This window comes from Rhododendron vialii, chromosome 3a (genome assembly GCF_030253575.1).
Source record: "Rhododendron vialii isolate Sample 1 chromosome 3a, ASM3025357v1".
Taxonomy (NCBI): Eukaryota; Viridiplantae; Streptophyta; class Magnoliopsida; order Ericales; family Ericaceae; genus Rhododendron; species Rhododendron vialii.
In genome coordinates this window covers 4,790,371-4,934,549 of record NC_080559.1, presented here as the reverse complement: position 1 = coordinate 4,934,549, position 144,179 = coordinate 4,790,371, and the positions used below count along the sequence as shown (strand labels likewise).

At 38.3% G+C, this 144,179-nt stretch overlaps 7 protein-coding genes and 2 long non-coding RNA genes across 17 annotated transcripts in view; 4 read left to right on the top strand and 5 right to left on the bottom strand.

Annotated features, from left to right (window-relative positions):
• LOC131318862 (CDPK-related kinase 1-like) overlaps window positions 1-6,833 on the top strand; it is an 8,467-nt gene extending 1,634 nt beyond the window's left edge. The window contains exons 2-11 of one of the 3 annotated variants that reach the window (XM_058348876.1): window positions 316-446; window positions 1,713-1,754; window positions 1,846-1,954; window positions 2,848-2,926; window positions 3,010-3,306; window positions 3,987-4,099; window positions 5,154-5,261; window positions 5,353-5,415; window positions 5,494-5,661; window positions 6,221-6,833. In XM_058348876.1, the coding sequence (XP_058204859.1) occupies window positions 316-446; window positions 1,713-1,754; window positions 1,846-1,954; window positions 2,848-2,926; window positions 3,010-3,306; window positions 3,987-4,099; window positions 5,154-5,261; window positions 5,353-5,415; window positions 5,494-5,661; window positions 6,221-6,358 (1,248 nt within the window). In that variant the 3' untranslated portion in view covers window positions 6,359-6,833. The remainder of the gene's footprint in view (window positions 1-315; window positions 447-1,712; window positions 1,755-1,845; window positions 1,955-2,847; window positions 2,927-3,009; window positions 3,307-3,986; window positions 4,100-5,153; window positions 5,262-5,352; window positions 5,416-5,493; window positions 5,662-6,220) is intronic. The other 2 variants (XM_058348877.1, XM_058348878.1) reach the window with 2 other exon arrangements.
• Window positions 6,834-10,331: 3,498 nt separating this feature from the next.
• On the top strand, window positions 10,332-18,649 carry LOC131319383 (uncharacterized). Its single transcript, XM_058349611.1, has 6 exons — window positions 10,332-10,989; window positions 12,926-13,018; window positions 13,719-13,952; window positions 14,534-14,636; window positions 15,800-16,029; window positions 18,101-18,649. The coding sequence occupies exons 1-6, from the start codon at window positions 10,661-10,663 to the stop codon at window positions 18,321-18,323; spliced, it is 1,212 nt and encodes a 403-aa protein (XP_058205594.1). The 5' UTR covers window positions 10,332-10,660; the 3' UTR covers window positions 18,324-18,649.
• Window positions 18,650-20,328: 1,679 nt separating this feature from the next.
• Window positions 20,329-28,022, top strand: LOC131319053 (uncharacterized). Of its 2 annotated transcripts, none has more exons than XM_058349157.1 (7): window positions 20,329-20,621; window positions 21,540-22,045; window positions 23,904-23,956; window positions 24,060-24,124; window positions 24,237-24,315; window positions 26,555-26,863; window positions 27,456-28,022. In XM_058349157.1, the coding sequence occupies exons 2-7, from the start codon at window positions 21,618-21,620 to the stop codon at window positions 27,608-27,610; spliced, it is 1,089 nt and encodes a 362-aa protein (XP_058205140.1). In that variant the 5' UTR covers window positions 20,329-20,621; window positions 21,540-21,617; the 3' UTR covers window positions 27,611-28,022. The 2 variants fall into 2 exon arrangements, with proteins under 2 accessions (XP_058205140.1, XP_058205139.1); XM_058349156.1 differs by having other exon boundaries at window positions 20,330-20,621; window positions 21,513-22,045.
• Window positions 28,023-29,194: 1,172 nt separating this feature from the next.
• Window positions 29,195-35,471, bottom strand: LOC131319000 (uncharacterized). Of its 4 annotated transcripts, none has more exons than XR_009197856.1 (8): window positions 35,212-35,471; window positions 33,577-33,728; window positions 31,874-32,584; window positions 31,594-31,758; window positions 30,659-30,750; window positions 30,014-30,290; window positions 29,801-29,869; window positions 29,516-29,654 (listed from the first exon to the last, which is right to left on the bottom strand). XR_009197856.1 is itself a non-coding variant. In XM_058349087.1 (7 exons), the coding sequence occupies exons 2-7, from the start codon at window positions 33,707-33,709 to the stop codon at window positions 29,453-29,455; spliced, it is 1,335 nt and encodes a 444-aa protein (XP_058205070.1). In that variant the 5' UTR covers window positions 33,710-33,728; window positions 35,212-35,471; the 3' UTR covers window positions 29,195-29,452. The 4 variants fall into 4 exon arrangements, 1 of the variants encoding a protein (XP_058205070.1); XR_009197855.1 differs by having other exon boundaries at window positions 29,516-29,617; XR_009197857.1 differs by having other exon boundaries at window positions 29,516-29,617; window positions 30,014-30,287.
• Window positions 35,472-58,423: 22,952 nt separating this feature from the next.
• LOC131321065 (aspartic proteinase CDR1-like) lies at window positions 58,424-59,818 on the bottom strand. The gene has a single exon (XM_058352082.1). It carries the CDS (start codon window positions 59,816-59,818, stop codon window positions 58,424-58,426), a length of 1,395 nt encoding a protein of 464 aa, XP_058208065.1.
• Window positions 59,819-82,941: 23,123 nt separating this feature from the next.
• LOC131319313 (uncharacterized) lies at window positions 82,942-86,262 on the bottom strand. Its single transcript, XR_009197947.1, has 3 exons — window positions 86,226-86,262; window positions 83,916-84,277; window positions 82,942-83,321 (listed from the first exon to the last, which is right to left on the bottom strand). It is a non-coding gene; the product is annotated as an uncharacterized LOC131319313 (long non-coding RNA).
• A 15,775-nt stretch (window positions 86,263-102,037) lies between these two features.
• LOC131319540 (uncharacterized) lies at window positions 102,038-110,709 on the top strand. 3 transcript variants are annotated; one of them, XR_009197995.1, is made up of 2 exons: window positions 102,038-102,326; window positions 109,443-109,818. It is a non-coding gene; the product is annotated as an uncharacterized LOC131319540 (long non-coding RNA). The 3 variants fall into 3 exon arrangements; XR_009197996.1 differs by having other exon boundaries at window positions 102,038-102,331; XR_009197994.1 differs by lacking the exon at window positions 102,038-102,326 and adding an exon at window positions 103,249-103,321 and having other exon boundaries at window positions 109,443-110,709.
• An 859-nt stretch (window positions 110,710-111,568) lies between these two features.
• Window positions 111,569-114,271, bottom strand: LOC131321064 (aspartic proteinase CDR1-like). The gene has a single exon (XM_058352081.1). It carries the CDS (start codon window positions 112,964-112,966, stop codon window positions 111,569-111,571), a length of 1,398 nt encoding a protein of 465 aa, XP_058208064.1. The 5' UTR covers window positions 112,967-114,271.
• Window positions 114,272-136,526: 22,255 nt separating this feature from the next.
• Window positions 136,527-138,068, bottom strand: LOC131320381 (uncharacterized). Its single transcript, XM_058351081.1, has 3 exons — window positions 137,621-138,068; window positions 137,131-137,248; window positions 136,527-136,935 (listed from the first exon to the last, which is right to left on the bottom strand). The coding sequence occupies exons 1-3, from the start codon at window positions 138,062-138,064 to the stop codon at window positions 136,619-136,621; spliced, it is 879 nt and encodes a 292-aa protein (XP_058207064.1). The 5' UTR covers window positions 138,065-138,068; the 3' UTR covers window positions 136,527-136,618.
• Window positions 138,069-144,179: the final 6,111 nt, after the last annotated feature.

Below are 144,179 nucleotides of genomic sequence, written 5' to 3'. Positions count from 1 at the left end.
TGGGGTCGTAATGGAACTTGTTTATTTGTTTAAGGCCAGAGAAGCATATGAAATGTTGCCCTTGCTGGGTAAACAGAATATAAGCTCGGTTTGTCATGGACTTTAACATTCTGATTTTTAAATACCATAACTATGTTACAATAGGTTAATTCGCCGTCATAGCGCTCGTTATTTCATGCCATTTTTCTTACAAGAGGAAGTTTAAGATTGTCTCCTGTCATTAGTATCTGAAGCATATGGAGTCAATTGGTTATATGAATGGTGTGGAAATAAAGCCTTTGTTCTATGCTAATCAAAAGGAAAATGTTTTTGCAGATGACTACAGCAATTGCCATTGAGGATGCGCGAAGAGAAGTGAAAATGTTACGGGCTCTAACAGGGCATAGGAACCTTGTGCAATTCTACGATGCCTACGAGGATGACAGCAATGTTTACATAGTGATGGAGTAAGTGTACACAGACTATAACTAATGACCGGTCTTTTTCTGAAACTATTTGCTTTGGAATTCTAGAAAGGTTCCTACAAGTTAAATCATGGCATATGCTTGTTATAGAAAGACATTTATGTCTTTCTCTTTTGTTTTTATGTATGCCAGAGTTAAAACGTTATAGTTGTACATTTGGCAACTGTGTTCTTTAACCTAATTTGATTGGATTTGTTAGACTCATGACTGGTGGAATATTGACTCCAACTTTATTGCTCATGTGCAACATCGGGTGAATGTACTAGTTTGGAACTTGAGTAAAAGAAGGGACGAGAAGGGAAAATTAAGAAAGTGCATCTTCCCTTGTTTGGTTTGAGAAGAAATAGAGGACAAAATAGCAAAATAAAGCAGTGCCTAGGTGCTAGGCAGACCCCCAATGCCTAGATTTTAGGCTCTAGGCGGCAATTAGGCAATTTTACGTTAGTCGGCGACTAATCGGCTTGGCGGCGATTAGAGGGCAGGGTTTATTCTTAATTTATAAGGCGTTACATGTGTAATAGTAAAAAGTTTATGATGTTAAGTGTTATTACAACTGGATATATGTGATATACACGTGACATATCAAAGCCCAAAATCGGCTAACAAAGTATATACTAGTAAGTATTACTTTTTAGTTGTTACTTGAGTCTTAATTCATTACTTCCAAGTTTTATGCAATTTCTTACTCAAACTTTTGGGGAGGGGAGCATATTTTTTTTTTGAAGTGGAAAAACCCTTTTCTCTCTAGGCGCCAGTCGGCCTAGGCACCTCTTCAGCCTGTTTGGCGTATGGCACCTAGCAATTTTTAGAACATTGAAACAAAGTATTGAGCATAGTAATATTTTCCTTGCACTTTCCTCACGATTTCCTTCTTAGACTGTTTTCCCTTCCCTTCCCTTCCCTTCCGCAACTTCCAAACAGGGTGTAAATTTGAGGAACTAAAATGAGCGGGCATTTACCAAAAAGCAGATGTGAGGGTCAAGCTTTTTTCTACTGAGTCAATGCTTTGAACCGAGCTGTTAATGTTCACCGGACCTTCTCTCTCGTATGTGTCGGGTGTGTATGATGGTAGTGTGAGATAAAGCGGGGAACAGAGGAACGGCTAATGAGTTGCATGTGCATTTTCTCTTGTTTATGTTTATTTCCCCACTTCTGAGTAAGGACGATTGTATTTCTATATTGTCTAAGATGTGGTGATTGTAACATTAACTTTTGAAGCTTACAACATGTGATGTTTATGTTCTCCAGGTTATGCACAGGAGGTGAATTATTGGATAGAATCCTTTCTAGGTACAATATTCTTATCTTATTCCTCTTAATGGTTCTCTGTGTCCCATTCTGCAGCCTTTTTCCTACTAAATACTATGTTTTGTTTCTTTAGAGGTGGAAAATACTCTGAAGATGATGCAAAGGAAGTCATGGTTCAGATATTGAGTGTGGTTTCCTACTGTCATCTCCAAGGGGTTGTTCACCGTGACCTCAAGCCTGAGGTAATGAACTCCAACATTTTCATTTATGGGACAGTTATTTAGCTTATTTAAAAAACTTAAAGCCCCGGAAAATATGACATCTCGTAAGCCGTTACTTGAACTTCAACCCCCTCCTATGGTGCTGCTTTAGCTATTACATTGTAATATACGCTTTTGTTTAGTCAAGTACTTGCTTTGTCAAAAATTGCATCTCCACGTTAGTTGTTTCTAAGCTGCATGGATGGTGTTGGTTGTGCTCTCTTTTTATCGTCAGCTTCTTTTAGTGCAGAAACCTCAAAATTATGGAGGATTTAATATTTTTCCTTGGCTACTTGAGTGAGATAGTGAAATGTACTAGCCTGTTGGATATACATCCCTGGGTTATGATTCGTTCATGTTATATTTTAAGTAGCATGAGATTTCTCTTTCATGCTATTGTACACTGATCATATGCCGTGAATTGTCGACGTAATTAAACTGCTGCGACTTGGATGGAAAAGCTTCTGTGTGACAATATATATATATATATATATATATATATATATATATATATATATATATATATTATTTTGGATTTGCATGTGTTTTCAACTTTTCATTTGTTGCTTAACCTTAATTGCTTTTTGTTAAATACGATCTTGTGTCTTCCATTAGTGAGGCTATTTTGATTGCATGATCTAGATTTTGGTCTGATAATTGTAAATTCCAAGTATATGGTGTTAGTTACATTAAACTACCACTACCTGTGGTGAAGAGATCTATCAGAGCGATGATTCAATAATGGATTGGAAAGAAGCAGTCACAGGATGGACAAAATAGTTCCTATTGTACCTGTGTGTTGTTTTAAATCATGTCACTTTTAATTGTCTCGTTTCTTCTTTTTGTTGATCTTGAGCTTCTATATCCTGCTTCAGAATTTTCTCTTCACTTCCAAAGATGAGCATTCCCCACTAAAGGCCATCGATTTTGGACTCTCTGATTATGTAAAGCCAGGTCAAATCCTCTCCCCTAAACTTATCGTTTCCAGCTATTAGAATATTTGGCTTAGGATCTGATTATGTAAGATTTCTTTGCAGACGAACGGCTGAATGATATCGTGGGAAGTGCATATTATGTAGCTCCTGAAGTTCTGCATAGATCATACGGACCTGAAGCAGACATGTGGAGTATTGGCGTGATTGCATATATTCTTCTATGTGGAAGTCGACCCTTTTGGGCCCGCTCAGAATCTGGCATCTTTCGAGCTGTTCTTAAAGCAGAACCAAGTTTCGATGAAGCCCCTTGGCCTTCTTTGTCTTCTGAGGCAGTAGACTTTGTAAAGAGATTGTTGAACAAGGACTATCGGAAGAGGCTGACAGCTTCCCAGGCTCTTAGTAAGTTACTCTACGGCTCTCTTCTTATTTCTTTACAGCCGTGTGGAAATGATTAGGTAAAGAGATGAAAAATGAATACCATGTGGTCCGTAGCTGATTGTATCAGATAATGCTAATACAGTTTGCAATTTTTTTCCCTTTGCAACTTACATTTCAAAACCTTATACGTTCCAAAATGACCTATCTAGCTGATTGCAGATTTTTTCCAATTTTGCTCCTCGGAAGGATTCTTTGGAGTGGAAATTTTAGATAATCAAAATCAAAATTTAAGGAGGTAAAAGTCTTGGGAGTGCTAAATATAGAAAGAAATGGTTATATGTTTGAAGTTAGTAATAAGTAGAGATATTTTACTATGTGTGTAACTTTTGAAAGAAAAATCTAAATTGATGTATTGTACTGGATAATTGATGAAATAAAGTTTTTGACCTCAAATTATACGTGTATAATGTCAACAAGAGTACGCTTCCATACCGAGTTATGTGGCACACCACATTCTTCTTTCAGTTCCACGCACCAAAATGATTCACATTGTAGGACATAGGTTGTACCGTTCCCTCCTTCTGCACGGTTCGTTTACAAAGTCAAACTTTCTTACTTTTTACTGTTTGTCTAATTGCCAATTTGGTTAGAGTATGTTCTGCAGTTCTTATGGTTTGTGATCTATCTGATTTCATGTTTAGGTCATCCATGGCTGGCAAATTATCATGATGTCAAGATTCCTTTGGATATGATAATTTACAAGCTTGTTAAAGCTTACATATGTTCATCTTCACTGAGGAAAGCAGCTTTGGGGGTATGCTATTCAACTTTTGATAAACTCCTTGTTAATGAGAACTTTGCTAAAGACACGCCACTAGCTGTTTAACCACTTAACCGAGAACAGTAAAATCACTCAATTCATAGGCTTGTCCTCTAAGGAAGTAAAAAAACCCACATGCTCTTTCCCGTATCACCTATAAGCTATCTACAACTCATTTTGTGGTCATAAAACCATAGTTTTGCTCTTTAAATTATCCAAACCTGTAGTCAATATGATAGGTTCTTGAATTCGTTTTCGTTTTTTTTTTCAAAATGTTTGTTTGTTGTCAATATTCTCTCTTTTCCCCAAGTCTGACAAATTTTACCTTCACCACAAACGGCGCATCCCAGATCCTGCCCAAAATAGAAGGAAAGATGACTGAGAAAGGGTGAAACACCTTTCTTCTGCTGAATTAAGGCTGGCTGAGTAGAGTAATTCCCGAATTTCGTAATATCTCGAGGAAAAATGTTTCTTCCGAGATTCATTTACTAATCATTGCTTGGTGCCTAAGAAGCATGGATACTTAAAAGGAAAAGCATTGCTTCATGTCAAAGATGCAATGATGACTGATTGCTCAGTGGACACTTTTGGAGAGTGTTACTTGATTTGCTTTCCTACAACACTCCTCAATGGTACCAAGACTTACATAGTGAGATATTGGTCCTCTAATAGAGAAAGAAAGTGTAACTGCATACACAAAACAGATTAGAAGTCCTGATTTCCAGTAATATTGTCGGTTTTTACCATGAGTAAATTGAAGATTCATGAAAGCATCTGAAGTAGTGGCATGGGAGGACAAACACTGTTTGTAAATGCAATGCAATGCAACTCAAAGAAAACAAACCTTTCTCCCAATCAGTTGTGGTAAGTTATAGATAGACGTACAAAGTACAAAAACATGGATGTCAAGGTATCCAAATGTGCTTTTACCTTTACGTGCCAATGCCCAGTATGCAATCTTCCTATACAATTTGGATGCATTCATTCCTTGTCATGTCGCTAGGAATAATCAAGTAATATTGATGAAATTTCACCTTCACAATCACAGGCCCTTGCTAAATCACTGACCGTGACTCAGCTAGCTTATCTTCGAGAACAGTTTACACTCTTAGGGCCAAACAGGAGCGGATATATCTCTCTTCAAAACTTCAAAACGGTTAGCTCTCCAAGCACTCCTTCCCCCTCTCCTCTTTTTGTATATGATTTTACTTTTCCGTGGTTATTCTAAGCAGTCTTAAATTTAGCAGGCTGTGGCAAAGAACTTCACGGAAGCCATGAAGGATTCACGGGTTTTAGATTATGCACACATGGTAATGGTCTCTCGAGCCAATTTCTTTAGTTCTTTAGAGTTCAATGATGAGATTAATGGTATATTGTATATCTCGCAGATGAGCACTCTCCAATATAGAAAATTGGATTTCGAAGAGTTTTGTGCTGCAGCCATTAGTGTGCATCAGCTGGAAGGAATGGAAAGCTGGGAGCAACATGCACGTAGTGCTTACGAGCTTTTTGAAAAGGATGGAAACAGACCTATTATGATAGAGGAATTAGCCTCGGTATGCTCTTGTTTCCCTCTCTTTTGTGGTTTTCAATAAACAAATGGATATGTTTACTCATTCCGCTATCAAAGCACAGAATTTTTCCGTAAATTTTGTCCTTTTTTCCGTAAATTTTGTCCATTTGTCCGTATAAGGTTGTGCTTAAATAGATTTTCATAAGGATGCAAGCACAAAATTGGTCATAGATACTGCAAGAAAATTGGTCACAGATACTGCAAGTAAAGATCCACCGGTGAATGCTGGTGTCCAACTGGAGAAATCTTTTGTAGCATAATTATAAAATTTTGATTCTTATCAAATTATCTGTGGCTGTTAAACTGAATAGAAACAAATTGGTTTTAAACTACAAGTTACAATTATGAGTCTATGACCTTACATATATTAGCAGTATATTTAAGTCACTTTTGGCCTACGAAGAAGACAACAAAGAAGAAATTGTAGATTTTATCATACATTATCCAGATTTTGGGACACGTGTTAAGCTGCAAAATTCTGCATCTTTTACTCCATATGGATCTAAACTCAGATATGCTTATGATTTTCCATTTCCTACCAGGAACTTGGACTTAGCCCGTCAGTACCGGTTCATGTAGTTCTCCAAGACTGGATAAGACAAGTAGATGGCAAACTTAGTTTCCTGGGGTTTGTCAGACTTCTTCATGGAGTTTCTTCTCGTTCGTTTCAGAAGGCTTGAAAGAAAACCAGCTCTACGAATTTTATCTTCTGCTCATTTTTCGTGTCCCCAAACAACGGAACTAAAATCTTGCGGTTGGGGGACAAAATGCCTGCCCAACTTGAGATGCATCCCAAACAGGCAACGAGTTACCTCTTAACTGTGCAAAGGATCGCTGCACGTTGAAATTATATTTGAGGCTGCATGAGGAGCAACCCTAAATCATTTTGCAGCACAGTCCCATGTCAGTATGTTATGTTCAAATCCTTTTTTGGACCCCCTCTCCTCATGTAATAATAGCTTTTTAAGTGCTTTGTGCCATTGAGATTTAGAGGATTGTACAGATGAGGGTAGATCACAAAAATGTTTTGTAGGGTTACAAAACATCTTAAGAATGGAAGTGAGTTTCGCGGTCTTGTGTGTATCCCTCGTGTACCCAGATACACTTGATTTTTCCATAAGTTTCTTATTGTGATCTCAGTTTCCATTTTTCTTACATCAACTACTTAATTTCTTTATACTCAATTGTTTTTCCCCCTGATCTCAGTTTCCATTTTTCTTGCATCAACTACATAAACAGAGGAAAGAGCCAAAACCTATACCACCAAGACCGAAACATCACCTTTTGCAAAGCAGATAGAACATAGTTCTGGTATGTAGTGGTAGCCAAACAATGAGAAGGTGAGCAAGCTCCAACCAGAACCGGGAAACAGTTAATCGGATATTCGGTACTTGTTATTTACTCTTTTGTTTCCCATAGCTGCTCAGAAAAGATTAAAGGCGGGGACCAGTGGCCATTTTCCCCACAAAATATGGTGCTCAAAAACAGAAGAAGTTCAACTACTCAATGCATGTGCAGGCGTTTAAAGAGTATATACTCCTTTCACTTCAGCATTTGCTACCAGCTAGGGTGGTCCATTACTAACCCTCAAATTCTGGAAGTAACATACGTAGGCCTGATAAATGGATTGAGCAAGTAGAATTTGAACTTGTTTTTCGCTCGTTGTTGCAAGTTCGTTCGTGATTGTTTTGATACATAAATAACTTTAGCGTGAACAAACTTTTCAAACATGTTGAGCTTTTAAACTGATCAACTTAAACAAGTTGCTACTCGACTTGTTTAGCTTATGGTGTTTAAAAATTCAAGCCGTGCGGGACCGGTTGCCATTTTCCAAGATATATGGTGGTCAAAACTCAAAAAAAGGAAGTTGTTCTACTTCTCAATGCATGTGCATGAGCTTCAAGATACATATACATTACTTTATCATTGCTACCAGCTAAGGTGGTCCAGTGCCAGTGGTAACCATATCAAGATTCTGGATGCACTACATTACTCCAATTGAATGAGTCAGTTTTTGTTCGCCCAAAAAAAAAAAGAAAAAGAAAGAAAGCAAAAGAAAGAACATCCATGTGAAATAGTTCTATGGAAAAGTGAGGGGCAAAGTCCTCGGATACAATTCACCTGGAAAAGAAGTCCTTGGATACAACCGAAGTAGAACAAATGTGAAACTATGGGATGTAATGACTTTTTATCTATGAAGTTCTTCTTTATTCTCAAAAAAAAAAATGTGAAACGTGTTTGGCGTCGTTTCACGTTATGAAAAAAAAATTAAGGAAAAATGATGCAGAAATTTCAAAAATTCTTGAACATTTTTTAACATTGCGAAAACGAATGTGTTTTTAAATTTCTCCATATGTCCTTCCATAAAAACAAAAACCGATAACAATAAGTCCATATATTTAGAAATAATATGAAGTTATCTCTAGAAAAAATGAAATTCAGAATGTAGATCCAGTTGTGTTGTGAATCTAGTCCATAGCTTTAGTTTCCGGAATGCTTTCAATTGTCACGATGTAGAACAACTCAAATAATGGGTTGTAACTTCATCGTTGTTAATGAATTTCTTACTCTTCCGAAAAAGAAAAACTCAAACAGGAAAACCTAGGGCATATCAAGGTTCCAAGTTTTAATAGGTCCCTTAATGCTAAAGGTGAACTCTATTATTTCCAATGGCACATGGAAATGGCCTAGGTCAAGGGTTAAAATTACTGAAGTGATTTCGACCAATACCCCAGATACTTTCTGGCTCAGAATTGAGATGGAAGATGAAGTATTTTGAATCCCCTCCTCCAGTGCGCCGACTGAGTTCCACCGCAGTCCCCTCCAATTTTGAGGGTTTGTGAGTCTGCCCCACATCAAAAGAAACGATTGGAATCGTTCATTGAGTAGAAGTCGTCCATAGCAACATTCATGCCAAAAATTAGCTTCATTAGACAATATTTACTTTATAAACTAATTGGAAAGCCAAATTTTATTTGAACCTTCAACTGTCCTTTATTTCCCGCACAAATACAATCATTCAAACAACAGACACAACACCAGATGATGCCCCGATCAAACTGTTTTTTGACATAAATGTTCTTTTCGACGAGTTCTAGAAATCAACGATTCTTGTAAAAGAATTTGGGATTCCAAAAAAGACCCACCAAGGCTCAAAATAGGAGGGGATTGGACCATGGAAAACTGGGGTAGAACTCAACAGTTCCCAATGGGCAATGGCCTGTATTAAACTGGGGTAGAACTCAGTTCCCGATGGGCAATGGCCTAGAATGCGCTTTCCCTGTTTGGTACCCACTGGATTGTGTCAAAATGGGCCTTCATATGTTGGTTTTGCTGTTTGGAAAAGTTGGCCACATAGGATGGCCTAAAAACCTGGAAATGAGGGTGGATGTGGGATAGGTGATTGGAAAAAAGAACGTGGATATGGGATGTGACTTGTCTTTGAGCATACGTCGAGGATGTGACCGCATTGGGCTCTTAAATTTTACTAGTATCGAGTTTCGGGGACTCCAAACTTTTTATACTCTTATATTATGACTATCCACATTCCACACCATTAGTATGAGAAGTTTTTTTTTTAAACGGATAGTATGAAAGTTTAATGACTACTTTTTTCTCTAAAAATACGAGGATAGTAATGTTTAGTAATACCTTTAAGCTAAAGATATGATTATCAAGTTTTTTTTGTACGCATCTTTTTTATTAGAAGTAATGTTTTTCTTTAAGCTGCTTTCATTTTTTTTAAGTATTTTATTGTGATTATATTAAGGTTCGTGAAATTCTGAATTAAGATGGGCTATGAATTACTTCGCGGGTGAGTCCTTCAAGACTGATGTACGAGCATTTTTTAGTTGCAGCAGAGTTCATCACAAATAATTGAAAAGAGTGGAAACAAAAAATTCTTTCACCTGAAAAGTGGGTGAACTCTACTTCGATGATTAGAGCTGTTAATTTTATGGAGTTTCGTTCTCTAGATAAGCTTGTAAAAAAAATTAGCTCAATTTGATAATGGTAAGTTTTAAGTTGATCGAATAACACTTGTTTCGGTTCAAAATTTTAGTTTAAATTTTTTTAAGAATAAGTGAATATTTGATCAATCACTTACCGATATCCAAATTGAATTGGTTTTTGTCTAAGAAAAATCTAAGCTCTGCAAGTTGAATGAATCTGCTCATCCGATATATATACTAATATGGACCTAAAAAAAAAGTCGGTAATGTCCACATGCCTTTTATGTGTGAGTTAACAAAATCGCCCCGAGGATAAAAAACAAAAACAAAATCGTACTTGTTGAAAAGAAATGCTGGAATATTTAAGAGGAATACAAGCGATTAAAGCTTTTCTCACTTTAGCCATTTATCTTTTTAAAAAAAAAAAAAAAACTTTGGCCATTTATAGTATTAGTATTACATTTCCACTTTTATTTAGTGGAAGATTTTTACCTTTTTTTTTGTTTGCCAAACGATATACGTCAATAGGGTTATCACGATGTTAATATGAACGGAGGTTGATGCTATTCATAATTCTGAAATCCCAAATATACTCTCAGTAGGACTCGAACCTTAATCACCACTGAAAAAAAAGATGAGAACAAATCACCGGAACAAAACCACCTATGTTAACGTGGTGTTCAAAGATTTGTACCTCAGTACAGAACAAATTTTATTTTTGGAGAATCCAATGTATAGTTATCACCGTTTTCAATATTATAATTCAGTCAAAAGATCGATTGTCACGGCACTTAGCAATTTGTTACAAGTTCAATATGAAAAAATCCCAATGTGATTCTGTCATCAACTTTTAAAAAATTACTTATGATGTATAGGCTTTACACACGAAGTAGAACCTCTATGCGATTTTGTTTATGTACATTTTGGTTGACATTGCGTAACAGGAAGTAGAACCTCTTGGCTCTTGCCCAACAAGATCTGCAGACCCGTCTCTCCCCCTCTCTCTCGACACTGCAGCCTGCTTTTCACTCGATGGCGATCCAAAGACTCCCAAAGAGCAAGCAAAAACAACCCAGATCCCCAATCCTCCTACTCACATTGCTCATCGCAGCAATCGGCATATTGTTCCTTCTCTCTTCTCTCAGACCCTTATACTACGGAACTGGGTTCTCTTTATTTTCCTCTGCGAAGGACATGGTGGTGCCCAAGAACCGCCCCAGACCCTACAGAGCATCGGAGAAGTTCTTGTACTGGGGAGATAGAATAGACTGTCCTGGAAAACACTGTGATCCTTGCGAGGGTTTGGGCCATCAGGAGTCCAGCCTCAGGTGTGCCCTTGAAGAAGCCATGTTTCTCAACAGGTATTGGCATTTTCATGGACTTCATTTCCCTTTATATGAATGTTTCTTGGTAAGGTTTGTGGGTGTTAGAGTTCATCTCATTTGCCTTAGCAACGCAAGCTTGGTTAGTATAATTTAGAGGTTACTCATTTTAGGTAGGCATCCTCCTAGAAATTTAACAAGAAATTTTTCTAGGTATAGTTCATGTGTGTAGGGGTGATAGATGAGTCGAACGAGCCGAGAAAGTGGTTGGTTGGTTAAGTTTGGATTGAAAACTGATCTAGTTTTAAGAACATGTTCAAACTTACCTTGATCAAAAACGAGCCGATCTCAGATGAGCTTGAATCGAGCTGAACATGAGTAGCTTGAATTTTTTATACTTCATAAAACCAAAGAGCCAATAGTAGCTTGTTCAAGCATGGTTTGAAATTTTAAGGAGCTTCAAGAAAATGCTGAAGCTTGGTTTGTTAAGCTAACCGATCTTGAATGAGCCTTTAACGAGCGAGCACGAGCTCAAACTCAAGTAGGTTGCTTTATTTAGCAGCCTTATGTGAATGTGTGTGGTTCTTTTTTCCTTTCCAGGTGAATTGGGTTGCTAGTGAATTGAGTTTTCTATGGACTTCATTTCCTTTTTTATGCATGTTCCTAGGTAAGGTTTGTGGGTGTTGGAATTTATCCCATATTGCTCACCCAAGCCACCCAAACTTGGTTAATATAATCCAGAGGTTACTCCACCTACCACCAATTGATTTTTGGTATGAATCCTCCAAGAAATTTTACGTGGTATCAGAGCTAGGTTTTCGGTGGCCTCACTTCCCATGGTTGAGTCTCCGCTCGAGTCAATTGCCTCACCTCATCAGACAACAATCCCTACCTCTACGTGCATACGGACTAAACGTGAGGGGAAGTGTTAGACTATATACCTTATCGCTCACCTAAGCCACCCAAGCTTAGTTAATATAATCTAGAGGTTACTATATCTACAGGCAATTGGTTTTAGTTTGGAACGCTCCAAGAAATCTCACAGTGGGTGTGGGTTTTTTTTTTCTTTCCATGTGAACTGCGGTTGCTAGCAAATTGAGTTTTCTTTCCATTTTGTTTTTTGATTGTGGCAAAGGATGTTACAAGTTACAATGAAACAATTATTCCGAGTTTGGCTCGTTAAAAATTTCATTTGAGATCGTCTCCAATTGTAAACAAGCCAAGCTTGGTCACATTCTTAAACTCAATTTGAAAAGCCAGGCTTGAATAACCCTTTGCTCAGCTTAGCTTGTTTGCCACCCCTATTTCTGGCTGGGAATAGAAGTGGGAATACTGTCTACAATTTTGAGGTTTTTAGGTAGCTATATCTGGCCATTTTAGTAAGATTTGCTTTCTTAGTATGGGAAAAGAAATTCGACTATAAGTGCAATAACCATGCTTGCTTTTATCTGCACATTCGTGTTTTCTTTTCTCAGTTGCAATGTACAATGCCAGAATTTTACGATGATTAATGTAGGGAATTCGATATAAGATTATTTGGACATTTGTTTGATAGTGGATTCCTTACCTCCTTAGGGAGAAAAAAATATGGGCATTCTGTAATTCTGTAAAATTTGGCTGGGTTCTCGCAAAGTTGGAACTTTTGCTAATGAGTACGACAATATAATGTCTATATTATATGAAATCTAGATTGATACTTCTCCTTTATAAGGTCCTGTTGGGGGGGAAATCTGAGGGTTCTTTCTATCCATTTTAAAAGCTTGTGTAAAGTTTGTAGTCTAATTTAATCTCTGTAATTTTCGAATTCGGTGATTAATAAATTTTTTTGTTGATAAAAAAAAAAAAAATTCATGGTTTGGCGATACGATAGGGGTGAATTGAAATGTTAGAACACTAGACGGCGGTGGCATTGATTCTAGTCACTGAATGAACCTAGTGACAAAGATTCTGATTTCACAATGCTTTCTTTCTGCAGAACTTTTGTGATGCCTTCCAGGATGTGTATTAATCCAATCCATAATAAAAAAGGGATTCTTCACCAGTCAGAGAATGCAACTTCAGAGGAAAGGTGAGTTTCATTCGACTGTCTGTTGGTTATGTTGCAACAAAAGGAAGAAGAAAAGGGGAAAATGGAAATACTGGCGGCCAGTTTATCTTCAATGTACTTCTTCTTGTGCTTGCAGCTATTTAACATTATACAACTGTTGGACATGGTGCAGTTGTACAAAGTACAAACTTGGCACTTGATTAGTGTTATGTGTACATCAGGTGTTTCATATTTTTATTTATCCTTAATTGAGAAGCAGAGCCAAGTTTATAGACCAATGGAGTCAAATACCTAGTGATGTTTCTTACAAGAGTGTGATAGAAAGGCGTATTTGGCAATGAATTAAAAAAGGACAAAGGAATTTCGATGACGGGCCTTGGGATTTGTTTTTTATATCTGAAGGGGCGAATGTGCAAAATACAATTACAACTATACTTGTTCTTAACAAACTCGCATGTTCACTGGAGTTGAGTAACCCTAATTGATCATAGTATAGTGGTCCACCAGTAATTAAAGTGGCCTGGGACATGATTATGCACTTGTCACATGACTTAAAGGTGGCACAATCCATAATTACTAATTACTTACACACGATTTCCCTTGTTGCGCTATCACCTTGTAATTTACTTTTAGGAGTAAATTTACTGCTGGCCGGTGAAATGATTAATCTCAGTGTTGCTATTTATGCCGACATTTGGTTGCTTTTTGAATGATTTATTAGGTGGGCAGCCAGCTCCTGTGGCATGGATTCTTTGTATGATCTGGACCTCATGTCCAACACTATCCCTGTAATTTTAGACAATTCTGAAACATGGCATGAGGCTCTGTCATTCAGCATGAAGTTAGGGAGTAGGGGCATTGCCCACGTAGCAGGAGCTAGTCGGTCTGATCTCAAAGAGAAAAGTCGGTACTCAAATATGTTGGTCATTAATCGAACTGCTAGTCCTCTTTCATGGTAAACTCCTATTACCTTGTACCATTTACTTTTATCTCTCTCTCTCTCTCTCTCTCTCTCTCTCTCTCTCTCTCTCTCTCTCTCTCTCTCTCTCTCTCTCTCTCTCTCTCTCCATGGAAAAATTAAAAGAAAATTAAGATTCCCAAGAACAGTAATCCTATCGCTCTTCCTTACAGTCGCATCGGAATCTTTGTAGAATGTGACCACTAGTCTATTTTGTCTCCAACTTATGTTCCATTGGTGCTACTCCTCCCATTTCATGTTTTTATTTCTTTGTCTAGCTGTACCAGACATTTACTTAGCATACTCATACCAACCACCTAATTATACATTTATACTTCTTCTTTCTTAGTTGCCTAACATGAAATTTTCGTCGTATAGTTGTTCAACTTTATTACAACTTAGATTGTGCTGAAAAGAAATAAAAAAATATCTTAAACTGGTTCAGATCCCATAAGTTAGTGAATTTAAATTTTTGTTTGTAACTTAGGATGACACGTTGAGAAAATTATATTTACTTATTTTAGTTGGTTTCGAATCATGCTTGTTTTTAGGTTGGAATTAATTGTCTAACTTTCCAGGTTTATGGAGTGTAAGGATCGAAACAACCGCAGTGCAATAATGCTGCCATATTCATTTCTTCCCTCAATGGCATCCAAGAAACTACGAGATTCTGCAGAAAAGGTTTTCTACTGTTAATGCCTGCTAATGCTTTGAAGTTTTTGGATCTCTACTCATACATGACACGGCCAAAAGAAAGAGAGGGAGTTTTACCACGTTTTTGTTGTTTCAACTCTCTGCCTGGAAACAAAAAGTATTAACAGTAGAAAACCTTTTTAACTTTTTTACCGCAGTTTACAGAAATTGAAAAAGTATTAACAGTTTTACCACGTTTTTGTTGCTAATTTTGTTACATACTTGCATGAACTCGACTGTGCATCATATGATTCATATCTAGGGATTTCCACATATAGTCCAAATTTTATGCTATGCAGACTCGGCAAAAGAAAATCCAAATGTTAGATACGTTTTCAGGGTTACATCCTATATAATTGGGATGAATTTATATATGTGAAAGTAGAATTCATTCATAGATACCGAACTAAATAAATGGTTTTACATAGCTTTGAATACATTTTCCATGAGAAAGATAGAATTCATTAATTTTCCTTTGAATACTTTAAATACTCTAAAGTTATTTGTTGCTTCACAGAATTACAACAAGAAGGATTGGATTCGAATCACATACCCGTACCTGTGCCCATACCTATACCTGTGTCTCGTACTTCACCAAACATAAAGGGCTTGTTTGATTGCAGGGACTAAAAAGGTGGGATTGGGATAAGGGGTACATGGTCTTGGAACATGTCTCATGAGTTTAAAAAACATTAATGTACTTCGATGATATGGCGCGTATTATGCTATGTCTGCATAACTATGTAATTTGGTCCAATCATTTGAGTGAAAGTTCGGGGTTTTTCTTGAAACTTTCCCCTGTTCTGCCCCAAAATGCTTATCAGATTTCTGGTTTGTCATGTATATGTTGGTTCGGGAAAAGTTAAATAGCCGTCTTAAATCCGTCACCTGATCAAGAATTGTAACGATTCTTGGATGTTTCTCTCTCTGGCTTTTTTGGTCAAATGTTACATATGCTTTGCCTTGGCAGAACGCTGAATGTACGAGGATGAGAAGAGCTTGGAGAATAAATCCTGAAATAACAGTTTTGCACTGTTATTCTGTCACTCTGGCTCTTCTTGCCTTATAATTTGCACGGATGATTTGGAAGACAAAATTTATTACCTTGTTATTTACGTCTAATTCATGAACTAATATTGTCAGACCCACAGATTAAGGAGCTCCTTGGTGATTACGTTGCTATTCATGTTCGTCGAGGGGATAAATTGAAAACTAGGAAGGACAGATATGGGGTTGATAGGAGTTTGCATCCCCATCTTGACCGGGATACTCGCCCAGAGTTTATTCTCTGTCGAATTTCAACATGGGTCCCACCAGGACACACCCTTTTCATTGCTTCAAATGAGAGGAAGCCAGGTTTCTTCTCACCTCTTGCTGTCAGGTAAATCAGTTTCTTTCAATTTTTAGTTTATCCTCTCAATTGTCTTGCTCTATTTATAGCAGGAATTTAATGTCACAACCCAATATGTGGATTAGAAATGTGAGGTTAGAGGATTAAAGTTAAGGGCTTAGGGTTGAGTTGACTAACTTGAAGTATATGATGAGACTTTCCATCTTTTGTTTCTCTTTTGTTGTGGTTTAATTTCAAAGAGTTAAAGAGTAACTGATTGACCTGTTTCAAGAATTGAAATGGTATACAAGCTTCCATAACAATGACATCAATAGCAGAATTAGCTCACACCCGTCTCTTTCCTCCCCACTCAAACCCAATTGTGATTCACAGAAGAGAGGGTTTATATAAAACCCTTCAGGTACACGTATCTTACACTTTGCAAACAGCTCGTTCTATATTATCAGAAATATGGGTGTAACCGGTTGAAATCTTCACACCTGTACTTTGGTATTTCTTGTGGTGTAATATAAATGGTAGGTTGAGTATAAAAAGTAGGTAAATCCGAAGTTCTAAGCCGATGTTACTTGCATGTTGAAGTGATTTCATCCGTGCATTGGATATACAGCAATACACATGTATCCAATGTACGGAATAAGCATGAATGCAATTGAAATTCACGTGGAGTGTAAATATCCTTTTAGGAGCTCTCACCCATGGACCGTTCCAAATACAAACCCATGGGTAGAACTCACCCTTGAAAACCGGCTTACAAGGAGGGTGTACCCAAGAGCTTATTTACACAAGGCCAAGCCCAGACTTGGTCGATGTGGGACATAAGGGTTGTTACACCACGGCGGCCCACCCTATCGACACTAACCCGATGGTAGCCCCTTCCGCGTGTCGAATTGCATCGTGGTGGCTAGCTCTGATACCAAATGATACAAACTCATGAGTAGAACTCACCCTTGAAAAACGGCTTACAAGGAGAGGGTGCAAAAGAGCTTATACACACAAGGCCAAGCCCATACTTAGAAGATGTGGGACATTAGGATCATGACAGCCCTCCATATTAGTTCCTAATTTTTGGCGGTCTCTTCGTTCTCTTACCCGGGGACCATCTGCCCCATCAGTGCCCTTGGTTGGTCTCCTCCTCTTGTCTTCTTTTTCATTTTAACGTTTTCTTTTCAAACAACACATTCTATACATGGAACAACCTCCTCTCTAATTTGGTTATTCCTAATCTTCTTGTGTACGTATTTTAGGAAGTATACATTAACCTATCATATTGTGAAATGCACGTACCATGTTGCTAAATTTGTAAGAGAAAACCACACTCATAAGAGGTCTCAACCTCCTCTTAATCCACCCTTGACTCATCTCGTTTCCATTAGTGTCGTCCGGTGAAGTAGATGGCATCACAAGACTAAGCTAAGTGTGCTTCATCGCTAGCCACAAATCACTTAATTAGCCTTAAGTAATCGCAGTTAGGGCTTGTGGAAACAATGATCACAGTTAAGGCTAGTTAACCAAGTTTAATTTTGCTGGCCACACTTGCCTCGGTTTATCCTGCTTCGTCTCAATTAACTATGCTTCCTTATTTAGTTTTTTTGATTGACTACTTCTCTTAATTACTCATACTTAGCTTTGAAGCATAGTTAGTCAGACCAAGGCGATTAAGCACCTTTTTTAAGCTACCTGAATATTACTAGGCTGTAAGCTAGCCCTACTCAAATGTGCGTACTAGCGGCATGATTCCTCTACATTAGGCCCCTAATGCATGACAAAGATAGCCCAAGGACATGCTGGACAGACACTTCAGGCATATGGAGAGGATCCCATAGACTTAAACATGCACGAGCTATTCCTTTATCAATCTTACTATTTCTTGCGGATCAAAAAAAAAAATCTTGCTATTTCTCTGCTATTTACTTCTCTATGTACAACCTATGGATATAGTCAATATAGTAGCATGCAAGTGTTCCGCATAGTGAATTCTCGAGATGCCAGTAATGCATGATGAAAGCTCCGACCTTTTTCTCTTAGATTTGTTCTAATCGACAACATTTCATGCATAAATCCAGAGGCTGCGCTGATCTTTTGCAGTGACACCACTTTGCAGGTATAAGTTGGCATATTCATCGAATTATAGCAGTATATTGGACCCAGTGATTGAGAATAACTACCAGCTGTTCATGCTAGAAAGGCTTATCACGATGGGAGCCAAAACATTCATAAAAACATTCAAGGAAGACAATACAGATCTTAGCCTTACAGACGATCCAAAGAAGAATACAAAGACGTGGCAAATCCCTGTTTATACCAAGGCTGGGAAAGGGTGCTGATAGTGTCTCGTTAACCGAAAACAAAGAAATATCCCGGTTTTTTCTTGGGTCTTTGTTGTCATGTTCCCGTTAATGACTGCCCGAGTTTCTTGCCCCCTATACTTCCTCAACTAATTGAACACGGAAGAAACTGCTCTGATAAAGAACAGAAAAGAAACAGAATTGTTGTAGCCTTGCATGGAGATGGAGATCATGAGGTATATGTAGAGGAGATGACATGTATGCTGACATACTGTGAATTTGTGGTGTGAATACTCTGTGGATTATTACTGGACCGGATACATTTTGCAAACAGAAATTTTGACGATGCCAATTTGATTCTTTCCCAATGTTTGATTCTCTTGTCATCAGGATATCAATTTTTCTAACATGAAGAAATCTTTAGTCTGCCGCGTTAAGTGATTTGATTTTTGACAATGCATAGGTGCGCAGAATTTCATGCACGTATGTGGACAGAGTCACACAAATGCATCCGGTACACACACACGTGGGTTAACTATTCTTCTGTGGGGTTCGTGTACATCTGGATGTTTCCAAATTCTTCCGTGGGGCTCGTGTACATCGGATGTTTCTAAATACAGACTTGTTAGGATTTGTGCAATTTATTGTGAATCATTCATGTGAAGAAAATGATATTTTTCTTTGGTGGTTTGGATCAAAAAAACAAATTCTTCCAATTCGTCTTGAAGAAAATGATAGCACACATCTGTATAAAATTAAAGTAGACGACATTTAGGAAAAAATAGTTACCAAAGATAGAACAGAAAAATGAAAATGAAAAATCGAGTTCGTTTTAATTGAACTTTACTTTTAAGTATGGTATTTCCTTTAACATTAAAGCCATCTCAACCCGAAAAAAAGTTCAACTTCGGTACAGATGTCAATTGAAAAAATCTGCTTTAAGCCTCCAGTTAAACAGGATTGGTCAAATATAATGAAATATCATATCCTTGGTGTTTTTGCTTTTATTAGTTTTCAAAATTTTTGGTCACTTATTAATGATCTATACAAATTCTCTTGTGGCATGAAATAGCAAGACTTTCCATGAATATGGACAAGAGAAACTCCCAAAAGCCTTGATTAACACAGTAGTAGTGTAGAACAAGATAAGACGCAATTAATTGTAACCGCAAGCGGACGGTGGGATTGGTTTCTCGAGATTAATCGACATGCGCATAAACTGGTTCAGACACTTGAGTTATAAATAAAAAAAACAAGATAAGACGCAACTGCACATGGCCACCAATTTAGTTCCAAAACTTTCATTTTCTGGTCTATGTTACGTGCCTTGCTTTTATTCAAAACAAAACAAAGATATCACATCCTTTATTTTGTGTTTGCTCAACCTATAGCTTTCCCTCAGTGGGAATCTTCCTACATTTGAACGTCCTCGTCCTAGACGGAAAAAGATCTGTGACCCAAAGAAAAAGCATACACGACGGTTCATTCGTGAATCAAGATCCTCTCATGGGATGATCTTTTCTTGTGAGTTTTAAGAGGATACAAATATCTGGTCAAGTCGGTGTTTTGCATGGATAATAAACATGAACATCAAGTGGAGCTATGATGAGCCTTATTTTGTGTCACGGGAGGATCCACAATCCATCACTCATCAACATTTTTTACTCTTTTAGATGGTTGTTAAGAATGTTTAAATCTTTTATAGAATCTTGTTGTTTTTCAAAACATTTTTGTTCTTTTTTGGTCAAAACTCAGCCATTTTAATTAGGTGTGACATGTTTAATTTATACTTAGGATGGACAAGCGCTTGGGAGACCAAGATAGGAGGATGGTGGGCAACTCGAGAACTTAGACAGACCTTTAGAGGGTTGAGGGTCCTACTTTTTCTTCAATTTCTCAAACAGTAGATATTCTCTTTTTATCTCCATGTCCTTTCTGGTGGTGAACAGGCAAGAAGAATGCCCTCACCGCCGGGGGCAAGAAAATTAATTCACAACAAGTTCAAAAGGGTAAAAACAATATTCCGAGTTAGAGAAGTTTTAAGTAGAGTATACTCACAATACATTATGCCGCGTTACAGAGATGGTTACTGTTGCCAAATTAGAAGTTTTACAAAATTGAACTGAAAAAAAGTACAAGTACGAGAGGTAATTTGTATCACGGATCAAACTATAGGATTATCTGTGTTATTTTCGCAAGATATCTCCTCATTTCTATGCTATTAGAATCAATACCAGACCAGAGCAAATGTTCTCTCGTATATATACGTATTTCGTAAGTTCTTGATTATACTTGCCAATCATCATCAGCCCCAGCTCAAAATCTTGAATCCAACAGGTATCCATCTCTCTCTCTCTCTCTCTCTCTCTCTCTCTCTCTGTCTGTGTGTGTGAAGGTTCTATCTTTTTTTTTTTTCTTCAAGAAAACAGGTTCTTGGTTAATCGTCAATCTTTCTCTGTTTTATGTTTTCTTTGATGGGTAATTTATTAGATGGTTAAACATAACATGTTTATGGTTCTAGTGAAAAATCACACCTTCATGAGTGACAAGATGTCCGATCCACACACATCAATTCAACTTAGATGCAGGAGTGCTACACATTTATGTGGAGGGACTTTTCTTTCTGGGCTTCTGCCCAGGGCCGGCCCTGAAAGAACAATCACCTCAACCCTAAGATTCCACTGAATTGGTTTTGCATGCAAGAATTCTTTCTTAATGAGGTCAGATTGTCACTGGTGTCATACAAAATTACGAGGAAATGAATTATGTTATGATCAAACATAGAAAAAAGAAAGTTCATACGCCCCCCCCGCCCCCCCCCCCCCCCCTTTTTTTTGGGAAATGAGGTATGATACTCAGTTGGAATGCTACTAAATATTAGACACCGGCTGGAGTTGATTTTCTTTTTGCTTTGTCCATTTTAAGCTCACTTAGGGCGAAAAACCATGGATGATTGTCTCATTTGGGATGTTGGGAGTAGGTTTTCTTTTCTTGCATGTGAAAATTTTGGTTGGTTAGATTCTGGAACCCAAAGCAAATCTTTGACAACGATATTACTAGTTTTATAATGCAGAAATTTCGTGCAATTAATACTTGTATAATGGTATAATCTTCTTTTCTTTGCTTTTCTGATCAAGTTAAGGCAATGATTGGTACAGAATTAATTGGATTTGGTTGTTTGGGAATTTCCCGGAACTCTTCGCTTATTTATCATTTGTTTTGATGTAGAATCTCAATTAAAATTTTCGCTACAAGGTAAGAAAGATATCTGCCTGAAGTCTGACAGGCAAAGAGAATCTAGGGGTTCTTGTTTGACTATACTAACGGTGTGATATGCCGTATCTTGTACGTGAGAACTTGTTTATTGGCAACATCGGCGACGCAGCGGAGGTTCTTCAGAATGGAAGTGAGGAAATAACTCATCTACTCTCAGTCCTTAGTTCAGCATCAATATCATTTTTTACCGAATGGCGTAGTTCTATATCAATCCCTACCAAAGAGATTCGCAAAGTGTATGCTGGGAGCTTAAGGCCTGAGGATGGTTCAGGTGACAATTCAAAGAGTGCTTTGTCGCCAGAGAAGCTTCTGTATTCGTTGGAGTATGTGGGCAAGGATTTGAAATTTGTGAGGATGGCGGTGGCAATTAAAGATACGGAGAGCGAAAATTTGTTGGATTATTTGGATGTGTGTTTAGATTTTATTGATCAGAGTCGAAAAGAAGGGGGTGTATTGGTGCATTGCTTTGCTGGCGTGTCAAGAAGGTATATTCATGTTTTCGTATGTGTGTAGTTTTGCTTGTTTGTTGTTGAGATTTATCTGTTTTTTTTTTTAATGGTTTTTGCAAATCTAAAAGTTTTGTCTCTTTGTCAATAAGGGTTTGGCATGCTTTATTTTCTGTGTTGTGTGCTTCTTTCATTACGTTCTCTATATTTGTATATTCCTATTACTCGCTCAATTGAGGATGATCTAAATGGGGTTCAATTCAGAGCTTACATTTAATCTTTATGAAGTTTGTTATGGGAACCCGTCGCGCATATTCGTATAACCTGTTTGAGATCATACCATGTACAATAATGCATTAGTCTGCTTTTCATTTCAAATACATTTACATAGCGCCCCATTTAATCTTGATGGACAACATTTTGGAGGAGGAGCGAAGGAGGAAAGAGAGTTGGAAAGAAAACATTAATTCACTGTTATGGACCAGACACAATCCGAGGATGCTTAGCCCAAAATGAAAAATACATAAACTTTGGTCATTAAGTGCAAAACATTGATTAGGAAACAATTCAAATAAGGAAACAAATAAAATTAAAAGGATAAACAAGTAAAGGTTACAATGAAAACAAGGATTTCAGCTTCCTCCTATGCCTGAAGTATGTACAAAGCTGTCGTAGAGTGCATCATTTTAGTCTATCCATACCAACATCATGGAAATGGGGAAAGAAGTTTTTAGTTAATTTGTTCATATGTTGTCGTCTGTTGGCAACATCGCCAGCCATCTGTCCTTCCTTCGATTGTGATGAATGCTTTATTGTTGGAAAAGACTCCACTCCTGTCTTTTTCCCGACCGAAATTTAGTTGAACTCTAGCAAAGAACCAACCGAAATTTAGTTGAACTCTAGCAAAGAATCAAATCCTGTAACTTATCCAAAATTTAAAAAAAAAAAAAAAAAAAAAAGATCCAAATCCTGTATGTTACTTTGATTTGATGTCCTTGCAACCATGATAATTTTATAACCAAAAAACTTCTACGGAAACAGCCTTAAGCCGGTGAAATCCTTTGCAAAAAACCAATGCCTAAAGTTGAAGCTCTACCGAGATATAAATATCTAGTAGAAGGTTCACAAAAGGACATTTAAAGGAGCAAGGATCCTTTCGGAGAACACAAAGGAAACTCAACTTTCTCAAAAGACATCCTATTGTGCTCCCTCTGAAGAGTCCACCAAAAACCGTGATGCTGCGGTTCACCACAAGTATCTGACTCTTCGATTTCTGTGGGAATTTAAAAATTCTGATCATTCATGGTAATTTGCACATAAATTGATTTGGGTCTTTGGGCATTTGACTTTGATTTGGGGGCATGGTTCCGCAGCAAAAAAAGGTATGAGGGGGCCACTGTTTCAGTGGTATTCTGTGAGCAGCCACTTTGTGCATATTGCCAAAGGTTAGGTCTGTCTCCAATCCTCCCCCGCCCATACCCCCAATGATTGGGGACTAAATGGGTTCTGCTGCTGTTGTTGATCAATCATCAGCAAAAAAAAACGATCAAGCTCCAAAATATTAGCCATAGAGCTATGCAAGAAAAGGTGGTTTACATTCACCCTATTGCTTGCACATGCAACAGCAGTCATAACCATACGCTTCTTCCTATGGTTTTCAACAGTCAAACTAGCTCCTTTAGTTTCAGTTCAAGCAAAGAAAACAAATTAGTAGTGGACAATCTTTTTGGAACGAAGGGAGTATTTTCTTTCGTGGATTAAGCGTGTATTGAAACCACCTTCCTCTCATGTTGGTCATCTGATAAATGTCAAGATCACTTCAATATAAGGCACTATAGTTTTCTGCTTTATCAAGTTCTGTAGGTTTACACCCTCTTTTTGCATGTGGTCATTGCAGTGCAGCTATCATTACAGCATACCTGATGAAAACAGAACAACTATCTCAAGAAGGTTCGAGCAAATCCTTTGTTTGAAAATCGGAATGTTGATGTAGGGACCAATAATCATTATACTTATTTTTTTTTTGTCTGGTTTGAATTTTTTTTCCATTCAGATGCGCTTGAAGCTTTACGTGAAAGCTGTGGATCTGTTTGCCCCAATGATGGGTTTCTAGAACAGGTGATGCAAGACATTGTTGTGTGCAATCATGTCCTGTATGCAGTGTTCTAAAGTGGTTTTGATGTACTTTTCTATGTGTTTGATTCTGGATGCTTTCTTCTCTACCTTGCAGTTAAAAATGTTCGAAGAAATGGGTTTCAAGGTTGATCACTCTAGCCCTATATACAAGCGCTTCCGTTTGAAACTTTTAGGTCTGATTCTTATGGGCTTTGCTATTACCATCTCTGTTTGTTTTTTACTTTTTGTTTACGATCGTTATTGGAAGCATTAGGACTGGTTCGTATTTACTTTCTATTACTATCTTTTTGTGCATATTTACTTTGGGGTTTGATTGTAGTTTTCAGAGGTGTACTTGCTTTGCTTGAGGGATTGTGCTTTGGGTTTTCAATTTATACATTCACATTATGTTCTTACCATGTATAGGCTGAAACAGAATTACGATCTAGCTAGTAGCATAAAGATATGAGTTTACATTACTATTGAATGATATATTACTCTTTCTTCATTGATCTTGTTGTAACTATTATCTTTCATGATACTTATTCTATATGAGTTTATTGTACTGGGCGTGTATCAGGAAGACTTCCCATCATGGCTTGTTACTCGAGGCCTTCTACTGAAAATTGCAAAAATCTCATGGTTCAAGCCTTTTGACACTAGTCTATTGATTCATGTGAAGAACATTTTAATATGTGAAAATGACACATGGCAAGGCATAAAACAGAATCTGCCCACCCCTTGCGCTATGGATCACGAATCGTCTATTAAAAAGTAGGGATTTTGCATGCAAGCTCCTATGATGATGTTGGGAAAATAAAGTGCTATTTGAGCACAATTCTAGCGAGGAGTAATGAACCATTCCCCTTCACTAGTAGCTTTCTCTCATTTATGTTGGCCATAAGTTAGAATATTACGACAAGTGATTCAATTCCTGAATTGATCGAAGATCCATTGATAAATTGAGACAAATTTGTAGCTAACTATTCCAGAATATGGTCAGTAACGAATCCTGTGATTCACGATCATTTGAAAATTTAAGATTCAAGTGATTCTTGATCTGTTGGATCCAAGTTCATCCAACTGTTCTGAACAACCTTTCACATCTTTTTTCTTGAAAATTTTGGCTTTTCACCTCTTTTTTCTCGGAAAAATTGGAATCCAACTTCTTTTTGTGTTTAATGTGCACGCTGCCTATATTTATGCGTAATTCACTAATTTGTTAAGGTGAGTATAGGATTAAATAGGATGCAATGTATTTAACCCTTATTTTTCTTCTCTTTCTTCTTAGAAAAAGATATACCCTAAAGATATCATGCTTGTCAACTTAAATCTGCTGATCTCATGCTTGTCCTTGAATCAGTTTTTGCTTTTGATGATCTCATTTGACTGACCTTTAGCTGCTAGAACATGATTAGGGAAGCTGGGAAGTAAGTCATTTGAAGATATAGTATACTATTAATAAAGCCAAACCACAAAACTTACGATGTAAGTGAGTAGCTTTATGTTGATATCAGACAACGGTTCTCTGGCTCAATTTATGCTTTGCTCGGTTTGCATTTTGAAAAAAATTTCCCAACTCAAAAAACACTTATTACTCCTACTTTCAATAATTACTCTCATTTTTCTCTCCACTCATTACCCCTATCTCCAATCATTATTATCATTTCTCTCTCTATCTCTCTCCACTCATTACTCCCATCTCCAATCATTACCCTAATTTCTCTCTTCACTCGTTATCCCAAAAACCAAACTCAAAAATTTTCAAAAACCCATCCAACCACTGCATTAAGCTTCAGAACCCCCAAAATCTGCCCAAGCTTGAGCATGCAGACAACTGGCAGGACTCTGTTTGTTTGGTGCCCTAATTATGGCATCAACTGTGAGCTGCCATGGTTGTGATGTTGGGTAATATAACCAAATCAGAAATAGGCAGTATAGTCGAAACAAAACAAGATTCATCTGGGAAATGGGGATCATCACCTCCCTATCTTATGTGATGAGTAACCGTTCTTAGTCTCCAACTATGAGCTGCTTTTCACTTTGTTGTCATTACTTGGAGGAGCTGTGTGCTTCTTTTAAGTCTCATGTTGGGCAAATGTTCTATTTTTTACCCTTTGTAGTGTATTGAAATAAGCATTTTAGTTGCAATTGAAGTCCATGCCTCAATGTACGAGTTGCAAGCTGTACGTTGAATATTAGTTTTTATCAGAATGTCGAAGTTTGCTTATTACTGACTGCATTGTTAGTGAAGCATATTATTCCCCTCAAACAATATAAGGTCAACCGCGCCAAAGAGGGAAAGAAAAGAGAAAAAAGTCCCCTTATATATGTTGACCAGTCTCCTATATACGTCCACGATAAGAAATGAGGTGTATTTTATTTCTGGGGCTTTCCATTTTTTCATATTGTTTTGTGCCTAAAAAATGACAGGTGATTCCTACAGTAGCGGAAATAAAATAGACAATTCCAAATTTGGGGCTGATCCTGGCTTGCCAACAGAAGAAGTTTCTTCTGAGGTAGGAACAGCTGTGGATGCAGTAAAAGTTTCTTCTCCTGCCTATCGCTGCAAGAAATGCCGGAGAGTTGTCGCAGTGCAAGATAATGTTGTGGATCATGTTCCGGGGGAGGGCGAGACATCCTTTCAATGGCATAAGAGGAGAAGTGGTAACCCTTTTAACAAGTGTGATGAGATGGAGTGCTCGTCTATATTTGTCGAGCCTCTACGTTGGATGACAGCAGGTACAACACATTGACCACTGCCATTTATTTCATCGAGATATTTGGATGTCGAGGCATATTCCTAAACAAAGATGAAGGAAAATTAATTTGTTCGGTTGTTTCAAGATCAGTTTTCCACAATATGTTTTCAGAAAATCGTCTAGGGGCCGATTCCGAAACTTGTTTTTGAGGAATTTTTTTTCCTGGGAGAAAACATTCTGAACAAAGAATAATTCTTTCCAAATTCCTCGAAGTAATAAAAAAAGGGGTGCTAAAACGGGGAGTATTTGTGTTCTTCAAAACAGTTTCCTGAAAAACTCTTTTTTTCTTTTTAACTGAAAAAAGAGTTTTCCAGATAACTGTTTCGAAAAACTGTTTCTAAAAATTGCAAATGAAGAGGGACATTGATACATCAAAACAAGGTACGAGTCTATGACTAGTGGGCATCGATTTGGCGTCTCTGGGCATACATTGAATAAGAACATTCCAGAAAGATGTTACTGTGGTGTATTTGGTTAATAACATTAATTCATTGTTAACTTGTCAGTAAAAGATCATTCTTTAAATCGTCCTTGCACTTCGCCAACCTTTGTTTGATTTCCTTTGTGAGCAGTCGAAGAAGGTGCATCAGAGGGGAAGCTTATGTGTGCTCATTGCGAAGGGCGCTTGGGTTACTTCAACTGGTCAGGCATCCAATGCAGTTGCGGTAGCTGGATCACCCCTGCCTTTCAGCTCCATAAAAGCCGAGTTGACATCAGCACCGTCTGATGATTTTCAAGGCAGAAGAGATAGATTCATTTGCGTAATACATTTGAGGATAGAGAATACCGTAAAAGGAAGGGTTATGTGTACCTGATATGGCTACTTTCTTTTTGTTTTGAATTGAACGAGATATGGCTACCTGTGAAATAATAAAACCTGAAATATGATACTCGTGAGTCGTCGTGATATGGAAGTGCAAAATTTTTGAGCTGAGGATTACAAAGACAAAATAGAAGATTAGATGTTTGAGAAATTGGCCGTGTTTAGTCGGTCTTTTGCCAGTAGCTGGGGAGTGAAGTTTAGAACTGCAGATTTTCTGTTCCCGGAATACTGTTCGATTTGGTTATTTTCCATTTCCAAATGCTTCAATGCTTCTTTTTTGATTCTGCAATGCAATTTCTTTGTATTATGAGATGCATATATTATTTCCTCCTTCTGGGTTTCTCCTCTTTTGATCGTCTTGGACGGTTCAATTTTTTTCTCATATGTGGTTCTACCCCTTGACTTTTAGGCTTCGTTCAATTGTCTTGAATGTTGTGTGGGAAATAGATTCTTTGGAAAAATGAAATAAGGTGGAGTAAAAAAAAAAAATGAAATTTATTTTTCCGTGTGTGAAAAATCTTGCAAGAAAATTAAAATTTTTTCATTTTGATAAGACCTATTTTGCAGAAAAGTGTTTTCAAGTGGAAATATTAAAGTTGTGGGTTATACAACTTTTTTGGTAATGGAACACAGAAAGTTATAAGAAAGTTGACTTTTCCATCCTTGTCCTTTCCATGCAATTGGACGGGGTTGGCCTTAAGGGGGACGTTTAGGGTTTAAGTCTACGAAGAGACATCGAACCCTATGGTTATTAACTCACTAATTTTTCTCTAACCCTCACTAATGTATAGTAAAATACTGGCAAAAAAAGAAAATCAATTTTGAAATGTTTACAGTGTTAAACTCCTCGACGAACTCTATTAGATGAACAAACAAATTGTAATTACTTCAAATGTATATTCAAGTACATATCTTAGTACGTAACGGTCATTAAAATTAACCAGGAAAGTGTTTTTTTTTTTTTTTTTCACTTGATAAATATCTAGCCTACGATGGGAAAGAGATGCTGCTAAGCGGCATACGGATGCACACCAAACACTTACGTTCCTGGCGAAAATCGAACCCTCACCTTCCATGAGAAAGAGGTGAGAAAATGCCATTGGGCTTCAAGCCCGTTGGCAGGAAAGTGTTCACAAAAAGCCAAAACTGGACGGTTCAATTTCTCTTTTTTCTCTCCGTTCCTTTTTCGTTTTTTTCCAAAACCTCTATCAGCTAGAAAATTCGTATGCAGCCGGGCTCAAAAAAAAAAAAAAAAACTTGACAAAATGAGATTCGATCCTTTAAAACCCCTTAAAAACAGAAAAAGAAAGCAAGATTCACGACTAGCAGTTCACCAAGGGAAGGTAGCAAAGATCTCACTTGGTTAAGGAACAGAGTTCACCAAGGGAAGGTAGCAAAAGATCTCACTTGGGTAAGTAACAGAGATTGCAAGCTGGCCTGTACATCCGATTATTATAAAAAAAAGGGGAACAGAGATTGCAAACTGAGTGACAAATAAACAAGCTCCATTTGCATTTGAACCGTTTAAGAAAAACGCACTCTTTTTGCAAACCCTAAGTTCAAATGAAAAGTAAATAATGCAATGCCATCTCTCATGATCTGGAATTTGAGATAGAAATAGTACATAACAGTACCCCTTGCAAACCAAGAGGTCAATAATCACGAAAGACGAGATTCTCGCAAGGAAGTACGACAAAATGAAGCTAAATGGGATTATACAGGTGCAAAAACATCCTAAATAGATACTCAGAGTCCAAGTCCAACAGTGCGGCCATCTCTGCGACGGAGCCCAGCAGTGTATTGCTTCTCCAGTTCCAGCTGCAGTTGTTCCATCTGCTTCTCCGCTTGTAGGCCACTGGTTTCTTGATTGTCGGGTTTGTGTTCCGCTGCTTTCACTTCGCCCTTCACACCCTACAATTCGCCATAGGTACCAACGCAACCTCAGACTCTAAAAGCGTGTTAGTATGTGGGAACAGATTATAAACAAGTGAGCAAGGCATCAACGAACAAGCACATGGAACGGGCATACCATCATTTCAGATTTTCAAGTTTTTTTTTTTGGTAAAAGGGAATAAGATAGCAAGTGGGAATTACCATGAGTTTGTTGAATTTTTCTTGTCGTTCTCGATCAGGAAACAGAGTTGCATCCCAGCGATGTCCAGACTGCAAAATACATGGAACGAGGATTGAACGAAACATAACAAACTGATGAGCAGTAAAGAGTGGGAGTTACAGTAGAACAACTAATAGTCTGCTCATTTGTTAGAAGGAAACATTGACTGACCTATGCAAGGACCAAGGGTTTACCTTACGGTTAGTTTGGATCTTGTATTTGTCGATGGATTTATTGGATGAAAAAGAAGAGAGAATGAGACGTAAAGGCCGAATTTACATCTTTGATTCCCTATTCAGTTCGCTTTCCCTCCATATATCCCTCCCCAATTCCTGAAGTTTATTAACCTCAAATTGCATGCACCCGCATCTCCGACGGAACCCTCACCTTGTCAATGTTCACTGGTGCATCTAGCTGTTTTCTCATCACCGGTGTTTTTGATGGAGGCGAGTGTCGGTGATTTCTGATCTTCTATTTCGTATGCAACAGGTTAGAATTCATGATTTTTTGTTGTAATAGATGCACATGGTGGGTGTGTCTATTGCAATATCATTATTAGGGCGAAATCGTTGTCATTCTCTCTCTAAACAAAATCAATATTCTAGTTAAAGTTGGTTTTCTGATTTATAAACCTTTTCAGAATATGATTTAAAAAAAAAAAAACCCCCTTTTCAGAAGCATAGCAGAATTGATACCTTAAGCAAAAAAAATCATAGTGTTTCCCTCCTGTTTGGATCAGTTATGTCCACCTTTATTCCTCCACAAATATGTTTAAAAAACAAGAACTAAATAAGAAAAATGCAACTACAAAATGACATGGAAGAATAATTCATAATTACCTCCTCAGCAGCAGTGTTCTTCTTATTCCCCCACAGCAGCTTCTTCTTTTGGTCAGCGGACATGTAACCCGTTCCAATGAGGTTCTTATTGACTGTTTTGTTTTTTTCACAGGGAACAAACAAAAAATCAGCATACATCATTGATGTCAAGAGATGCTCAACATTTAGCATTGACCTTCACATTAAGGAATAATTTTTTTTGCAAACCATAAAATTCTCAACGGAGTGGACCCACATAGGCAACTGCAGCAACTAAGTCATGATAATAATCCCAATCTGGTAGGACGGACTCTAGGGATCAAGCATACATACGGTTCAGTCTCAGCTCATGGGTTGATTGGCTTAGGATTTCAACTGAACTTACTTTATGGCCAAGCAAAGTAGCATGAGTAAGCCAGTCAGAAAGTTTTTAAGAGACAGGAGTTTCGGGACGAAAGAGCCGAGTGCTCTATGGCTGGAGATGTCAACTCGATTACCATCTTCCTCTAGGGCTATTTGTGTTACAGGCATTGGAAAGTGCTTTACCATCTCAACAGGGCTGATTCCTGATGGATGTTTGTACCACAAAATTGTTGTATTCGTTCCATCTATCCATGTTTGAAATAATATTAACCATGCCACGGCAACAGACTTGTTCCAAGGAAAGGTGTGAAAGGACATGCCCAGATTTGAGATGCTGCATCGGTTAGGTATCCCACACCCATCCCAAATGGAGGATCCTCAAAATGGAGGATCTGTGTAACACAGGTCTTCCCCCCAACCTTAAAAAATTAAAAAAATTAATGCAGCAAACTCCATTGCCATTCACTTTTAGAACCCCCTGGTTACAAAAGTTGCAAATTCCAAGCTTCGTAGTGTCAAGATTAAGAAACTTACAGTGCCTTCAAAAAGTTATGTCTTGAAGACCAAGAAACAAGATGAGGATAATGCAATACCTAATTCCGCAGCTTTCATTGCAGCAATTTTTGCAGCATCAAAGTCATTAGCAGCCTCAGAGCCTTTGGCAGGAGCCTCCTCTGAAGTCACCTTACCAACAAGCTCCTGGACTTGCTTTGAACTTGAAGGCAGCTTTTCATCAGCTACAGTGGAAAACTTCGACACTAATTGATAAATAAGAACAATTATGAGAAATAATACTCGATTGAAAACAAATAAATAAAGAAAATAAACACTTTAGGGGGGAGAAACAACAGAAGACAATCCTTCGATTTCTACCTTTCCCATGATCAGTGCTCGAGCTCTCCAACTTTGGCTTTTTGACAGAATATTCGTGATTTTCACTGGTAAAAGCAGATTTATCTTCAAACTGCTCCCCTGGTGCTCTATCAGACCAGGCCTTGGGTCTGCTAGTTTCCTGATCATCAAATTTCTTCTTTTCCTCTTTGGTATATTTATGACCATCAAATTCTCTAGGGTCACTATTAGATGCTTCTTTTGAGCGATGTTTGGCCCCATCCCTTCGTGAAGTTGAGTCATTCCGATTCCCCAAATATTCTCCACAAACAGGTGAAAGATCACCTTTGTAATCCCCCAAACTCCTCCGATGTTCCCTCTTTTCATCTCGACCGCCTCCATCCCCCTTGTCTTTGTCCCTGCTTCTATTCCCTGAACCATCGGATCTATATCTAGAGTACTTATCATCACCACGTGAAGGATCTCTAGATCTGTAATGCTCACTTTCTCTCCTTGTGTCATCTCTAAGCTTTTCATGTCTGCTATAGTCATCCCGCCTATGGTAATTATGAGAACTCCTAGAGGACTGCCGATCTGAATTCCTATATGAATCACCACTTCGGCCACGGTAGCTTCTACCAGAATCCTTCTCTAGGTCCCTCCTGTTACCATTCCTTCGCCATGATTCAGAATCTCTTGTAGGATTATCCCTTGAATAGATTGGACTAGAGCTATGCTCACGTGTTGGACTCCCTGAAAAGATCAAAGTTTAGAGAGAATTCAAGGCCATAGTGGGCGGCCGGTTCCTTTTTGAACTACTTGAGACAACGGAAGAAGAGAATGACTATGTATTTCGAAGCATCTCACTTACTTGTTTCTTCCTAGAAGATTATATTACATAATGAATGAGAGCTACGGTAATTCACCAATATTTCAAAACATGTAATCCTACCATTGGATAGTGGGTTTTGAAGCACCTATACTCCAAAAATAGTTGCATCTGGGTATTTGTATTGGATGCCGATTCGGGCACGATACGTTTTGGGTACGGAAAATAGTATCCAATATTTAAATTAAACGTTTGAAATTTCAGATATGCGTGGGATATGTATACGATACTTTCGGGAAAAAGTGCGGCTAAGCAGGCTTTTTTGGAATTAAGTAATAAGGGGGCAAATGGTAAATTAAGTGTATACGTAAAGATTAGCGCATTTCCTATTGGATGGCTAGAATTCAACAGCTGAAGGCTGCAAAATGACAAAAATGGGACCCATTTATCAAGTGATAAGTACCTTTTATTGAAGTGAGAGGATGAACATTTCAATGGTCTAGCTAGAACTTATTATCTTGCGGAACAAATAATTTCAGGAATAAGACCTCTTGCACGGTTGTGGTTCTTTTTCTGCAACAATTTTCAATAAAAATTACCTACAGCCATAAAAAACAGTTACCATTGGGTACTTAATTTCAGCACCAGCTATGTTGTACTTCCAAGTTTCCGGAAATAGTCAAGGAAATATGTTTCCCTATTCAAAATTAATCGATGACTGAAATCTCGGACTCTCAAACCAAGCATCTTGAAAAGAAAACAAATTACGAAAAATGCAAAGAAAAACTTTCAGATCAAACAAACAAACCACTTTCAACCCATGGGAACCAGAGATATTATAGATTTCCCTACAAATTTCCGCATATATTATCCACAGAATACATCTTAAAGATACAACAAAAGTTGACAAACTAACCATCAGATGACGACGATCCACTAACTGGAGACCGGCGCCTGTACTTCCTGTTTGCTGCATCGTTTGAAGGCTTACGAAATTGTGCCTTTGCATCGGCATTATCTGGGGACGGAGACAATATTTTTGACTCCATATTTGCCAATTGCTAATACCTGACAGAAAAAATACAAGAAAATGAGTCCCAATTCTTTAGTAGCACACATGGAAACGATAGTCATCGGTGTAAAATGCTGACAATTTTGTGGAAATATCAGGAATATTTGGTTTACTCTAAGTCAGTATATCTGAATTGATATTTTTCTTACATATTATGGTTGCTTGCATATTTCTTCTTACTTGGTAGCTCTTTTGTTTCTTTTGGGATTGACATGCTTTAGAGATTTTTTCCTAATTGGGAACACGATCTTTCTTGATCGGACCAACTACCAAGGTTCTCATGCCATTCGGACTTGAGAGCACAAGAGCAAGATTTCTGAGGCAGTTTCGTCACCCGGATTGGAGGATCCTGCAACTAAGCATGTGCTTAAGGGGCTCTTGCTGTGTGTTGTAACAACACCACAGCTTATTGTTTGAATTTTGGTCAGAGGCGTGAGCAAGGGGCTCTTGACGCAACTCAACCATAAATTGCAATGATAAGCACTACTAAAGGACACCTAAAATTTCTTCCGCATCCAATAGCATCACAAGTTGATAACCACAATGAAACCGAATGACAGTTGCAAAATCAAACTTATTTGTGCAATTCAGCAAGTTATTTGGTCAAGTAGAATCCAAATGCGTACCAACAAGAAGTGATTGAACTACAATACCTTGATTAGCATCTTTTAACAACAATAACAGTACCTTGATAAGCATCTTTTAACAACAACAATAACAGTACCCATCTAATCCCAATCGATAGGGTATGGGCGAGGGTCGCAACATATGCACAAAGTAGCTACTCTCATAAAGTTTTACCGCTGAAACTTGAGAAACTTAAAGACTGTTATACTGTGGAACCATGCCCCCAAATCAAAGCCGAAAGGCATCAAAGAAGGCAGGCCGCAGGCCTAGAGCCCCGATAGATATCTGTCAGGCAATTTGAATGAATTTTCGCTCTCTCGATGTGTGCTAATGAAAAAGAATAAAATACTGAAAATCTTTACTTATCTTTTTACCATCAAATATAGTCCACAACTGAAGATAGTGAAAAAAGAAGGGGAATGATTTTCGCACTCCCCAAAGTAAACAATTTGGGTAGTGCGGTTAACAATTGGGGGAGTGCGAAAATCACTCCCCAGAAAGAATATTACTATCATGTTACGCTCCTTCTGAACAACCAAATACAGCTTAGAACACAAGCATCATTATCAGAAATGCTTCTGTACCGTTTCGAAAGAGGTCATGAGATATTCAGAAACACAAATCAGACCTTATTTAAATGTAAACTAACTGATAATCGGTAAATTGACCAAAATCAGATGTACACCACCGCTTCAGGTCCCCCCAAAAATGCTTTCAAAAAAGAGCCCTAAAAGTTTAATGCTTTTATCTTCTTCAACCCATAATTTGTGTTTATGCTTCTAATTTACCCGTAAAAAGCATCAAACAGAAAGACAACCAGACGGGGAGAGAGAGAGAGAGAGAGAGAGGTACCTGTTGTTATCGTCGCCGGAGCTGGAGCGAGGTTTGTTCGATTTAAGGTTTAAGATTTTGGGGTGGTTCTGAAGAATTCTGATCGATCAGTTATATCTAGGGCTTCAAATATATAGGTGTTCTTGGTTTTGCAAATTTTACCACATAATTTCTGAATGTCACAAATTCAACCCTGAAAGCGAATCAAAAATTTCCATTCGTGGATTCCGTCCAAAAAAGGTTAGTACGGGTAGTATTTATCACGCAAAAATGAAAACTTAAGCCCTCGTCCAGTTTTGAGATAAAAAGATTTTAAGTTTGCAGAAGTATATTTTTTTCGTCTTTAGTTAATTTTTTTAAATATTTTAATAAAAATTTTGATTTTTGAATAAAAATCTGCTCTATACATTCAAAAAATAGAAAATAAGTAAAGAATTTGATTTTAAAAATCACTATAAATGAAAAAACATGAATAACAAAACAATCAAAAATTTTGGAGAGAACATTTTTAAGATGGGAATCAAACAATTAATTCCGACAAGTTTAAAAAACGAAAGGAGGGCTTCAAGTAGTGGGTGGATTCTTCTGGTCTCATTTTTTTTTTTTGTCAAACGATATATATCAGTAGAGTTAAGTGATAGTAAGTTAATCTCTTTTTTGGCCTGATCTAGCATAATAGTCACGCCAAACATTATGATCATCCAATATCGATTGTCTGTGTTGGATGTTAATTGGTCCAAATCGAGGCTCACAACTTTTAATAGCAGCAAAAATCTCAAAACTACCAGATTCTCTTAAGAGAATGGAGTCCAAATCAAAAAATGTTTGTACCACTATATTGGAGAATGATTAAAAAAAGAAAAGAAAAATCATATTTGAAGAGGGAGAGTCTCACCAATTTTGATGTGTGGGTTGGAGTAGTTAGTTATCAACCAACATTCCTCTTCAAAATTTACCCATAAATTTTAATTTTTAAAAAAAATTTACTCAAAACAAAAACATTTCCTCTTCAAACTCTAAACCAAGGCACATGGCAAGCTCTAAACCGAAGCATCACCACACATTCCTAATCCCTTTCTATAACGAGTGATTATTTAGTGCTCCTGGAGTACCGTCACGTAATGTTCCAGAAGCTTTCTTCACCACACATTGATGTAGAGGCTACACACTCACATAGGTATGATAAAGAAGGACCGTAAAATACCACGTGATGGTGTTTCAGGAGCCAATAATAATTTATCTTTTAAAACCACGTCCTGATGGAATATGTCTATAAATATAAACTACCCATGTTGGAAGATATATATATATATATATATATATATATATATATATATATATATATATATATATATATATATATAGAGAGAGAGAGAGAGAGAGAGAGAGAGAGAGAGAGAGAGAGAGAGAGATACATACATACATGTGTGTTTTCTTTGATCATCATCACCAACAAATCATCATGAGTTTCTTCTCATTCCTTCGTGGGGATTAATTCAGCAATGACTAATATTGCCAAGATGACTAATATTCAGCAATGACTAATATTCGGTCTGCTGCTGCTTTCAATTCCCCAGCGTAATCCGATTCCCGATCCCTTCGATCCTGACTTCGATTTGTTCACTGTGACTCCCACATGCAAATTAGTTGTGAAGCAACTGAATTTTAATTAAAAAACAATCACTGTATAAGTTCCAAAGGCGCACTATTATTACCACCACTCAAACTTAATATCCATATTATCATTCTATAAAAAGTTTTTTACGCTTCTTCAAGAACCAGAAGGGTTCTGGAGTTTCTGTTATATTTCATTTACATATTAGGGGTGACAACGTTAATGGTCCCTCCTTCTCGGGCCAATCATTCTGTTGGTTTGTTGTCTCTGGTCTTCTCATCGTCGGTGAACTGAACAAGTTTACACCTTCTTCTTTGACAAATCTGCCGTCAATAGAAATCTCGTTTTCCCTACCTTTCATACATCAAACAAAACCCCTATCACCGTTCTATAATCCCAATGGAACTAAGGTTGAAATATTCCAAAAGAACTTACGAACAAGTAGGGAACGAGCTAGTACCTGTACATTAGATGAGCGTCGGGAGCGTCGGGAACATCACGCTTCCAAATCCTGGTAACTCATGATTTTGTCGTCATATACTCCATTGGGATTCAAACGGTGTTTCGGACACGGGTGGGGAATTAGTATGGCTACACTGTAAACCGTGTGAATCTTGCTTTGACCAAACCCAGATGTTTTTCGACTCGTGAGAATCCTCGACATATGAGGTGGTTTAATGCAATTCTAGTAAGTGTTCAAGTTTCGTAAATAAGCTGAGTTGTGACGAAGACAACAATTGTGAGTACAATGTGCATTATATGGACATATCTTATAGTCGCGACAACATTGTCGAAGAGATAATAACTGTGGCCTGTTAGCATTCTACACCTCGTATTGCACTACTATTCGCCTGTGGATTTAACAATAGCAAGACATCGAGAGAAAAATATCCAAGTGTGGTTGGATAACAAAACTCCAACCACTCTTCACCATTGGACAACTACGATCTACAGCTTTTTCATATTGTCACGACAACAAGAATAATGACTCACTTCAGGTGGGAATTGAAAGTATATTGCATGAGTCTGGGGATCTTCAATGCCAATTGTCCCAAACTATGATAGTATACATCTCGTCAGACTTGAAGACATCATGGTTAACAACAAGGGCTTGAACATGCCTTACTAAGTATTTAAACATGTTATCGGTAATTGGTGTGACGCGGTAATTGGTGTGACGAGACGATCAGGGTAGTAATTGACTTGGGAGCAGCAATTAATCATCTACACCCCACGACATTTGATGTGTTGCTCCCTAAAATCAGCGCACATATGAAGAGGAAGGACAATCGCATGTCCAAGAGATCGGGTTTCTATTGTTGGGATAATCCTGGGGGAGTTGCGATCCTTCTTTGCCAACCATATCGTTTATGTTTCTTGCTTGATCTTAAGCTTAGACTTGGTTGTAATGCGTGGCATCGGGAAGAACAAGATACTTGTTTGATGATTGCTTGATTTTTGCAATTTTACCATAATCGGCCATTACCAACTAAGGAACATCAACATCGGCTTTGATTTGATGAATATGAAACTCTAGCTTAAGGTATAGTCTGAGTGTCTTCCCTAGGTATTCAATAACTATGATCTAATTTGAAACGGCTCACATTTGTCCTCAATGGTGTGTAAGAAATATTGCCCAGTGTAACTAATGTCCAATGATAATAGATCCATGTCACGTGCATTGGGCAATATTTCTTATACATCATTGAGGACGCATGCGAGCTATTTCAAATTAGATCGTACTTATTGAATACCTAGGGAAGACACTCAGACTGGACCTTAAGCCATTGTTTCATATTCTTCAAATCAAAGCCGACGTCGATATTCTTTAGTTGGTAACGACTGATTGTGGTAAAACGCTGTGAAAATCGAGCAATCATCAAACAAGTAACTTGTTCTTCCAAATGCCACACATTATGACCAAGTCTAAGCTAAAGATCAAGAAACATAAACTATGTGGTTGGCAAAAGAAGGATAGTGAACTCTCCCAGGATTATCCCAACAATAGAAACCCGATCTCTTGGACATGCGTTTATCCTTCCTCTTCATATGTGCATTGATTTTAGGGAGTAACGAATTGAATGTTGTGGTGTGTAGATGAGTAATTGCTGCTCCCGAGTCGATCACTAACTCGCTCATTTCGTTGCACGAATTACTGATAACATGCATGTTCAAAAACGTAGTTAGGAATGTTCAAGCCCTTGTTGTTAACCATGCTATCTTCAAGTCTGACGAGATATGTATCTTCATAGTTTGGGACAAGTGGCGTTGAAGATCCTCAAAGTCGTGCAATACACTTTCCTACCTGACAACGTTGTTGAAGAGATAATAAACATGTCCAGTCCTTGTTCCACACCTCATGTTGCATTACCATTTGGCTGTGGATTTAACAACAGTGAGACGTCGGGAGAAAAATATCCAAGTGTGGTTAGAATACAAAACTCCAAACGCTCCCCCATTGGACAACTATGATCGATCTACAGCTTTTTCATACTATCACGACAACAAGAATATTGGCCCACTTCAGTTAGGAAAGTGTATTGCACGACTCTAGGGATCTTCAACGCCACTTGTCCCAAACTATGAAGATATATATCTCATCAGACTTGAAGATAGCATGGTTAACAACAAGGGCTTGAACATTCCTAACTACGTTTTTGAACATGCATGTTATCAGTAATTCGTGCAACGAAATGAGCGGGTTAGTGATCGACTCGGGAGCAGCAATTACTCATCTACACACCACAACATTCAATTCGTTACTCCCTAAAATCAATGCACATATGAAGAGGAAGGATAAACGCATGTCCAAGAGATCGGGTTTCTATTGTTGGGATAATCCTGGAAGAGTTCACTATCCTTCTTTTGCCAACCACATAGTTTATGTTTCTTGATCTTCAGCTTAATTTTGTTTTCTGTACATGTGCTTATATGTTGAGGGAGGTTGGGTCACATGTTTTGCATACAAGGGAAGGGAATGAAAAAGCTTTATTCATTGACGGGTAAAACATTTTTAGTACTTCTAACCAATTTGGAAAACTACCCCTGAGTTCAAGTGAAGCTTTCAAAGTACATTTTCCGTCCCCATTCTCTGCCTCTTTCTTAGTTCCAGTTCCTCCATCCACCCATAGCCAACCATCCACAACTTAAAATTAAGTTATTAATTCTAGTTTTATCTTCTCCAACTTTTTGCGTATTTTTTTGGACAAAAGTGGATAAATTTGGGTCTGCCTAATTTTTTTTATGAGCCAAAAGTTAATAAGCAGTCCGAGTGCAAATTATGAGGAGCCAAATATCGGAAAGAACTTAAAAATGAGTTAAGACTCGCTTATCTCCCACGACCTATCCGCTTCCATTTCCGCCCTCCAAATTTGGGTCTTTCCTAGATTGCATTTGGCTGACCAGTACTAACAAGCAGTATATGATCACAAGTTGATATATACGAGTCAATAGGGTTTTTTCTGGGATCATCCTATGATTTCTTATTTTGATCCTGGCATGGCTTTGTTCTATCATTGTAGGTCCTAATAAATGTGCTTCAGTTGTGATATTTTGTGCCTAAACTTCTCACGCTGTCTCTTGTCAACAAATATATAAGAAAACGATTTATTATTTTATGTGTCAGTTTTTCTAGAAGTTCTTCAACATATCTACGCGTTTGTCCTTTTGGGAGAGCTATGTCAATTTTTTGTACAAAAAATAACTTATTCTTGTAAAGAATTTTTCTAGTTTTTTCAACAAAAATTGAAAGTTCTATTTCAGATCTTTTGAAATGTTGCAAAACATTAAAAAAATTACTTACGCTAAACTTGTTTTTATCTGAATGTTGTCCAAGCTCTCTCAAATGCCATACATTTGAATTTGGATGGAGAACAAATTTAATGTTATTGTTGTACATAATTAAACACAAAAATGAAAATTTTATTGAGTTTCGTTATCTCAAAACCCATAAAATGAGTGCATAGAGAAAAATCAAATTTACAATACTATTGTTCTAGCATTATTTTTACAAATGGGACAAAACAATGACTTAATTTTCATTTCTACTACACTAACCACATAGCTAGCCACCTAGTAAGCATGCGTAGCCTAGCCAGTGGGCAGTGAGCAAAACATGGGACAAGATATGTTGACTTCTGTCAAGCCAAAGCCATAAACAAGTCCTAGTTAGAATCAAAAAGAGGGCATTGCATTTGGAGGAACAAAATAGTCATCTAAGGGAGGCCCACCATATAAGTTGTGAAGCAGCTGGGTTTTGACTGCTGGATTCCCAATTGGGTATATGATGACAAAATCATGAGTTATTGGGATTTGGAAGCGTGATATTCCCGGCGCTCGTCTAAGGTACAGGTACTGCACTCGTTCCCTACTTTTTCGCACGTTATCTTAGAATATTTCAACCTCAGTTACATTGGGATTATAGAACAGTGATAGGGGTGATGTTTGATGTATGACAGGTAGGGAAAATGAGATTTTCACTGACAACAGATTTGCCAAAGAAGAAAGTTGTAGACTTATTCGCCGACGGTGAGAAGGCCAGAGAGACGTAATCCTAGGGTAAGCCTCTAGACAAATTGACAGAATGATTGGCCCGAGAAGGAGGGATCATTAGCTTTGCCACCCCTAATATGTAAATGAAATAAAACAGAAACTCCAGAACCCTTCTGGTTCTTGAATAAGCATAGAACTTTGTATAGAATGATAATATGGATTAAGTTTGAGTGGTGGTAATAATAGTGCACCCTTAAACTTTATATGACGGCTGTTAAAACCCAGCTGGTTCACAACTTATATGGTGGGCCTCCCTTAAATAACTATTTTGTTCATCCAAATGCAATGCCCTCTATTTGATTCTTAGGACTTGTTTCTGGCTTTGGCTTGACAGAAGTCAACATATCTTGTCCCATGTTTTGCTCACTGCCCACTGGCTAGGCTACGCATGCTTACTAGGTGGCTAGCTATGTGGTTAGTGTAGTAGAAATGAAAATTAAGCCATTGTTTTGTCCCATTTGTAAAAATAATGCTAGAACAATAGTATTGTAAATTTGGTTTTTCTCTATGCACACATTTTATTGGTTTTGAGATAACGAAACTCAATAAAAATTTCATTTTTGTGTTTATGTACAACAATAACATTAAATTTGTTCTCCATCCAAATTCAAATGTATGGCATTTGAGAGATCTTGGACAACATTTGGATAAAAACAATTTTAGCGCAAGTAATTTTTTTAATGTTTTGCAACATTTCAAAAGATCTGAAATAGAACTTTCAATTTTTGTTGAAAAAATTAGAAAAATTCTTTACAAGAATAAGTTATTTTTTGTACAAAAAATTAACATAGCTCTCCCAAAAGGACAATCGCATGGATATGTAGAAGAACTTCTGGAAAAATTGACACATAAAATAATAAACCGCTTTCTTATATATTTGTTGACAAGAGACAGCGTGCAAATGAAGCACATTTATTAGGACCTACAATGCTAGAACAAAGCCAGGATCAAAATAAGAAATCATAGAATGATCCCAGAAAAAAACCCTCTTGACTCGTATATATCAACTTGTGATCATATACTGCCTGCTAGTACTAGTCAGCCAAATGCAATCTAGGAAAGACCCAAATTTGGCAGGCGGAAATGGAAGTGGATAAGGGCCGTGGGAGATAAGCGATTCTTAACTCACTTTTAAGTTCTATCCGATATTTGGCTCCTCATAATTTGCACCTGGACTGCTTATTAACTTTTAGCTCATAAAAAATTAGGCAGACCCAAATTTATCCACTTTTGTCCAAAAAAAAACGCAAAAAGTTGGAGAAGATAAAACTGGAATAAGTACCTTAATTTTAAGCGGTGGATGGTTGGCTATGGGTGGATGCAGGAACTGGAACTAAGAAAGAGGCAGAGAATGGGGACGGAAAATGAACTTTGAAAGCTTCACCTTAGAAGTACTAAAAATGTTTTTCCTGTCAATGAATAAAGCTTTTTTCATTCCCTTCCCTTGCATGCAAAACATGTGACCCAACCTCCCTCAACATATAAGCACATGTACAGAAAACAAAATTAAGCTGAAGATCAAGAAACATAAATTATGTGGTTGGCAAAAGAAGGATAGTGAACTCTCCCAGGATTATCCCAACAATAGATAAAACTGGAATTAGTACCTTTTAAGCACATGTACAGAAAACAAAATTAAGCTGACGATCAAGAAACATAAATTATGTGGTTGGCAAAAGAAGGATAGTGAACTCTCCCAGGATTATCCCAACAATAGATAAAACTGGAATTAGTACCTTTTAAGCGGTGGATAGTTGGCTATGGGTGGATGCAGGAGCTGGAACTAAGAAAGAGGGAGAGAATGGGGCCGGAAAATGTACTTTGAAAGCTTTACGTGAAAGAACTCAGGGGTAGTTTTCCAAATTGGTTAGAAGTACTAAAAGTACTAAAAATGTTTTTCCCGTCAAAGAATAAGCTTTTTTCCGTCCCTTCCCTTGCATGCAAAACATGTGAGCCAACCTCCCTCAACATATAACATAAACACATAATTCATGTAACCACCCACTCCATGATAGTTTTCTAATTCTTAGGGCTAAAAAAAATACAAATATATTCTAGCTAGGCAGAAGCTAGTACATGCGCGCATCAGGTGTGCACCCATCGCCTGTTTACCATTGTTCAATAGGAGAAAAACTTTTTAACAGAGCCTCCGTAAATAAGATTTACAGAGCTCAATTTCGCACGTTCAAAAATATTTTGGACTATCCAAATTAAAAATAAATTATTACTGGTAAAATATATTTATTACCGGTAATAGTTTAAAAACTTATCTCAACTATTGATTGCCGAGATGGACGGCTGAGATTGAACGGAATCGTGAATAAGTTTGTCTCATTCAATAGTATGTTTGTTCTTATATTTTACTAGCGAATTGCCCGTGCCTACGGCACTACTAACGATGATTCAAATCATGTAAATGCAATGTCGCATTAATGACATATAGAGCCAATATTGCATTGCAGCGCTTTTCTTGTACAAATTGGGTGGCATACAGAGCCAATGTTGCATTTGCGCCAAGCCCCAACGATGTTCCTCATGACCAAAGTAATTTGGTTAAATTGGACCGTTCTGCATTGGTAAGATCCAAATTTAGAATTGCCTGTGCCTCCCAAAATATTTACCTGTACGATTCTTTGGATTGTTATAAACTCTGTCAAAAATCAAACTTAGTAGCTAGTATAGCCTCGGACTTATGGTCAAAATTTAACAAAAAAAATGTAGAAGGAGAAACATAAAAGGAATATAAAAAGTTCTTCTAACAGTTTTAATCCCACTACACAACTATCACCGGGATAAGACTAAAGGAAAAAAAATATCTCTTAAATCTTTGACAACAAATTATTTACTAAAACTATCATAGCTCTCTCTTGATGTTTAGGTTGGAAGAGAAATCTGCATCATTCCCCAAAAATGTGTTTTGAGCACCATGTCTGGGCACTTCTCCGATATTTATGGCAAACTAAATCAGCAATTCTTACACAATATTGATCCCATCAAATTTAACTATATTCCTATGAAAATTTGCAAGAATAAGTTATTTTTTGTACAAAAAATTGACATAGCTCTCCCAAAAGGACAATCACGTAGGTATGTTGAAGAACTTCTGGAAAAACAGAAACATAAAATAATAAACTGCTTTCTTATCTATATTATAAAACATAAAACACAACGATTTTTATCTACTCATACAAATCCAACACCCTCTACAACCATCAGATCGTATCTGTCTAATTGAGAGCATACTTCCAAATATAAACCTCCTAACTTTATGACTTGTAAATTCTTTCAATTTATTGCTTTTAGGTTATTTTCTTAAAAAACTTGATTATTTTTTGAATTTAAATCAACTCAATAATTGATTTTTGTCTAAAGTTAATTCCCTTACATTCAATTCAATATTGCTTTTAATTTGTTTTTCCTTTTAGGTTGATTTTCCTACAGTCATATACGAAAAGAAAATAACATAGGATCTTATGAATGCAACATGATATTGGGTTTGAATTTATTGGTTCAAATTTATGTGATTTGGATGATCATTGGTAGTGTTGTACACACGAATTATATGTTATTTTTCATATTATTATGTAAAATTGAAAAGAGGGATCGAAAACAAAAATATTTTTTATGATTAAAAAAGCTTTTTATGCTCAAAACGCATTACTTCGTGCATTTAGGAACGAGCAATCCCTAGTGTATGTGTGTGTGTATATATATATATATACACACAGTCAGTCTCAAATAAGGAGTCCTTATTTTAGTTAAAATGTGGACCTCCTCATTTCTCCCATTTTCCAATCAAATTTCGATGATCCGAGCCGCTCAATGTGTTCAGAACGTGACTTTAATGGTACTCGCGAGAAATCGGCAAAAAAAATGACCAGGAAGGGCTTCATCCGAGCAGTTTTTGTTTGAACCGTTCGATAAAAAACAAACAAAAACTGCTCGGATGAAGCCCTTCCTGGTCATTTTTTTTGCTGGTTTCTCGCAAGTACCCTTAAAATCACTTTCTGAACACATTGAGCGGCTCGGATCATCGAAATTCAATCGGAAAAGGGAGGTCCGCATTTTATTAAAATGAGGTGGTCCTTACGGGAGATGGACTGTATATATATATATATAATAAAACAGAGCGGTTTTTCATTGAAAATATCTGTGCATACCAACAAAGTAGCATCTACAGCCGTTGGATCGTACTTTCTGATAAGGTTATAGTCGTTGAATTGAATAAATAATATTTCCTAATATAAAAAAGAAGAAGTTACACGTGATTAAAGTGATCCCATGATTTGTGCTAATTATGTTGGTTGAAATGGAAAGGATCGATGACAATAAATCATTCTTAAATAGAAGATTTACTAATTCATTGATTTCATTCACATCCTCATAACAAACTGGCTAATTACTCTTTGAAGATAGAATGTCCAAAATTGATTAGGAAACGTCTTTATATCCAAAATTAATTAGAATGTCTAAGATACGATGTCCAAAATTTTCTTTTCTTACGCTCTAATTAAATTAGGAAACATCTCGAAAGGAAGGATAATAAGTCATAATATTGCTTAGTGAGGTACTTTTTGTCCGATATTCTATATATCTTTTGAAATTTCAAATTTATAAACCTTGCTTAGTTTTATATTCGAAATCAACCAAATCTCACGTTCAGAGATAGTGAAAGAGAGGTGGGAAGAAGTAGGTTCAATGGCTCCTCTGCAATGGAAAGGTGAGATACTAACAATATTCTTTTATTTTAATATTTTTTTCGAACGTCAATCAATTGGATTTTGTTGGATTCAAGAAGCATTTTAAATTTCGGATTTTCATGTTCCGTTAATGCTCCACTGTGATGGATTCAACCTTTTCTTAATAGTATGGGTGTTCTAATTACTAAATAGCTTATTTTTTCAGGATATGATCCGTCTACGGATTTGTGGAGAGACAATCCTGAGGCAAGAATAATGGTTGGAAAGCTTTTTTTTTGAATAGCAAAATGGTATGAAAACTACATGCATGTTTTTATTTAGACTGTGTTTAGAATATGTTGCGCTATGCCTTCACGCATGGGCATCCACTAGTATATTATAAAATATGGTGGCTTTTGTCTACATATACAAGCATGAAAACCTTTATAGCCGTTGATCGTCTTCAAGCTAAGATCGTAGCCGTCCGATTAAAAAAATGTTTCCTTAAGTTATACTTTGATCTGCTGTTGTGGTAATAATGCATACACGACTTTCCTTTTCAATCAATTTATTACCTTTTGGTTTTTTCCATTTTAAGTTGATAGTATTTCAAGAGGGTTAATAACCTGTAAATTATTGCCTTTTTTATTTCTTTTCTCTATCTTGGCCTGAGTTTTTTACACTGAGGTAGAGAGTAGGTAATATTGGATGGGTAGAGCAGACAACTTATTTAAGTTGGGACTGTATCTCGTTAGGACGTGCCTAATTTAGGCATGGGCATCTGCTAATATAATATAAGAACAGACGTACTACTAAATGAGATAAACTTATTCACGGTGGAATTCACGACTCCGTTCAATATCAGCCGTCTGTCTCGGCAATCAATAGTTGAGATACGTTTTTAAACTATTACCTATGATAAATATATTTACTAGTAATAATTTGTTTTAATTTGGATCGTCCAAAACTCTTTTGAATGCGCGAGATTGAACTCTGTAAATCTTAATTACGGAAGCTCTATTAAAAAGCTTTTCTCCTATTGATTAATGGTAAATAGACTTATTCACCGCTCCATTCAATCTCAGCCGTCTATCTCGGCAATCAATAGTTGAGATACATTTTTAAACTACGACCTGTGATAAATATATTTTACTAGTAATAATTTGTTTTTAATTTGAATCGTCCAAAACACTTTTGAACGCGCAAAATTGAGCTCTGTAAATCTTAATTACAGAAGCTCTGTTAAAAAGCTTTTCTCCTATTGTATGATGGTAAACAGGCGATGAGTAGTACAAGAAAATAAATGCTGCTAAAAGTACCAAAAATGCTGGGAAAAATCTTTCCGGCATTTTCTAAAAATGTCGTTGATACCAGTGTCGAGAATAGTTGCCGGCATTTGATAACCGCGGCGAATATTGCCGGCGTTTGTTCCAGCGTTTACAAAATGCCGAGAAAAGTTTTTCAGCAACCACAACTTCTGCCGACGGGGAAGGAATTCCCCATGTTATAAAAACACTGGGAAAGGTAATTTTTAAATTTTTTTTTTATACCAATTTGACCCTTTCATAGTTCATTACTGTCAACATAACATACAAACAATCCATAATATGTCATACAAATATGTCTTCATATTTTCGAATGAAACACCTCTGAAAAGATTCACAAGATTGTCTATCAAATTTTATATGTACAATGTCTCAAAATTGAGCAATGCCAAGGTCAAAACAGAACACTAAGTCAAGGCCAATCTGAGAAGGGCTACAAAATAACTAAGAAAAAAAATTGTGGCATAGTATCGTCCCCATGTGTTAAATAGCAGTAGAAACTCCCAAACATGTATGCCATGGTTGAACCAAAGAAAGCCAGACCAGAGCACAACAGAAATGAACAGTACTCCATCAAAGCATCATTGAAAACCAAATAGCAGCATCGCCATTCTGCAGGAACATCAAAATATCATCCTAAGTAGCAGCAATGAATATCTGCATCAAAAATTAAAGATCCAGCCTAAGCTTGGCATAAACCAAATCAAAACCAGTCAAGGATAGGCCAGAACAAGTAGTAGCATCAGTAAGCATCCATAGAATCATGTACCACCAAATGTAGATAAGTGTTAATATAACCCGTAAGCAGCATTATTTGGTAAACAAAGAAACCAGACCAGGACTTAGACTCAAACCCCAATATCCCCAATATACCTAATGCGTGCATGTGCTTGCTTCTGCCTAGAAACTGTAATTTTTTTAGCCCTAAGAATTAGAAAACTATCATGGAGTGGGTGGTTACATGAATTATGTGTTTACGTTATATGTTGAGGGTATATGCAAAATGAAGGTTAACTCACATATTTTTTTCATTCCCATCTCTCTCTCTGCGTGCAAGGGAAGGAGCCCCAAAATGAAGTTTGGCTCACATCTCTAGTGTGAAGTGTGAACCCAAAATGACGATTGGCTCACATGTTTTTCATTCTCATCTCTCTCTCTCTCTCTCTCTCTCTGCGTGCAAGGGAAGGAGGAGGTGACTAAAACCCCTGCTCTCCTGTGGCAGGGGCAGGAGGAGTTGAGATGGTTGTAGACAAGAAAATGCTCGAAGATGAAGCAACTTTTCTTTTTTTTTTTTGGTACATGAAGCAAACTATTCTTCCTTTTTGCAAAAAAGTTCTCAGTTGGGATTATTTACGTCTCCTCAAACAACAATTTAGTGTAACTACTTTCATCCCCTCCCCCCTCTCTATATGCATACATGTTTTCTTCTGTTTTATTCATAGGGATTTTGTTTAAATTTTGATGAAACAATTTGTGCCATGTATTTTGAAGAAGAAAAATAGTAGCAGAAACATTGGGATGGAAGTGATTTGGGATTGAAGAATTTTGTTTAAATTTTTGTCAACAAACTAGTACTTTTAGCACTTTTGAAAAACTACCCCTCAATCAGGCAAAATGCAATTGGGTGTAGACGTGTAGATGAAGCGCGGTGGTTTCGGGTCTATAGAGAACTAAGGAAAAGTGAAGTAAAGGAGGGAGATGATGTGGAGGGTGTTTGGAATTTGGTTTGGTAGATCATTCAGGGAATGCATGGAGGAATGCGTGGAGGTGGAGGAAAGGAACTCATGTTTTGGTAACTGAAGGTCGGAGTATATGACGTACGTGCATGTGTGGTTTTTTCTCTTGGTTCTACATTTTTGCCATTACAGTCCTTAATTAGTGTTGTCACTCATGAGTTATTTTTCTTTTTTGGCAATTACTGTAGTAATGTATCCTTGCAATCCCAAATCACTTCCATCCCCAATGTTTTTGCTATACTATTTTTCTTCTTCAAAATATATGGCATGAATTGTTTCATCAAAATTTAAACAAAATCCCTATGAATAAAACAAAAGAAAATAGGTATGCATATAGAGAGAGGGGGAGGGGATGAAAATAGTTACACTGGATTGTTTGAGGCGGCGTAGATAATCTCAACTGAGAACTTTTTTGCAAAAGGGAAGAATAGTTTGCTTCATGTACCAAAAAAAGAAAAGAAAAGTTGCTTCCTCTTCGAGCTTTTTCTTGTCTACAGCCATCTCAACTCCTCCTGCCCGTCATAGGAGAGCAGGGGTTTTAGTCACCTCCTCCTCCCCTTGCACGTAGAGAGAGAGAGAGAGAGATGAGAATGAAAAACATGTGAGCCAACCTTCATTTTGCATTGGCTTCGCACTATAGATGTGAGCCAACCTTCATTTTGGGGCTTCTTCCCTTGCACGTAGAGAGAGATGGGAATGAAAAATATGTGAGTCAACCTTCATTTTGTATATGCCCTCAACATATAACGTGAACACATAATTCATGTAACCACCCACTCCATGATAGTTTTCTAATTCTTAGGGCTAAAAAAATTACAGTTTCTAGGCAGAAGCAAGCATATGCATGCATTAAGTATATTGGGCTTTGAGTCAATGAGTCTTGGTTTGGTTTCTGTGTTTACCAAATAATGCATCGGAAATGAACAGCACTCCATCAAAGGATCACCGAAAACCACATAGCAGCACCGCCATTCTACAGAAACATCAAAATATCATCCTAAGTAGCAGCAACGAATATATGCATAAAAAATAAAAGATCTAGCCTAAGCTTGGCATAAACAAAATCAAAACCAGTCAAGGATAAGCCAGAACAAGTAGCAGCATCAGTAAGCATCCATAGAATCAATTACCACCAAATGTAGATAAGTGTTAATATAACCCATAAGCAGCATTATTTGGTAAACACAGAAACCATACCAGGACTCATAGACTCAAACCCCAATATACTTAATGTGTGCATGTGCTTGCTTCTGCCTAGAAACTGTAATTTTTTTAGCCCTAAGAACTAGAAAACTATCATGGAGTGGGTGGTTACATGAATTATGTGTTTACGTTATATGTTGAGGGCATATGCAAAATGAAGGTTGACTCACATATTTTTCATTCCCATCTCTCTCTCTCTCTGTATGCAAGGGAAGGAGCCCCAAAATGAAGGTTGGCTCACATCTATAGTGCGAAGCCAAAATGACAGTTGGCTCACATGTTTTTCACTCTCTCTCTCTCTCTGCATGCAAGGAAAATGACGGTTGGCTCACATATTTTTCATTCTCATCTCTCTCTCTCTCCGTGCAAGGGAAGGAGGTGACTGAAACCCCGGCTCTCCTGTGGCAGGGGCAAGAGGAGTTGAGATGGCTAGACAAGAAAAAGCTCGAAGAGGAAGCAACTTTTCTTTTCTATTTCTGGTACATGGCCCATGGTCTAGCTTTCTTTGGTTCAACCATGGCATACTTTTTTGGGAGTTTCTACTGTTGTTTTACACTTGGGGACGCTGTTGTTTAACACTTGGGGACAATACTATGCTACAATCAACAACTACTCTAACTTTCTTATTTTTTTGCAAAACTTTCATTCTAATCAAGCGGATGCGTGAAAAAAAAATTATGTTTTCTTTTTATTCTCTTTTATTTCACTTTCTCTTATTTTCACTTTCTATCATAATTTTCTTGCTAATCAAACGGACCCTAACTCCAACCCACACGTCTATTTTTTCCCCCACAAAATATAGCTTTTGTTCACAGTTATATATGTGGCATTTTGAGGAGTGGCTTTCGTAGTTTTCAAAATTGTGACTCCAACATACTCTTTAAATTTTATTTATTTATTAGTTAAACGATAAAAAATAAATTATTAGCTACAAATAATAGAGGAAGAGGAACCCACTATTTGAAGAGTTGTGTTCAATCACTATATTTGAAGAATGATAACAAAAAAAAAAAAAAATCTATACTTGATAAAAATAAAAGCTCACCAATTTTGATATGCGGTAGGAGTATCTTTTTCTAACAGTGCTCTCCAAAAAAATTGAAAAATAGTATCAGACTGAGGGTGTGGGAGATTACAAATTAACTCTAAATAAAAATATCACCAAACACATTCTCAAATTAACCCTTTCTGTAACGAGTAATTATTCAGTGCTCTTGGAGTACTGCCAGGTAATGCTTCAGAAATTTTCTTACCATACATTGGTGTACATGGGCGCCATACAATCGGTGGTGGATGGAACTCATACAATGAGTGGTGGAGAAGACTCCTTGTGGCGGTGCTCCAAAGAGCAAATAATAACTTATGTCGTAATGGAATATGGAATCCCCTACCATGCATTATGCATATATATACACACACACGTGTAGACTACCCATATTGTTAGACATACATCATACATATTTGTACAAAAAAAAAAACATCATACATACAAGTGTGTTTTCATTGATCATCATCACCCATAAATCTGTTGGAACTTAAAAATGGTAGGGAAAATAACACTTTTGTGTAAAAGAAAAATCCATAAACTGATTAATGATGCTAAATGATGTAAAGCACTTGAATGTAATTCATGGAAATAAACAAATCGGAAATGAAACTCTAATGCAAACTGAGTATAACACATTCGTGAACAAGTTAACCACAAATGATTTCCTAACAATTATATAAAGCAATGAGGAGATCAAGATTCGGACAAACAGTACTAAAGAAAAGAAATTACTACTCACAAACTGTCGACTCCAGAGAATAAGAAATAGATCGAGTCCAGCGATGAGTGACTGTGTACTTAAAGCAGATTTCGCTCTCGTCAAGGTGCTCGTGATTATGGACGTCCGCTTCCCAGGATGCAACGAGCTTTACGCACGCAAACGCAGCACTTTAAATGTGTGCCCCACTAACAGAAACTATGTAGAACTCTCTTGAACTCTATATGCGAAGTGTATGTGTGCTCTCTTATTTTTGGGACGCCTCAAATGGCTGGAATGGATATGTATTTTTAGGTAGCCAAGAAACTGTCCGATGGGGTACAAAATTGGTTCGAAGGTCCACAAACGAACAAGTTGTGTCGGTTCGGAAACGAAGTGATGCATTGTTCCTAAACTTGCACAGCGGGTTCAAACATGGATGCCCTGGTACAGTGGTACGGTTAAAACAGAACAGTCACGCCACTATTCGTTCTAATCCGTACAGCCACGTACCTATTTGATTTTGGAGAAATACATTTAGCCCGATAAGAATAGGACTCTAGGAACCAAGTCCAATTGATTTTAATCAAAGTCCGAGCCCGAGCCAGGCCGCTGGACGGGCGCTTCCTTCCATACCCAATGACCAACTTCGAGACCCAATTTCTTTCACATCTAAAAATGGTTTTGTCCAAGGAGAAAAACTTATTCACGGTGGAACTGTCAACAAGTTTTTTGCAGCAACGTGTAATTGCAGCCGTCCGTTCCCGCAATCAGTGGTTGAGATTGCTTTTCAATTTTGAACGGTAACAATTAATTCTTACTGGTCAAAATTGGTTTTCAATCCGGACCGTCAAAAAATACTTTGGACTTGTGCGATTGAGCGCTGTAAATAACCATTCATGGCTCCGCTGTCAAAAAGATTTTCTCTTTGTCCAAGTAACTATTCAGTTGTTATCTCCTAACATCAATGAATATTTTCCAATGCAGACTTGTCCACAATAAAGAGTGGGATCCAAAAATTTTATGCCCCAAAGACTCGCAAAAGATAATTATTAATTAATAAATAATCGAGCACAGTAACCGGGCTCTTACCCAGATAGGGTCACTACTGAAGCTGGACTGGAAGTGGTGCAAGAAATTCTTAGTTAAAAACCCAAAGTGGACCCTACAAAACTGATATGTACATAATATGTACATTTCATATGTACCCCTAGCATTTTTGGTTCCAACACGGCGTCATCGCTACTCGCATAAAGACCCATATAAGTCGATTACAGAGAATGTGAGGGAGAAAGATGCATTCTTTTCACAGTAGAGGAAGTTGACTAGGGATTTAGGAAGTGAACTAACTGCCGCCCATGCGCTCATAGAACTCATATTCCCGAAATGCGAGTTTTCATTAATCCAAACGGTGTTGCAAAATTAAGCGACCAGGAGTCAAATTCCGCGTCCAGGAGTAGAAGAGTGCAGCTAGGAGTAAAGCCGCACGTCAAGAGTAAAACAAAAGTGTGGTTCCGTTTCACGCTTTCCGAATAATGTGGCCACAAGCCACACTCTATAATACTAGTAAACGGGTTCGTGATTCACACTTCTCCTTCTCACACAAATACACCGGGCTTCCAACAAAACTTGAGTAGAAATTCTCGATCATCTGTTCAGGCAGCAGCAGAACACCATAATTCCTCAACGATCCAAAGCATTTTCCTCATTTCAACTTGTTCATCATTCTATTTCCCTCATTTGCTGCATAATAATTCCTTCAACTACTGCCCTCAATTTACTCGGTGGATGAAGATGATTTTGTGGGATTTTTAACTACAAAAATGCTAGGGGTACATATGAAATGTACATATTATGTACATATCAGTTTTGTGGGGTCCACTTCGGGTCCCACAAAGATGATTCAAATCGCCCATTATTTTTCAAATATTTTTTTATGGAGCCCTGTAAAAAATCAGCACGACCCTATATCGGTAAAGATTTTTTCTTAATTTGTGGAGGCGAAACTACTTAACTGCTTAGTTTCGTCCCTACAAATTCAGAAAAAATCCTTACCGATATCGGGTTAAGCTGATTTTTTACAGGGCTCCATAAAAAGATGTTTTAAAAATAATTAGCGGTTCGGATCATTTTTGTGAGACCCGAATTGGGCCCCACAAAATCTATATGTACATTGTATGTACATATTGTATGTACCAATAGCAGCACTCTGTTGGAACAGCCAGGAACCAAACTCACATCTTTGGAATGCGATTTACGGTCGACCTCAAGCTACTCAGCGGATCCCTCCTCTCCCCAACTCACCATCTGTCAAGTTTTCCATACTTTTTTTTGAAATGAATTTTAGCTATTAGGGGTTGATATGAAGTAGGCTATGTTTGGAATGTTCGTAATCTTAGGTGAATTAGGATTTGATTACAGTTACGAATGATATACTTCCGGTATGAATTAGTTCGACCACGAATATATCCATGAAGCTTTAGGAAGTCTTTAAAGTTCAACATTCCTTTTTTAGCGGGCTTATTTTCGTGCTACCAAACCTGTAAGACAAGAAACCGTTAGAGGTTACTGACAAATAGAACTCGATCGATGGATGGTGTTAACAAGGGAAATCTGGTCAACTTAGACTTATGCTAAGAAGCACACACAAATACGGATACGAAAATTATAAATAATAGGGATATGGATACGGTGGGAGACACAACCAAAAATATGTATGTACTAGCGCATGGCACGGGCACGGCTCCAAATCGACGGGCAAAAAATTATTCTTGAATATCCCTCTAACCTCTTTAACGCAAAAAGGCAAAAAAAAAAAAAAAATTCAACATAGCATCCTTCTTCGCTCATCAATATTACTCCATCCGTCCCCTTATTATAGTCCAGTATTTCATTTTGGGCTGTTCCTTAATAAGTGTCCATTTGGTAAAGTTAATGGGTAAAAGTTGGTACATTGTCTATTTTGTCCCTAAAAGTAGATTCCATTTTGAAAAGTTAGTGAGTAAAAAATGTAATGATGATGGGTAAGTATGGAAAGTGGAGGAAAAAGTTGATGTGAAAGGTATAATGATGATGGTTTTTTAATAAGTTGGAGTTACGAAGGAGGACATTTAAAAGGGGACGGAGGAAGTATTAAAAAAAACTCAAAATAGTTTAGTTTTTTTTTCCCCCCGAAGAAACACGTAGAAGAATTGTGTGTACGTATTCTTATAAATGGTTGTTTCTTTTTCGTGTATGAATCTAAAAATGATTGTTTCTCTTTTAATGTAGGAAAATCAACTTAAAGCAAATACGAAATTGCATGTAAGGAAATCAAGTTTAGAGAAATCAATTGAAAAAAGAAGGGGTGTATATTTATTCATTCACCCGAAGAAACACGTAGAAGAATTGTGTGTATTTTCTTATAAAAATGGTTGTTTCTTTTTCGCGTATGAATCCAAAAATGATTGTTTCTTTTTTAATGTAGGAAAATCAACTTAAAAGGAATCAACTTAAAAACAAATATGGAATTGAATGTAAGAAAACCAAGTTTAAAGAAATCAATTGAAAAAGGAAGGGGTGTATATTTATTCATTCAATCTGACAGTTATAATCTTATCAGAAAGTACGATTGAACTGGTATAAATGCTACATTGTTTGTATGCCTAGACATTTTTAAAGAAAATCGAGCTGTTTTATAATATAGATATTAGGATAAATATTTAATTATTATTAATTAACATGAACATTCAGGCCATCGGATACAAACAAAACTAGTTTGTCCTTACTCCTACTACTTTTGGAATATCATAACCCCAAAAGAAGCTTGCAATACTATGGATCTGTCCTTACTGTGTTTTCATCCATTTTCAAATTTGAGAAACAAGTTCTTAAAGTGTCCCCTGCTTAAAAGTAGTAATTAAATTTATTGGACATGTCATATGATGTGTTTCATATGTGTTTTGTGTGTCCTCTGGATGTCGTTGCGTGTCTTTGGAGTGTCCCGACACGGATACGACAAGAAGGTAGGAATTGCGCTTAACTAAAACAGAGGCCGGTTGATCTTGCAATGGCCAGGACAAGGAATGGCCTATTATGCATGTACTCATCATTTTTTTTGCCCTATTCGTCAATGCCATTTAGTCGTTTTGGCAGTCTCTAAGACTACTAAACAGCTGACATTTGTTACAGTGCCTTTGTCCTAGTTATCATTAATTAATTTAATTCGACTGGGTCATTGAAGGGGACCAATATGGAGCTGACACAACTGAAGTGCTCTTGTGGGGCGAAGACATGGATGAATGGGCACCGTCAAGGTGAAAGTATCCTTCGAGCTTTGTTGTGGAAAGGAACTGTCTACATACTTCAAGGCCAAAAGAATGCTGGATTTATGTTTCAACCCTAGAACTGAGTGGTTCATGAACTGTTCGAGGCTCGATTCGGTGAAGACCCGTTCGATTTTGACTTAAACTCAGGCAAGCTCTGCTCAAGCTTAGCTCGTCAAACAGCTCGAGTTCGCTTAAAAACTTAACGAACGAAACTGAACATCCTAAAACTCAACTCAGTTCATCTCGTTTGCAGCCCTAAGTCTACACTTTTAACTCCCTTTTTTTGACCTTTCACATGTTACGGCCCAAGACTCTCACTAGACGGTCACATTCCACATTAATTGATTCGATGTTAATTAAGAACCTGATGGATTCATATGCCTAGCTAAGAAAATAAACTATTAAAACTTCTGGTCATGTTATGGTAGCGTGCTACAAGCGTGTTTAAAGTTTGTGTGGATCTCATGCTTGGAGTTCAAACTTGTTTTGTCTCCTACCAAGTCTCGTGATTCTCATGCTTGGATTTGAAATTAAAAACAAGAGTAAGCCAGTCAAACCGAACCGAACCAAACCAAAACCTAACCAATAATATTTGGTTTGGTTTGGTTTGTAAAATGTCAGCAGAAATGTCTGATTTGGTTTGGAAAAATAACTAAATTGGACCAAATTGAACTATTTACACCCCTGCTCACGGGCCAGTCTTCATATGGAAATGCATGCTGCACCTTACGGTCTACTTGGCGGGCGGAGATGGGAGGGGATTAGGGCCGTGAGAGATAAGCTAGTCTTAATTGATCACTCTTATCCGGTATTTGGCTCCACATAATTTGCACTCAGATTGCTTATTCAGAGGATAAATTAAGACCTCTGCAGGGGCTTAACGAAACCCACCCCGGCCATGCACCTCATATGATTAGCTTATATTCATATTCGTGTCAAAAAAAAGTTGTCGACCCCAACCCTCTAACTCGGTGTCTTGTTAACGGGTCGTGTCCAGAATTATCACGCCAATAAAGAGCATTTAAATGGCTGATGAGGAGAATGGACCAAGAGTGCGTATGATAGACGGGGGAGTGAAGGGGTTGTAAGAAAACAGGAACACGACGAGGTTAATTTACGTACCCCAACCTTTGAAAGAGGCCAAATTATTCAATCAATTTTAAACTCTAAAATCCAAGCAATCTCTATCCAAATCCAAATCCAACTCAACTTAAGAGTTCAAATCCCTTAAGAACTCAAAGCCGAAAGAACCCAAACAACAACAGCCAACAGGTATCGAGGTCCCAATAAGAGCAATATCTTTTAAAACCAGGTCCTGATGGAACGCCCCTAACACTATGCATATATGTCCGGTTTGTTGGTTTTTACTTTCACCCCTAGTGGAAATAGTAATTTTTTAACTGATAATAGTATTTTTTTTGATGTGGCAATAGTAAATCTTGGAGTGTCGACGCTAGTAATTTGGTGTGGCAAAGAAATGGAATATTGACAATTTATTTATTTATTTAGTGGAATGACAATTCATTTATTTATTTTACTAAGGTGAATAATATTGATTTCATTTGAAATGATCATTTCATCATTTAATTGTGAAGTACTCCATTTGATTCTAACTTTGATTCCATCGAACCAAACATACCCTTCGATTGTTCTCTTTTATGTGCTACTTTTAGATGGATGTTCATCATGTGTTTCTGTAACAAGAATAATTCATGTGCAATAAGGCTTTAAGTGAAACCAAGATACGTTTCTTGCCATTGCCCTTAAATGGAGTCAAATAGTGGCTGAACAAGAATTAAGAGGACAAATACTGGCTGGGTGGAGTACTGGTCAATAACCGAGTGGGATCACCTCAATATGGTTGCAAATACGAATTATTCTCTGGCCTGCTTAAGTGTCTAATTTGATACTCCAATTATATTGTGGCAAAAAAAATCAACCCTGTTAGCTAGTTTGGTGCTTATCATAGATGGAGCATGCAATTCATTTCAGGTACGTAAAAGAATATCAAATGATATATACACACTACACTGGGCAAAATTTATTACACACCATTGAGGACACAAATGTGCCTAGGGAACACACTCAGACTGGACCTCAAGCCAGAGTTTCATATTCTTCAAATCAAACCCGACGTTAATGTTCCTTAGTTGGTAACGGCCGATAATGGTAAAACGCCGCGGAAATCGAGCAATCATCAAACAAGTATATCGTCCTTCTTGACGCCACGCATTGCGACCAAGTCTAAGCTTAATATCAAGAAATATAAACGATATGGTTGGCAATGAAGGATCGCCAACTCCCCCAGGATTATCCCAACAATACAAACCCCATATGTAGGACATGCTCTTGCCCTTCTTCTCCATATGTGCACTGATTTTAGCGAGCAGCGCATCGAATGCCGTGGGGTGTAGATGAGTAACTCCTGCTCCCGAGTCGATCACTACCCCGCTCGTCTCGTCACCCGGATTGCCGGTAACATGTTCAAATACGTAGTAAGGCATGTTCAAGCCCTCGTCGTTAACCATGATGTCCTCAAGTCTGACAAGATACATACCTTCATAGTTTGGGACAAGTGACGTTGACTTTCCCCACAGTCGTGCAGTAAACCTTCCTACTTGAAATGAGCCATTATTCTTGTTGTCGTGACAAAATGAAAAGGCTGGAGATCGTATTTGTCCAATGAGTGAACGTTCGGAGTTTTGTAATCCAACCACACTTGGATATTTTTTCCCCGATTTCATCATGTTACTAAATCCGCAGCCGATCAGTAGAGCAATACGACGTGTAGAATGCTGACTGGCCACTGTTATTATCTCTTCGGCAATGTTGCCGCGACTATAAGATCCGTCAACATAACGCACCCCGTACGCGCAATAGCCGTCGTCGTCACAAGTCATCTTATTTTTGAAACCCGAACATAGACTAGAATCGCATTCAACTACCTCGTATGTTGACGATTCTCGCGAGTCGAAACGTGTTGTGGTTTGGTCATAGCAAGTTTGACATGGTTCGCATTGTAACCATACCAAGTCACTACCCGTGTCAGGAACACCGTAGGTTTCAACCGGAGGAGTCCCAATGGAGTATAGGATGACAAAATCATGACTTACCGGGATTTGGAAGAGTGATGTTCCCGGCGCTCGTTTGAGGTACATGTACTGCGCTCGTTCCCTACTTATTCTCAAGTTCTCTCGAAATATTTCTCCCTCACTTACATTGGGATTATAGAACGGCGATAGGGGTGATGTTTGATGTATGAGAGGCAAGGAGAACGAGATCTCCACCGACGGCGGATCTGCCAAAGAAATTGCAGACTTGTTTGCCGACGGCGGTGAGAAGACTAGAGACGTAATACTAGGTAAGTCTCTAGACAAACCAGCAGAATGATTCGCCTGAGAAGGAGGGACCGTTAACGTTGCCGCCCCAAATATGTAGATGAAATTAAAGAGAAACTTCGTAGCCATTCTGGTTGTTGGAGAAGTGTGGAACTTAGAAGAGGATTATAAGATGGATTAAGTTCGAGCGGTGATGGTGATGGTGCGCCCCTGAAACTTATATAGTGGTGGTTTTGTAACTAAAAACTCAGCTACTTCACAACTACTGTAATTGCTCATGAGAGTTTCACCTCAACAACAAATAACTAGAACAAAAAAGTAGTTTGATTTTTCGTTCATAAAATTCTACTTCAGCTAGCTATTCAATAAAGGAGGTACACAATAATAGTATTATTTTACTCACTTTTGAATTGCAATGGCAAAGTGCGTTGTAGCAGAAAAAACCGGTAAATTGTTTCATCAGTGTTGTACAGAGGAGGTTCCTAAATAAACTGGTGAACCAAAGGTAACTTGACGCTTAACTAATCCACAACACCAATCTTCAAGCTTTGGATAATTTTCAGCCGCAAAGAATTGGCTTGATGCAAGAGGTGGAGTTTGTGTTGGCTGAATCAGAAGGCGGGTGGTTCTGTTTTCTCTTCCAATTAGATGCCAACATTCTAAGGATGTTTCAAAGTAAACAGACACGAGAACACGACACGGACACGAGGACACGACACGGCCTTAGGTGCGGTACTTAAAAGTAATTCACACAACTGATATAGGGGGAACATGCAGCCAAGCATTCCTGCTTCAATTGGTTGAAGATAACAGTTTAAACTTTAAAGTATCACAGAAGTTGAGTAGTGCATTCAGTCTTCCCCATTATGGGTTGAATATGGGTCCATTATGGGTTGAATATTAGTCGTCAACCAGTTCTTCACCTATAAGTTTCCCATACTTAGAAACAAAAGCATAGAGTGTATCTCGACCAGTTCTTCGCCTATAAGTTTCCCTTACTTAAAACACAAGCACAAAGTGTAGCCTATAAGTTTCCCTTACTTAAAACACAAGCACAAAGTGTATCTCGACCAGTTCTTCACCTATAAGTTTCCCATACTTAAAACACAAGTAAAGAGTGAATCTCGACCAGTTCTTCACCTATAAGTTTCCCATACTTAAAACACAAGCACAGAGGGTTTCTCAACCAGTTCTTCACCTATAAGTTTCCCATACCTAAAACACAAGCACAAAAAGAGTATAAGTTTCTCATACCTAAAACACAAGAACAAAGAGTATTTTCCCATACCTAAAACACAAGCACAAAGAGTATCTCAGACCAGTTCTTCACCTACAAGTTTTCCATACTAAAAAACACAAACACAGAGTGTATCTCCGAGAAAAAGTGCCGAAACACAGAAACATTACACTCATGTATTAATTTAGTGTATCTCTTAAAGTAGCATAGTTAAATTTCGTCTTTTCCGAATTAGCTTGAATAAACAAAGAAACATTCCCCTCATGTATTTCTTCTATGAAACTGACCAATCTAAAGCGCAAAAGTTAACTACTAATCAAGCATAAAAGAGGAAAAATTCAGGACATTCCATCAAAATAGGATATTGCAAACTCGTACAATCCTCCAGACCTCGTATTTCGAAACCCACACTGCATTTTAGTTGATGTTGAATTGATTTTAGTTGATGTAGAATTTTTTCAGCAGTGGGACACTTCGAGAATTCCTCAATTTCAACTTTATGAGAGAGAGAGAGAGAGAGAGAGAGAGAGAGAGAGAGAGACCTGATCAATTTAAGGTTTAGGGCTGGTTCTCATCGAATAGGATACACGGACAGAGGAACCCCTAGTACAGAAGACGAGTCACGGATTCTTGTCCCAATTGAATCTTCATTGTCTGAGCATTTCTTTCAACTAGAACATTTATTACAACATCTTAAAACACAACATATTACAGAAAATGACAGAGAATTCGGATAGTTCGTTCAACGAAGCAGATCCGTCTGCCCTGCTCAATGCAACAATCTATTCTCTGGCCGGAGCTATTAAATAAAAGTCTCATTACATAATGGATTTTTGAAGGCCCGATACCATTGCGGGTGGAAAATAATGGCATTCCGCAAATTCACGTGCGTATCAGCTGTTACGGCTTGCATAAAGGCCGTTACACCCCATTATAAAGAAATCCACAAGGACAAAAATACTATAGATGCGAGATAGAGAAGAGTAGTGAATACTTTTTTTATTACGGGACCGTTACACTCTGTTACAGGATTGTTACACCCCGTTGCACTTGCTAGTCCTTGAAAAAAATTCACGAGTGTGGTATCCGATTTCCGTTACACATTGACTGATACTCCCGATATTCATTACTCGCAATCGCGACCGTTACGCCGACCTATGCCGGGATTTAAAACCATGCATAGAAGTCTTCCATACTCCCTTTTTTCTTGCTGCTCGGTCGATTGCTGCTGTCTAGGAGTGAGCAAAAAATCCGTCAAACCGCGAAATCAGTCCAAACCAATGCAAACCGGAAGGTTTGGTTTGGGTTTTTAGTAGTATGGTTTGGTCATGGATTAAAGAAATTAGAAACCGCGTTATATGGTTTGGTTTGTGGATTTACGTTTACGGTTATGGTTCTAAACCGATCCGAACCGTATAATACATACATACATATATACATAAATTAATTATGATTCACCCAATAAATATGAGAGCTTTTAGTCAACCATTTTCTTAATTTATTGATCTTATTAAATCCACTGCAATATTTAATTTTCCTTCACTGCCAAGATAATGATATGAACCTTGATGTAGAGTGATATCACAAGTTGGTTTCTACCATGCTGCTACTATTGCCCTTTTGCTACCTCATTTCAATTCAATAGTTTTAGAAATTATTTTTGGTCTTTTATTTGGTTAAACTATCTTAAGATGTTTAATAGTTGGTATTCTTAGTTGGTTCATTTTAGTGACTTGCCAGCATTTTATTTTCTTAGTTTAAGACTTGAGGCAATTTTTGGTATCCTACTCTTAATTAGTTGGTTGATATTAGTGTGTTTTAATAATTTAAATATATGTATTTTTTTAATTTATCTTCATAATGTTAAGTACTTTAAATATTTTTTGAAGACAATAGCTTAGTTCAAAGCAAACAGTGGTTTAAAACCGAAATCGAACCGTATTTAAATGGTTTGGATTGGTTTGATTTTATGTCTTTTGTAGGTTGGTTTAGCTCTCCAAATTCATAATCCGTAAGTATTGGTTTGGTTCTTGGTTTAGTATGAAACCGAACTAATCCGAACCATGCTCACCCCTACTGCTGCCGGCTACGGGCTACCTATGCCTGCCCGCTGATAGCTCGACCATCTGCCAATAATCATACTACTGCTTTTGGCCAAGTCTTTCCTTTGTCTAGTTGGGCAGAAGGAAAACAGGTGCCTGCTAAGTGCATCTGAGTCGTCCATTGCGTTTTTGGACGGCTCAGATTTGGAGAGAAAAAAAAGCGTTAGGTGAGACATGAGAGGAGAAAGATGATTTCAATCCGAGCCGTAAAAGTGTATTGACTGCTCGGATGTGCCGAGCGGGTACCACATGGGATATATCCACCCGGCACCGAAAAATTTCTTGAGAGGAAGAGAGAGTCGATCGAGAGACAGATTTTTTTTTATCCAGAGAGAGAGAGAGAGAGAGAGAGTTGGGCCCCGTTCCAAAAACTTCTTAAAAAATAAGCAGTTTATTTCACATTTTTAAACTCAAAAATAATGTAAATGAAAAATATATTTTCAATTTTTTTTGCATCGTATAAAAGATCTCGACGAGTTCTTTCAAACAAGATCCATATTGCATATTTTTAGATTTCAATAAGTCCATAATATTTAAGCTTGAAATTGCCTTCTTAAAAAATAAAGACTTTTTTCGCGTTCTGGAATGGGCTCTTCATCTATGAAGATTGAGTGGAATCGACTGTATTTTGTGAAAAGCAGAATGGAGGGTTTTTTTTTTTTTTTTTTTTTTAAAGGTTGGATCCATTTCCAATCCATTTAAATCCATCAAATTATTGGATTTATTAAGTTGATCCAATTAAAAATTATATTTAGATTTAGATGGGTTTGGAGTCTTTAGACTGATTATAAATTTATGAGTTTGGGCGAATTCATAAAATTGGGTTCAAATTGCTACCTCTAGTTTTGAGATAACAAAACTTAATAAAATTTCCATTTTTTTTAATGTAAAACAAGACTTATACAGCCTTAAATTAAATTTACACTCCCTCCATATTCAAATGTAAGCCATTTGAGAGAGTCGGGTCAACATTGGATAAAAACAATTTTAGTGTAAGTAAATTTTAAAATTTACTATGGAATATTCAAAAGATCTCAAATGAAACTTTCAATTTTTGTTAAAAAAAATTAAAAATTCTTCACAAGAATAAGGTAGTTTTTGTACGAAAAATTAACACAGCACCTCCAAAAGGACAAACGTGTAGATATGTTGAAAAACTTTCGGAAAAGGATAGATAAAATAATAAATTGCTTTCTTATATTATTTGTTGACAAAAAAAAAATCACAATTGAAGCCTTGTGATCATAGTGCCTCCAACCTTGGAAAGACCTGCAGCCCAACAAAGGCAAAGCCCACTACAACCAAAGCAAGGCCAAGGCCCATCTATTCAACCAGTGCTTAGGCCTTAGCAGTATCTCAGGCCCCATGCCAATACGACTACTCACGGATCTTCACCCGGAAATGCTGCATCTTACGGCCCGTTTGGCTGATGGAAATGGTAGGGGATAAGGGCATAGTTGTAGTAAAAACCTATGACACATGATATACTTATTCTACGATTTATATCGTCTCTCATTTGGAGAATGATACGTATCGCATCCTGTATCATTTTTTATAGGAATTCTACAATACGACCATGTATCCTAATTCGGTACGTATTTTATGATTACTTATTGAAAAAAGTCAAATCTTATTTCAGAAAATGAAACTCCAAATGCATTTATTTAAGTTGTTTGATCTAATTATGACATCTTTCAAACCATTTGATAGAAATTCAATCTTAATGAAGGACCTATAGAGAAGAAAAAACCATAATTCGATTATGTTTTACTTGACTTTTTTTTCCCTAACAAAGTGAGCAAAAAGTCTTAATGTAATAAGGCCCAGTTGAGAGACTTAAAATTTTGGATCTTAAAAACCTTTTTAAAAAAATATAATCATAGTTTGTTTTAGGGGTGTGCACGGATCGGGTAGGTTGGGTTTGCCCCAGAATCTGAACCCGAACTTGACATGTCGGGTAACAACTTTTTTGGGCCGCAAACCAAACCGAATAGAAGGTAAGAACTGTCCGCAAGCCCGATTTTTTACGTCGGGTCGGGTCCGACCAAAACCGACCTAATCTTAATGAATTGGTACGGTGGGGTCAGGTCGGGTGGGGTCGGGTAAGAAACACACCACCCCAAACCGAAATTTGATTTTTAACAGAAATTGAACCCGTACCCGTCCGAACCACATGTTCAACCCCGCCCGAGACCCTTCAGGTCGGGTTAGGTCCGCGGGTGGACAGGTTTCATGCACAGGCCTAATTTGTTGGTATTCTTAGATGTATCTACATTGTAAGTGGAAACGGGGCCTAGGAGATGCGGACAATTTAATATGAACAATTTAAATTTCACAATGCAAAATTTTAAGTGGAAACGGGGGCTAGGAGATGCAGACAGTCTAATTTCTTGTTGCAGCTAGCTGTTGTAGTGTTGTCTTCCTACTTGATGTGTTTCTACAAAGAAATTACTGGAAAAAACACAAAAAATACCATGCTAACTGATTTATGTTACGAGTTTATCATGATAACTAATGTCGTGTCTGCTTGTTCATACCATTTACCGCATACAATAAAATTATAACAAACAAAGAAAGATAAACGAATATGATAAATTTATCATATATAACAATAAATTTACAATATAGACAAATGATAAATGTCTATAATGCCATGTAGTTAATTTTAAGGTAGGATTAATGGTAATTAGAGCTAGCACTACGCGCGGAAGTTGAATGCATGGACTGATTAGTAGTACTGAACGTGATAAACGAGGAAATGGGTTACGGTTGGGTTTTGTATTAATTAAGAGGTAATTGTTGAGTTGTGGATTAATATGGGATAATAGTTTAAGCTATTGATGTAGGACAAATTAACAAAATTCTGCGTAAAAACTTGAAATATAGTCCTATAGTAGTACACCAGCACATGCAGTATCAGCAGTCCAAATTGAAACGAGAGAGAGAGAGAGAGAGAGAGAGAGAGAGAGAGAGAGAGAGATGCGAGGCATGAGTGTATCCGTTTATGATACTCCGTAGGATTATGGTCCTGCTTGAAATCCGCAGGGTATAAAAACAGATTTACGTGGTCCTCAGAGAGAGAGAGAGAGAGAGAGAGAGAGAGAGAGAGAGAGAGAGAGAGAGAAGTATGAAGTACTCCTAGTGTACATCTGATACTCCGTATGATTTAGTAGGAGTTCTGAATCCTGATACACGTGGTCCAAGTCCCACACCAGAGAGAGACATCAGAGAGAAATGGGAGATGTGAGGAATGAGCTACAGTATGATACTCCGTATGATATGGTGGTTCTTATCAAGGTTTTGAATACCGTATCGGCTAGAGAATAATTTTTCTACTGGTATAATACGTACAGATACGGGTGACATACCGATTATCGTTTCGAATTTGTAGTTCCTACTATTGTTTCCTATATATAAGAATTTATTACTAGTATAATATACACATTTATTAAAAATAAAAATAAAAAGTAGTCTAGTATCGATATATATGTGCCAGCCAGTACGATATAGGATTCATAACCTCGGTCCTGATAGAAGTCTGCGATATCAGAATATGTGTATGCATTATACTATATTAATGTACGTGTGTGGGTCATGCATGTGAGAGAGAGAGAGAGAGAGAGAGAGAGAGAGAGGAGACCATTATTAGTAATCAATTTTGACCAATTTCTGGCCGCTTGGACGGTTTAAAAGGCCCCGGCTCACAGAGGAAGTGCATAACAGAAAATTGAGAAAAATACTACTGATCAGAGTAGAAGGGAGAAATTGAAAAATACTACTGAGAGTAGAATTGAAGGAGAGAAAGTTATACTGATAGCGATGAAGAGTTTCGCAGCACCTTGTTTGACGGCTGTCCTCACTATCGGGATGTTAACCGTTTGCGCTACGCAATCAATCGAAGCCACCAATTATCACACCGTTGGTGGTTTAGAAGGTTGGACCATCAACGTCAACTACGCGGGATGGGTTAAGAACGAACAGTTTATGGTTGGAGACACCCTACGTAATTGATTAACTTTATCTTGTTACATATCAGTTATCCTTTATGTCAAAACATCTAGTATTTTCTCATTCTAAAACAATGCTCTCATGCTTTTAAATTTTTGTGATTTTTGTAGTGTTTGTGTATGACGCCATCCATTATGATGTGCTAGAGGTCAGTCAAAGCAGCTATCATGACTGCGATGACAAAAAATTTCTTATGAATGTGACCGATGGAGAAGATAGTGTTTTTATATTAACCGAGGCAAAATCTTACTACTTTATAAGTAGTAGAGATCATTGCCTCCAAGGTGATCTTAGGCTGGCCATCAATGTCCACGGAACATCCATGAACCCACCTCCACCTTCTCCTCGTCCTCCTTCACTGCCACAGACTGAGTACTCATCATCTGCAAACACATGCACCCCAAACATGATCTTCATGACTTCACTTCTTCTGTGGTGGGCCGAAGTCTTCCACTGATTATAATAAGGCAGGTAACTTTCATGTTATTTCTCTCACTTAAAGTACACAAGACGATATACACCAATGGTATTTTGTGAATTTCACCAGCTGTAACCGTATAAGCTAGTAAATAGTGTTGGAAATTAAGTTTCAAATATTTTAGGTTACTTCAATTGAATAGTCATGTCCCTTCATTTTATAGAGTTCTTAAGTTCTGCTCTCTAGCTTCTATCATTTTAGTTTTCTATTTCGTCTGGGCAACAGAGAAAGACTAATAATTTGCACCCCCATATCGACTGATTGTGCAACGTTGTGACGCTCTATAAGATTTTTGGGTTGTATCTTAGAGTACTCCCTCCGTTCCTTTTTAAATGTCCTACTTCGTAACTCCAACTTATTAAAAAAGCATCATCATTATACCTTTCACATCAACTTTTTCCTCCACTTTCCTTACTTACCCATCATCATTACACTTTTTACTCACTAACTTTTCAAAATGGAATCTATTTTTAGGGACAAAATAGACAATGTACCAACTTTTACCCACTAACTTTACCAAATGGACACTTATTAAGGGACAACCCAAAATGAAATACTGGACTATAATAAGGGGACGGAGGGAGTATCATTTAAGGAATGGAACCTACACGACATGAAAGAAGGAAAATGCGACCTTAAGGACAACGATATGCATGTCGTGCGTGTCATGGTTCTCATGGGCTTTTTTTTTTTTTTTTTTGATTAAGTCTATTCGAGATTTGCTGTATCTTAATTATTTAGAATTTTGTGATAATTGTGTAACAAATCCTCAAGAAATAGATCATTTCATAATTAGTACTAATATCCATATGAGAGTATGACTTTTCTTTTTTTGAAGAGCAATACACTAATCCGTAAAGTAATGAACGACTAAAATTGTTAGTAGAAACATGGCTGATAATTGTTAGTGGAAACATGGCCCAAAGTTGCCATAAGCTATTGGTTTTCGTGAGAATAGATCATATCTTAAATGAACCCGGCCTCGGACATTCTTCTTCATCATATGCATACGTTTGCTAGTAGCTACATAATCGTTTTGTCAAAAAAGAAAAGAAAAGAAGTTGAGGAACTTAATTTTTTTTGTTTCTTTATTTGCATTAACCAGAGATGGTCTAAAACTATTATTGTGTTAGAATCTTCAAGTATCTATGGAGATTCCTTTTTGGTGAGAACAAAAAAAATGAAGCTGGCTCACAATATTTTTTTATTTCCCTAATCGCACATTGATCGAAATGACAAAAAATTTACCTTCTGTTTAGCATATGCCCTCAATAACTGTAAGGACAAAAATGTAAACATGCACATAACTCATGTAACCACCCACTCCATTACAGTTTTCTAGGAGTAATTCTTAGGGCTAAAAAAATTACAGTTTCTAGGTAGAAGCTAGCACACGCATTACACGTGCATGCACCCATCGCCTGTTTTTTTTTTTTTTTTTGCTAAGAATTTTTTTTATTAGTCTTTATAAAAAATTACAATGATTAAATACTTTTGTCTTTGCAGGTGGTTGTGGTGTGGTGGCCTCATGTTGGTTGTGAGTGCTGCTTGGTGGAGCATGTACGTGGTTTGGTCGATCTTTTAATTTCCTTGTTTTTAGTGGAAGAAGGTTTATCTTTTCTTTTTCTTTCTTATGCTCCCAAACTCCCAGTTATGTTGTAGGGGAGCAACATCCATAATTTGTTGGTTTCTAATTTTATTCAAGTACTTTATCCACCGGAAAAAACAATATAGGTTAATTTAATTGGTTTGTAATATCTGTATGCGTGCTCGAATCTGGTTCATCCTATGCTTGTATTAGTATGTGTTTAATACACTTGACCCATCTGCCCTTTTTATCGGCAAAGAAAATTTTCATTACCATAAATGGTGAAAGGATGAAATTCGAATACATAAGAGGAGAACCACGAGATAGAGCTAAAAAAAAGTAGACATGGAGAGGGTTCTACCATCACTTGTGAAAAACTATGTACAAATGGATGTAGACCAGGATATGTTCATAGCATTTTTGATAACAGAAAGTCTACACACACATACAATCTATGCACAAATTCTGCACAGATTTCATTGTGAGGCCCACCATGGGTCCCACAAAAATCATCCGAGCTGTTCATTAAATGTAAAAACATTTTTTCAAGGGTCTCCGTAAAAAATAATCTCAATCCGATACCTATAACTGCTCGATCCAATCATATAACTTTTCATTATCCAGAAATCTGAAAGAAAAGTTAGATAGTTGGATGAAGCACCTGTAGATATTAGATTGAGCTTATTTTTTACGGAAACCTTTAAAAAAATATTTTACATTTAATGAACGGCTCGGATGATTTGTGTGGAACCCGTGGTGGGCCCCACAACGAAATCTTAAAAAAATTTGCTAAATAAATATAATTTTCCAAAATAAAGTTTAGTTATTACAGTCACAAGATAAATTCATTGATTCAAAATACATTAACTTCAGAGCTGACTCTAGGCTTGATAAAAATCCGAAGCATACTCAATCTTCGTTCCTGATATTCTTTCCGTGTTGAACTGCAACATCTTTGAATCTTCTCCATTGAATTCTGCGCCCACTGGCAAATTGATCGCCGAAGTAAACGATTTGCCAGGATACAGACGTATCCGTGAGTGATAAATCACTCAGTAAAATAATCCAACCCAACCACCCTTCTTACTTTACAGCTAGCAAGTAATAGGATAATAAAGATACGAAAAGCAGAATAAGGATTTACAAACACCAATTTATTACTATTCATTATTCCAATGTGAAATCTAAGATCCCTCCACGAGATCTTTCCTCCCCCAACCGCTAGCCATGCTCGGTCCCATGAGGTCACTTCCCTTTGCCGTCGCAAATACACCTAAGTTATATACCGAGTGTGCACCCCAATAACTACAACAAGAGGAAAGCTTATCATGCCTGAATCATAACTAGGGTTTGCCTATCTTATATACCACTTCACAAATCACTTCACAATCATCACTGGACACATGCCAGTCTATCAATTCATCACTAGACACTCGCCAGTTTCAATCCCATCACAAATCCCATCATATCTCAAAATCACGCCTGCAGGCAATCTAAAAATAAAACTTTTCAATTCATCCATTACCTAGCATCGTCTAGGTGAATTCTATTCGCATACCACCTCATGTCTCTAGGGTCCAATCTAGCATTTCGAATCAAGTATCGGTACAATATACAATTAAAACGAATAATAATTAAAACAAACTACAAGCAAAGCAATCACACAACCTTTTATGAATGGGCCGTTGCCCTTAATCTCGTATGGCCAAGATGATAATAAGTAAGAACTTTTTAAAAGAATTTTAAAAAAAAATATTTTCTAGGCTCCCATTAATTATTTCTAAGTAATTAGATTGATTAAAAATTAATTAAATACATTAATTAGGTAAAAATATTAGAATAATTATCATGACCTTAATAATAGTTCTGAAGGTCCTATGCAACATGTTTGAGTGTCAAAAGTTGGGTTCGGAGGGTCGCGAAATTATTTTAAACAAAGAGATTAATGAAAGTTGTTGAAAGTAAACTAAATAGATAATAAAAAAATATATGATAATAATAAGATATGATCTTTGAGGTGTGAGGAGTCCAGGAAAAATAGTTCGGGTGTCAAAAATGTTGTTTGAAAGGTCGCAAAGTGGTTTCAAACACTTTTTAAATAAAACTGAACGGAATTTGCGTCTGGAAGTTGTCGAAACATAGGCCTTAATAACTTAAGGGTCCAATTGTAATATGTTATTAAAACATTTTGGGCTGAAAACATATGTTAAACAACCTCAGGGTCTAAACTGTAATTTTTTACAAAAAATTGAAACCCAGGAGGCCTGTTCGATGCCGAAAAAAAAAAGAGAAGAGAAAAAGAAACGGCCATTTTTGGCCATGCGACGTTTGATTCGAATTCTTTCAGTTTAGGGCATAAAGTTCAGCTCATATTCACTAAATATACTTAGGGAGAGGTAGAAAAAGGATTATAATACCTTTAATCCGGACAAAACGATTAAGTGGAGTCCGGTGGGTTTTCGTTTGGCGGCGAAAGATCGATATTCTAGCAGCAACTTTGGACTGGAATAACTTGACCAAACCTCTGCCATTTTGGACAATTTTTGTGTCTAAAGCGAAAATCTTGAAACGCCCTACAACTTTTGTGAAGAAGTCGAAGCCCGAAAACCATTTGAACTAGGAGAAAAGTGGGGGTTTTCATAAGTCTTGTTTGCTGTCTGGAAACAGAAATCCAAAAATTTCACTGATCTTTGGACAGCAATAACTCTATCAATCCTTGACCGTTTTGGGTGATTCTTGGGTCGAAATTAAAGCTCTCGACGCCCTCTACAACATTTGTGAGGAAACTTAGGCCTAAAAATGACAGCAATTAGGAAGAAACAGGCCGTGAACAGAGGGACGTGATATGGACAAAAATTGAAAGGGTGTGATCCCTCTTTTCTTGTTTTTGTTTTTGCAGCGAACTAGGAGTAATTTAGAGAGAGTAGTGGAGGAAGGTAGGAGAGTGAGATATTATAGAGATTAGAGAGATGTATAGTTTAGGAAGAGTTTGAAGGGGATTGGATAAGTGAAAAGATAGAGATAGAGAGAGAGAGAGATAGGTGGGGGAGTGGTATCCAAATCCCATAAATTGTGGGATGGTTACTAATATCTATTTTATAGATATGTAGACACACTTATACATAGTTACAAGCTAATTAATAATGTATATGCTAAACTAATTTTAAATACCAAAAATTAATCTAGGTTCTTGTTTAATCAAATTATACTTTTAAATAATTAATTGATTACTATAGACTATTTGATTAAAAATAATTTCTTTATTCGAAAAAAAAATAGAGTAAAAATCCGGGTCGTTACACTCCATCACTTTGAGAAGATGGTAAAGTCCTCTTCGTTGAGGCCAAAAAGAACTGGTGGTGGATTTCATGTACCGCACACATATTGCATGTTCAGAAGTTAGAATCAGGCTCTTTAGCCTAATTCAGTATGTTTGGATCATGCACGGTCCTGGCACGCCCACACATCTCAATCACATAGCCAAGGCGTGTTGGATATTGTAAAGGACAGAGTATGGAACCGTTTACCTCACAATCTATAAATCGAAGTACCAAATACCAGAAATTGTGTTAGTTGCTGTTTGGTTTGAGTCGCAGGCTAGATCGTTATCTTTAAGACGTTTCGCGGCTCCGCCCTCTTTGTGCAAGCAGTAAAAGTCACGCAGTAACAGTCACACCGCCTCCAGGATAAAACAACCCAGAATACAGCCTCTGTCTCGATCTTCCTTGCACAGAAGAAGGCCGGAAAATACAGAACACAATCAACCTTTCTTGCTGATCTCTAGAACTCAGTTTATGAAAATGGTTTTTTGGAGCCCGTTTTATAGGTGAGGAGAGAAAACAATTTGGAAAGTATAATCAATCAATTAACGTAAATCAAGGCTCTAATAAAATCAATCAAAATCAATTAGCAAGCTAAAAACACATGTTTTTTCTCTTTTGGTAAGCAGGTAAAATCTTCTCGTATAGGAATTGATTTGGTTGGTTTCAAAAAATTGATCCTCCTGAAGTAAGTGAAACTTCACTAATATCTACTCATACTAGTGAAACTTCACTAATATCTACTCATACTAGTGAAACTTCACTAAAATCTTTTGCTTTTGAAATACAAATCCCCAACAAGGCGCAAGAGCTTGAAGTTGTGTTGCTTTGGAGCCTTTTCTCTTCTCTGTTTCTTGCTTTTCGCGTTGGCCGTGGGCGGTTATCACCCCATTCTCAGGATCATGGTGCACAACCTCCATAGTGCTTCAAATCATGCAACATATTTGTAACCATGATTATTGCCAATTGTCCCACGGCCATATTTTGTGCTACTGCCATGGTTTCATGGGGACCAAAAAAAAACATAATCCTTAAACCCACGTTTTCACATTTTGGAAAGCAATTCACTGCAAGCTTGGCGGGGATAAATTCATGCTCTGCTCCCCTTCTGTTAGCAAATATCAGCATCATGGCACGTTTTATTGAACAGGTATTTTTGGGTACAAACAGTATCAGCATGCTCATTTGACACATAATTCTATCAAATTACTAATGGCGAAAAGAAAATTACCGCACCCTTCTTACAGTTGTGCTCCCTCTATAGCCAATAGTCCTATCAGATCTGGATCCTATGTGAGGATGTTCCCTGTGAGGCTTTTATTGTGGAGTTGACAACACGTCAAAAGGAAAGATCTTATGATCCACAACAGCCCTTCTTGTTTTTTCAACAAAGCTACGCCATTTTAAGAAACTAACAGAATGAAAACCCCCCAAACTGTCTTCTTCTTTTCCGTTAGTTTGGATAAATAAGTGAAGTGAATTGAAACTTCACTTTATCAAAACTTAAGGTCTAGTTTGGATAAAAAAAACTCAAGATCTAGTTTATATAAATAAGTGAATTGGCTATTATTTTTCTTTATTTTTTTTTCGCATTTGTTAGTTTCATGTCAAATGTCTGTGAATTATTGAATCGTCTCAACAAGGAATAAAAAATATAACAAATCATGATGGAAATTCAATTTTTTTAAATAAAGACGAAAAAACCCAAAAGATCTGTTCTTTTGATTTATAATTGTCCTCATTCAATAAAATTTGTGTTTCGAACATAACTTTTTACTTGTTCGATTCTTCTGTGTTATGTGATCGAAACACTTTTCATTCAGATTTCAAGATTTTATAATTTGAATAAAAAGTTACATGATTGAATCGAGCATGAGCTATGAGATTAAGCTGATAATCACAAGAGCCCTCGAAAAATATTTTACATTTGATGAGGCCGATTATTTTTGTGAAAATCAAAATGGACCCACACCGTGATCTGTTACTTAAGTTGAAAAAAAAGAAGGGAAAAGAGGGCTTGGGAATGTGGGGCCCAAGTTTTCGAAAGGGGGCATAACAGTATTACTAATTCGCAGTGTTATTTGGTCTACTTATTTATCCAAACTAACGGGAAAGAAGAAGACACGGGGAATCACAATCAGCCGTTTGGGGGGTTTTTATTCCATTAGTTTTTTGTCCCCTAAAACAGCGTAGCTTTGTTAAAAAAACAAGGAGAGCTGTTGTGGATCATTAGATCTTTCCTTTTAACGTGTTGTCAAACTCCACAATAAAATTCTCACAAGATCATCACAGGGAGGATTTTCACAGAGAATCCGGATCCGTCCTATCAGTCCATTGAAGATATAAAGTAGTTCTTTAAATTGGCACCAAGAAGAATTTTAAAAAATATACTAGAAAATACTTTAACTTACTATCTGAGAAATTGCACGTATTTTTTTAGTTGACTAAAATTTTGTACTCTCTCTGTCTCAAATTGTTCGTCCCTTTTGAGGAATCCAACTTATTAACTACAATACAACAATATAATTGCTCACCAATTTTAATGCCATTTTCCGATATGTGGGTTGAAGTATCATTTTCAAAATTTGCTCTTCAAAAAGTTTGAAAAAAAAAAATTTAGTTAGTGGCTTGGAGATTACAAGTTCTAAACAAAAAATATCACCAAACATATTCCCAATCCGCCACTTTCTACGATGAGTGATTATTTAGTGTGCTTGGAACACCGTTGCGTGGTGCTATAGAAATCCCTTTCACTGCACATTGGTGTGGAGGTCACACACTTGATGGTAAAAGCTCGTGCAAACGTGTGGTGAAGAATGCCATTGGAACACCAAGCAGCAAATAACAACTTACATATCACTTATGCATGTCCAGGTCCTAATGGAATATGGAATGCCCCTTAACACGCATTATGCATATAATATGTATACGTGTAGACTACCAATGTTGGGAGAGAGATACATAGATCTGTGTTTTCTTTGATCATCACCCATAAATCATTATGTGTTTCTTCTCGTCCTTCGTGGGGATTAATTCAGCAGTGTATATTGCAAAGATAATCCTGTTAGTCGGCCTGTTGCTGCTTTCAATCGCCTCTCCAACAGATCAAGCCACAAGCCTCTGCCATCTTGATCCCACAAAATCAGATGAATTCCCCGGCGTAATACGATTCCCGATCCCTCGAGACTTTGATTCGATCCCTCAAGAGTTTCGTGCTCTGGTGGGGACCGAATTTGCCCGTCCAAAAAATCACCTGTACCCCACCGTTCGGATTTGTGCAGGCTCCATCTTCGTTATCAATCGAACATCGCCCCTCTCACCTTTTCGAAGCTACCCACATCCCGATGAACTCCACCCTGGCAACGAAGTCCACCAATTCCTGGGGTATCCGTTTTTCTCAGCGGAACAACGCTTTCGTACGGAGTTGAATCGTCTTCCACGAATTCCGGTACTTGAACCGCCTAAAGTTAGAACCTACGATTTCCCAAAGGTGGTTCCTATTCACAACAACGTCTTTGAAGACTTCCAGAGCCAAAAATTCTGCATAACATCATCTTTGAAGATTGGAAAAAACTTTCTTTATTAATTCCATTCTGATTATGATTGTTATTATCGGTAACGTTATTGCCCTTATGATTCGTTGTAGAAGTAGCTGCTTCTTTTTTCCAAATTATGTTGGTTAGTTCTTCGTTAATTATTGTTCAGGGAAAATTCACTTAATGATGTGTATTATATATCTTTCCGATCGTGGTCTCTTTCCTTTGCTTTTGTGGACTTAATCAGTCTGTTCGGTGATTGTATCAATGCCGGGAAAATGACGGCCAAGGACGTGTTTAGATAATTAATATCTGCCAAGGACAAGCTAAAAACATTTGTTAATGCTGAAAATGTCATTAGCGGGTATTAATTATCCAAATACGTCCTAGGCCGTCATTTTCCCATCAATGCCTGTATGATTTTCGTTCGTACATTCATGGGTCTAATTTGAATCAAGACGCACCTCAGATTCTTATTTCATGTGCTTCTTTTAGATGGATGTTTATCATGTATTCCTGTAACAAGATTAATTCATGTGCAACAGGGCTGTAATTTCTAAAGTGATGCTAGGAGTAATTATTTGGCCTTAATAGATGACTTCAAACACACCACGAAACCAACCACAGAACGAAACAACAAACTCACGTAGAAAATCCCAAAATCAGGCGGTGCTGCTTACAGTGTTTTGTGCGGTGGCAATTAGAATGAGGGTTAGGGTTTTGTGGCTTTGCGTCTGCCGTGCGGTCCTTTTGGACCCGTTTGTTCTTTGGCTTTATTGTTTATCTGGGTATCGGGTGTGCTTGATTGCTGTATTTTTAGGCTTTCAGTTTAGACCTTAGGGGTTGGGCTTTGGCCCATGTGGTTTTCGGTCCAATTTTTTGTTGGATTTCCCTTTTTCCTCTTCCCGTTTTTAATAAAATTTTTGCCAATCAAAAAAAAAAAAACCCCAAAATCGGGTAAAAACCACGGGAAGGAATCATGCACACAAATGTATGATTACAAGCAATCTTAACACTGGCCGTATTTCCTCTCCACGAGTCCTAAGATCTACCTGCCGAATCCGCGTTCATCGTACCTTTGCATGATCGCCGAATCCTGAATCCTCAAGCCTTCCAAAGACGCCTTTTGAACTCCATGAAATGACTTAACTTTGATTGATTGTAGACGGAGAAAAACAACCCCCTTGAAGTTAGAACTTGTTGAACCAAGTTGTCCAAGATCTCTTTAAGTCTTCAAGGTCCACCAAAAACAAAACTCCCGCAATCGTCACTCCTGAGCTGTAAGAACGAGAGAGTTGAATAATTGCCGTGCTCGACCTCCTTTCTAATGACCTAATGGGTCGATGCAATTAAGGCCCCAAAAATGCATTCGATCAAAATAGAACTCGGTCCGTTAAGAATTTTGTTTGGCTTTGGCAAAATATCCTATTTTCCAACTCTTTCACAAACCGACCCAATAAAAACTCGACTAACATCTACCGCACTAAAAAACAATACAATATAATGATTCATTTCCACATCCTAAACAGACGCTTCTAATCAAAAGAAAAAATTACAACTCGGTAAAATGGGAATACATGGAAAGGTGTTATTTGGTCATGAACGTGCCAACCAAAAGGGAGCTCGGCCTATGGAGCTGCAAAGGCTTTAAGCAAAACCAAGATACACGAGAATAACCACATCAAAGAAGAATGGGAAATTGACGGCTAAGGACGTGTTTTGATAATTAATACCAGCCAAGGACATTTTTAGCATTAACAATTGTTCTTAGTATGTCCTTGGCAGATATTAATTATCAAAACATGTCCTGGGCCATCATTTTCGCAAGAAGGGGGGAAAATTGACTGTTAATAGCTTCTATTGTTTGGAATATATCCGGAGAAGTTAGAGGACGGGCTGCGTTGGTTTTTTTTTTTTTTTTTGGCTACGTGGAAAAAGAAAACGATTTATTTGTGAGCTCGGTTTCTCGGAAAGGGGGGGCTGCCTATTGTCAAGCAATTCAATTTGCGTTGTGTGTTCTTTGTGCGCGCGTATTTATTTTCATTACGCTTTCGTTGCGGGTAGGATCGGATTCATCCCAGCAGCCCGGTGCTCCTCTTTCGATTTTTGCTTTGGAATTCATTTGGTTAAGTCTTGATGGTTCTGGTTGTTGAAGCAGGGTAAAGACCTTGACAGAAATTCGTGATTTCCGTGAGCTTGTTTCCTTTATCAAATCACCTCCATTAGTTATAGCCGTAAGCTTGAGTGAACCATCAGGGAAAAGAAATCTAAGTGAAATTAAGATGAAATGTTGCAGTTCAAAAAAACAAGACTTTTTTTTGGCATCAAAGAAGAACTTCATAGATAAATAAAGAGTCAATACAGGAACTAACATATTACAGCTCCAAATCCAAAATACAAAGTCAACAAGAACTAAGAGGTTGCAAGTTAAGTAAAGGAATACAACAAGCATAACAAGATAGGCAACTTTCAAAGCAAAAAGATCCACTTGAGAATATTATCCGTATGGGATAGGTTATATATGCTTCTAAGTGAATCTTGTAAGATGCAGCAAATCTTGCTAAAAAAATATACTTGATGAACTCTGGTACATGTACTAACATAAAGTTATGCTACAAATGTGGACTAATTGAGTGAGAACGTAGAAATCAAAAAACAAGGGGGCTGCAACTGCTGTAAACTTCTTAATGCTTCTCAACTGTTGGAAAAGAGAAGAATCATTAGTATAAATGTTTATATGTGACATATGTTTTTGGGAGCTGATAATGTCAAAACCCTTTTTGTTTATTTTTTTTTTTGCTCGGCAAAACGAAACTTTTATAACACTCGAAAAGATACATCGAGCAAGCTCGAACATAGAAGGATTACACAGATACTAGTTCAAACAAGAAAAACGAAACAGCTAAAACAATACCCTCCAACAGAAAGTTGGATGGCAAACAGCTCACCACTCAAACAAGTTACAGTTTCATCAATCTAACTCCATCCAGAAAAATTCTAAAGTCCTCAACCGAATACACCTTTATGTCAAAACCCTTTCTGTTCCTGCCAAAACTCTTTATGTTCCTTCAAAAATTCAAGGTTTACTTTTGATTGCATGACTTAATTACCCTCCATTACACACCAATTGTTTTACACGATGAAATCCCATGACTTAATTCAAATAACTGCACCTCGACAGTGGTTTGAAATCCCATCAATAGATTTTACTCTTGTTAGCCCACTCAAGGTTTGCACGATAAAATTCCATTGGATTATTTTATCGTTCTTTTCAATTCTCCTACTCTAAACCCATCAGAGCTTCAAATAAGAGAGGCTTACAGAGCTTGGCTTGGGTTTCTCTTGGCATTCCCCTCTTAACACATCTATTGAAAACATGATTGTTAGATGGGTTGCTTTGCTTTGCACTTACAAGGGTTGTTTTCATTTGGGATCATAATTAATTTTTCTTGTTACGATCATAATTTTGCTGAAAAACATGGTGTAGTGGAGCGCAAGCTGCTCACGATCGTAAATTTTTTCAGCAAACCCATCTCACCATTGTCATTGTTTTCACAATCATAATACTCCTATATTTTTTCAATTTTGCACTTATGAGATTTGAAGGGGCATTTTTGTAAAGCAAGTGATGTAATAGAGGGCAATTAGGTCATTCAATGAAAGGGAAACCTTAAGTTTTGGCAGGAACAAAAAGAATTTTGATATTATCAATTCCCTTATTTTTTAATGGCCTTTAATGGCCCAACTCACTGCCTCAATTAAAGGGATGATAGAAGTGCAATCCATTTGAGAATCGAAGATTCAGGAAAAAGAGCCCACAAGCCTAGAGTTAATCATGAAGGTTACTCCCACACCCGATTTCTTGAGCTGCAAATTATAAGCATCGGCACAAAAGATATCCAAATGAGGGGACAAATGAGAAGAGCTTGATGTCCCATGAGATGTTCCTAGATTTGAACCTTCCCAAGGTCACTAGAATGCGAATTCATAACGGATAATCTGGCTGGATTGAGAGATGCAAAGGCTTGTATTATGGATTGACTCAATTGGTTAGCATGACTAACGACATGGATGGGGGGAGAGGATATTGATTCAAAAACAGCCTTATTTCTAGCAAGCCAAACGAACCATAAAATGCAAGAGATTCTTGGGAAAAAAGTGCAAGTTTCCAGAGCCATGACGTGACCTATATGATGCAACCATCCTAGCCAAAGGGAAATGGAGTAGCTAGGAGTTGCAGTAATGCAAATCCCTAAATCTGCACCAAACCAAATAGGCCTCATAAAATCACAATGGAGAAAAAGGTGAACCAGACTTTCAGAGCATTGTTTGCAAAAATGGCAAATGGATAAAGGGAGGACTATTTTTTTTTTTTTTTTGGGTAAGGTAGAATTTTATAAAAACAAACCACATTACACAAGACAGGGAATACCCTTTGTCAAACAAAACCATACAAATGGACATCAATCAAAGCTTGAAAACAGAACATTATAAAACAAAGAAAAGGAACCAACAACAAAAAATTACATGCTATCAAAAACTTTAGCTGGCACATTCCACCGAGAACAAAGAGCCATGTTAGGGGCTGACTTCTTGACTCCTTGCCAAGAACTAACACATGCACGGATATCAGTTTGGACTGTGATCTCCAACTGTTGAACAAAGCTCCCAAAGCTTTTGAAGATTCTGCCATTCCTTTCACCCCAAATATGGTGAAGGAGAGCAGCCAAAGCAACCTTTGATAATGAGCATGAAAACTGTGGGCCATTGTTAACTTGAAACATCCAGTCCATGATTTGGGGCAGTCCATTGAAGGGGCATTGAAACTTTAGGTCTTTTTGCAATGATTTCCAAAGTTGAGAAGAGAAAGAGCAGTGAAAGAAGAGGTGCTCATGGGTTTCCATAGAAGCAGAACATAGAACACACTGATCATTCATAGCCATACCCCACTTAGAGCATCTCCAATCCATCTCCATTTCCTCCGAAATAGAGGATGGATGTAAGACATTGAGGGGAGATTTTGTAATTTATTCTATTTTTTCTTCACTTTTTGTACTTTTTGGGAGAATCTTTGAGGGACCCATCGTCCTTTTTAGAGTTTGGAGAAATTTTATACTCCAAATTTACTTTTGGTCCTCCATTTTTAGAGAATCAAATTTACTTTTGGAGGACCAAACTCTAAAAAGGACGGTGGGTCCCTCAAAAATTCTCCCAAAAAATACAAAAAGTGAAGAAAAAAGAGCATAAATTATAAAATCTCCCCTCAATGTGTCACTTCCATCCTCTATTTTGGGTGGATTGGAGATGCTCTTAAGGAGCCTATCCTTAGTAGCAAGTCTCCCTAGATGTGCTAGCCATTGGATGATAGTCCATCGAGGAACATGGTGCTTAAACCAAATAATTTTGAACCAGCTAACTTTAGAATGCTGCCTTCTAATTGCATTCCAAGCTGACTTAACAGAGAACTTCCTATCAGATGTGAGGTTCCAAATAACTGTGTCCTCCTGAGATGGATGGAGAACAAAAGTAGCAGGGGTGGCCCTCCTAATGTCCCTAGTCACAGCATTTCTACCTCTTGGCCATTGCCAAGAGTGATGTACAATTATGGTATTAACTTTGGCATGAAGGTTCCTGCCCAAATTATAGACAACTCTGGATCCAAACCTAGCAAAAAGAGGGCCAAGTGGATGCCAGTTGTCCAACCACAAAAATGTATTTTTTCCATTTCCCACCACATTAGTTATCCAAGGATGAACTAGGGATCGCAGAGAGAATAGTTTCCTGATTGTCCAAGACGCAGAAGCAGGAATAGAAATGTTCCAAAGACAATGATCCCTGATTATGTAACTAGGGAGGACTATTGCTTGAGAGGATATGTTTGGAATAGGAATAGTGTCGCTGAAAGTGGAGAAAGGGAGGACCATTGTTGTGAACTCGAGTGGCCATATCACTATACAGGGAACTTGGTAGCTGCTGTCTCTAAATTCAAGCAAAGAAATTTTGAAGCCAAAGAACTCGGGACTTCAATATGGAGGTATACAGATTTGTTGTCTCTTTTATTCCCTAGATAATTTAAGCTTGTACTAAACATAAACTAAGACACGATGGGGTCCGATTTGGCAAAATGTAGAAGGGATGGCTTGGCTTTGCTATTCCGGTGAATAAGTTGCCAGATCCGGCGCGGCTGCTTCAGGGACATCTTTTAGTTTTTTTAATTGGCAAAGAAAGTTTCATTATCACGAAGATACAACTGAAATCATTTCTAAAGGAAAACAAATGCTTTGAGAGAGTTTCAAAGACCAAAACCGTTCTAGTGCTGCTACTCGAAAAACTTGACCCTGTCCCTGATCACCTCTCATTTTTTTTAAACTAAACAAACAAAAAACAACAAGACACAGCACTGCTGACAAATTTTCAAATTTCAACAACAATAAAGAGAGAACATAAATGCTGCTCCTTTGTTCCCAGGACCTCCTAAATGAAAAGGTGGAATTTAGTCAAATATTCAAAAAACAAGAAACAAAAGTCAGCCCTTCGGGATTTTCTTGGACATTTCTCTTCACTTTCTTGTATTTTCATGCTAATTAAACACTAAAAAAGTGTTCGCCGACGGCAGTGAGAAAGCTAGATTTAATACTAGGAAAGTCTCTAGAGAAACCTGTGGAATGATTGGCCAGAGAAGAAGGGACCATTAATGTTGCCACCCCTAATATGCAGATGAAATTAAAAATGTTTACAAAACATCTAACTTTGCTTCATAATCCAAGTTTAGTTTATGAAGAAAAGTTAGATGTTTTGTATATGCCTTTACTGATTTTGAATAGGGCTCATTTTTTACAGGGGCCTTAAAAAACTCATTTTGAATAAAATGAACAGCTCAGATCAAATTCTTGGAACCCAAGATGGGTAAAAAACACGTATGCATGCAATGTATGTACCTTTAGCAAAGCTCCTCCGAATTAAGATGGAGTAACACATAGAGCTCATAAAAAGTGAGACTTCAATTGGCTGCCGATACAAGAGTGCAAACATTTGAGTAAGCGAAACGAAGATTTTATTCCCTCCAATTTGCATAGAAGGGATCCCAGCAACCACATGCGACTAACACAGAATACAAGCAAGGGGTTCAACCATTCCACATAGTACTGCAACAGATAACAACCACCAAAACATACTAACTAATAATGACTTATTTGTCCTAATGTATCTTATTCAGTGCAGGAAAGATATCAATGGTCCAACAAGGAAGAGGAACGCCAGAACAGCACCGCGCAGGGTACACAAATGGAATTGCACTTCTCATCGAACGCTTGAATGAGGATGCAAGGATGGGCTTATTCAAAGTGTTACAGCAGGTTGAAACCTGCATATGTTTTATCCAGAGAACATCAATTAATTTCATTATTTGGCCTACTGAAAGTGCTTAGGAAAGACAGAGGCACATACAAATATCTTGACATATTCGTAACTTAGAGAATGTGCAGAAAACTAGAAGCAACCCATAAAAGAGATTCCATCGAGAATGACGTCTGAATGAAACATTAAATGGCTACAATGGGCTTCGCTGGGTGAGCATCCAACAGCATGAATATGACGGTACAGGGATTTGAGTTACTCTCTACCCTTCGAACCAAGAAACAAGAATTTGACGCAATCAACTAAAAGAACATATGCTAATTCAGTTCAAAAGAATAAAAACGTATCTAATTTTAACAAGGGAACAGACACAGCCAATAGACAAAAAATCACATACAATAGCTCATAATCAATATGCACAAATCGGAAACCATAAACACATGCAAGAAGGTGCAGCCGTGACACAAGAAGTCACTAGCTAAGCATCGCACAGAAGGAAGCTGGAAGCCTGTGATACATACATAAATTTGAACGTCATACCAAAGGGTTACCAAAACAAATAATGAATTACGGTAAAAACTACACCTTGGTTAATATAGACGTTACTTACAGAGCACAGCATCAAGCTGGGTTGTTCCCTTTGGCCTTCTTGTTCTTACGATTTCTCTCATTAGCAAAACTTGAACCAACACCAAGAGACTGTTGAATGGAGGTACAAATACAAGACGATGGTTCGAATTTGGGTTTTTTTGAATAATTGGAATGTTGCTGGAGCATTTCTAAGTTGGCCAGAGCATGTCTTCGGAATAGACATGATTGGTATGCTGTTGGTACACCCAGTACCTTCCAGTTCCTTACCCTTGCTGAGAGGAAGGCTTAAACTAGCTCCTGGGTTCACAGCCGCAGGCATAAAGTCATTGTGGGCATTGTTTGAGTCTGTAACTTCACTTGAATCAGAATTACCTGCACAATAGCGTCAACCATGGTTTTAAATCTTGGTATCGGTCGACGTAACAGTCACGGTCGCGAGTAACGGATATCGAGAGTATCGGTTAATGTGTAACGGAAATCGGATACCGCACTCATAATTTTTTTTCAAGGACTAGCAAGTGTACTGGGGTGTAATAGTCTTGTAACAGGGTGTAACGGCCTTTACGCAATACGTAACGGCCGTAATGGCCAATACGCACGTGAATTTGCGTAATACCATTATTTTCATCTGTAACGGTATCGGACCTTCAAAAATCCATTACGTAATGGCCGTTACGATACGTAATAGCCATTACGATACGTAACGGCCGTTTTTTAAAACCCTGGCGTCAACAGCTTAGTCACACAACAGTTTTATACACACAAACATGTGTGTATGTGTGTGCTTTTTATATATGGTAAGACTTCAGAGAATCTGTTGGGCTAACTCTAGGGAAATAAACGCAGGCCTCCAGCCCCTTGGTTGTAGATTTTTTTGCTGCTTATGAAATCCACTTCATACTTTAGGGGAAACCAAAAAAAAAAAAGCCACATTTTCAGGACTGAAATCTGATTTTCAGCTTTTACTACACACGAATCTTAACATATTCAGCTCTTTTAGACTGCCTAAATTAGCACTTAAGTTAACAGTTCTTTTTTACTTCATTGATTGAGTAGGTGACGGGAGACATTTACAGGAGAATGGGAGTCATGGGCATAGTTGTCAAATCGTGAATCGAATCGAGAATCGAAATAGTCATTTTTCGAATCGTGAATCGCTCTGATTCGGTCATGACTTCTATAATGCATAGAAACCTATGGTTATTGATTAGAGCATCAACAATATATACTACAAATGAAAGATTTATGCCTAAATCAATAAATACTTTCTTCTAAATGATGATTTGATAATAACGTGGAATATTAGGTAAGTTGCTTCTATTGCAACTACCAAGAGATGATGATTCGTAAAATCTACTTATTTATGGTTCTTTTTGTACGAAAGAGTTATAAGTACAAAACAAACCCTTAAAAGGTCTATAGGATTGTTATATTCCATTTATCTTCCTCATTTTCGATTCACTCTCGTAATAAATCTATTTTTCTTATTATCTATCCATATAACATAGACAAAAAATGACATATAACAATACTAGACCTTAAAAAACATATTTGAACCCTTTTTAAACAACAAAAGAAGCAAAACAAGAGTAAAAAATGAATTTCGGAAATTAAGTGAATCGAATGATTCACTGATTCACTTACGATTCTCAGCTATTTTCGATTCGGCAACCTATTCGTATCGATTACCCACCAAATCGTATCGAATCGTACGATACGAATCGTAAATCACCGATTCACTTACAATTCTCAGCTATTTCCGATTCGGTAGCCTATTCGTATCGATTACCCACCGAATCGTATCGAATCGTACGATACGAATCGTGAATCGTACGATTCTGACAACTATGATCATGGGACACTCAAAGACAAAAAGTTGAGAAGCGGTGATTCCGTAACCGTAAAAGATCATGGAGACCATATCATAACGAGAATAAAGTATCATAGAGACCATATCATAACAGGAATAACGCTCTTAGGATCATTCATTGGCTTTTCGTATACACAATTGGACTCCTAGGAATTCTCTAAAAAAAATTTTAAATAGATCAATTAGCTGATTTCTAAACAAGTGAATGAGGGGAAAAAAACTCAAACTCAAATGGCTCTTGAGAGCAAAACACTTTAGACTGTTTCATCAAATTAAAGCAATACACTAGTCAACAAACCCAAATATTTAGCTGGTCAATTAGGTGTTGCAATTTGCTACACATTCCGCATACGCACACCTTATAGCCTAGCGAAGCCAACACACAGAAAGATAATCCATATACCTAATAGATTGAACAATAATTTGTCAAAAATGATGCAGAAAGGATACCCATAATAGATTGGATAACAGCCTGTGCTGCCAACTGTTATGGCCTAACATTTTATTTATTTAATTAATTTTACGAGTCACTTCTTAATTGGGTGTTGTGGTCGGATCCTAATTATTTATTTTATGTGCACTATGGGCATAGTTGTTATTATTATTGTTTTGAGGGTATAAGTTTAATCAATTTTAGTAATTAGTTTGGTATCGTAATTAGATGCTCTATTTTATCCGTCCATTGTATTTAGGGGAAACGTGTGTGAATGGGTAGTGTTATCAACTTACGAGGGACGATATATAAGCTTACATACATACGGTGTTAGGGTTATTCTTTAGAGAGCATTGAGAAGAGTTCTGATTTTTTTAGGGCAGCCGTCGAACTTCGAAGAAGGGTTTTACTGGGGTTATTAACTTCAAGGTAATAATATACTCCCATCTCTCTCGTTTCTGTCATCCACCTCTTCCCATAGCAATAGGATGCATGGACTGATGTTGGGTAAATTAGTTAATTTGTATTTTGTGTTGAGAGAGAGAGAGAGAGTGAGATATGGGTGTGCATGTGCTGTTGTGGTTCTTATACAGTAAATGGATCCGAGTGTGCGGTGGTGATTTGAGGGTGCGGGGTGATGATGTGCACATGCTGTCATGTTTGTGTGAGTGAGTTGGCACGTTGCTTTGATTGGTGTTGTTGAGAGTTGGTGGTGTTGGAGATTAAGGGAGTAATGATATAGTTCTTCATGTAGCAGGAGAGTTCAATGGGTGAGGTGGTGTGCTTATACAACTAGTGTGTTAGACTAAATAGTTGTGCTGTGAGTTTGGGAATGGCGAACACGGTTAGTGAGTGAGTGAGTTAGCTTTAGGATTAGTTAATTGTAATTTTACATCAGTCGTAATTGCTACGGTTAGTGATAATATTACTCTATGATTCTTTGTTCAGGTTAGCTCATTTTGTGCGATTTGAGTTGCATTACTTTTGGCCCAGGTGAGTGGTTAAGCATGTTATGTACTTTCAAACTTCCTTGCGTCCCTTAAATTGTTGTTTTGAAAAATTTATGATTGAAATCGGAAACACACAATTGTTTATGTTTGATTATATTAAATTGGCATGCGGTATCGGTGAAACTATTTGTTGTTCGAATAATCTTTTGGTGAGAACTTGGTGGAATTCGATGGGAACATATTTTTGAAGTCCAGGGAAATTAATCCTCTGTGTGCGGGTGACTCTGGCCATCAGGGAAGAGACCGGATTAGGCCGGTGACCCTATGCTCAACGGTTGTTATTGACCGGATCGTTCTTTGGGAAAAGTTCCACGGGCTACCTACTCGTGGTGACCCTAAGATTCGATATTGGATCCAATTTTGAGATATGTATTCACTGGCACTTGGTACTATTGATTTTGGTTGTGGTTCCCCATTGTTGTTGGAGATTGGATTAAGAACACCATTAAGATTTATCGGATGAATCGTTTGTTGGATTAATTGATTATTTTATTGTTCACCTCTATGCCAAATTTATATTGACATGGTAAATTATTTTGATCCCTGTTTTAGAACTGTATTTAATAGACATGCTTTGCTACTCACTGAGCTCGTCAGCTGACGGAATTATTCCAACTTCTTTTTCAGGCAAGTTGGGCAGTTCGCAGGACTCTGGCAGTATCTCGGCGTGTTCTTTTGTTTGACCTCCTTAGGGTGTCTCATCATAATTTAGTATTTTATGTATCGCTTCCGCAGTTGAAACATTTTGTCAGGTGTTTGGATCTTTTTGAGATTGTTTGATTTATGGGATGTTTGTGCCCCATACTTATGATTGGGATTTATTTAATAACAAAAAAAAAATATTTATTGTTCAACGACTTATTTTATTTTAGGCTGCGTGTTCCATGAGTTGGCCTTGTGGTTCACGGCCGGTCACTTCTCATTTTGGGGTGTGACACCAACTGTTCAGCCTCTCTCTTGCTTTTGGCTAACCCACCATTGTAAGTAGCACCGTTGAATAACAAATTAGATTCAAAAACCGGAAGCACACCCCTCGGCTGAATCGTAGTATAAGTGGGCATCTCTAGATTCATCTTGACTGCATATTCATTGAGAATAAATTTACAAAGTCCTGTATCCTAGATGAGAGAGAGAGAGAGAGAGAGAGAGAGAGAGAGAGAGAGAGAGAGAGAGAGAGGCAAAATAGGACGGAAAAACTCAGACAACAAAACAAAAAAAAAGTACAAAAATTACTACTGTCGCATAAATGAAAATCTAAAAATCCAAATTCAACATACTTAGCCACCATAAGTACAATGAGATATACAAATAAAACAATAACTATTGTCATCATCAGTCGAGTGTGAATAACTTGCTTTAATTATAGAACGTTTCTGCAAGAAATTAAGGATCACAGCATTAAGTATATGGAGCAAATTAACCCCTTCAATAGAACAAGAAAACATCCACCGCACATTTTAATCAAGTGCAACGTTGCACTCTTGATTTCAAAGCGAAAACAGTACCAAGGAAAAGAGCCAGTTAAAAACTAAAAAAGAAGAATAATGTGCACCTCACACCTTACAAATAAATCCTTCATCTTTCATCTTTAGTGCTAGTCCATCCAATGCCACCCTGGAAGAATCTTGCTCTGCAGCCTTTCGATGTAGAAATGTGCCAGTACTAGTATAGGATGATCCATCCACTATAACAGTGGACCTAAACCTCGGGGCATGCTGAGATCCTTCATTAGTTGTTTGATACATGGGGAAGGGTAAGCCTAACCTTTGGGTGAACTCTTGCAAATGGTTCTTGTACAGTTGGAGTTGGCGGTCTCCGAGATCTAACATCACGAACGAAAGTAGAATATCAGAATAATGTACCTCAAACACTTAATGAAGCACACGCAATTTTATCATCTCATGCCACATGGCCATGCCAATACCCAAACTACATCCACGTTATCAACTCTAAAGTGTCTTCAAATAAGTGCAGGACTTGAATTAGAATTCTTGACTCTTGAGCGCAACGACTAGAGATTATGCGCATAGAAGCTCTAAGGAAGTTCACCTCAGTAAGCTGGCACATTAATTGTTTCTGTGCAAACCTACTAACAAAAGTTCAGTTCGAAATTGTCATGGTAGCTTCATAGTCAAACAAATTTTCAAGAAACCACAGTGAAAAGAACTCCTAGAGATAAAGCAAATATTTTTTTCTTTTGGATCCGCATATAGTAAAGATTCGCAATGCAAATTCTAGCTGATAGATTTCAATAAGCTACATAAATTTTTCGAAACTGCACAGACCAAATTGAAACCTCACAAAAACCCACATCAATAAGAAAGCCATGAAATTAAATTAACATCCCACGGATCGATGCTTTTCCAGTCAAGAATGCAGTAACAGTCATAAGCCAAGTTGACAAGCACTACAAAAACCAAGATTTCACAAGAAAAAGTGGAAAGTCAAATGGTGAGCAAAAATCAAGTGGGTTTACCAAAAACCCAAATGGAAGAGCACAAAATTGCATCATTTCCTAACAAATTCAGGTCATCGGTAAAACAAATCAAGGGCTATCAGCATTTTCTCAGCAACCAAACAAAATCAAGCAAGTGAGGGGGAAAGTGTGGACCCAACATGAAACTCAGTAAATAACCGAAAACCCAACCCACAAGGAAGAGCTCAAGTTGATTATTTTCCCATCAGAATTAGGCCACATATCAAGAAATTTCGTGGGTAACAGGCATTCTCTCAGCAACCAAACAAAATCAAGAAAACGAGGGAAAAGTGAGGAGAGAAACAGGGCTTACTGTCGGGCTGATTAGGAACTGGCTTGTTCAAATGTTCAGCAACTGTGGGTTGGGGAGAGATGATCCGAGAGTGGTCAACCATGGTTGAGTTTTCACAGAGCACAGTTGATAGGATTGGCAATTCTAGTACAAAAATGCAAAGGAATGGAATAGCACAGTTGTTCTGTTTACAACTGCTTAAAACAGAGTAGCAATGCAGTGGGAAATGGGGGCAACGTGGAGTGTGTGGAGTGTGGAGATTGGTTGGTCATGTTAGATGTGATGTGATGAAGAAAATTTTGTGTCCAAATAAGGTATAGTCCACATGGTATCCAGCACCCGATCTGAGCCGTTCATTAAGCTTTGGACGGTCAAGATCTGAGCAGAGGGAAAGATGAAAGAGTGGTCAGCTGAGTAGGAGAAAGAGTGCTCGGATCTGAACCTTTTAAAACACGAAAGAACAGCTCGGATGGGTACTGAGTACCACCACGTGGTACCCAATTTGCACCCAAAATTTTCTCGATGCGGTGAGGGAGGGTGGAGTTAATAGTCTAATCACGCATTTTCATAATTTTTTACAATTAGGTTAATCGATCCCACACACAAAATTATTCATCTAATTTTAGGTTATAGAGTATAATTTTATTTAAATTGTACTTAGGGTGTGTTCTGGTAGGGATTCTTAAAAAATAAGTTCTTATTTATAATTTTCAAGGTTAAAAATAACAGATTTACTGGAATATTTTTTGTGTAATATAAATCTTGTTTGATAGATCTCGATGAGATCTTTCAAACGGTGCAAAAAAAATTTAAAATTTCGTAAATACATTATTTTTTAGGGTAGTGATAATACTAAAACTGTTTTTGTTGGTACAAAAATTTCAGTGCATAAAAGTCTTGTACACTGTACATGGTACAAGCTTTTTGTACACTAGAGTTTTAGCATCAACAAAAACAGTTTTGGCACCAACAAAAACAGTTTTGACATTATTATTTTCCAAATTTTATGCTTGAGAATTGCAAATAAATACATTTTTTTAAGAATCCTTAGCAGAATAGAGCCTTATTTTATTTGTGAGAAAATTAGGAGTGTTACATTACAAAATATGATTAGTGAAGTGTCACTAATAACAAAAGAGATTAAATTCTTTGCACTGGCGGTAGAAAACTTCACTTTTCCACCACCACCTTTTTCTGTCCTACCGTGTGTTTATTGTTGATTTGAATCGTTCATCTTGTAAATGCCATATAGTAGTGTATCCATGCAAAAAAAAAAAAACTTGATCGGACATCGATAGGAGTAAATATTGAATTTTGTTTTGCAAAATGGACAGTTTATCTTTATATTATTGACAGAAATCAAATCGTTCATTTTATAAATCAAAATTCAAATTTTGATATATCTATTGACTTCCAATCAAGCTGTTTTTTTGCATGGCAATACTATACTGCGGGTCTTAAAATATGAAGGGTTCAGATCACAAGAATAGATACTCGGTGGAGCCCATAATGAACAATGGTGAAAAATGAGGTTTTACACCGACGGTGAATATAATTTATCCTCATAACAAAACCAATTTCACATTTCTTTAGTTGGAGAACCTTTGGTCAAGGGAGACGTTGGATTTTAGTACTGGAATAATGTTACACTTCTCTTTGGTATAGAATCGGTCATGCAAGGAAAATGTGGTGTGTGCAATTTGTGATCCAAGTGATGGGTGAAAATTCTAAATGATTTTTTTTTGATTTGTTAATTTTAATTTACACTATCCTAGGAGATTTGACTACTTGGAGGAGGGGTGGGGCTTATGGGAATCGAAACATACCCATGTGCGTAAGAGTATGTAAGGGATGCCAACTATACGCCACTCCACTTGCAAAATTCTACTAAATGATTTGGAGGAGCTCTTGTTTGTGGTTTTTGCAACACCTCTCACATGAATATTTTTTAACAGTTAATCAAGATTCGATTCTTGAAATTAGGCCACAAAAGAATAATTTCCTGTAAATAGTGACGGCGTGGTGGCCTTCCTTTGACCGGTTTGAAAAAGAAATTAGGCATTTTTACCCCATCGCACTAGGTAAACTTTAAGGATGTCAATAACAAGAAAAAATAATTGGAATTCGGGCAGCATGAACTGTCAATAAACCTTTTTCCTTACTTTTATCAGCCGTCCACAAAACAACTCCGTCATAGGCACCCCTCACATGTTAATGAAAAGTGAGCTCTCCTTAATTTCTTTCGAGAAGGACTAAAAAGTAAAATAACTAACAAATTAAACGACTAAGTATCATCTATCTATTCTAATATATAAAGGGAGGATACCACTTTGGTGGCTCCCTATTTTTGAAGTCTGTCGTGTATTTTTCTTTTCCACAAGTGCCTTCTCAAAAAACACATCGCACACTATATAAAGGGAGAACATCACTTTGATGTCTTCTTATTTTTGAAGCCTGTCATGAATTTTCTTTTTCCACGAGTGCCCTCTCAAAAAATACCACCACAATACAAAACAGTTAAATATGGGGATATATTGGACATTTTATCACCGAAAATACTTCTGAAAACAGCAACAGCCCCACTACATATCCTACCTCCACAAACTGCACACACAGCGCACCTTCCGATCCTCTGTTCTTCTCCTTCATCATTTCATTCCTTCATCACGGAAACTAGTCGTTATTAACAACTGCTACCCCAGTTGTCATTCACAATAGATTGTGTCAACTGTTACGGTGACTCTGCACTTTTGCAAACCCTTCATGATAATTCCAATTTAACTCCCACTGCCATCAAGGCCTTCTGATTTGTGGGCGGTGTTGTCCTCCTCGAAAAGAACAAGTTTTCTTGGTTTGTCTCGATTTCATATATTCTCTTATTAGGTGTTTGTTTTCCTCAAAAAAACAAGTCAGTAGCACTAATGTCTAATTTCTTTGTTCTTTGCTTTTTAAATTTGTTTTTTATTACAGCAAAAAAAAAAAGTGTGAAGGAGGGGACACCGGACATAGCAAGTAGCAACCCTCCCTTAGACGTGAAGCGTAACCATAAGAACTCTAGAGTCTAGACCAACATAAGGGACCACCCCACTAGCAGTGACTTTAAGCTTGACGTTCTAAAATTTGTACATTTTTTTAAATTAGGTTACCATGGAGTTTGTATTTTTCTAATTTGTGTTCTTTGCCATTTTCTTATTTGTATAGTCTGTAACATAAGAATCCAAAAGCTAATCTCTCATTCTCTTTTAAATTTTTCCATCTTCTCCCTTCCTTTTTTATAATTACCAGATTAGGAAGAATATTTGATACTCTGGAGTGAATTTTTTGATTATTTGGTTGTTATTTTAAAAACAAAAGAGAACAAAAACTAGAAGTCTGAGCAAATGCGATGCATGTGAAAATCGAATTTTGACAAAATTTGTGAAAATTCAATCAAAAGTGGGAAGCATTTGTGCAAATTTTTTCAAAGTTTGACTTGCACACGCATCGCGTGTGCCCCGGGCCTCTTGTATAGTAAAAAAAAAATCTTAAGTGAAAACTTAAAAAATTTACTACCTTCTTCTAACTAGATAAAGCAGGTTGTTTGTAATGACCCGGATTTTTGAACTAATTTTTTTTTCAAATAAAAAGATTTATTGTTATCCCAAACTTTATTAATTTCTTTTAACTAGTTAGTTCAATAATTATTATGTAACAAAATTTAATCGATTACATGTTAAAATTAACTTTAACCATCTAAATATTTGTAATGATATTATGCATATGTAAATATAGCAATAGTTTGTTTCCTGAAAATGAGGGATTATGCTTCATCTCTCATCTCCCGAATCTCTCTCTCTCTCTCTCTCTCTCTCTCTCTCTCTCTCTCTCTCTCTCTCTCTCCATCCATTCGGCACCCTATTACATACACATGCATCCATATACATATTAAATTTGAAAACCCATAAAATATGCGGGGCGGTTCCGGGGACACCTAAAAAAACACCTAAAAAAACACCCCATAGCTCCCGATCAAATTTTGATGATCCGAGCCGCTCAATGTGATCAGAACGTGATTTTAAGGGTACTCGCAAGAAATCAGCAAAAAAAATGACCGGGAAGGGCTTGATCCGAACAGTTTCGAACGGTTTTTTATTGAACGGTTCAAATAAAAACTGCTTAAATCAAACCTTTCCCGGTCATTTTTTTTGCTAATTTCTCGTGGGCTCCCTTAAAATCACATTCTGCACACATTGAACGGTTCGGATCATAAAAATTTGATCGGGAACTATGAGAATGAGATTATGGGTGTTTTTTTGGGTGTTTTTTTAGGGTGTCCATTGAACCGTTCCGTAAAATATGACTCATGCTCCCTTTCTTTTCAGCATTTCTCTCTTCCTCGTCTCTCTCCGATTATCTCTCTCACTTCCCTCCCACCCTCCACCACCTCCACCCTTATACTCCCACACTCCAACTACTCCCACTTTTATCCCTACAAAAATAACCCACTCCACTTCCTTGTTTATCTCGGCACATAGTTACAGAGAACCCAACTCCATTTTTTTTTTAGAGCTAACCCATTTCTCCTCTTATTCTCCTTCACCATTTCGGCCACAAACATAGCCCCGTTCCGGCCTGGAAACGACGGTCCCCGAATAGCCTCGTTCCTCTCCGAAACATCTCGGAAAATAGTTCCATTGAAGCTCCCAGGAACCGGCCCAATACAGCTGCAACCCGACCCTATTTAAGCTTCGAAACTGCCCAAAAACCAGTCCCAAAACCAGCCCTGTTTTGGCTCCGAAATAACCTAGATGCAGTCCCGTTTCAACTTCATAACAGCCCACTTCAATCTAGAAAACAAATAGCTACAATACCGTCAGAAAATAGTCACGAATCGGCCACTCGAGGTCCCCCCGTTCCCGTTGTCTTCTCCGATTTTTCTGAAATAGTCTGAAACCATCTTCGCTTTTCGGCTGGAACCGAGGTAGAATAATCGCTTCCCTACTCTCTCCTAAGTATACTAAGTGTTTACGTATTGGTATTTAACGTTTCGGAGTTGGAGAAATTGAGCCCGACGTCGCGGTATTCCCCTGTTTTCGTTTCCAATAGTTACTGTACAATAGACGTTGAGTTTTTAAAAAAATGATGTTGATATTACACTTATTCCCCTGGGTTTCTTCGGTTTATAGTTTCAGCCCAAAATGACGTGTTTTGTCCACTTGTGATTTTAAATTGTACTTATACATGCAAATGATAAATAAGTTCATAATCATATTGCTTTGGTCTAAATTGAATATAATGGTTATAGAAGATAGAAATCTTAATTATGTTAAAATAGAACAATGTATATAAATACTTTAACGTGTCATTTGGATATTCTTTGACACAACAAAGTATATAGAAGAATAAAAAATTTTATGAGTAACGAACAGCCAAATACCTTTAATTAAATTACTTGATAGTCCATTATGATTATTGTTCTATATAATGATTACTAGGTAAGACAGTCTGTACGCTATTCAAATAAATTGATAAATACTGTAGTTAATAAACTGTGACTAGTTTACTGATTCAACAAAACTCAAATATCTAAAGGTATCGGTTCAATCATAAAACACTACGTGCTTTAAATTACTTGTTCGTTCAAATATTAATTGTTCTACTTGTTAGCTCATTGAAATGTATCACACTATGAATTGAGCTATTATTGGATGTATTATTGTTGTATGTGCTAGACCGGACTTAAGTTCATTGGGTGGTTACGAGTAGTGACTCACGTAGACGATGTTAAATAAATGGAAATTGGTAAAGTGTTGAAAGTGTGATTAGGTGGATTTGAGCCATGGTGATGGCAAGGGTAACCAATAGGGCCCTGTGTTGAAATGGGTTACCTGCGGGGCCCGGTGTTGTGACACTAACGTATGATACGTCATGGAAAGTTTCTCTTCGAAAAAGGGAATGGGTCCCATGAGACGGTTATAGTTAGTGAGACGTTAATGTATAATACGTCATGGGAAGTTTCTCTTTGGAGAAGAGAATGGGTCCTATGAGACGGTTATAGTTAGCGTGGGGTAGTGGACGTCCGATCCTAATGTATGATACATCATGGGATGACTCGATCCTTCTGTTATGGTCTTAAGTGAGAGCATGCTCGGTATATAACTTAGGTGCGCTCACCTAAGACCCTGGTACAGGATAAGCAAGAGGAAAGGTGGACCCATGAGACGGTTGTAGTTAGTGGATGTGAGAGGAAAAGATCTCGTGGAGAGGATCCTTAGATTTCATGTAAGATGATGGATAGTAAAGAAAAAGATAATGTGCTATAATTCTGTACCTCTTGTGTATTATCAATTGTGATAATATTTTTATTATTGAATGCTAATTGTAGAGTAAGGGGTTGGCAGGATTGGGATTTTTCTACTGGGTGAATTATCACTCACGGATACGTTTGTATCCTAGTAAATCGGTTGTTTCGGCGATCAATTTGCCAGAGAGTGCAGGGTTCAATGATGGGACAGTTTAACACAAGAGGAATACCAAGGGCGAAGACCGAGGATGCTTGTGATCTGTATCAACATTAGAATTGCTCTAAAGATATTTAAATAAAATGTTAGATTCTTTTTTGTAATTTTTAATGTATATTTTGTATAATGACAAATAGGGGCTTAGTAGTTTACAAAATTCAGTGTATTTTAGGGTTAATGCTTTCGAAATTCCTTGAAAAATTGGGGCGTTATATTGTTCGGCTAAATATGTTAAATGCTTATTTTTTTGTCCTTATTCAATTTTTTTTTCTCATTTGTTAGTTTTTCGTCATTTTTTTGAAGATTATTGTTTTATTATGACAAGAGGAATCTAAAAAGTACAAAATTATGATCGAAATCCAAATTATTTTGAATAAAGATGAAAAAATTGGCTTATTGGCTTATTTTTTTCTTTATTCACAAAATTTAGGTTTCGATCGTAACTTTTTAGTTTTCAGATTCCCCTCGTCAAGAAGAATCAATAATCCACAAAAAGTTGAGAAATTTTGAATAGGGACAAAAAAAAAGTCATTTGGCTTATTTAGCCGAACAACCATAAGACTCGATAGAAGTTTACTGAAAAAATGTATTACCTTGTACTAATTTTAATGTTTTTGTTTTTTATTGTTATGTATATTTATAAGTTTTTACCCAGTAGCCACATTAAGGACTATTTTGTTTCGTTTGAGTTTTAAAAAATATTTGAGACCACAAAACGAACAAGGCAAAGCATTGTTGAAAAGCAACCCATTATTCTATTATACTCTCTCTCTCTCTCTCTCTCTCTCTCTCCATTTTCTTCTTCTTCTACAACAACAAAACTTCACCTTTCTGCACCATCTTTAAATCGGAGCTTCTTGGTTCTTCTGTCGCCATTCATCTTCCATTCAATAACAGGTTAATCCTCTCTTTCTTCCTATTCTGGAGCAAAAAAATTAGGGGTGAAAATTTAGGGCAAGTTCTGAGAATGAAATCTAGTTCTTGTTAATGGAAGGGGTTCAGAAAACTTAGAGGTTGAAATTTTTGTGAGATTATGAGTTCTTAAGAGTTTTGTGTGTACAAAGACTTCAAAACATGGAGTTGGATGGATGATTTGTGCCCTTAGTGAAAGTCTTGAATATGGGTGCAAGGGAATTGGGTGGAGTTGGATCGTCTGGGTGTTAGGGCTTCAAACACAAATTTGGAATGGAAAAGATGAAAAAAAAACATAAAATAAAAGAAAAAAAATGATAGTTTAATATAGTATAAGTAAAATAGATAGTATTGATGTAGTGTTGAAATTGCTTCTTTTTTGCCGAAGTATTGTAGTGGAAGACACTCTATCGAAGGGTTTTACATATGCTGCAGGTGAACTTTTCTCATTTTCAATAGGTAAAATAGCTAAAAAGTTTTTTTATCTTATTATCTGATAAACTTGCTCTTAGAGCATGTGCACCAAGCAATTGGTATTTTACCTATCCAAAATCCACTTTTTTCATTTTACCTATTCAAATCTCTCTTAATCCCACATCAATCCTCTCTATTATCATCTCTATCTTCACAAAATACTACAAAATATTGAAAAAGAGAGAGAGAGATTGAAGGCAGAAGAGAGAGTGCATCGCTATTTATACCGAGCTATTGAAGTAAATGTGTTTTAGCTTGATGTTTTGCTACTTTGCTGCATGCAAGATTTTGGGGGTAACCTTTCTACTTTACCTAATTCTGTGTATATAGAGACTCTTGTGTACATGCTCTTACACACCATTGAGGACACATACAAGCCGTTTCAGATTACATCATGAGAAAAAGCTCTTTCCCGTTGATCCGAACATGGGCTATCTAGACAACCCCGTGTGGGTTTCCTTTGCGCGTTTTTTTTGAAAAATTCGAACCGTGTATCTTGTAAGGCTTGCAAAATAATATATATACGCGAAAAATTAGCTTGTCTGGATATCGATAGATATGTCAAAAAATGAGTTTTTACACAGAAAATGGGACGACCGTGATCTATTAACTATTTTTAAAGTTAAACTATTCATGGTTGTCCATTTTTTCATGTAAAAACTCAACTTTTGACATACTTATCGATGTCCGAACAAGCTAATTTTTTTCATAGATACATAATTTTGCGGGTCCTATAAGATGCACGGTTCAATTTTTTTTTAAAAATGCACGAAGGGGGCCCACATGGAGCTGTCCTGACAGCCCCCGTCCGGATTAACCGGACAGAACTTATTCTCTTAGGCTCCGTTTGATAACAGTGATAGATGGATGAGATTTGTAAGGAAATAAGATTAGAATTTAGATTGGTAATGAGGAGGGATTGATAATGAGTATGTTTATTTGAGATGAGATTAGATGATGAGATTATTAATGTAATATCCGTTCCGGATATTTCGGTATTTCAATTACTTTTAATTGAACTATGTGTTTTAGGGGTTTAAATCGTAAATAATAAAACTTGCGAGGATCCTGTGTGTGATTTGTGATTGGAGCATAAGTTAAGACGTGATTCTGTTTGCATGCAATAAATTCTCTTGTGCCCTTATATAACAAAATATCCTGGGGATATTTATCTTTCTCCATACGTTTCTTGTTTCTACGTAGAGAGAGAGAGAGAGAGAGAGAGAGAGAGAGGCGGCAGAAGAGGAGGTCAGAGACTCTGGTATGTTCTTTAAGAAATTATTCAAGTTACCTAGAAAGCTTTTAAATTTCGGGTATTTTTATTGAAGGTTTATTAGTGTGTCTAGCATACGGTGTTAAATTTTCATAATTTTTTGAGAGGTGTAGAAAAAAATAAAAATCATAAATCTAACTGTGGTTAAGATCCTATTTTTTAGCAGGCAGATTATAGAGCTGTGTCTTTTATTAATTTTTTTATAGTTAAGCAATCCTACTGATTATGGGTCCTTACGAGTCTGAAAAATTGATAAGTTGGTGATATTTTGGCGTTGGAATTACTAAAAAGTATTAAGTATTCAATTTTTAATAAATTTTTGAACACAGACTGTTCTGCTGGAAATTGTGTTTCGCTGCACAAAATTTCTGAGTTTGAAGATGATTTTGACTAGGTTTATTCATTATGAAAAATCAGGGAAAAATCAAGGATGAACGTTAGTGTGTGGTAATGGTGTGTACCAAATTTGGGGTTTATTAGATGCATATTCTAAGTTTGGCGGATTTTAAAAGTTGGTGTGTCCCTGCTGAGTTTTGTATTTGCTGCACTGACACATTTTGGAAAAATGATCATATCTTTTAGCTCGGGGATCGGGTTATCACACGGGTTGTTGATTCTGAAACTAGACTTGTACGTCTTTCAGAATATGTGAGGATTGTGGCTTAGTTTGTAGCAGGTTATATCAGTTTTTGATTTGAAGTTGATAGATGTGCAGAATCTGTGATTTTGGACAGGTTGTTGTGTAATTTCGAATGAGTATAATTTTGTTGTTTGGACTCCTTTTTTAACAAATTTTATATCAAAATTCATGTATCGGATGTGTACTTTCTAATGGTGGTGGTTTCATGATCTGGTTTTAACCCTATAAGAAGTTATAGGCAGAATACGACAGGCTGGTTGTAGATTTCAAACCAAATGTAGGGGTGATGTGGTGTTTAAGCGTTACGCATGTTTGGAGATAATTATAAACCTTTAAGATGGGCATGCTTGTATGCATTAAGTATCGTTAATCTATTGTAAGTGTTATAGATTATTTTCAGGAGTTGGTGGTAACGTTTAAGCGTTCAATAAACTGGTATGGTTAGTTTGTGTTTAGGTAACAAGCTAGTCAATTGGGGAGGTTCCAAAACCGTAAGTTTGGTGTACCTCGGTCGATACAAAGGTGAGTGTGTTTGATATGCATGGTTCTCTTCAATATAATATTGTTGTGGTGGTGAGTACATATCTTGCTAATCGTAGTTAGCTTTTGATATGGTTATCTTTTATGAAATATTGTTGTGGTGGTGAGTGTATATCTTGCTAATCGTAGTTAGCTTTCGATGTGATTAACTTTTATGAGATATTGTTGTGATGGTGAGTGTATATCTTACTAATCGTAATTAACTTTTGATATGATTATTTTTACGGGATGTTGCAATAGTGGTGGGTGTATAACATGCTAACAGATGATTTAGCTGTTGATATGCATGCATGATGATATGTATGTTGGAGGTTGTATATCATGCTAACCGAGGTTTAGTTATTGATATGCATATTGTGGTGTGTTAATTGTACCCGCTTAAGGATTATGGAGTGAGTCACACCATGTCATGGGCCATGCCATCTAATTAACGGTGAATGAGAATGTAGTGTACGGGACACAATACTTTGGGTACATAGGATGTGACAGGCGTGTCACTGCATGTGATGTGATTACATTCATATTGTTGTGCATTTATTATTATTGCTCAATTGGGTGAATATGTTGGTTATAATTGTTGTATACATTCAAGTATTTCAGTTATATTGGTGATGTGTATTCTGGTTGATTTTTCTTCGGGTATTGTGGTATTATGTTGAGCATTTCTATATCTCACACACTCTGACTTTCCTTTTTGGTCTGTCAGGTAGCAGGTTCCTTAAAGTGGGTCCACTACCGGTCATTGTGTTGAGGCGTTTTGCTAGCGTCAGGTGGAATTTTGGTTACATTATTGTGGAGTGTCTTAGCTGGTGCAAAACTTAATTTATATGGAGTTGTAGCTAAGGATAGTTAAAGATTTTAAATTGTATAGGTTGTAATTAACTTTGGTCGATGACTGGTGTTCTATTTGAGGTTAGCCTTGGCGTTGTGGATGATCGAGTTTGTTGTAGGTGGTTGATGAAGAAGTTGGTTTATTCAAGTTGTAAGTAAGTCATCGGTGTGGATGTGTTGAAGTATAAAATTTTTAAAGTACTATAATGCATATATTGTTTCTTGGTTGTGCGATGTCATGGTTGATTGGTCAATACGTTGATTCATTTTATGTTAAGGTATTAAGTCTTTCGCTGGGTGTTTATTTCTGACAGGTTGTGAGGTGTAGTTTGGTCTTCTGTGTGGAATGCCACGTGGTCGCACTGACTTGGGTCCACTTTGGGTGCCGTTTGCGTTATGGGGCGTGACAATTAATATCATGTTTGTTTGAGATGAGATTAGATGATGAGATTGAATTAATAGAAGAAATTGGTAACGAGAAGAAATTGGTATTGAACTACAAATACCAAGTCCCAAGGGGTATTGCTAATACTCCTATGGGCCGGATTGTTTATCCCATGGGACTACCAATCTGGACCAATTTTGAAAATCAAACAAAGTATCAATATCATTACCTTAGTAATCCAATTCCAACCTCCAATCCGTTTATCAAACGGGTCCTTACATCATAGTTATCCTCATCTCTTCATCACCTTATTATTTTATTATTTTTTATACCTTCAAATAAAAGAGAGAAGCGACCGTCCATTATTGATTTGATTTTTTCAATTGTGCCCCTCGATTGGCAGCCCTTTGCCTTTGCCACGAGGGGCAATTCCGTCTATTTGGCATCATGCCTTTCTTGTGTTGTGGATAACTTTTACGGCCACATTGTTGCAAAAATCTGTTCGCTTCTCTCTCTTTCCCTCGAGCACACGCGCGCGCACATACACAGGAAAGAGGGAGATCAGAGAGAGAAAGAGGGAGAGGAAGAGATGCGAGACCTGAGGCAAATTCGATGGGCCATCGAACGAGATGTATACGTACATATGAAGGAGCCTTCGACATCAATACAATTTCTTCATAAACTTCTTCCAGCGGTCAATCTCTCCCTCTCTCACGCTTTCCCGCTCCGGTTCTGATTTGCCGTTCCAAGCTGGTGTGTCATGGCGACCCATCCATCTTTCTGTGGTTAGGTTATAAAACTTTTTCAGCCTAGGGTTTCCTAATTCCTTGCGTTTATGTGACCATTAGTTACATTTTTGTTTGCTATGTTCGTGCTAATTTTTAATGTTACGCTGAATTTTTAGGGTTATTTCTTTGTTCGTTTTGAGATTGGAAGAGAGTATATTGTCCCTTTCGGAGGTAAGAACTCCAGCCTTGACTCAAATTTGGGTAAAAATCCATTTTGGGTCAGATTCACTCCAATGACAAAATGATCTCTTACCCAAATATTTTTTTTATGCTTTCAAGACTATTTCCCTCCATTTTTGTTTCCCCCAATGATTTCGGCCAAAAAGGTAGCACGCATATCACCTCAACGACGCTGTTCTTATTCCGCAAATAGCTTCAGGATTCTTCCAAAGAGTATAGGGAGAGATCGTCGAGATTTTAGCATTTAGACATCCAAGGAGAGAGAGAGAGGTATCCAAGCTTGAGAAAGCCAACGCCATGCTCTCAGAAATGACACGGAAGGAGTCGTCAAAAAGAGAAAAGAGCCATTGGAATATTGGGGAAAAAATTGGGGAGAGACTTGGGTTGTCTTAAATTTATGGAAAGTGGATAAAATCCAAAATGGGAAAGGGTTTGGGTCAAAGATTGGAGAGATTTTTTTTTTTTTGTGAATTTTACCTAAATTTTATGTCAAAAATCCATTTTGGAACTAGTCCTCAACTTAAAAGTAAAAGAATGTTGCGGAGAAATTATTTTTATTTTTTGATCCGCGCGGAGAAATTATTTGATCGCTTGCCAAATTTGGTCCTATTTTTTAGATTTTTCCCTTTAATTGGAGTGGGTCGTTTGTGGGTTGATGGGCAATTGGGTCTTTTTAGGTTAGGGTTGCTGATGGCGCCACGTTGTTGTGGCACACTTTTCCCTATGCAACCATGTCGATCTGAGATTTGCAGTGGAAGTACTTTGTACGGGATCTTGTTACTCCGATCTGAGATTTGTGCGCTGCTCATCGGGTGAGTTCGTCCGTCCGTCCGCCGATTTTATCAACGTTTTTTTCTTCGGTTCATGGGGTTTTGTCTGATTTTTGAGCTTTTTAAAATTTATGTTCTCCGCTGTTGTTTCGCTCATGTTGGCATGGATTGATGCGCTTGCGGAATTGTGCTTCCCGTGGTTTGGTGATGAACAATCAGAATTTGGTGGAACGATCTGTGTTTTTGGCGGTTGATATTCGCGCATGTGTGCTTTTGTCTGGTCTGATTTAGTGGGTTGTGTGTTTGTTACTCGGTTTTTTGGGTCTTGGGATTGAGGTTGTTCTCCACATGTTTGGCGAAAAAATATTCCCCCGTAATTTTTTTTGAACAAGATATTTATTAACCAACCGAAGCTAGACAGAGTTTATACATAGACTATTTGAAAGAGGCCCCTTGGCAGTGTGAGCCTCCCCAGGTGAGTTCAGAAGACAAGGAAGAGAAAAAATCTGAGCATAACCACACCGAGATTTAACCTCTTTCCACACCAGTAAAGCAAACGAGCAATCAAAGAACAAATGGTTATGAGATTCAAACCCCCCATCACAAAGCACACATCCACTATCGAGAGTAACACCCCAAATCCTGAGTCTATCCCTTGTAGCAAGTCTGCCCAAGATAGCTACCCTTGAGATAAATGTCCACCGAGGAACTAAGCCCTTTTGCCACACCATAGCATGCCAGGGAACTTCGGGAACCTTGGTCCTAATTGCGGACCAAGCAGATTTGGAAGTGAAAATTCCAGAAGATGAAAGGGTCCAAATCACTCTGTCCTCATTAGCTTCAGCATGAATAAGAGAAGCAGCAGTGTTATTAATAATTTCAGCAATCACAACATTCTTTCTTCTAGGCCAATGCCACCCCCCATTATGGATAATGGAGCTGACCTTGGCATTCAAAGATCTACCCATATTAAAGGCCACCCTATCACCATACTTAAGATAAAGAGACCCAAGAGTGTGCCAATCATCCAGCCATAGAAAGCTTTACTTACCATTGCCAATGATTGACTGAATGAAGGATTGACCAATCTGCCTAAGACTTATGAAGCACTGATACTCTATTTTGGCCTTCGTATCACGTACGCTATGCGTATTGGATACGGATACATTTTCTAGAGTATCCAGATTTTGGAATTAATTTTTGGTATCCCGATACATCTCGGATACACTCGGATACGTTTTGAAAACGCTTGGATACGTTTTGGATACACGCGGGGGTAAATTTGTTATTTTTTAAAACATATGGGTTAAACTGCAATTAGGGCTATATATCCTTACGACCATAAATTCAAAAAGGAAGAAAAGGCGGGAAGAAAGAAGGTGATCTCCTCTCTTTTGTCTCTCATCTCTCTCAGTACCTCTCTCTCCTCTCTCTCTCCGTCTCTCGTCTCTCTCTTCTTTCTCGCCTCTCATCTCTCTCGCTGTTTTACTGTATATATATGTATATATCTCGTCTTTCTCTCTCTCTCTCTCTCTCTCTCTCTCTCTCATTATCTCTCTCACGTCTGTCATCTCTTTAATCATTAATGGAATTTTAGGAATGAAAATTATATATATATATATATATATATATATAAATTTTATATTCAACGTATCCCCAACGTATCGTATCCTACCTTTTGGAAAAATCACGTATCTGTATCGTATCGTATCCGTGCTTCTTAGCCTAAGACCAAAAAGCTTCCTCATAGTCCAAGAAGAGTTAGAGGGAAGGCGCACGTACCAGATGCATTGGTTTTTAATAACATAGGAATGGATCCATTTCACCCACAGAATATCCTCCTTATTGCGAAGGGCCCATAAGTGCCTAAGCATAGAAGCCCTGTTCCATTCCTTGAGCCTTTCGAAACCAAGCCCACCCTCTTTTTTAGGTGCACAAACTGAGCTCCAAAAGACTTTCACTCCAGTAGATTGCAACCCAACATCATTCCACAAGAGTGCACTAAGCATGCTCTCAATCTGTCATAATCTTGATAGGCAAAATAAAGATTGTGACCTAATAAACTTGGATACTAAATAAAACAGAGCTTATCAGTTGAGCTCTACCCTTAAAAGATAACAACTTATTAGACCAGGATTGAATCCTTCTAAGCATTCTATCCTTGAGAACAACACAATTAGCATATGTCAACTTAGTAGAAATCAGGGCCATCCCCAAGTACTGAACATGAAGCTCAACTTTAGGTATATCCAGAATCTGCCTAAGAGCTATCCTTCTATCAGAACTCACAGCTGCAAAGAAGCATGCATTCTTCCCCAAATTAGGTTGAAGACTAGAGAAATGGAAAAAATCTTTTAAAACCTCATTAATAAGCTCAAACGAATGCACCTCAGCGCCATAGAGGACAAACATATCATTAGCAAAAGAAAAGAAAGGTGGGATAAACCAATGGAAGCACATTTAGTGTGATAATAGAAGGCACCTTGACTAATTCTAAGCCTTAAGAAACCTGAAAAAACCTCCATGATCAACAGGAATAAGTAGGGGGAGATAGGATTTCCCTGCCTTAAACCTCTTTTCCCAGGGAAAAACCCTTTTAATTCCCCATTAACAACAATAGAGGAGAAAGGGGAAGTAATGCAAAGCTCGATCTAGTGAATACATTGATCAAGAAAGTCAATATACCTCATAACATCCAGCAGAAAACCCCAATTCACAGTGTCATAAGCCTTCATAATGTCCAATTTAATGGCACATCTAGGAGATCCTTGATCCAAATGATATCCCCTAACCAATTAGAAGGACATTATCAACGATGGACCTCCCTTTGATAAAAGCTGATTGAGAAGAGCTTATGAGACAAGGAAGACTAGCTTGCAATTTGTTAGCAAGAATTTTGGTGATACATTTATAGATGGTGTTGCAGCAAGCAATAGGTCTGTAGTCCTTAACAGATATAGGAGCAACTTTTTGAGGAACCAAAGTGATTGCAGTGGCATTCCAACCCTTCGGAATAAAACTATATTCAAAAAAATAATGAACACCTGCCAAAAAATCATTCTTCACCACATCCAAATTATCTAGAAAGAAAGCAGAGTTATAACCATCATATCTCTCTTTATAGATTTCAGAACGTTCCAAATTTCATAATCAGTCACTTGGCAAATAAGCCCTTCCCTCATATGCTGAGGCACCTTCTTTGTAATAGCACCATCTCTCTTCCTAGCAAAATTAGTCCCAATAAGTCTTTGATAATAGCCCGAAATTTCAGCCTCAATAGCCACAGAATCCTCCAATCTCTCACCTTGATTAGTCACCAAACTAAGAATGGTATTCCTATCTCTGAGCATTCATCTTCTGGTGAAAAATCTGGTATTCTTATCCCCCAAAGCCAACCAACTAACTCTGGATTTCTGTTTCTTATAAGCTTCCTCTGCAGAGCTTAACTCATAAAACTACAAGACCAAGATATGCTCGAAGAGTGACACACTACCTCATAGTCCCTGAACAAATCAAGCCAAGCATCATTAATAAGAGCTCTATCCAACCTACTATTGTTACTACCATCACCACCCTTCTTGTTGGACCAAGTGTACCACAACCCTTTAGAAGGCATCTCTTGCATATTGATGTCTCCAAGGCAGCAATTAAAGTAAGAAGAAAGCTCTAATATCAAACCCTTGGAGTCGCTCATTAGGTCTTCTAACCACATTAAAATCCCCTAATTGCACCCAAGAAGAGGAGCCAAGAAAGGAAACAAAAAATGCATATCCCTCCACAATCTCACCCTCTGACTAGCCTGATTTAGCCCATAAACCACAGAAACAGAGAAACACTTATGTTTTGCCAAAGTTTCAACAGGAATAACAATCCTGAGGATCCCACCCCACAATAATCGCAGCTGTAGGCATGTCACAAAGATTGTGAATAGATTGCCAATGGGTAGGAAAACACCAAGAAGTAGCACTAGAAAGATTTTCCAACCTAATTTTAGTCTCAATAATACCAAAAAGGGACAACTTATGCACCTTAATAAAAGAACATACCTCCTTTTGTTTCAAGGAATCATTGAGGCCCTTAATAATCATAGTCATTTGGCACCTCTGGGTTTGACTCCACCACCACCATTACCCTTCTTCCTACCCCTACCCTTCCTAGGGGCAGGGGAAGAGCGAAGCACAGGATCATCCTCAACAGAATCCAACTCCATCTCATGCACAAGAAGAGGAGCAACAACACCCAAAAGCCCATTAGAAGAGGGGCCAGGGTCCATAACTGTAACAGGCTCATCTTCAGCAAGAGCCAGTGGATAAAACTGGTTCTTCAATAACCCATTAGGCACAGCAGCAGGACTGGAGATAAATCCAATGTCACCCAAATCCTCCCCAGCAGGCAAATGACACTCCTCCAAAGATGGCTTCACTCTCTGAACCCCACCATACTTACTCACCACCAAATCAATAGCAGCCCCATCACGAATTTTAAGTGTGGACAAGGCGGGAACATGCCTTCTAGGAGAGCCTGACCTCCTGTCCGGGCTTGTGATCTTCCCCCCAGAACTAGGACACCCACCTGGCACAGAACCCACAGGAGAAGAATCCACCCGTGACTAAGAGGGCATTGGACCCTTATTACCCAATTTAGTTTTACCAGAGCTTTGCTCTTGCAAATCAGCAGCCACAGGAACCATAGAAGGAACTACTCTTGTTGGAACAGTGGTGAGAGCAGGACTTTGAGTAGGTTGAGGCTGAGGAGCAACCACCGCCTCCCTAACCCTTTTAGGGCATCCACCATCTGAAAGATCAAAAAGGCAAAAACTTTGCATAAGGAGCAGTTAGATGGCTTCCATGGATATTTGATAGATATATCAAAACTCTCCCCTCTAGAATTAACCACCTCCACTGTAGTCAATAGCTCAGATGAAACGTCCACTTCCACACAGATTTTGGCAAAATTCAGTCGTTTGCACTTTTCCGTCAACTCATCAGCATAAAGGGGTTTGCCAATTGCACTTGCAATATGACTCAAACCCTCTTCATTCCAAAATTCAAGTGGAACACCAGAAAATTGAACCCAAATAGGTAAGGTAGTCAATTGTGCTTTCTCTAATCTCATCTGAGGCCTCCATTGTTGAAGAATCAGGAGTTTACCAGCAATAAGCCTAGGCCCATACTCAATAACCTTCCTTATAGCATTCTCCTGAGAGAACTTAAAGAAGTAAAAACCATTGTCATTAGAGAGTGCCTCATATATGCCAAACTTCCTCCAAATCTGAGTCACTATGTTCTTCACCGCCAGGTAGGGCACCTTCTTATCCAAAAAATACCCAACCACCCAGTCAGCCCATTGCTCACATCCTCTAGCTTCCACAGAAGGGGGAAGGAAGGTACATAACTGTTTTTTCCTAGCTAACCATAGGCGGAAAGTAGGACATCTTCATGCGTGAACCACCAGAATTTTGAGACACAATCGAACTCCATTTTGATTGCTCCACCACCTTAACATCAGGTTTAGGCGCACCAATTTCAGCATGCAGAGACGATTCAACAGTAATGCGTTCCAAATGATCAATCAGATTGACCTTATTAGAAGGACTAGCCGTATCCAATCACGAATTAGGGTTTCGCAAGTTAGGGTTTACAGAATTATTCGCAGAATTGAGTGCAGGAAAATCAGTAACGAGATTCATCAGGGAAAACTTACGTTAACAGAATCAAAATGCAAGACAGAAGAGAGGATTGGAGAAGAAATGACAAAAAAACCCGTGTTTTTTGTCAAGGGTGTGTTTCTGCGTTTTGTTCGTTCAAGTTTTGTTTGTATTTTTTCTGCGTGTGTTGTTGCGTGTGAGTTACGTCCTGTAGTTGCATGCTGTTTGGGTGTATTTGGATGAATGTTGGTTTGTTGCTCTGTTCCTGCGATGTGTGCAGTGTTTTTGGTGAATTTTTGTGGTTTATTAGAATGATTTGTGACTAGGTTTTTGGCTTTTGTGTTTTTGTGTTTTGCTTGTGCATGTACTTTAGTTTGAAGCATATACCAGCATTGCATGTTTCTTCTTGTGATTACTGCCATATTGTGAAGATACTTCTCCCTTGCATCTTTATTCTCTAGGAGTTGAGCATTTGCTGTTTGCTTGACGTTGATTCTTTTTTTTTTTTGCTTTTAGGCCGATTTTTGTCATGCGGCTCATGCCTATCAACTCCTGAAGAAAGGTGGGCTTAAAGATGTAAACATTGTCGTTTTCATGTACGATGACGTTGCTTTCAATGAAGAGAACCCCAGGCAGAAAATCAAAATTAACAGCCCACATGGCGAAGATGTAAACGATGGAGTGCCAAAGGTTCGTTTCCTGCTATTTCGCTAACCCAGTATTAAAATCAAGAAATTTTGTTTCCTTCTTGTTCATTTGTTGGGTTTGTACGTGAACAGTATTATTCCGAGGGTGATGTCACTATAAACAACTTCTTTGCTACTATTCTTGGAAACAAAACTGCCCTTACAGGCGGCAGTGGAAAGGTTGTGGACAGTGGTCCAAACGGCCCTATTTTTTTTATATATTACACTGATCATGGGGTCCTAGTGTCCTCGGTAACTCTCTCTCTCTCTCTCTCTCTCTACTAAGCTTGGTTAGCGGTGGCACCTTGCACCCTAGCCAAGTGGAGACAAATGCATGAGGTAGGCATGTCTTGACAAGGTGACCCAATGGTGTCGGTTGGTGTCGGCATTGGTCCATTAGGCAAGTGGCTGCTGGGATGCACGTGAAGGCCCAATGATTAGTGGGCATGGATGCTATACGAGAAGCTAGCTTGTGGGACAATGCAATCAGAAAACGGCTAAGTATTTGGAGCTGGGTTGGATCACGAAATTGGCCAGCTAACCTTGATTGGGATCAGGCAAAACGGTTATTGACGGTTATTGCACTCTGCACATGTTGTTGGCAGGTAGGGACAGGTGTTCCAAGCAGAATCGGGCAATTATTGGCAGTTATCTCCAGACAATTTCATTTTCCTGCGTGCTGGCAGCTTGTGGTTGTGCCAGCGCAACCCTAGGGTAGTTGGGAGTGTCAACTGCAGATCATGGGGCCATCCCATGATCCCATTTACTTAGTGGCCACGTTTATTGATTGTAGCCTTATAGAGGCATTGGCTTTTCGAGTCTAAGGCAGAGGGATGTTATGATGTTATGGTCTGGTACTCTTAAGTGTTTATTCTTTGTTTGTTGGCTGCATGGAGTCACTATCTCTATAATCTATAATTGACCAAGTAAGGCACTGTGTAAAATTAATTTGCGCTTCTTTTTTGTGGAAGACACGATCCTTTGTTTCCAGATTGGCTTGTCTTCAATTTTAAAAAATGGCACAGTGCAATCTGAATGATGTGAGAATTTTATGTTGTGGAAACTGTATTTTTATCAGCTATGATGCCTTTTTTTCATTTTGGTTCAAGGAAACTTGCATAAATAGATTAATGGTACAAATACGGGGATAAGTTACACCCCTATCATCATCTGATAGTTGAGTCTTGATAAAAAGTGGAGCGAAATTGAAACTGGAAAATGTGTCTTGCATTGTTAGTCCATGACGAGCGAGGAGGATTGGCACATCTATTGCTCTCCTTGCATGATCTGCTTCATTGGAGGAAGCCGTGAAGGAGGAACCTGCAATCTAGGATTAGCAACAAAGATGTGGGCATGTGGGAATGTGATGATTTGGAGTTTTTTATGGGTACGTCCTAAATGTTCGATTGTGCTCTGTTTTGATGGTGAACCCCATAAAAGAAAATGGGGTAAAGTTGGTTATCCGCTTCGCATTCATGGAATGCGGAAAAGGGGGCGCACTTACCTAACCATTCTGTAGAAGACGGAACGTTGGGAAACACCATTGTTTGATAAGCATCAACTGTTTATACTAGAACTAAATTCAACTCTGATGTTCAGTTATGATTTGCGACCATGTTTATTTTTCTCACATTATTATGCCTGGAGTTTGAAAGAACTTTTGGTTTGTGTGGTTTGCTTCCAAACTTTTGGATTGAGTAGTTTATGTGGTTCGCTAAACTCTAAATCAATGTAAATAATAACTAGCACATCGGCGTCCACCTTGTTGAATTGAGTAGTTTACATAGTATGCTACAGATTGCTTCTCTCTAAATTCATTTAACGAAAAAAAGGGGCACGAAAATCCTTTTGCTAGCACATCGGCGTCCACCTTGTTGAATACTTAAGGCCGACAAGGTTTTTGGATATCAATCCAGAGTTTCATATTCTCCAAATCAAAGCCACCTTGTTGAATACTTAAGGCCGACAAGGTTTTTGGATATCAATCCAGAGTTTCATATTCTCCAAATCAAAGCCGAGGTTGATGTTCCTTAGTTGGTAACGGCCAATTATGGTTAAAGGGTGTGGAAATTGAGTAATCATCAAACAAGAATCTTGTTCTTGCTGACGCCACGCATTACCACCAAGTCTAAGCGAAAGATCAACAAACGCAAATAATATTTCTGGCAAAGAAGGATCGAGAACTCCCCCAGGATTATCCCAACAGTATAAACCATTCCATCTCGACATGCGCTTGCCCTTGTTCTTCATATGTGCAATGATTTTAGTGAGCAGCGCTTCAAATGCCATAGAGTGTAGATGAGTAATTGCTGCTCCTGAGTCGATCATTACCCCGGTCGTCTCGGGATAACCATTATCATGATCAAATACGTACGACGGCATGTTCAAGGACTTTTTGTTAACCATGATGTCTTTGAATTTGACGAGATATAAACCTTCAGAGTTTGAGACAAGTGCCGTTTTCCTTCCCAAGAGTCGTGCAGTATACCTTCCTATCTGAATTGCGCCATTATTCTTGTCGTCGTGGCAGTACGAAAAAACTTTAGTTCCTATTTGTCCAAGGAGGGAGCGTTTGGTGTTTTGTAATCCCACCACACTTGGATAGTTTTTTCCCGATGTCTCGCTGTTGTTAAATCCACAGCCGAATAGAACAGGAATATGATATGTAGAATGCGGACTGGCCACAGTCATTATCTCTTCCGCAATGTTGCCACGACTATAAGATCCGTCCTCATAATTCACGTTGTACTCGCAATAGTCATCGTCGTCACAAGTCATCTGATTTACGAAACCAGTACACTTACTAGAATTGCATTCAACCAACTCGTATGACGAGGATTCTCGCGGGTCGAAACGGATTGGGATTTGGTCATAGCAAGATTGGCATGGTTCGCATTGTAACCATACCAAGTCACTACCCGTGTCCGGAACACCGAAGGTTTCAACCGGTGGAGTCCCAATGGAGTATAGGACAACAAAATCACGAGTAAACGGGATTTGGAAGCGTGATGTTCCTGTTCCTTGCGCTTGTCTGAGGTAAAGGTACTGCGCTCGTTCCCCACTTATTTGCACATTCTCCAGGAATATTTCTCCCTCAGTTTTTTTGGGATCATAGAACGGTGATAGGGGTGATGTTTGGTGTATGAGAGGTAGGGAGAACGAGATCTCCACCGACGGCGGATCTGCCAAAGAAGAAGTTGCAGATTTGTTCGCCGACGGTGGAGAGAAAGCTAGAGACGTAATACTAGAAAAGTCTCTAGAGAAACCTGTGGAATGATTGGCATGAGAAGGAGGGACCATTAATGTTGCCACCCCTAATATGTAGATGAAATTAATGAGAAATTTGATAGCCATTCTGGTTCTAGTAGTGTGGAACTTTGTAGAGAATGATAATATGGATTAAGTTTGAGAGGCGATAATGATGGTGCACCCTTGAAACTTATATAGTGGTTGTTTTGTAACTAAAACTAAGCTACTTCACAACTAATTGCATCATGAGAGTTTCACCTCAACAACAAATAACTAGAACTAAAAAGTAGTTGCATTTTTGGTTCATAAATTTCTACTTTAGCTAGTCATTTAATAAAGGAGGTACACAATAATATTATTTAATTCACTTTTGAATTGCAATGGCAAAGTGCAGAAGTAAGTTTTGTACCCAAAAAAACCGGTAAATTGTTTCATCAGTGCTAGCTGTATAGAGGAGGTTCCTAAATAAATTGATGAACCAAAACTAACCTGACACTTAACTAATCCAAGAGGAGGTTCCTCAACAAACTGGTGAACCAAAGGTAACCTGACACTTAACTAATCCAAGAGACCAAGACCAATCTGCAAGCTTTGGATAATTTTCAGCCTCAAAGAATTTGGATGCAGAGGTGGAGTTCTTGTTGGCTGAATTCGTAGGTGGGTGGTTCTGTTTTCTCTTCCGATTAGCTGCCAACATTCTAAGGATGTTTCAAAGTAAACAGACACGAGGACACGACACGGACACGAGGACACGACACGACCTTAGGCGCGGCACTTAAAGTAATTCACACAACTGGTATATGGGGAACATGCAGCCAAGCCTGCTTCAATTAGTTGAAGGTAACAGTTTAAACTTTAAAGTATCACAGAAGTTGAGTATTGCATTCAGTCTTACGGGGCAAACAACACCTATAGGAGTAAAATAGACATGGGACTAATTCACCTCATTTGTGCAGGATGAAAAATGGGTTATGCTCAAACAAGGCAGTATAGGCATTTCAGAATTTGGGAAAAAAATAAAGATAAAATACCAAATCCACGAAAGGAAAACTTCATCTTGATCAATGTCATGTCCTTAATGTGATATCCTCCTCTCTCCTTAATCTAATGTTCAACTGCTAGAGCCTTTTCAAGGAAAAAATAAGGGTGGAAAAAACTGCTAGAAATCGACTGTGTCAATACATGAGCATGGAAATGAAAGCGCAAATTGATTAGAAGGTTATATCATGATCTGTCACACTATGAAATATTTTGCTGCAACCACGTCGTACGTTGGAAGTCATTAAAAAAGTCTGAAAGAAACTCCTCCCATCCTTCTATAGCATTCTAAACCTAAGGAATCCACCATTGTGGTCTTGGAGATTGGTAAATACCATAAAAAGAGTGCAGGTAGATCCACTTCTTATTTACAGTCAACTTCATCGAAGTTCGCACTCTTCACAAAAGTAAATTTGTAGGTGCATTTATGGCTACGTTTTATCGGTTCTATCTCTTGTTCTTCTTGAACAATTGCAGTCCTGTTTTGGCAGTAATAGTTTTAAGGCGATTGATTCATTTATTTTCCATAGCTAATTTCCTTTCGTTAAAATTAAAAGAGATGGACGCATTTATTGACTGTTGTTACGGACCTTCATTGACTGTTTCTTATTGTTTCTTTCGGTGGTGAATTCCCCATTTGATAGGATAGGATTTAATTGGAAGAGTAAAGTATGTCAAACCAGAAGCTACATGCAATATTACTGGGGATGATATATTTTTGTGAGCTGTTTTTTTTTTTTTTGAGCCGCTAAAGCATTGTATTATGTATGTTCTGATTGATGCATTGCCATTCTCATGCGGTGTGTCCCGTTCTTTGAAATATGTACTTATTTCAAAGGGTACTTAGTTCAAGACCAATTGGAATTGGCTCTGTCAATTGGTCTATGCTTCTCCATTGGAATGGATTATAAGTCAATATTTTTAGATGGCTTGTAAGTTAAACCTCGATCGTAAGTTATATCTATGTTTAAAACTCTATTTTTGGGTGTGATCGTTAAACTTTTTGGGGTTTGGAAAATAATGATAGACCCAAGCATGGATAGCTAGCCGCTTTATGCTGTTTTCCAATGGCTATATTCAATCCAGACCATTGGTAAACCTGATAATTTGAAAACCTTGTTAAGATTCCAACGTTATGAGGTGAAAAATAAAATTACTCTAAGATATATCTTTGTTTAAAACTCTATTTTTTGGGTGTGATCGTTAAACTTTTTGGGGTTTGGAAAATAATGATAGACCCAAGCATGGATAGCTAGCCGCTTTATGCTGTTTTCCAATGGCTATATTCAATCCGGACCATTGGTAAACCTGATAATTTGAAAACCTTGTCAAGATTCCAACGTTATGAGGTGAAAAATAAAATTACTCTGAGGTTGTTCTTCGTATAGGGTTAATGTGGCCTGCAGTATGATGAGGTGGGAAGTGTTATTGTGACCTTCGACTTTCATTTTTAAGTTGGTGGTAGGTTTCCATCGAGATATGATGATGCTCATTGAAGTTGCAGTTGGTGTCAAGTTTCTACTTTTGGCTAACAATGTTTTCTCCTCCCTCACAATGGTTTCAATCGAGATATAATTCACTTCTAAACAGAGTAGATGGTTGTATAAGATGATTATTAGCACTCTAGAACATGAGCTTAACAAAATTTATAGTCAGTACACTTTATTTCACCAAGTTAGAACAGCTATGGATGACAGTCTCTTGCTGCAAGTTCTTTTTTTTTTTTAAAAAAAAAAAATGCACTTAGCATTATCCACTGATGGTTGCTTTTTTCTGTCTTTGCTTGATTCGGATCTGTAAGGTCAATAGCTACGTCGATCCTTTTTTGGGGGCAAGCCACAGAGATGGGATTGGTTGACATCTTCAAAAGGTGAATAAAAATTTTCACATTGGCCTTTGTTATATACCTGGATTACAAGGTATGCTATGGTTAATATGCTTACTTTTGTGTGGAAACCAACTTTCGTCTATGCCTCAAAGCATTTTCCATTTTTATCTGGTTGTCTGGTTTCGGGTGAATGCCTGAAGGTTTTACAGCAAAGAGAGAAATTTATATCTAAGAGAGCTGCTCTTTGGGAGAGACTTCACGAGCGTAATGCTAAGTGTGTCCTCAGTATGATGATAGAGTTGGAAGGTTTATGGGTGAAACTTGGGCAGTACTTGTCTACACATGCAGATGTGACAGGTTCCTTGTGAAGAATGCATCAAGAAAGGTGATCCAAAGGAAGTAATCTCAATTTCCATCATTTTGTGAGGTTGATGAGGCTGATGAGGCAAGGTTGATGAGGCTCCTCAGGACCCAACTAATGACTAATTGTACTGGACCTGCTTTGATACCTTTAGTTCTTTCAATAGAACTGGAATTTTTGCTTGTAAATAAATTACATATGAACTTCTTCCTTTCTTGTTCTTCCATGTCTCTCTGTTGCTTTGAGCATAGTAAACTCAGTTTCCATCATTTTGTGCACAAGGTTTGGAGGTACATTTGGAGTTTGTTTTCGCACTGAGAAAAGGAAAAATATAGTTGATTAGTCCTTATTTCTAACCAGCCAATGTATTGAAATTTGACCTGGCCCTGTAGAGATGTTAGTTTTGCTTTGGAAATGAGATTTGGTTCAACTATTTGTCAAGTTATGCCAGTTTCTTGCATTTGTCAGAATGTGGAGTATTTTTATTTGCTTATCCTTATGTTTTTTGAAGTCCCATTTTCTTGTGCTCATACAGGCACATGCTTATCTAATGCTCAAGCGTTTAGCTGATACACAAAACTCCCATCATATTTCCTCCAACTGGAGTGTGAGATCAGGTGGGATATAGATTCAGTCTGGGTTAAGTTGTGTTTAGATGTTAGATTTATGCAGGATTAATTATGTGAGAGCAAAAGAAATAATGTACGTAGATTTCCCTCTACAAATCCAAGTTGTGTTTACCTTCCCTTTCTCTTCCTTCCAAAAATCTGTTACAAATTCATAACCCAAATACAGCTTATCAGAAATTGAATGCCTAGGCCCTAGACATACTGAATGTGGACCCTGAGATCTGCTGCTAAAGCCATCTCTACTCGATACAGGACTTAATTCCGTAATTTCTTAGTTCCTCATTTACTGAGGTTTTCTTTCGACTAACGCCACAAAACTGTGCATAAGGAATCAGATTAACTGGGCCACTGAAGCCAAATATATCAATCCATGAAAATCCTCCAAGTTTAACATGAAACATATATATCCAAAATTTGGCTGAATTAAGAGACTAATAAATAAACGAACCAAACGGCTATAATATACCCAAGTAACTCCAAAGAGAGTTTTCTTCTCCATTGGCTGGGTCTTTGTTTGAGGCTGGGATGTTTTGGTAATTTTGGTTCTTCTCATCTCCCTTTGACAAGTGAATGCTATGTTTTCTTGCCTTTCACATGGCTTTGCTTTTTGATGTGGTTAAAGGTACATTATATTTGTTTTCATGTGAGAGGTAGTGGTTGGAATAGTGTAGGCATGTGGTTTTTGCCAAAGAATAGAAATAAAAGCCACACGGACTCACGGGGAGAGAGAGAGAGAGAGAGAGAGAGAGAGAGTGGAGATTATGGTAGTTTCAGAGAGAGAGAGAGAGAGAGAGAGAGAGAGAGAGAATGGAGATTATGGTAGTTTCCTTCCCTTGCTTTGGCCTCGTTTTGGTTTGTTGAGAATTCCAAGCAAAAGAAATCACCACCTGTTTCTGAGTCTGGTATTCTTATTTGTCGGAGACTCTCAAGTAAGATCCTTTTGGTTCAAGATGATTATCTCTTCAGCAGCCAGATGGAGTATTATTTTTGTGCTAACATTTGTTCCCATCTTGCTTATAATCCGCAGTTGCAGCGCCTAGAGCTTATATGAATTTTTCAAACTGATAAGGTCCCCCTTTCCCAGCCCAAAAGCAAAATAGACTGAATTAGTCCTGATGTTTGAGGTTAAAGCTGCTAACACTAGTGTAAAATGCCTTCATTTCATCTTTTTGTCATACGGTGTGTTTAAAGCTGCTCGTCTTTTTGTTTTTGCCTTTATTTCATGGTGCATTCTAATCTCTAGAAATGGTGTATGACAGTGCCCTTTATAGACACTGTCCTGACAAAAATTATTGGCATGTTCATTGTTGGTTGTGCATCATGGTAAAGTGTGTAATGTGTTACTTAATTTTGCAGGATCATAGACCTTTGAAAGATCCATCAAGGCTTTTTGAGAGCTTCGTTGTTGTTGGACTTCATCCTAATTGTGACATTTTTGATTTGCAATTCAGTGGTTTCTATTCTTGGATCTTATTCTATTATCCTCCTGAAAAAAAACTTTCGCCCAAGTATAAGGATCTTCTTTCACTTTTCTTTCCTGGTGGCTCGGAGCTAGGTTGCTTCTGTAGGGGGATGAAAACAATTGATGCTTCTTATCAACTGGATTGCTACGGCTTATTCGTGCCTCTTCACCGGAACCCTAGCTCGACGTCTGAACCCTAATCTGCAAAATAGACAGGGGGTGAGTGCACCTTTGCCTCTCGTGGCAAAGGCCCTCCGATGCCTTTGTTAGTATCACGTACTAGCAATTAAACCCTAATTATCAGTAGGAAAGCAATAATAATGCAACGTATTGCGTACCTCTCACCTCTAGGTTTTCCTCATATTTATAGATTTATGGATGCTTGCTGTCCAAGCATCCTTATTGCCATAGGATTCCTAACTCGTATAGGAAACCCAGGATATCAAGGAGTCTCGTTTCCTTTATCAGTTTATGGAAAAGAGTCCTTTTAGGATTCTTTTCCTTTAAGAGCCGAACATCCCATACTCGTTGGATATCTTTCTCAGATCCTATATTCTTGGGATCTTTATCCCTATATGAGACATGACTATTCTGGAATCTTCCAGAGTATTCTCTCTGCTCCTACTCTCGATTGGAGTTCCATCTTTGTTCGGCCGTCTCATAGCCGAACAGACGTCTTGGACCAGTTAACTCACATGTAACTGGTCCTTGAGCCCGTACAACCTTCCTGGACCATTGACTTCTCATGTCACTGGTCCATATTGCCGAACACTTGTTTAGCATGATGACTGTCCTGTCTATATTCAAACTATGGTCCCACGTACCATTTATTCGGATATCGATTGCATTGCTTTCAACCCGTGATCACTCGTATCACGTGCTAGGTTCTTTACATCATCTGTTCGGCTGTATCATAACCGAACAGTCTATTTATAGCCATGACTTCTCATATCACTGGTCCATATCGCTGTTCACCGAACTACTCGGCGGTAAGTCTAGTCGTATTTACCACGTGTTCCTAGACATCACGTGTTCGATAACTAAATGTACCTGCTCGGGAATACCTCCCTACAATTGCTCCCCAGCTTCATATATTTACCACTGTTCGGGGGCAATATATGATGCTTAGAAACAGAATTCTATCTAGACCAAACTCTTTTGATCCCGTGCAGTAATAATTTCGATATCTTATTGATGCCTTTTGGCGCCTATGTCATTATACCATTTCGGGGTAAACGACTCCACGTGGCACGTTTCATATGCCTAGCATTAACTTCGAACTGACGTTCTATGAAACGGCGTCAGAACGGTTTCTGCTTTCCGTTACTTTTTCCTGTAACGGCGTGAGAGGAGACGTTTCGTCTCCGTCTCTTACCCTTAAACCCCTGAAAGGGCTCTCTTTGGTTTTTCATCCAAAACATTCAAACTTTCAGTTTTTCTCCGTAAAGCTTTCCGCCATTGCCGCCGCCTGCAAACTCGATTGGATTCCAGGGAATCGTCACAATATTCTCGTAAGATTCTTGCTCTCATTCCCCTTCTTCTTCTTAAGTTTCTTTCTGAGATCTCATTCTCAGATTTGGTGGGTCGTTTCTAGGGTTTCACTTCGTACCCATTTCCATCTTTTCTTCTTTTCTGAATATACTCATGGCGGATGACAACCCTCCTAGACCCAGTAAGTTTAGGAAGCTTTGTGATACCCCTGCTGCCATGGCGGCATTTAGAGAAAAATACAATATCCCTGAAAACGTAGGGCTTGAACTCGCTCCATTAGGAGCGGATAGGGATGCTGGATCGTGGGATAGAATGTGTATCCCAATCGTGTCCATTGTCGAAGGCGGGGTCCGTTTCCCCCTTCATCCACTCCTCCGCCAGATTTTAAGCTGGTACCGTCTTACACCCATGCAAGTTTCTACGAACGTTTTTAGACTGATAATGGGGACTATAGCCCTAAATGGGATTCTAGAAACCAATTTAGGAATCTGGGACATCCAGTGGTGGTATAGTATAGTACTAAACCCTGAGTACAATACTTACTACTTCAAAGTTAGGAGGGCAGAGAAGCGCTTCGTGCTCAATCTGCCAGATTCTGCTCGTGACCATGAGATCGACTTCCTCTATGTAACTGGAGCATTCGAGCCTTTAGGGGAAGATGGCCAAGTGCTGGGGCTCCATTGCCCCCACATATGGGGCTATCCACGTATGCTCTTGATTTTCCTCTTTTACAATTCTTCATTTACTGCTTTCTCGTAGCTTTTCTCATGGACTAAATTTGGTTTTTCAATTTGAATTTTGCAGCTGAAAACGTTAATCATCGTCCCAGACGTACACCAAGCAACATCCGAACAGAGGACATTAACAAAGTTCTGAAATATAAAGGCGTGCCTGGTACCCGAACAGCTGGTCGGGGTCGTGACGCTGACGTGCTTCTGGGATACGATCCTGCGTACAGAGGTGTCATCGACAGGAGGCTCGCTCATCCTAGCACCAGCGCTGCCTCTACATCGACTGCTCCTCAGCCTAGGAGCACAAGAGCTAACGCAGGAGTAACTGTAGCTGGTCAATTGGGTGAAATCCCTATTTCCGAAGGTGTTCCATTACCTCGAGTTAGAGTTCGAAGATCCAGACAGGTCATTCCTCTTCAACCCGAACAGCCAGTATTGAATCTTGACACCAGTCAATCATCCTCTTCAGGTTATTCTCAATTTTCTCCTAACTCAAGCACCATGACACGTCAGCCTTTAAACCTCAGCTCCCTCCTCACCGTCTCTTCTCGGGGACGGGGATCTGGTCGGGTAGCTTCCACAGGGAACGCCCCCCCTGCACCCCGTCGCAACAGAGGAGGTTCGAACCGCTCCACTTCATCTCGTGAAGTGGAGACTACCATAGAGGCTAGTGATGCTCACAGAGACAAACGGCCTAGATCAGAAGACCCAACTGGTACTGCGTCTCAAGCAGATACCGAAACACATCACCCCGTTTCACCAACTACCCAAGTACTTCCTCAAACATGGACTCCTCTATTCACTAGAGGAGACCGTCCCGTTCACGTCGGGGACAGTGCTAGTTCGTCGGAAACAGCACTTACTCTGGCCCAAGGATTGTTACTCCCTGTTGACTTACAGAAAGAGTCTTCGTCTCCCCCTGATCGGCTTGTGTCCACTGGTCTCGTCAGTGGAATCAAGGTAACATAAACTTCTCTTTTTAAAAGCTCCAATGTTGTAATATTTAAGAGAAAAGTTACTTACGTTTTGTTATTTGCTTTAGTTTATCCAAAAAATGGTCGTACTGGGCCAAAAATTCCAGGAAGCTGAAGCCGAGAGGATCAGGCTTTTAAATGACAACACCAGGCTAATCCGAACAGTTACGAGATTAGAGAGGGAGAGAGATAAAGCTAAAGCTGATTTGTCTGAAACAAAGGGCAAGCTTGAGACCACAGAGGAGAGCCTTCATCATGTTTTGGCCGAGATGGACAGCACCAAAAAGGCATCCTTTGAAGATGGTTATCAGAAGGGTTTCGACGCCACAACATCAAGTTACGTCGAGCAGATGCCTGATATTCAAGATCAAATCTGGGTTGCCTGCTGGGAGGCATGCCTTACAAAGGCAGGAGTTGCTGAGGACTCTCCCCTATGGGTTGAGAATGATCTACCAAGTCGCCAAGTTGCAGCTCAAGCAGATGATGTTGATCAACAGATTGACAATTTTGCAGATGTTGATGAAGATATACAAGTTGAATCACAAAATGACGTGCAACCATCTGTTCAGGAAATGACCACTGAGATAGTTATCCCAGAGGTACAAACTGCTGCTGCTGTTGCTGAGGCTGCCGTCCCTCCTGAGGTTCAGAACCTAGATTAAGATAAATCATCCGGCTGGTCTTGCATGACCATAGCCTTCTTTACCCTGCGTGGTAGCAGTACTATCAATACTTTATTTTAAAACAGGTATTCGGCCCTTCGTGGCATAACTTTTTTTGCTCGGCTTCCATGTTTGCTGCATCTGTTCGTATGCAATTTCAATCTAAGTATTTCGTACTGTTTAAGCATCGTTTATGTGCATAAGTATTCGTACTTTAAGCAAATCCTACAAACATGCTTATTTTGTATTGAGTTTAAGTTTCACGTACTTAAAAACATTTGTTTCCCAGTGTCTCGTACTGTTTTAAGTTTAGTACTTTACAAGTGTATTCATACTTGTTAAGTATCACGTACTCACACAAAATCGCCTAAGTATCACGTATTTAGAACATCACACAAGTGTTTCGTACTTGTGTTTAAGTTTCACGTACTTAATGTTTTGAAAATCTTACAAGTGTTTCATACTTGAAAATTTTACAAGTATACTTGTGTCTCAGTTTCACGTACTGAACTAAATGTGGCTTACATTTAAGTCAAGCCAATATAGGTTCTCAAGTATCACGTACTTAAAACACCATATAAGTATCTCGTACTTTGAACGTCCATACAAGTATTTCGTACTTGTATTTGTTAAAAGAAAACACACAAGTATTTTCATACTTGCTAAGTATCACGTACTTTAAGAAAATACATACAAGTGTGTTCATACTTGCATTCAAATGTATACCCAGGTTTCACATACTTGGGATTCTATACAAGTGTTTCGTACTTGTATTTGTTAAGTGCCACGTACTTAAAAATGTATAAAACTTTTAAGTTTCACATACTCAAAAGGTATACCCTGCTCCCCAATACGAATAAGGAGAACCAAACTCGTAGTTCGTATTTAAATACCACAACAGTTATTCGAAAGAAGTGATTTTATTCATAATCTGTAAAACGCAAAAGGGCGTTACTCGTACCCTTGTTTTAAAAAATAATCAAAACTAGAACAAAGGAATTATATTCGTAATTCCCACACAATCACGTAGTGTAAATCCAAAACAGGATTTAATACTTCTAAACAAAGAACTTTCGTAAATTATGAACATTCCAAGGCCTTGGAATTGGATCACCATCCAAATCTGCCAATCGATAGGCTCCTATGCCTATAATCTCAGTTACTCTATATGGGCCCTCCCAGTTGGCCCCCAGCTTGCCTTCGTTAGCCACCTTGGTGTTGCCGAGCACTTTTCGTAGCACAAGGTCCCCAACACCAAATTCTCGAGGGTGAACATGCTTGTTGTAGCTTTTCATCAGCTGTTCTTGGTAAGAAGCAAGATGTATCAAGGCTTTTTCTCTCCTCTCCTCGGCAAGGTCAAGCTCGATTTGAAGGGCCCTATCATTGCCTCCACTTTCAACCAGAGCTGTCCTGTTGGTCGGCAGACCCACTTCCAGAGGTATGACAGCCTCTATTCCAAATGCCAACGAATAGGGGGTCTCTCCCGTAGACCTCCTAGGCGTTGTTCGGTGAGCCCACAAAACTAATGGTAACTCATCAGGCCATTTTCCCTTTGCTTTGTCCAGCCTCTTCTTTATCCCATCTAGGATAGTTTTATTAGACGCCTCTGCTTGCCCATTACTCTGAGGGTAGGCTGGGGTGGAATAAAAATTTCTTATTCCATATTGGGCACAAAAAGCCTTGAATTTCTTCTGGAATTGGGATCCATTGTCTGTAATCAATGAATAAGGGACCCCAAAACGAGTGATGATGTTTTTCCACACGAACCTTTCTATCATAGGCTCAGTGATTTTGGCCAGTGGTTCTGCCTCAATCCACTTTGTAAAATAGTCAGTTGCAACAAGCAGGAATTTTCGATTCCCAGTTGCTTTGTGCAATGGACCCACGATATCCATCCCCCATTGAGCAAAAGGCCAGGGACTTGTTAATGGCACCAGATCTTCGGCGGGTGTTCGAATCATTGGTGAGAACTTTTGACACTTCTCACAAATCTTTACATACACCTTTGCATCTTCTTGCATGTGTGGCCACCAGTAGCCTTGAGTAATTGCTCGGTGGGCAATAGATCTGCCTCCAGCATGGCTCCCACATGTTCCCTCGTGGATTTCATGAAGGAACTTCTGTACCATCTCAGGATGTACGCATAGCAAATAGGGACCCGTAAAGGATTTCCTATACAACTTACCCTCTGGGGACAGCCAAAACCTAGCAGATTTGACTCTTATCTTGTGGGCCTCCTTTTTATCAGAAGGGAGTATCTCGTCTCGTAAGAACTCCATTATTGGGTCCATCCAACTTGGTCCTTGGTTCACGTCCAAGACCAAGTCTACACTCCTCCCAATGCTCGGCTCACTGAGGTATTCTACTGCCACCCTTCTTTTAAACTCTGTTGGTACTGCTGCAGCCAACCAAGCTAAAGAATCTGCATGAGCATTCTGTCCAGAACTTATTTGCTCAATATATACCCTCTCGAAGGTATCAAGCAAGTCTTTTGCTGCTTGCACGTAGGCTACCATCTTTTCATTCCGAGTCTCGTACTCGCCGGACAGTTGATTCACAACAAGCTGGGAATCACAATACACCCTGACCCGTTCGGCTTTAAGGGTCTTTGCACTTCTCAATCCAGCTAAGAGTGCTTCATATTCAGCCACATTATTCGATGCACTGAATCCAAGCCGAATAGAGAGTTCAATCAGAACTCCTTGAGGAGGAAAGAGGACAACTCCAATTCCAGAACCAGTATTACACGCTGATCCATCAACGAATAACTTCCATTCTTTGGGATCCTGTTCGGCTACGGGTTGATCCTTCAAGGATGATGTCTTAACTGCCTGTTCCTTTCTCGTAGGAGGCAAGGGAGCAACAGTGGGGGAAAACTCTGCCACAAAATCAGCCAACACCTGGCCTTTAATTGCTGTGCGTGGCTGATACTCGAGATCATACTGACTTAACTCCACGGACCACGTCGAGATCCTTCCCGAGAAATCTGCTTTTCGAAGCAGTGATTTTAATGGATACTCAGTATAAACCACAACCTTATGGCTTTGGAAGTAGTGTGGCAATTTCCTGGTTGCTGTCCTAAGTGCCAGGACAAGTTTTTCTAGAGGCAGATATCTCGTCTCTGCATCCAACAATGTCTTGCTAACATAATAGATGGGGATTTGTTCGATCCCCAAATCCCTCAACAAGACTGCACTTACTGCATGCTCGGAAACAGCTAAGTACAGAATTAAAGACTCACCAGGCTGTGGAGTTGACAACAGTGGGGGCTCGGCCAGGTACTTCTTCAGGTCCTGGAAAGCTTGTTCACATTCTGTTCCCCATTCAAATCCCTCCTTTTTTTTCAATAACTGAAAAAAGGGTCTGCATTTGTCACTTGACCTGCTGATGAATCTGTTAAGTGCTGCTGCCATTCCAGTCAGTCTCTGGACTTCCTTGGTAGTTTTGGGACTCTGTAGTCTTTGTAAGGCATCAATCTGATCGGGATTTGCTTCTATCCCTCTCAAAGTTACCAAATGGCCCAGGAATTTTCCTGAACCAACTCCAAACGTACACTTCGAGGCGTTGAGCTTTAATTTATACTTCCTCAGGATTTCGAACACTTCCTTTAGATCAGAAATATGCCCTCCCTTTTCTCGACTCTTTACCACCATATCATCTATGTAAACTTCCAAAGTCTTCCCGATGAGCTTCTTGAACATAATGGTTGCAAGTCTTTGGTATGTAGCCCCAGCATTCCTCAGCCCAAACGGCATGACACTGTAACAGTATAACCCTCGTGGTGTGATGAACGAAGTCTTCTCTTGATCAGGTTCGAACATAGCAATCTGATGATATCCTCGATATGCATCGAGAAAACTCATTCGCTCGTAGCCAGATGTTGCATCAACCAATTGGTCAATCCTAGGCAAAGGAAAACTGTCCTTAGGACATGCTTTGTTCAAGTCTGTGAAGTCCATGCAGACACACCACTTTCCGTTCTTCTTCTTTACCACAACAGTGTTGGATAACCACTCTGGGTAATAGACTTCACGTATTGCCTTGGCCTCTAATAAACGATCGACCTCTTCAATCACTGCATCTACATGCTGCGCGGCAGCCCTTCGTTTTTTCTGAATGATCGGCTTGTGTTGAGGGTCAATGTTTAAATGATGACAGATCACGTCTGCATCCACCCCGGGCATTTCCTCTGGCACCCATGCAAAAACATCAATATATTCCTTTAGAAATCTTATTGACTCAGCCTTTTCGTTTGCTGATAATGATTTCCCAATCAAAAAATATCTTTCAGGATCAATCTCGTTGATCTGAATCTTCTCCAGGCCCTCAACCACTTTTTCAGCCGGGCTTCTCCCAACATCCTCGATGATTGGTTGATCTGGTACTTCTAGTGTGTGAACATGGTGGACCTTCGAGGCTGTTTTGATGATGGAAATCAAGCATTGCTGTGCCACCTTCTGGTTTCCTTTAAGGACTTCAATCCCATTTGATCCTGGAAATTTCACCATCTGGTGATAAGTCGAGGAGACTGCTCTCATTTTGTGCAACCACGTCCTCCCTATAATCGCGTTATAGGAAAATGGGACATCGACTACCAAAAAGTCTGTTCTTAACACTACTGATCCAGCCCGAACAGGTAGAGTCACCCTTCCCAGGGGCCAAACTGCTCCTGCACCGAACCCAATTAAAGGTGTTGTTGATTGTTCCAAGTCCGATTGGGCCAGGCCCAGCTTCTTGAATGCATCATAGTACAACACCTCTGTACAGCTCCCCGAGTCCACTAGAATTCTTTCGATGTCGTATTCCCCAACTCGTAGGGTTACGACCAATGCATCATTGTGGGGTATTTGGACCTCCGCCAAGTCATCGTCACTGAATGCCATGCTCTCGTTGCATGCATTAGTCTCTCGCCCTCTCTTGTTTCCCAACCGCATCACGTGCTAATCATGCTTGACCTGTCTTTGCAACAGCCTCACCTCACTCCTCGTATAAGGTGCAGCCAACCCATGTATCATATGGATCACGCCTTTAGGGTGTTGCTCGTAACCCAGTTCCATGACCTTCCCTTTCTCTTTAGGGTCCTCCTGGATAAACTCCTTGAGATAGCCTCGAGAGACCAAATCATCAAGGTGCCTCTTGTATACCTCACAATCCTCGGTCATATGGCCCCAATCCTTGTGATAACTGCAGTGCTGATTCGTAGCATGTTTTGCATCTTTATCTCCACCTAGACTTGGGGGCCATTTAAAATATGGCTGATTCTTTATTCGATAAAGAATCCTGTATATTGGCTCCTTCCAAACCGTAGTGATAGAGAAGAAGGACTTGGGGTCAGGAGCTTGCTTGTCTTTGTATGGCTCTTTCTTAGCCTGTCCGTACTCCCTTCTGTCTTTGTAAGACTTGGGTTCAGGCTTATCCACCTTTTTGGCAGGTGTCTTCTGCTGTTCGGCAACCGTCCTGCCATCCTCACGGAGTATGTCATCCTCCATTCTGGCGTGTTGCTCTATCCGTTCCATCAATTTAGCCAAGGTGGCTACTGGATGTTTATTCAATGAACGGCGCAGCTCTCCCCGAACAGGCAAACCAGTTTTGAACGTAGCAATTGCATACTCTTCACTGCAACTTTCAATCTCGTTGAAAGTTTCCCAGTACTTCTTTGCATAATCCCTGATCTGCTCGTTCTCCTCCTGCTTCATGGTAGAAAGACTCTCAAAAGTCTTTGGGGCCTTTCTGCTTGTTAAAAACCGAGCAGTGAATTCCTCCGCCAACTGCCTCCATCCTCGTATGGATCGTGGGGCCAACTTATGAAACCAGGATAAAGCCACCTTGCCAAGACTGGAGGGAAACATCTTGCACAAGATGGAATCATCCCCCTCATGCATAAACATGGCCTGTTGGTAATGTTGTATGTGAGCTACGGGATCCGTATTTGTCTCGTAAAGTACGAATGCACCGTGCTTCACTCTGCTCGGCAACCTTGCTTCTTGTAGCCTCCTTGTAAAGGGGGAGGCTGCAATATTACTCAGGGCCTTGCGTGCTGCTTCTCGTGCAGTTACTGTCCCATCCTCTTGCTCCTTTGACTTATGGGCCGAGGTCTTGACCCAATCAGCATCAGGTCTCTCGTACTTGTCTCGATGATGCTTTCTTGTGTCCTCTTCCTCGGGGGTAGAACTCCGGTCTCTGCTCTTCCTTTTTCGTGAAGAAGTCCTTCTCTCCGGTGTTCGGCTTCTACTTTTTCTTCCCCTTTTTCGTGGAGAAACTTCATGACGCCCTCTAACAGGACTTCTGCTCCCGCTTCTGCTCCTTCTTCCTCGTGAAGGAGCTTTTCTGTATGGTACCACAGCATACCTATTGCCTCTAGAATTTCTTCGAGACAGGCCAGAATCCTCCGGATGATCCCTAATTCTTTCCAATTCTCTGATCTCATGCTCTCGTTTTTTAATCAGACGAGCATACTCCTCGACTTCTTGCCTCTTCCTATCAAGAACGTCGTCACTATGGTGCACACTCCTGGAGTGCGCGATCGATTCATCCCTTTGATGGGATTTACTCCTTCTCGTGGATCTCGAAGCCGTCTCTCCATCTCCTCTATTTTTGGAGTTATGATGCACGGTAAGGGGGCGGTCCTTACTCGTGTTCCTTCTGTGCCCACCCTGGGGCTTTCTCGGAGCCCCAGGTGGTGATTTGTCCCTTCCCTCATCTAACACATCTTTTAGTTCATGCGGCGTTGCTGGAGTTACTTCCACCATGGTCGTATTTCAAAAGGGAATTCTTTCGTTTCCCACAGACGGCGCCAATTGTAGGGGGATGAAAACAATTGATGCTTCTTATCAACTGGATTGCTACGGCTTATTCGTGCCTCTTCACCGGAACCCTAGCTCGACGTCTGAACCCTAATCTGCAAAATAGACAGGGGGTGAGTGCACCTTTGCCTCTCGTGGCAAAGGCCCTCCGATGCCTTTGTTAGTATCACGTACTAGCAATTAAACCCTAATTATCAGTAGGAAAGCAATAATAATGCAACGTATTGCGTACCTCTCACCTCTAGGTTTTCCTCATATTTATAGATTTATGGATGCTTGCTGTCCAAGCATCCTTATTGCCATAGGATTCCTAACTCGTATAGGAAACCCAGGATATCAAGGAGTCTCGTTTCCTTTATCAGTTTATGGAAAAGAGTCCTTTTAGGATTCTTTTCCTTTAAGAGCCGAACATCCCATACTCGTTGGGTATCTTTCTCAGATCCTATATTCTTGGGATCTTTATCCCTATATGAGACATGACTATTCTGGAATCTTCCAGAGTATTCTCTCTGCTCCTACTCTCGATTGGAGTTCCATCTTTGTTCGGCCGTCTCATAGCCGAACAGACGTCTTGGACCAGTTAACTCACATGTAACTGGTCCTTGAGCCCGTACAACCTTCCTGGACCATTGACTTCTCATGTCACTGGTCCATATTGCCGAACACTTGTTTAGCATGATGACTGTCCTGTCTATATTCAAACTATGGTCCCACGTACCATTTATTCGGATATCGATTGCATTGCTTTCAACCCGTGATCACTCGTATCACGTGCTAGGTTCTTTACATCATCTGTTCGGCTGTATCATAACCGAACAGTCTATTTATAGCCATGACTTCTCATATCACTGGTCCATATCGCTGTTCACCGAACTACTCGGCGGTAAGTCTAGTCGTATTTACCACGTGTTCCTAGACATCACGTGTTCGATAACTAAATGTACCTGCTCGGGAATACCTCCCTACAGCTTCGTTACGAGATTGGTGATTCTTATCTTTATTCTAGGATGAGTTTCAATGTCTATCACATGTATCCGCATTGTTATTAAGGCATTGTGACCATCTAATGCACCTTTTTCTGATGGAGCACTTAAAGAAGAGTCAAATGGTTGAACAATTTAGTTCTGAACTGGATTGTTTGTTGGCGGGTCGTAATTTTTTTTTTTTTTGTGTGTGTGTGTGTGTGGAAATAGATGTGACCTATTCCATCTTATGTTGTCTTTGTGTTCAGTAATTTTGTATCATTCCATATGGAAGCTGCTTTTGAGGGTTTTTAAATCTTGCTACTTGTGAATTCAAGTACATGCTATTGAAAAAAAAAAAACAGTCAATGAGTGAGTTGAACGTAATTCTTCTTGGGCAGGTACTTTAAAGCTTCCATATCATACTAGCAGATGATGTTGCTGTTTTAACATCTCCATCCTCATCCTCATTCCTGCCTTTTTGAGATCGATTGTGGATTAACCCAGAGATCTCACCGCCATGCATGATTCCATATGCTTGCATTTCAGTGTCCAGAAGAATTGCATGTTTTGTTTAGTGCTCTTATAGGAGTAGCTTTGATCAGCATGATTTCATTGATCCTTCTTGGTTGATGAGCTCAAATGGTTCATTCATTTGTTCTTTCTCGTGTTAATCTGTTTTTACTGAGGTTCTATTAATTGTTATCCACTTTAGCTTTAGAAGATGTCTAAATCTTTTGTATGATCAACTTTTTTTGAGGTCCAAAGTACTTCAGTTTTTTTAAACAGGTTTGTGGGTGCATATATTCTTCCACTTCAGTGTATATATTAAGCTATAATTGTTGTGGATGTGTTTTCGTGAAGTAAAGAAGGATGCCGTTATCTTGCTTGTCTTTTTTGGGGTGGATGCCTACATAGATTAATCGTGCTTACTTGTGTTATGTGACTGTTGAATAATGGTTGTTCTGTTTTTTACAACTTCAGGGCTAACTTATCGATGTGTTTACTTGTGTTATGTGACCGTTGAATAATGGTTGTTCTGTTGTTACTATCGATGTGTTCATGTCACTTGACATTAACGATTGGAGAAACAACGCTATCTCTGGACTCTTTCTCTCTCTAGACTCGAGAAACTTCCTTGACTGACGCGTGTACGGCTACTTCAAGGGGTTTTGCGATCGTCTTGGCCAGAGGAACGTGGTCCTGTGGTTAGATTTCGCTCTCGTGCTGTTGCCCCGGCCCAGAGGAGGAGCTGGGGTGTTCGCTTTGGGCTTTTGTTCAGTAGCTCCGATTGTGGTCGGACAGTGACTGGGAAGGGAGCTCTGAGATCGTCTCTAACAGAGGTACATGTTTCTGTGCTTATATTTCAAGTTCGTGTTCGTCTACGTTCCTGCAAAATGCACAGCGATGTTGGATTAAATGGGTTTCGTGCGGCAAGTTGTTTGATGTTTGGAAAATTGATACTACGACCCAGAGCAGAATACTGAGAGCCTGATTCACGTTTTTACGGGTATGCATAAGTTAAGGGGTTTTGGTTTGTTTTTTTTGTTCAGTGGATCCTTCTGAGTACTTTGTTTAGTAGCTTGGACAGTCTTGGTAGCCTCGAATTTCCAATTTGTGATCCCGGCCGGTTATCGGTCCTTGTGCATCCTGTTCCTTTGTTTGGTGGCTGCTCTATATTTTCTTTTAATGGCAACTATTTTTGGGAATAGTGTATGGGGAGGAAGTTCCAGTTCTTCCATATGCCGAGTCTCTCGGTTGTTGAAGTTAAGGTGAAGGAGCACTCTCCTGTGGTTAATTCTCTTGGCACTCCCGAAACCCATATGCAAGATGATCCACTTCGATGGTTGTTGTCTTCCAATGGTTGATGTGTCATACCCTCCTATGCCTTCCCAGATGGAGGATGATCACCTTTCCTGTCTAGCTCCGGATGCAGGATGATCAACTTTCCCTGTCTATTTGTTTGTCTGCTTCTCCAATACCTGAACCTCATCATCTTAGCTTTGAGGATTACTCTTCTGATCAGGTTGGGGAAGTTCTTCAGGACACTGCCGGTGGACCTTAGAATTTGAGGTCTAGGAGGATTATGGCTTTGTGGCGATATCGACTGAAGGGTTATGGCCCTCCAACTGTTAAGCATCCCGGCAATCGAAAAAGGAAAAAGATAGACTGTGGCAAAACTGGTGGCCATAGTGACAAGGCTGCAGAAAACCCCACTCGGAGGAAGCATAAATGAGAAAGGGTTATTGAAGACATCTGTGGTGACCCGCATACTTATCGGATCCCTCAAGACCATGTTTTATGTTGATTCATCTTTGCCTGGTGTTCCTAATCCTTGTTTTACAGGTTTAGTTGATTGTGTCTTCGGCGTTAAGGGGATATGATGCAGAATGAAAAGATTATATTATTTAAAAAAAGAATATAAGTTTCTTATTTTTGTTTTAGTTATTTTGTTAGGAATCTTGCAATTATTGAAATAAGTGTCTACATTATTTAGTTTTTCAATGTAGTTTATTTAGTTTCCTTTTAAGAATTATTTGATCAAGAAGACTCGATTTCAATTTTGGTAGTTTCCTTTTTCTTTATTTCCTAGTGTGTAGAGTTTCTCCTACTATAAATTGAGTTGCAAGCCTTAGGTCTATTCAATTTTTTGATGATTAAAGAAATTATAAAGAGTATTCTCTTTTATGCCAACTTTTGGGTATTCTATATGAATCAACCAATTGTTGTTGCCTTTATTCCTGGGTATTCTCAGATTAAACAGGTTTAAGGAAGAGTTGTCGCAATCTTGTGGGCTGATCTCCTTTTTCAAACACGCTTTCCTGCATCAGTTGGTATCAGAGCTTGTGCTCGATTCCGGATCATGGCGCGACAAGGAGTTCATGATTGTCGTTATGCTGTTGCCAAAGATGTGAACGAATGTGATGAGGCTGCACGGGGTGCACAACTAGAGGTATGGTTTCAACGGATTAAGGATATGCATGAAGCGTTGGTCAAGAGGGCCACCTTGATCATTGATTATCAACCTCACTACTACCCACTGGAGTTGTGCTTCATGGAGGAGGCTACAGTTTGTTGGCCTTTCACATCCAAAGTTATTCCAAATCCAATTGTCGATTGGAGTAAACCGCCAATTTATGATGAAGAGCCATTCGTTGATGAAAGGTATGAGATAGTTCCTAAGAAAAAAGAGGATCCAAGTTCCTTGTTGTAAAATATAAATTTGTTGCCATTATTAGAAGTACTCGGCAGTTTTATAAAATCTGTCTTCAGAATAAATTGTGTTGAAGATGGTCAAAATTTTTAGTATGTGGATCCATTTTGGGAGCCTATTGAAGATCTTGTAAGTAAGATTCATTGGATTCCACACCTTGTGCATATTTGGAAGGAAATTGCTCCTCTCATTTTTTGAAGATTATTTGAAATTTAGATTCAAGAAGATCAACTTAAAATATAAGATTGATTCAGACAAATTTCGACGAGCAAGATTATTTGAAGCAATCAAAACTTGAGGACAAGTTTTCTCAAGCCCGGGAGAATGATACAGAATGAAAAGATTATACTATTTTAAAAAGTATAAAATTCTTTATTTTTGTTTTAGTTATTTTTTGTTAGGAATCTTGCAATTATAGAAATAAGTGTTTACAATACTTAGTTTTTCAATTTAGTTTATTTAGTTTCATTTTAAGAATTATTTGATCAAGAAGACTTGATTCCAATTTTGATAGTTTCCTTTTTCTTTATTTCCTAGTGTGTAGGGTTTCTCCTACTATAAAGTGAGTTGAAAGCCTTAGGGCTATTCAGTTTTTTTTATAATTAAAGAAATTATAAAGAACGTTCTCTTTTATGCCAACTTTTGAGTATTTTGTGTGAATCAATCAATTGTTGTTGCCTTTATTTTTAGATATTCTTAGACTAAACAGGTTTAAGGAAGAGTTGTCGCAATCTTGTCGCCTGATCTCCTTTTTCAAACACGCTTCCCTGCATCAGGATTTGCTTATGTTTCTTTTGGCTTTTGTTTAATTTGGTTGGGTCGGCATTGAGGGCATGCTTATGTTTCATTGTTGGGTTGTGTTAGCTAGGGTTTTATGAGTATGGTCTTGTTTGTACAGATAAGTATGGATGTTCTTTCTTGTTTGATATAATGGGATGTTTGCCGGAAAAAAAAATATGATGGGAGAAACATGTACAAGAGCTATCCTTTGTTTTTAGGAGACGAATAATATATGGTGTATTACATATGAGAGTCTATAGACCGTAAAGGAAAGTGCAACGAGGGCTGGCTCCTGATACTCACATGCCAATTCTCTCCTAACTTTTAAACTCTTTTTTTATTTTTATTTTTGTGGTAGTTTTTTACGTAGTGCCATTAACTATTCAAATATCATTATTAAGCAAGTATTCCAACAAAAGTTAGGTGTAATTATGGTCTTATCTAAGCCGTATGTGAGCCTTTTTAACTGTTAATAGATCTTCTGGGTTCATTGAACAATATATATATATATATATATATATATATATATATATATATATTTCCTTTCTCCATTCTTTGGTTTCATAACTACTTTGCTAATTGTGGGGTTAGGCCTAAGCTATCTTGCGATAACTTTTTCCCATAATGGACAGAGTCTTTCAAGTTATGAAGCTAAAAGTGGCATACCGGAAAACCGTTGTATCTGTACCGCGGCATGTGATACAAATATACGATGATTATGAATTTAACTGAATCTTTTCTTTCGATCTTGGGATGCCATTTAATGCGAAGATGATAATTTCAGCTTTTTAATTGTGATTCTTTATCAGTTAAAGTTAAGACTCGCAACAGCCAAATTTAATTTGCCAGAATGAGTTGGAATTTTGCGAGATTCCAATGCTAGCATGGAGTATTTTGGATGGTTGTTTGGAATAAGAGTAATGAAGCAGGCCGATAATAAAAAACTAGCAAGATATTCACCTTACTTCCAACGTAGTTTTTCGTCTTTCCTATTCTAAATACACAGCATTTTCTGTGAGGTGGCGCACGCATGGCCGTATATGATAGGTGTGTTCTGCTGTCCATAGATTGAGTGACTCTGTTTGCAGGTTTATATTGCCATCATCCTCAAAGGTACCACAGAAAAATTCCAGGCACCTCTTAACTGTTGATAGTGTGCGATTGAATATGGCTTTAAAAGACATTGCACTCCTTGAGATGTTTTTCCCATTGTCTGCTCCTATGTCTGCAAGTTAATAACAAATTTGATCAAAATGGTTAATTGTCCGAGTATAATTAATATTTTTGGGCTTTATGAAAATTAAAGCATCTTCGCTGTCAGGCTTTGGTACATTTCTCTAGTCCTTTACAAAGTAGCAGAATTCAATTCTGGGATTACTGCCAAGGTTGTTAACGAATTGCACTACTTCTGCAATCTTGTATCTCAGAGAAGTACTACATCCTAAGGCAATGTTTCTGTCTTATCCAGCCATTCCTCTAAGAGCTCAGAACAAAGCAAACGGGCATCACATAAAATCTAAATGCAATTAAAATCATTAAAAAAAACAGATCATGAAATTCGCCTTAGGATCGCCAAATCTAAATAATGTCATTTGGTTTTCTCTAACTCACTGGAAAAAATGAGCTCCCACCAATAGTTATCCAACGCATACTCCAACCAATGAGCACAACACTAAGCAATGAGCACAAGACGACATGCTACGCACATTGCAAAAAAGTGTCTACAAAATGTCGTTGTTAAAGACAGGACTCCATGGTATGACATAACAACTACGAAATAAGCATGGCAATAAAGAAAAGGAAGGGTAAAGTTCTCCATCAAATGGAAATATGAACTATCTTAGATGGATGAAGATGCTAAACATATTCAGTCTTGATACTTCCACATAGGAAGGAACTGAGGCTGTCTATGAAGTGTACCCTTCCAAAGTTCCAATAGTAAAGATGCTACGTGATGCCCATAAAGCAGTATTCAGAACAGTATTCAAAGAAGTGCCAATTCCTATTTATTGACGCAATTTTAGGAGAGAAAAATAAAGTGTTGATCAGGAGAGGGAGTTGTAGTAAAAACTAAATTTAAAGAAATAACAAAGGTTCTAAAAACTGAAAACGTATCAGAAATTTAAGTACATATATCACACACGATTAAATTTTTGTTAATTATCGAAGGGTAGTGATCAATACGAGAAAATGAAAGTATCACTCTTCTTAATTGCATTTTTAGCAGCAAAAGTAGTGATTACACTAGTATAATCAATCTTTTCCTGTCTAAAATAGGCTTTTTTATTTATTTATATGTACGTAGTGTGCCATCCTATAAACAAAAATGCTATGAACATATCCAAGTGTACGTCAATTTGTACATCTTTTTTCAAAAGCGATTGTGGAACGTCCCTCTCCATGTTTACTTTTCGAATCTCTGTCATGTGATTCCCTTCTTATGCTTTCGAATTCCATCCTTTTATCATTTATGGTAATGAAAAGTTTCTTTGGGGATAAAAAAGGGAATTAAGATGAGCCAAATATATTAAACACATAATACAAGCATTGGAATGAACAAAAAGAAACTAATAATACAAGCTTATATAGGATGAACCGGAGTGGGCATGCATAGATATTACAAACAAAAATAACCAAAATTGTGTACTTGCATAAATTAAAAACCAAGAAATTATGGATGTGGCTCCCCAACAACATAACTGGGAGGCCGAGCAAAAAAAAAAAAACAACATAACTGGGAGCATAAGAAAGAAAAAGAAAAGATGTTCTTCCACTGAAAAGAAGGATTGATCGACCAAACCTACTGCACCAAGCAGCACTGATCAGTTGAAGACCCCAGCCCACAGAATCAGGAGTGAAGTCAAGATCATGTTTAGGATGCATGTGTTTGCAGATGAGTACTCCGTCTGTGGAGTTGGAGGTGGAGGAGGAGGAAGCGTATTCACATTGATCGCCATCTTAAGACCTTGAAGGCAACGATCTCTACTACTTATAAAGTAGTAAGATTTAGCTTCGGTTAGTTTAAAAATATTGTTCGCGTCTTCTGTCACGTTCATAAGCAAATTTTTGTCATCGCAAGAATCGTAACCACTTCGACCTACCTCTAACACGTCGTAATGATTTATGTTGTAAACAAACACTGCAAAAGTCCCAGAAAATTAAGAGCATAGGAGAATTCTGTTAGAATGATTGCATAAATGATAACTGATATATAATTAAGAATCTTCACAATAAATATATATATATATATATATATATATATATATATATATATATATATATATATATATATATATATATATAACTAAGAAGGTAAAGTTAATGAATTACGTACTTAGAGAGTCTCCAACCATAAACTGTTCGTTAGCGGCCCACTCCGTAGAATTCAAGTTCATGGTCCAGCCTTTCAATCCACCAACTTGGTGATAGTCTATGGATTCGAGTTGGACAGACTGCGCAGGAAACAGAGACATCGTTAGCATCCCTATAATACAAGCAGTAAGGTACATCTATATATACTCAGTCACCCAGGGATATATTACGCAGTAAGTGAATTTACCCTAACTAAACACTAATTAAGAAAGAACCAACCAATATAATTTGGATACAAAAAACGACTACTACTACGTACTATGAATCATAATCAAAATACCATTACCATTACCATTAACAATCATAATAGAATCAATTAAGAAAAGTTTTTTTCCCATATCAAATTCTGATGTTATGCAGAATTTTCCCCTCCGAAAGACTTCCAAGACGTTGTTATATATAGGAACCACCTTTGGGAAATCAGGAGATCTGACTTTAGGCCGGACACGTACCTGAATTACTGGAAAAGAGTCATCAAAGAGTTGTTCTGCTGAAATATACGGATACCCTAGAAACTGATGAACTTCATTGTCGACTGGGTGGTTTCGAAAAGGCGAGAATGGTGATGTTCGATTGATAACGAGGATGGAGACCCGGCAAAAGCGAACGGTGGGGTATAGGTGATCCTCTGGACGGGCAAATTCGGTCCCCACCAAAGCACGAAACTCTAGAGGGATCGAATCGGAATCGTGAGGGATCGGGAACCGTATTACGCCGGGGAATTCATCGGTTTTTGTGGGATCGGGATGGCAGAGGAGGCGGCCTATGGCTTCATCTTTTGCGTCATCTGCTGGAGAGGTGAATGAAAGTGGCAGCAGCAGACCGAGTAGGAGTATTATCTTGACAATAGTCATTGCTGAATTAATTCCCACAAAGGATGAGAAGAAACGACTCATGATGAATATTGACGATGATGATCAAAGAAAGCACGCACATGTATGTATCTCTCTCTCTCCCAACATGCATGGGTAGTATATATATATTTGAGTAACGCGTGCCAGGGGGATTCCATATTCCATCAGGACCAGGTTTTAAAAAGTTAAATTATTAATTGCTGTTGTTGTTTGGGTTCTTTCGGCTTTGAGTTCGTAAGGGATTTGAACTCTTAGTTGAGTTGGATTTGGATTTGGACTAATATTGGTTGGATTTTAGAGTTTAAAATTGTTTTCTTACAACTCCTTCACTCCACGGACTCCACCGTCTATCATACGCGCATTTTTGGTCCATTTAAATGCTTTTTATTGGCGTGGTAATTCTGGACACAATCCATTAACATGAAATGGAATTGGAGGGTTGGGATCGGCAATTTTTTTGACACGAATACGAATATAACACGGCTCAACTGCACGAAGATTAAACGGAACGAACACGGCTTACACTTGCATAACTTGAAAAGAACACGGATAACTGTTTAACTTTCTTGTCGACTTGTTAATCCCAATCAACATGAACAGGATACGGCGATGCCAACCCATAGCCCGTACTACTAGAGCTAGTGTTACTCCCAGATGATGCTCAAATGGTTAAAGCAACTGATATGGAGGATCGATGGGTTTGGCATCACACTAATTGGGGTGCTTATTTGGGATTTTGTTATATGGGGAGGCAAATTCAACTTTGTTTCATTCCAAGATAGGATCTTGGATTCTGAATGAAAAATTGGTATATTAGATCGATCACTTTTAGTTATCTTATTGATCTAATTTTTCATAGAGCTACTTAAAAAATATTATAAAAATTACTGATTGGTAAGGAATTTGTGGGGGACCCAAAATTGGGCCTCGTTCTCCAACTTATGCACTATTTGTCACGATCCGAAATAGGGGCTAGAAATCGTGACCGGCCAATAAATCTATCTCACCATATGCCTTTATACTTGTCGGTTAGAGACACATACAAAAATATTATTATACAAGAAAGCGGAAACAATTTTTACAACAAATACAACTAGAGTTTTTCTTTATTACAATCTGAGATAAATGCAAAGTACTTTAGTTACACCAGAGGGGCTTCCAGAATATACTCAGTAGCCGCTCAAGAGTCCAAAGACTCTCTTAGATTTCCCGGCCCACGTGTTGCATATGATGGAAAACTAGTTGAGAACTGGAAGGGCTGGATAAATTCCAGCATTTACCAACGGACTCACACGGTCTGGATTGGTCCTTAATAGTTCTTATTTTCTTGGAACTATAACCAGACCAATGAACCGCATAACCAGACCAAATAGAACGATTTCGCTTGGATGGATTCGTTTTGCGGTTAGGGCGGTTTTCTTGAATACCCCTGCACTTACCCATCAATTCATATTTCTCCACAACGATTAAAGCAATGCGTACACATGTTAGAAGAAGTATTCTTGAATCTTGAATTTTCCAAAGAAATTAAGTCTCATTCAGATGATGAGTTCCAAAAGGTGTTTTAGTTAACATCAAATGGAGAAAAATATGGAATTCCTCAATGAAATTTCCAAAAGGTGTTGCTTATATTTGTTTTTCTATGATTAAGCTTATCAAACATTTTTGGGTTCTACGTGTAACAATTGTTTTAAGTATATATATATTGATATCTTTTCCTTTGTTCTTTGGCAATTATAGTACAATATGGAAGAATAGGAGACATGATACTCTACACCAGGTAATACAAAGGTATCAATTAGTCATCTCAAGGTGGTGGACCAGGTGGTTCTTCTTCTTCTTCTATTTTTTTTTTTTTATAACCGAGGAACAGCCCTACCTGGTGATTCTTACGGTCCTTCTGCTCTTGTGGTGGTTTTTGTGGGGACTCCGTTCCATGTGGTTTATGTTCTGTGAATGTGGGCTTGAGATTGGCTCTTGGTTCCCCAGCTCTGTCCTGCAAAACGAAGCACGACTAAAGACCACACCGGAGGTTTTTCGGGATGGCCCTCCGGTGCAAGAATCAGTTTCCTTGCAAGGAAGAATTTAGAGATTAGGAGCTAGGGTTTGTTCTGTGCGTACCTCTTCCAAGAATGCATAATGGGATATTTATAGAGAACCCTTAGCTTGGTCTCCAAGGTCGCACCAACGCTCAACACGCGTCGGCTGATGTCACTCTTACATCACGTTTAGGGTTTTGCAACCGTTTTTCAAGATGAGCTGGCACCTTCACGTGCCCCCATCATTATCCTCATAACCGTTTGGATGACGTCACAACCATCGTCATTGCCACGGCTACTGTTCCAACGCAGACGGGCTAAATCGTCGGCCACGCAACGCTCAGAACCGAGCATGTCGTGCGACCTCGGCAGCCGTCCAAACGAACGTATTCCCCCGCCCATGCGGGTGCTCGGACTGGAGCGTTTATAGAAGTACACGTTAATGGGGCCTTCGGCTACGAGACCCTCGGCTACGGTTGCTGTTTCGAACGTTGAGAGAAAGACGACCTGAAGCTGAAAGGAATATTGGATTACGTTCGGAAATGGCCCAAGCCATTTTGCTCGGCCTGCTACAGTTTTCATAGCCATCACATTCTATTCTAAAATTGGGCCAGCGATCCAATTTCATATAATCAACATAAGAGTTGCCTTAGCGGTTGCTCGATCTCGTGTTTATTCCTCCTGTAGAAATATTTGTAGTGACTACAAATCAGGTGACCTACTTTGGCCTTCTAATCCCATCACTTTCAGATGATTGTAAGGTGCCACAATCAATTACATTTTTTTTTTCTCTGCAAAATGAAACTTTTATAAAATACTCAAAGGAGTTACATCGAGGGAAAACACCAGGCTCACAGAGCTTTGATACACCATAAGCTGCGCATGCATCCAACCGATAGTTGGATGGCACACCCAAAAAACTACTCCCTCCGTCCCTTATTTATAGTCTGGTATTCCATTTTGGGCTGTCCTTAATAAATGTCCATTTTGTAAAGTTAGTGGGGGTAAAAATTGGTGAATTGTCTATTTTGTCCCTAAAAGTAGATTCCATTTTAAAAAGTAAGTGAGTAAAAGTGTAATGATGATGAGTAAGTAGGGAAAGTAGAGGAAAAAGTTGATGTGAAAGGTATAATGATGATGTTTTTTTAATAAGTTGAAATTACGAAGCAGGACACTTAAAAAGGGACGGAGGGAGTACCTCACAATCAATTAATACTCCCTTCGTCCACATTTATTAATCTCTTTTTGAAATTTGTGTTATTTTTGATTGCTTAAAAATAGTAATGCTTCAAATTCTCCTAAAAATTAAATTAATCTTCACGACACAATTACGTATATAATAAAACAAATTAGGAGGTGTCACACAGCTTACTGCTCCATGTAATTCTGCACTTCTATATTATTCCATATTGAAATAACTTTAGTTTATGGCCTTCATCAGCTTGTTGGAACAATTGTCACGGGGATTGTCAGCTTCGCGACCGTATGGATTGAAGTAAACAAGCACCCTATTCGATTGCCCATTAGTGACAACATATACCAATATGACTATATGGGGACTTTCAGCTTCTGTTTACACCCATTTTTTGCCAAATTCTATAAAGAAATTTCTTAATGGATTAATGGCCCAAATTAACAATTTGAGCCTTGGTTGAATTAAGCTTTGATTGATTTAGGCCTTTGATCGTATATGTAGTGAGTCTATTCTCAGGCTTGTTCGGCCCAATGGAGTTAAAACCCAGATTAGTTTCAGGCCTTGGCCCAACTAATCAAAACTCAGACTAAGTTTTTCAGGCCTATTTAGCCCAATTAGGTCAAGATTCGTTTTTCAGGTCTTGGCCCAGTTTTTTCAGGTTTATTCAGGCCTGAAAATAGAGCAGCTCAAAGGCCAAGCTGCTCAAGCAGCTCAAGAGCCTAGAAGCTTCTCCCTAGCAAGCTGCTCACAAGCAGATCAAAGGCCTAGAAGCTTCTCCCTAACAGCTCAAGGCCTGCACCCATTTTCCTTTAGCATGAAGCAAGGACACATGGCATTCATGCAGCCCATGTGGCCCAAGCAGCTTAATCAGGTCTGTATAAGCTGCTTAGTCATGGTTATAAGCAGCTCAAGGCCTGCACAACTATTATTCTTCAGGATGAAGTGAGGCATGAGACACATGACAGCCATGCATGGAGACATCCCAAGCAGCTCAAAGCAACTTAGGCCTGCACAAGTAGCTGCAAGCAGCTCAAAGGCCTAGAAAGTTCTCTCTAACATCACACAAACTGCTCACAAGCAACTCCAAGGGCCTAGGGATACTATGTTGCTGCAAATTTTTTTTGTTTTAACTGATTTTTAGGCAAAAAGGAAGTTTTTCAGACCAGCAGTTGTTTTCTTGGAGTGGAGAGCAAGGCCTGGACAAGTGGCAGCTTCCCATTGGAGCATTTGGAAGCAGCTCAAGGCCTAGAACCTTGGGCTATAAATACCAGAATTTCAGGCCTTGGCAATGGTCCACGACCTCAAAAGCTCATAGCTTATACACCTACATTTTCATTTCTTTCAAGCATTACTTGTACTCACTTCAAAGTAGTTTAAGTTCTTATTACATTTCTTGTATCCGAACTTCATTAAACCATTAATAGAGTTCATTTGATCCAAATTTAGCTTCGTTATCTTTCTTTCCATTGTTCTAGCAACGATTAGAAAATTTTTAAGTTCTTAGCTCGCAAAGGCAACCAACGAACCATCACAAGGCCTTACCCTTTGGGCCAAGCACAATCACCCGAAAGAAGTCAGGTTTTGAGGCACGAAGGCCTTAAAAACAACTCGGACAGCGATCCTGTCCTGGCACGCCCGCAATACAAGCCAATTCGGTTTTGCCCATTTTTGTGAGAAACAGCTTCAAATAGATTATCCCAAATGGGCAACTTCTTACAGTACGTATGTGTTGGGATTATCTGTTTTCGTCACAACAATATTATTTGAAGTTTTCAAGATTCGATTTTTTGGGAGATGGCCCTTTTTCCGTGACAAAGAAACACTCCGGTCAATTAATCCATCGTACATCAATTTGTTGTTAGTGATTGGGATTTTGGCCGCAAAGGTTATATGCGCTGGTGCCTAGCTTAATGATTTTAGCCCGTCACATCCATTCCTCGGTGGTGCTGCAATTAATAGATGTAGGCACTACCTGGTGTTCGGAAGCCTCTTCAAGCTTTGGTTTAAGATGCCCAAATGGTGGGGAGTGGAAGTGGACCATTGTCCATGTGATCAAAGAAAGTGGGGATCATGGGAAAACTGGCTCACTACTAAAATTGAAGAGCTTTGGAGGGAAAACTCAAATTCAAAGGCATAGTGACTTTGAAGACAGTTTAGGCGGGAGATTGGAAGCAGTTAAGAAGATCAAGAGCTTGCCTAAAACCCCAAACAAATCATCAACAAACAACTATGCTATGCTATGCTTGGTATGTTCTTAGGCGGTTATTTAGGACTTAGACTTAGTTCAAAGTAGTTAAGAGTAGTTTGTACGTAATAGTCACTTTCTAATATGTTCTTGTTCTTTTGAAGTTAGAGAATCATTTGAAAAGTAAGTTGTTTGGACGGTCTAGATTTTATAAAAACTTTTTCAAGGAAAAGTTTAACTTTTATGGGGAAGAGGTTAAGCAAATCCTAACCATTTATTACAGCAATGGACGGCTAGAGATTGGTTGTGTATTGTGTTTTATACAACTGTTGTGTGTGTAGCACTTTTGTATTTCTTTTGGTTGTCGAATTTCTCGTGAATTGTTGTGCTGTTTCAATACTTCAAAGCAAAATCCTCTTTGTTGAGGTAATTGAACTGACATCACAATCACCTGATTAAGTTTGGCTTTTAGAAGTCAAATCTGAAAAAAAATAATTACAAGTCTTTTCTGACACACTCGTATACAATTATATTCGAAAGTAACTAAAAATCTCAGTCAAACGAGCTGGCCTCAAAAGAAGCACATGAAAGAAGAATCTTTGGAACGTCTCGATTCCGACTGGACCCAAGACATGTACGAACGAAAATCATACAGCATTATCACTCTAATGAACAAAAACGATTTTGTCTAGAAAAGCAAAGGAGAGAAACCACTTCCCCAATAGAAATAGAACTACT

What these genes read in the sequence shown, in the direction of transcription:
- LOC131319053 (XM_058349157.1), top strand. Translation starts at nt 21,618, where the DNA reads ATGCCGTATCTTGTACGTGAGAACTTGTTTATTGGCAACATCGGCGAC. An exon ending in AGAACAACTATCTCAAGAAG is followed by an intron (nt 23,957 to 24,059) that starts GTTCGAGCAAAT and finishes TTTTCCATTCAG; the next exon opens with ATGCGCTTGAAGCTTTACGT. An exon ending in TCTACGTTGGATGACAGCAG is followed by an intron (nt 26,864 to 27,455) that starts GTACAACACATT and finishes CTTTGTGAGCAG; the next exon opens with TCGAAGAAGGTGCATCAGAG.
- LOC131320381 (XM_058351081.1), bottom strand. Translation starts at nt 138,064, where the DNA reads ATGAGTCGTTTCTTCTCATCCTTTGTGGGAATTAATTCAGCAATGACT. An exon ending in ACTCTTTTCCAGTAATTCAG is followed by an intron (nt 137,249 to 137,620) that starts GTACGTGTCCGG and finishes TTTCCTGCGCAG; the next exon opens with TCTGTCCAACTCGAATCCAT. An exon ending in TATGGTTGGAGACTCTCTAA is followed by an intron (nt 136,936 to 137,130) that starts GTACGTAATTCA and finishes GGACTTTTGCAG; the next exon opens with TGTTTGTTTACAACATAAAT.
- LOC131319383 (XM_058349611.1), top strand. Translation starts at nt 10,661, where the DNA reads ATGGCGATCCAAAGACTCCCAAAGAGCAAGCAAAAACAACCCAGATCC. An exon ending in AATGCAACTTCAGAGGAAAG is followed by an intron (nt 13,019 to 13,718) that starts GTGAGTTTCATT and finishes ATGATTTATTAG; the next exon opens with GTGGGCAGCCAGCTCCTGTG. An exon ending in TTCTCACCTCTTGCTGTCAG is followed by an intron (nt 16,030 to 18,100) that starts GTAAATCAGTTT and finishes ACCACTTTGCAG; the next exon opens with GTATAAGTTGGCATATTCAT.
- LOC131319000 (XM_058349087.1), bottom strand. Translation starts at nt 33,709, where the DNA reads ATGGAGTCAAAAATATTGTCTCCGTCCCCAGATAATGCCGATGCAAAG. An exon ending in TGGATCGTCGTCATCTGATG is followed by an intron (nt 32,585 to 33,576) that starts GTTAGTTTGTCA and finishes TGATCTTTTCAG; the next exon opens with GGAGTCCAACACGTGAGCAT. An exon ending in AATGAAAGCTGCGGAATTAG is followed by an intron (nt 30,751 to 31,593) that starts GTATTGCATTAT and finishes AAAACAAAACAG; the next exon opens with TCAATAAGAACCTCATTGGA.
- LOC131321064 (XM_058352081.1), bottom strand. Translation starts at nt 112,966, where the DNA reads ATGGCTATCAAATTTCTCATTAATTTCATCTACATATTAGGGGTGGCA.
- LOC131321065 (XM_058352082.1), bottom strand. Translation starts at nt 59,818, where the DNA reads ATGGCTACGAAGTTTCTCTTTAATTTCATCTACATATTTGGGGCGGCA.